The 144179-nt window shown below is 41.0% G+C and overlaps 1 long non-coding RNA gene across 1 annotated transcript; it reads left to right on the top strand.

Annotated features, from left to right (window-relative positions):
* Positions 1–70788: 70788 nt before the first annotated feature.
* Positions 70789–121148, top strand: LOC310677046. The gene is made up of 3 exons (XR_014510894.1): positions 70789–70896; positions 91062–91223; positions 121081–121148. It is a non-coding gene; the product is annotated as an uncharacterized lncRNA (long non-coding RNA).
* The last annotated feature ends 23031 nt before the right edge of the window (positions 121149–144179 follow it).

Genomic DNA, 144179 nt, shown 5'->3' with positions numbered 1-144179 from the left:
GAGGCAAGGGTCAAAGGTGGGCATCACAGTGCAAACACACTGGCAAGTGTGATGGATGGGCTCACTTTTCATTGCAGTGGCTTCACCCCTCCACTTCCTGGTAAACAGCAGCAACTCATCTGTTGGGAGGTCAAGTAAGCACCTCCACCTCACCATCCACCACTGTCCTTATATCCTCTTTCTACAAATGCCACTGTGCCAGTGTTTTTTGTTACCTAAATTGTTTCTTCTGCCCCTTTCAAGGGATAGAATCAGGCGGAAGGCCTACTTACAGAAATACATTTTTAAATGAATATTGTTCTTGTCAAGTTATGTCTAAGCAGGTCATCATATATACTACTAGTGAATTCAGGTGCTGAGTTCTGATGGGTTGGTTGGGTGTTTTTTTTGCCAAAACAGGGGTACTGGGAAATAAGAGGGAGACACTAGCCTACTCAAGACCTCGAGCTTTGGAGAAGCAGGAATTATATGGGGGAGGAAAACCTATGGTGGCAAAAATGTAAAACACATCAAAGAAGCATATCAATTAAACGTGTTGCAAACTTTGTATGAGAAATCAGGTTGGCAAAAACGGAACTCCACAGCGCCATCTGGTGTCGCAGTGTTAGAATGCATAAACAACATACATAAAGTGATTTTTCTTTGCCAATGTAGCTGAGTCCTGAAAACAGTTGAATAAAGACTGAACATGTTTTGTGGCAAGAAACTCCTAAGTGTCTAGGGGCGGCAAATGGGAAATTGAGGGGGACAGGGGACTGTAATGGTGTACCATGGAAAAGGGCATGGCTGGCTGGAAAACTGAACAGGAGCAGCCTAAGCTTCAACACTGTCTTGCAGGCACTGGCGGAGGAAGAGGAGCGTGATCCTTGTGGGGTGCCATCGCAGCTTCCACACCTGCCTGCGCTGGCGCCACACCCCTGCAGGCGGCATGCCACACCCCCAGGACATGTGTCATGCCCATGTAGGCGGTGCGCCATGCTCCCGGAATGCGTGCCAGCCCCGTCTCCGCCTGCCCCCCCCCCCCGGTGCCAGAGTTTGAAGCTCCAACACTTCTTGCAGGCCCCATTGGTGACCAGTATCTGGTATACAAAGCAGAACAATATTTTAAATGCATGTCTTTCCTGTCCCATTAATTATGTGCTGCTCGGATAAACCTACCAATATTATGACCAGATATTTTCTTTTTGGCTCACGCTAAAATGTGCACTTGGACCCCTTTGTTCCCAAGTGTCTGCTTTATGCTATTCACAAAAGGTTTTAAATTATGAATAACCACTAAATCACCATAATCCCTATCATATTAGAGAATGTAACGGCTTCTCAGGAGGATTGCAATCTGCCATGTCAACAACCCTTAGATTAAGGGTCTTAATCTGATTATGGGCGGACTAAGAGTGCAATGACATGATAGAATTCCAGTCTATCCTATTAATTAGCCTTGGATTAGGGGATCTTTTCTCTCAAGGCTAAAATTGGAAGTGAAAATGAGAAAGAAGAACATCGTACAGTGCATTGTGATATACCGCACACGGTCTGTAAAGGGCACATGGCTCTGCTACAAGAAGTTAACATCATCCTAACCCAACAAAATCTATGCTTAAACAAATATTTCTTTGATATTGGTTGTGGATAGAGTCAGGGAGTAGGAGAGGCAGAAAAGGAAGACAGAGCATAGTACCTAATCCTGCTGCTACTGTGAAGTGGGGACAGAAGGAATATGAATGGACATTCAGTTCCAAACTCAGCCACTCCCTAGATTGTAAACATCTCCCCCCTTTTACTCAAAAAACTGTAAAAGGGAGGTTAACCCACTGACATTTGTTTGAACATCAAGGACTAGATGACCTTCAGGGTCCCTTCCAACTCTACAATTCTATGATTCTAACTTTGGAATCATCTTGCATTACGCAGAAGTGAAGTTGCATTCTAAATATAGATTTCTGACTTCCTGGAGCTCATATGCCTTCAGATTTATTTATTTTTTGCTTCTCTCTAGAATAGACAATTTGCTTCACTTTCAGTCTTCAGGTCCACCTCTCTCTCTGCATCCATCTGCAAAGATGTGTGGAACTAAAAGGCAAAAAAGGGTTATTTTATCAATAAATATCTGTATCTGTGATCTGCTGGGTACGTTTCTGGGATTATATCCAGTTCCACATCTTACTATGATTTCATTTTGATTTACCTCCCTTGAGATCATCTCTAGGTGAATGATATTCCTGCAAAATTGTACTCTTGGTTGAACGTCACAGAATGTGAACAGAGCTGACCAATGGAACATGCTATAGAATGCTATAGAGATATCTAGCAAGTGTGTCTGAGTACATGTTATTGACATCTTTTACCACTTGTATAGAAGGTACCCCCTGTGAAACACAGAAATTGATGATGATGGCATAGTATATACTCCTGACATCAGTTAGCAATGCCAGGATATATCACCAGGACAGGTGTGGGGGACTGTTGGCCCTCCAGATGTTTCTGAACTACATAAATTCCTGTCTGAACTGTGCTATCTCTTGGCTGAGGAAGTCCTACCTCATTGGAAGTGACCTAATTACTTGCTTAAGTAAAAACCAGTAACCTCAGGAAGGCATGTGCAAAACAGCAAAAGAAGGTCACAAACCATTTGTTGCTCCACTGTAGCTGAAAGCCAATATGGTTGTCGTTAACTGCCCATTTGAGAAGGTTGCTGTTAAAAAGTGAACATTGATGAATCATTCCTGAATCAGGTGTCATTGCTGAAATGAATCTGACATATTGGTATTTCTTGCTTCAGTAAACCCAATTCTAAAAACAAGAAGGATGCCACTGAAGCAGTGCTGGCCTCTAGGCTTCCTGATAACTCAAAATCAATGACCGATTTGCCATGGAAGTATTGGCAGTATTACTTAAATGTTCTCTTTTAAATTATAAAAATGAAAACAATAAATTTAATTATTGCTGAAGGCAGAGGAGCAAAAGGATGCATTTTGTTTTCCCACAAAGTCCAGATAAATATTGAGTAGTACCGTACTTCTGGAAAAGACAATTAGTTTTGCTCTGTTGCTATAGAACCTGCTCTTCTTCAAGAGACTTCCTACGTTGCTTATACAACTCAATGGGGAAATGCAGCCCAACACAGATGCTGATAAGTGTACCACTGTACAACACATAAGACCATAAGAAGAGGCTACTAGATCTGGCCAATAGCCCATCTAACTCAACATTCTGTTCTCATGGTGACCAACCAGATGCCTGTGGAAAACCCACAAACAGGACGTGGCCATTCTCCTCTGCTGCAGTTCCCAGCAACTGGTCTTTAGAAGCATTACTTTGTCCAATCGAGGAGGCAGAGGATAGATGTCAAGGCTAGTAGCTGTTGATAGCCTTATCCTCTGTGAATTTGTCTAATCATCTTTCAAAGTAGTGGAAGAAGTCCTGAAGAAAGAAGACTGGATACAAAAACTCATGGACTATACAGAAATGGCGAAACTTACCGGAAAAATAAGAAATCAACACAAGAAACTTTTTTATATAAAAGAATGGAAATGGTTTGTTGAATATTTACAAGTAAATCGTAAACAGAGAAAGACATTGGCAAGATTATTGTAATGACCTGCAGTTTCGTAAGCGTAAGTAATTAAAGCAGATGAATAAAATAATAAGTTAAGATAATTCAGAATATGCAGGAAATGATAAATGTAAATTTAAGGAACTGCAGAAAGAGGAGGAAGGAAGTCAAGCTTTGAAATGTTAAAATGACTGTAAAACTACTGAAATGTATTTAACTGAAAATTAAAAATAATAATAGTAATAAAATAATAATCATCTTTCAACACCATTTGAATTGGTGGCCATCCCTGCCCTCTGTGGGAGTGAGTTCTGTAGTTTTGCTATGCACTGTGTGAACTCTGTTTGCAAACTCGTTTTTTTCAATACACATCTAACACTGAAAAACTGATGTGTGAATTAGGTCTTAACCGCCATATCAAGAAAAGGGGGAGATGGGTGTTTGATATCCACTAAAAATAAGTCCTATTTCACTATCACAGCTTTGTGCCTTCCAGGAGTCCTGGTTTGTTAAACCACAAAAAGCTCACCTTTTCAACATTGAAGCTTTCTGGCTCAGATTCAACCAGTGACCCAAACAGGGTCAGTGATGAATTTACATGTTCATGCTCAAACTATTGCTTGGAACTGAACTGAGAAGGGCAGGATAGCTGGAATGTCTCCTATGCACAGAAGTCAGTAAATCTTTCCCGCTTAATTGGGGAGAGCCCAGCTACTTTTAAAACCAGGACCCATATTCAGAGCCTGACATAATGATCTTCCATGTGGAAGAGAGGACAGGCGAAGATTTAAAATGCTATAAAAATTTCCTGGTTTGATTTTCCGCTGATATGTCTTTCTCTCTCCCCAAAGTGCTCCCTATGCTCTGTTTGAAATATTCATTGCTGTAATGATTTCTGAGGGCACTGCTCCCGTACATAAATATTAGTTCTTCCTATCAGACAGCAGAAACAAATTCAGGGCAACATTTAATAAAAGTATATAGGCTTTAATACGTTGGTTAAATTATTTGTTACTTCTCTCTCTTTCTCCTCCCTCCCCCATCTTCCTAGTACTTCGTTCATTCGGAGATTTCTAGGTGTGTTTCCATCTGCCTTTACTGATGCCTTTATAAGAAGCAGCATAGCTTAAAATAAGTTTTGTTGGAATTTTTCTACTTTGTGGCTTTTCTTCCCTCCCCCCCCTCTGTGTGTAAGCTTGGGTCTTGTTGTTTTTTAAATTGTATTTTGCATTGTATTGTCTTTGAATTGCCTAGAACTTGGTTGAACGGGCAGTAGGTAAATTAATTAACATAGATATTCACTAATTTTCCTGCTGCATTTTATTGATTGGCAATGGCAATGGTTTGAACTAGCTGAGAAACACCACCAGTTGACCTGGAAATGTCAAGTACATATTAACAGGAAATATTCTTTCATCTTTGTTTCTATTATAACTTTTGGCACTCTGTAATATTGAGCAAACACTTGGGACTTGGCTGTGTTAGACTCTGGAGAGAGGCACAGGGTTTCTTTCTGTTAACAGTCCAGAAAGACAGATGAGAGTCTGATGTGCAGTCTTCTGGAAGCCTTGAACTACAAAAGGATGAATGATCATGTAACTGAAGTGGTAGATCATACTTCAGAAGCCAGTGGTTCATTTCTTCACTTTGCGTCAAACTTGCTAGTACGTTGTGGGGGAAGTTAATTCTCCTGTGTCTCATTTGCCCACCAGCAAAACTTCAAGGTAATATTTTCTTTCTTTTCTGCCATTCCTTTTGTGTATGTTGCCTATACAGGCTGCGAGTTCCTGAAAAGAAACTATAACTTGCTCCAGTTTGTACGGATGTTTAGCAACAGATAACCTAACATCTTGACCTTTCAACAAAACCATAATACAGTAGTAGTGTGTAACTGGCGGTGTTTATCGAGCCCTCATTCTGCTTTCTTAGCACAGAGGTTATACGATGACATTGCACCATACTCCCCAGTAATTTGCCAAAAAAGCCCAAATCAGCTTATGCAAATTGTATTTGCTAGTATGTCACTGTATCCCACTCAAAAATAGTGACAATCTGGCAGTGCCTAGTTTCTGAATACATAGTTCTTCTAATATGTCTTAGCAGTCAGTTAGCAGAGAGCCAGTGTGGTGTAGTGGTTAAGAGCAGTGGACTCGTAATCTGGGGAACTGGGTTCGCGTCTCCGCTCCTCCACATGCAGCTGCTGGGTGACCTTGGGCTAGTCACACTTCTTGAAGTCTCTCAGCCCCATTCACCTCACAGAGTGTTTGTTGTGGGGAAGGAAGAGAAAGGAGAATGTTAGCCGCTTTGAGACTCCTGAAGGGGAGTGATAAAGCGGGATATCAAATCCAAACTCTTCTCTTCTTCTTCTAGTTGCTTGCAAGTCAGATTTAGTAGTCAGTAGGGTTAAAGGAGCTGCTCACTGAGTGGGACATCTTGCATACATTTGCAACACCCCTATTAAGGGTCTCTTGCATTCCATGAACTTTTGACTCCTGTGTTGAGACACTTTAGGGAGAGCTGCCAACTTAGGTCCTCATTGCTTGCCCTGCTTTAGGCTAGCGCCACAAAAGCTTATGTCATAATAAATTTGTTAGTCGTTAAGATGCCACAGGGCTCTTTGTGGTATATTGGAAAGAGATGCCTGGTGCAATTCAGCTGTTTGTAAAGCAATTCCCAGCTCCAAATAAATAACGTACATAACTCCTGTCAACTTATTTCACATTAGAAGTAACACTCTGGAGCAGGTCTTAACCTTTCTTGCTACCTGCCAATATTGACCCTACACATCCCCTCAGCAGCTAGAATCGGAGGTCTCCTCTTTTTCACCTGCCAATAAAACTTCTGAAGGTAGCAGCCAATAATTGTGATCCCTCAGTCCTGTCAGCTTCATGTATTCATTGCTTTTTGTTCAGTGTCAAGCTTAAAAATAAAATTTCTCGTCTCACACAGTGAAGCACAGAGAACAGTTTCTCAGCAAATTGAGATAGTGGGCAGCTAAGGAAAGATACATAGCTCATACCTCTTTCATAAACTAACTCCCCAAAGGAACAAACCTGTTAATAAAACTTGCTATCTTTCACACTCTGGAAGCAGAATCAGCAGTATTTACTTGGAGTAGATAATAAACAGCCATTCAGTGTTTACTGTAGTTCTCCATACAGGTTCGTAAAAGTTATCTATTATCACAGTCAGTTAATTTGTAAATATTTTACACCAACTTTTGTATATCAGTTTCTTTAATTTCAATCTCTCAAGTATAAAGACTCACTGCTTAAAATAGTCTGATAGTGGTGCCAACAGATTTGTAGACAGTGTGGGATTACAAAGAAACAAAAGGGATTATCAACATGTTGGGGGAATCTAGGAAGTTTACAGAAATAAGCATCTGCCTATCTGTCTATCATAATGCAGACAACCCATTTCCAAAAAGCATAATGGCTGGAAAGATCTATCAATGTGTGTTTTCTCAGTTTGCTTATTTTTCCAGTCTTAAATTTGGTTCTCCACATTTCTGAAGCAATATGCTGTTTAAGAAAAATGTATTATTAGTGAAAAACATTATATCTATACCTGTATCTATACCTTTATCTATATCTGCTGTTATACTGATGAACCCTTTAGCCTTCTGGATGACTCCTGATTCCAACCAGTCAAGCAGCATGAACGACTTTTGACAGCTTTGGGTTCTATGGATATTAGGAGTCCTGGAAATCCAGAATAGCTATTAAATTTGACCATTGTTTACCTCTGACCCTGGCATATATTTCTGCTTCTTAGGTCTGCCCCCTTCTAGTTACTGACCTATATTCTAATTGACTCTGGCAGCAGTCTTCAAAACAGTAACATATCCTCCCAAGCATATGGTCCATAAAACACCAATTGAACATGAGTTGACATTTTAAAGTGAGAACATTCAAGTTTTCTTTGACTGAAGGGTCTGCCCAAGACTATGATCACGAGAGCAATTAAAACAAAGGCAATGCAATGCAAAGGGCACTCTTTTTGTACTTTTCTATCAGTGCATTAAAGAATCATTCACAAATGCTCCCCAAAACTTAGTTTCTGCTTTTAGCTAACCAAAGTACCCATTATAGTAAAGGAAAATCTAATTTTGATGTACATGGGAAAGTTGCTGAAAGTTCTCTGCACACCCAAAACATCCTTCTCTCTTTTGATCTTGATCTGTATGGAAAAGAGAGTACTGTGATTGCTATGCCCTTTCAGTCTTTTGGTATTTGTACTAGGTTACGATGAGGGCATGTATCCCTTGCAAACGGGACTGGTACCATCAATCCCTTTGATATAAGTTTATGGAAAACCTGCCAGGCGATAATAACTTTGGGTCCCAGGAGGCTGGATCTGAACTAGCGAATAGTGGGGTAGAATTCTCAATATTTGATTACTATTCCCTTGAGGCCTCCCTGATAGTCCTTTTCTAAAGGTTAGATTCTTGATCTCCCTACTAAAATGTTAGATAATTAACATTCTCCCCTTCAGTGGCCATCTAGCATCGGTGGACTTTGCATAATCAATCAGGCTTCTTGGTAGGCATGATTGACTTTTGCAAAGGAAGTGGGGGGAAATAAATCCTCCTTTGGCTATAACACTGTTATTATGTCATGGAAAACCCCCTTTTTCTGATCGGCTCAGATTACAGGAATGCTTTCTATATACATAAAACCTGCGGCATAAAACACTTTGTTTGACAAAAACCAGGGGGTCATTAAATTAGTTGTCTGTAGAATGAAGATGAATCAATTTTGAAGCACAATAGGCTAGTTTATATGTTACATTGAATACAGGGTACAAGCTGTTTCTGCACATGTACAAGTGTGTGAGAGTGAGTGAGTGTACACTTGTTGATTTGTACAGCTCAGTAATTGTGTGCAGAGACTATACATTCATGGAGTGTTACATGTGAATAACTGTACAAGTGCACAGATCAAGTCTTTGTGTTCAGACAAAGATTATACACTCATTGAATGTAACATGTGAACTCTGCTAATAGCAGAGTGGTGAGCTGTTTGTCAGCTCTTTGTAAGTTCCCCAGCAAACAGCCTGCTTTGTTGTCCACCGGAGCCAGTCATGCTATACAATAATTCATGTTTTTTAAGGAACTAGCAATATTGGAAGGGTTCCCAATAGCCAGTTGGAAATAGTTTCATATGTATTTTAAAGAACATTTGTCAAAAATGCAATCAATATTCAGGGAATTCTAACTGGCTTCTCAATATGCTGAATAATAGATTATACATTCATTTGACTGAATATGAGCCTGTTAATAGGAGATTGGAAATGTTTGTATTTCTAATAGTCCAAATTATGTTTTGCTTTCGGCTCGAATCAAGTCTTCAGCAACTGTCCATATGGCTTGGTGTGTGTGTTAGTATCAGTTGGTCAAGAATGTAAATGACAGAAATGACCCTATGGCCTTACTCCTTATATTGTGACTGAAATTTAGACTAGACAGAGGAATAAAAGTCAAACTGCTCCAACAAGTAATTATTCTAGTAACATGTTTCTGTGTTGCTTGATACCATGCATATCCTAGATAAAAGAGTTCTTCCTGTTTGTTGTTTTTAAATTGGCAAAACCTTTTCAAATGCAGTTTTCAAGATGACTTCAGCATAGATGACTTCAACATAGCAAGGGATCTGTTGTAAGCTCAGAACAATCTAGAGCACAATACTTGCTTTTACGGTGCAGCTGACCTGATCTTCTGCAATAGTTGGGGTTTATGACACACAACACAAAACATATATGACATGCACATACAAATCTTCCAATAAAGTGTTGTTTGCAATAACTTTGTTCTCTAGCATATCTATTCTTCTCAAGCTGAATGAACCATCTAAGCATACATTGCTTTATTTCCTTCTCAACAACTATACTTGTGTACCATAATTGCTAATAAAAGTTATTACATTTGGCTGTTGAGGAAGTACTTTTCAGTACAACAGATAATCACACTGTTATTTTGTGAGGAATTTGTGAGGAAGAAGCTGAGGGGACAATAATATTGTTTGCATTTAGTCATCTTTTTGTATTACCTTCACTAATAACTATTTTTGTATTTTTGTATAACAGCCTAATTCTCCAATAGTTCTGAAAATGTGTGTCCCCTTTCAGTAAATGCAGGTGGAAATATATGAAGGTTGAAAGCATCTTACTTATGAAGTCTATTTAACAGGCTTAGAGTATCACTAGGTAGCTTATAACTGAAGCATGTAAAAAATGTTTCCAGTCTCTCCCCGCCCCCACCAGCAGTAGACCACACTCTATTCTGTGGTCACTTAACATGCTCAGACCTTATTGGGCTGTTTGGGTTCCCTACCTCATTAGGCTGTTTGGGTTCCCTACCTCATTATTCCTTCCTTCCTTCCTTCCTTCCTTCCTTCCTTCCTTCCTTCCTTCCTTCCTCTGTGCCTGTTGATACCTGTTGTGCAGTCTGGAGAGCTGTTACCAGCCAGTGTAGACAAAACTGAGCTAGATGGTTTGACTCTCAGTATAAGGCAGCTTCCCATGTTGTATGGACAGGGTCCTTTTGGCTAAAAATGGACCACCACTCAGATAATGGGAATACTATTAGGAAGAGAATGCCACTGAACACATTCATTGTTAGTGATGGAGTGGGCCTTGAAAATAAGAAAATAAGGTGAAAATAAGCACCAGGTTTATAGACTTAGCTCTCTTTGGAGTCTGGGGCAGTGATGTAGCATGAGTTGCCAGTGCCCGGGGCTGTGAAGAGGGTGGGCTTGGAGAGAGGGAGGGAGGGAAATGGACAGAATATGCAAGTGCATTCAGCTGCCTAATGGCCTCTGGATCACCCAGTAGATCTCAGCCACAGAGATTTGTCTGGAGAGGTCACTTCCTGATTCGCATGAAGAAGCAGTTTTCAGCAAAGCCTAGCAACGGAAACGCATAGCTGTATTAAGGTAGCACTGAGTTTTGAAATTTTGCACCCCTAACAATTTTGCACTCAGGCACCCACCCATGCCCCCCCCCCCATGCTACACAACTGGTTTGGAGGCATCCTGAATCTCTTTAATACTCCCCATTGCTCCCCCCCCCCAAAAAAAAACTTACCAGAACATGACAGAAGGGAAATTAGTGGTCTCCTTGACAGGATCAGATAGGATCACCCTGTATTCCTTAAAAAATATACTAAATTATACTGAAATCATATATTACATTTCCACTGTAAAATACCTACCAAACAGATATTAAAAATCAATAAAACTAGTAATATAGAATAAAGTGTATGAAAACAGTTTTAAGCATAAAGATAGCAGTAAAATAATTTTAAGAGCAGTTCAAGTTGAGAAGATTTCAAAAATCCTGAAGCAAACTTGACTGACTTCTCTTGGAGTCTAAAAGACAGTGGTGAAGGATCTAGGAAAGTTCATCCCAGTTATGTCCACTGGGTTCTCAGTGCCACATCAGCAAAGACTCAATGGCTGTGTGACGCAGTTGCTGTGGTGTGTTACAGTAATAGCCTATTTTATCTCCCTTTGCAGGATTGATACACTTTGGTGACCTTTCACAGCACTGTCCAAGACTAATAGGAGCATGGGCTATGTAGTTCTCATGGTCACCAGGGATATTGGGTGCCAAGGGAACTATACTCCAAGAAAACAGGAAAAGTAGGGTAGGGGTAGACACAGAAGGTGGAGTTCTTCTGATTACAATCTGAGCCAGAGATGAACACAAAAGTTCATAATATTTATCCTGCTCCTAAGGTTCATATTCTGAACCAGGAAAATAATTTTTTTTTTAACCTTGCTAATTCTTATCTGAAGCCTCCTTCATACTTCTTAATGTTCAGAGAAACACATGTAGCACACGTCTTGGGTATTTTGTTGTGTTCACTAAACAAAAAAAGTGTAATCTAAATGGTGTGGTGGGGTGTTACAAAATGTCTGCATGACTCTTGTGTGAATTATCATCCATTAAAAAAAGCTATCTATCCAAATGCATAGCATTGGCTTTGTCTTCGTCAAGCATTTGGAAACTGTCCTTTTGTTTATAAAACTTTCTAGGAGCGAGACACACACAAAAAAGGCACCTTGCAAAGTTGTCAAAGGAGAAGGAAAGTAATTGTAATTCTGTTAAGGCCTTTAATTCAAGCAAACTACTTCAAATGTTAATAGATTTCCAATGCAATACAAGCTAAGCTTCCACTGTCAATTTATATACTAGGAGAATCACCTGCATTGACATGTTTAATGTGGTTTTTGCAGCCATACCGCCTTGAGCCATGATCTCGTCAGATCTCATTAGCTAAGTAAAGTCGAGCTTGGTCAGTGTTTGGATGAGAGATCTCTGGGGACATTCAGGCACATTAGTGAGATATACAAGGAAGGCATGCTTTTGAGGCTAAAAGGAGCCAGATGTCCTGACTTCAATTCCTACCTTTGCCATGGCCAAATCCCATACCAATACCATATTAGTGTGGTGTTCACCGAATACAGGATCTGTCTTGCAATGGCTCTATGCTGCATTGAAATCAGTCACAGAGAAGTACTTCAGATTATTTTACAGCAGGATAAAAAACCTTTATTAACTAGAGGGCTGGCTTCTTTTTAAGAAATATGACCTAAGGCTACATACTGGCAGTGGGCATGCTGGTATCTCTGATAGTGAGAGGGGCCAAATTTACAAAAGTATATGTGACAGCTCCTTTTATCTCCACCACCCCTTTTCTTTCTCCCCTCTCTTTTTCAAATGCAGACACCCCCCAATCATGCACCTTTCATTCATAGTTTTATGAGAGAGGGAGAAAAACTTTCCTCTATCCACTTCCTCCATGCCATGCATAATTTTATAAACTTCTATCAAGCCACCTCTTACTTCCCTTTTCTCTAAACACGTGGGTTCCCAATATAGGGCACACACCCCACACAGGGGCAATTTGAGAATGAGTTATTAACAGTTAATGGCCTTTTAGGCTTCCTCCACGTGAACAGAAGTTCACTTTTTGAATAATAAGAATTAAATGTCTTGGGGGGGGGCAGGGATCAGGATTTTAGAGATGCTTAAAGGTAAAGGTACCCCTGCCCGTACGGGCAGACTCTAGGGTTGTGTGCCCATCTCCCTCAAGAGGCCGGGGGCCAGCGCTGTCCGGAGACACTTCCAGGTCACGTGGCCAGCATGACATCGCTGCTCTGGCAAGCCAGAGCCGCACACGGAAACGCCGTTTACCTTCCCGCTAGTAAGCGGTCCCTATTTATCTACTTGCACCCGGGAGTGCTTTTGAACTGCTAGGTTGGCAGGCGCTGGGACCGAACAACGGGAGCGCAGCCCGCCACGGGGATTCGAACCCCCGACCTTTCGATCGGCAAGCCCTAGGCACTGAGGCTTTTACCCACAGCACCACCTGCATCCCTAAGAGATGCTTAGGTGGGGCTAAACTAAGAAGTTTCAAATGCTGCAACCTTTCTTCACTGTGAAAACTTCATCCTTAAACATCCATCTACTGTAATGATACACACCCATTCACTCATCCCTTCTTGTACCTCCTTCCAATTCTGATGAAAATCCCCTTTGTTCTTTGATAGGGCAATTGTCATCAGCATAATAGGGAGAAGTCAGAGTAAAAGCTCCCCCCTCCTCAAATCTCCCACATGTTGTTCACCTTCCTCTGTGGGGCCCTGAGAACAGACAGAAAGGCTGTGGTCAGATGGCGATGGTGGTTCCTTACCCCAGCATTATAAGACAATTGTCATGGCATGAAAATGGCATTAAAACAATGCATTTTAACATTCAGTTTTCAGTAGTACATGCAATTTTAGGTACACTGAACCCTAGCATGTGCCTTTTTGAACACATTACTTGGCTGGAGAACTGCACTGCATAATTCAGAGAAATGTGAATTTTAAAGGATGGCTTCCTTTCTGCTCCCATCTTGTTTCAAAATGTGGGTTAAGTAGGTTCACCTTTAAATGTGAATTTGCTCCCTATCCTTATTTGTGTGGCATCTCCTTTTGTGTGTGTTTGAGACAGAGGGATCAAACCAAGAATTGTAGTGTAAGAACCTTAATAGCGTTTTCCTTTTTTCCATCTAGTTGAAAATGGCAATGGCAGTTCCCTTATATTATGTGTACAGTGGTACCTCAGGTTACATACGCTTCAGGTTACAGAGTCCATTAACCCAGAAATAGTACCTCGGGTTAAGAACTTTGCTTCAGGATAGAACAGAAATCGTGTAGCGGCGGCGCGGCAGCAGCGGGAGGCCCCATTAGCTAAAGTGGTGCTTTAGGTTAAGAATAGTTTCAGGTTAAGAACGGACCTCTGGAACGAATTAAGTTCTTAACCTGAGGTACCACTGTACATCAAAGTGTTATGTTTAGCAGCTCCTGAATTCCCTACGTTTTCCTGAAAATTGTTTTTATAATGCTTAAGAGCCTTTATTTTGGTAGTGGGAAGAAGGCTCTTTTATATAACACTCATAAATGGATTAATGTGCTTGAACAGTGCTTACTCTAATATTCTGATTTTAGTGGATCTGCTACAGTATTCTGAGCAAGAGAGATACCAGTGACTCATCTGTTCTGTTTTTTCTTAACTCACTTTCCAGAAAACTGTTATATAATTTGTGCCATTAAAGTGTGCTGCTGTGCCCTTCACTTTGGGGGACAATGTTCAGGCGGTGGCTATAGTATGACAAGCCTTCTGCACATGTAGTTTGGAAGTCTGCTAAGTGCCTCATTGCATGAGGAAAGGCCTTCTTGTAGGTCAATCAATAATGATAACAGGGAAATTCAGGCATGAAAAGGATTCCCAGCATAAATTAGCTCAACGTTCTTTAAGACTATCCAGTATTATATATAAAAAGTAGGCTATAAAACATATCCAAATTAATAACTTGGACAAGTGAAGAAGTAAAATAAAATCTCTCTAATACAGCTGAGAAGGTACCTATTGATTATTTTTTCAAGACTGGGTTGCTGGAGGCTGCACTGCCCTATGATTAAATCACTACCTTGAGTTCTGGCATCAACGTTTCTGTCAGTTAAAAAAATATCACAGTGGATATCTGCGGATCCTCAGAGCAGTTTCTCTGAGTAAACTGGAAAAAAAATGTAAATATTTCCCTAAAGGGCTTTGATCTGGTGCTAAATTATCTCCTTGAAGTTGCTCATTTCAGTTCTTCAGTGCAGCTCTTCTTTGATGGGAAAGCAGTTAATACCTATTTAGCCTTGCCTTGATAAATCTGGAAATGAAAATAGATTAGTGCTGATGATATCTGTGCCAGAGCTCTCGACAATATTCTTCAGAAGAACAGGGTTATGGCCTCATGACGCCAGATAAAAACTCTGTTGGTTTTGTGTTCTTTTTTTAAATGGCATTTATGAGAACAAGTGTAAGGCTCCATGTGCACTGCTAGTTAAAGGTCTATTTGTTTTCTGCTCCACACCAGTTAAAGCTGCACTGGGATTGTGTTATGCCTATAGGCGTACAAATAGGAATTTATTGTTACTCCTTACTATTAGAAACAACCACAAATCAGATATGGAGGAGCATCTTCCATCAATGGAAGGAGCATTCTCCGTCGAAGAACCTCTTCTGGCTCCAACTCTGTCATTCATCCATTTATGCATTTCATTTGGTTAACATTGCAAGCATTTCGATTAGGGGCATGTACTTAAGGACATAAGAAGAGCCCTAATGGATCAGCCCAAAAGCCCATCTAGTCCAGAGTCCTATTCTCACAGCTGCCAACCAGTAAAATGATTCAGTTGCATGTTTTCCATCTCTATGGCTCACAGTGATCAGCCTCCTGCTCTTCACCAAGACTACATATTTGACTTTCTCCTTTTGTATCACCTGTATCATTTTATTTCATCAGTTTTCAGAATACACTCTTGGAAACTATCTCCATATGAGCTAGCTTGTTGCATTCCCTCATGAGGACATGTGCATAGCCAAAGGCTATTCTATTCAAATATCTTGATGTGCGTTCACAACTGGGATTTATTGTCAGGAAAAGTGGGGAGGAAGAGGGCTCCTAGGATATGCTTGTAACACCCGGTGCTTCTCATACAAGAAGATACACATCATAATAAAATGTGGTGTGAGGGAGTTTGCCCAGGTTCTCATATTGTTTCCCCAGCCCTATTCAAGAAGGTCTGTCATTCTTGCCTGTGCAGCTAGAGCACAGTAATATCCTTCTGAGCTTATTGACAGTAATGTGCACACCGGCAAAGCACTTCAGCAGGAAAAGGAGACAGGCCCAGATTTGCAAACCTGTAAGTTTTTGCAAATAATGCATAAATGTATTCTGTAAATAATGCATCACTTGAGTCAAATGTGTGAGTATTGCACGAATCCAGTACTGTATGGCAGTAACATCTACAAGCAAAACAATACACAGCAGATTTCGATATTACATAGAAATCACTTGACTCTATTTCCCAATCTAATCATGGGACAAGCATGAAGGTCATTAATTGAGAATTAGTCTAATCAGAAAGCAAACTGCTGTTCTTTTTGAAACAATATTCTCCTGTATTGTGAGTCTCACTGCTTAGAAAATATTTAATTTTTCTCAGTAGAGGCAAGTGAGACTTCTCAAATACCTATTGATTAATGGTATAGGAAGAAGCATCCATGCCCCAAATTTCCAAGGAAATTTTTCAAGCTGTCACCTAGAAGACATCTAAGTGATCTCTAGTAGGTCCTTAATTTGTATCTATGCCCTTAATTTGTTTCATTTTTTGTTCAGCCTGTGTGAACATTACAAATCTTAAAATGGATTAATTTATTATTACGCTGACATAAGCTTTTGTGACCCACTTCATCAGATGCATGAAGATTTATTCTAAGGTAACAGCAGAGGCAGATTTAGGGGAGCATGACTGGTTCAGTAGCACTGGGTGCAGAGCCTTGGGGTGTCACAACTATGAAGGCAAGAGATGGGGGGAGGGGCGCCAAATTTGCCATCGCACAGGGTGCTGCTGAAATTTGAGACTCTAAGGTCTGGCACTGGTAACAGGGAACTGAAGAGCCAGGATAAGGAGGTTGTGACCCTCCAGATGTTGCTGGACTCCAACTTCTACCCTCCATCATGCTGGCTTGAGTTGATGGAAGTTGAAAACAGCAGGGAGGTCAGTCCTGTGTTGGCACACAAGTGAAAGCACTGTTCTCCACCCTTGTTTTACAGGGGAAAGCAATATGTAATCTGAATTGTTATTATGTCTATTGAACATTTCCCTGCTCTGTGCTACATGGAATTGGGTGATGAATTGGGAAAGCAGCTTGTCAATATGTTTTAGATTATTATTATTTTCCAGGACCGAGCTCTGCTTTTATCTTGAGTAAGTGCCAACTAAGGGACTGGCTGTTCTGGATAGCCAGAAGGTACCTTCAACTAACTAGAAACAATTGGGGCAATAATAACAGCAACAAAACTTGCTGTGCAATACCCCAACCCAAAAGTCTGTTCAGCCGCCTCAGCTTTTGTAGCTGGAGTGAGTCAGGGTCTTGCCCTCCTAGGCCAGGTGGAAAAGACCTGCAATGCAGGGAGCAGGTCTCCCAGGACTCGGAGCCAAGATGGTCTCCAGCCTCCTCAGCACTCTCAGCCTTTGTAGCTGCATATCAGTTGCATATTATTATTATTAGTGTGTAATTGGTTACACCAGATTCACATGTATACAGTTGAATTTTAAAGCCTCTGACAGTTGACAGACAATTTTGCATAGTATCAGATGGTATTTTCTAGCATACATAAAATACCACTTTGTCTTTAACCATATTTAGTAGACAATGTGCCATGGTATATCATCTTGTCTCTGTAGAGTTAGCAGCACTTGATAAAAACCCTCTGCACTTCCATTTGGAAGGGCACACTGCAGCTGCCAGGACTGCTCAAAGGTGAAGCTTAGGAGAGACTTCAAATTTCTAATTTCTAAATGCTTGTGGTTATAAAAGGCAAAAGGCTCCATTGATATAGAAGTCCACAAGTCTACTCAGAAAAGTCAAGCCCCATGGTGAAGACCTGTTACTGTTTTTTAACTCAACAACATGTTCTTCCTGTTTTAATTCATTCAGCTTTGAATTAAGCACACACAGGATCAGCAGGTGATGCTCTCTTACAGTCTGTCAACCTCTAGAAGCAGGAAGCCGGATGCTGGCAGTATATGCCATGCATTTTACAAGGGCCATTTACTAATGGTTAACATTTGTTTTTGATGACTCCAAGTACCAATTGCAAAGCAATATCGACAGTTTGGTTTTTCTTTTTAAAAAGCGTGTACTTAATTTAAATAAGATAGACAGCCCAATTAGTTCTTCCTGCTCAATGATTTATAGGAAAAGCACCCAGAGTGCTTTTCCAACCATTTTTTTTATGGTGCCCAGATGCTATTGAAGACTTTAGCCTTCATGCTGGATTATAAATATACAACATTTTTGTCCCTACTCAGGTGCCTGGGAGTCACCACTGTGGCAAAGATCTATGCCATTGGCAAGTTCATATCCTATAAAGCAAGATTTGTGTCCAGTTGATCCACATATTTTGGGGAAATACCCAAATGGCTATTTAAGAATAATTTTGATACCTTATATGGCAGAATCCTCGGTGTATCCATTCAGAATTAAGTTCCATTGAGTTCAGTGGAGCTTGCTTACAGATTAGTACAGGATCACAGCCTTATTGGATCTGGTGGGGCTGTGCACTAACCACAAGTTTGGGTTCACACTCTGATTTAGCACTTTGGAAAGCAAAACAAAACCTCCAACAAAACATCCAATGATTCATCTGACTACTAAGCCAATATAAATGCAACTTGTGACTGGATAAGTCATGAAGCCTTTATTGGTGTTAGCTTTTAACAAGCCACTGGATATGCATCCAGCAGACTTCGCTGTGACATAGCGCACATAAATAGAAGCACTTGGATGAGATGACCCATGAGGCTCCTTCCAATTCTAACATTTGGGGTTTTTGTTATTCTATCAGCAGCTTGTGAAACAATATGATACTCCTTTGGGATAATCTTTCAGCATGAAATGTGCAATTCACATTACCTCACAGCTAGCTATATTTTTTTGAGGATGCTGATATAAGTGCTCAATTTTCTTAGTTATCTATATAAAGCAATTTCCCTCCTTTTTGTTTCTTTTTTATTTTAAATAACTAGGTTGCGAAAGTTTTGTTTGAGGAAAGTAGTTTGCTAGAAATCACCTCAGCTTTCTCATTATAGCTTGTGAATTGGTCAATTTGATCAAAATCTATCAACTGAGTGGACCCAGTCAAGCTCTGCATTCTGTAGATAATGTTTAAGAGCTAAGATGTGTGCAGGTAAGCTTTAGTTATGGAAGTCCAAAGGCAGTATGGTCTAAGAAAGCACGCTGGTTTTTTTCCCCTTCTTCATGAGGAGACACTCAGAAACGGCTTTACACTGAATACTTTAAAAACTGCCATCTGTGGCTGGGCCCTCTTGACATAGATAATAGTTCCTTTGCTGTGAGACAGTTGCAATTTTGAATGAAACACCAGGGAGACATTCTAGGGTACTTCAAAACCAGAAAAATCTCTGTAGCTTTGGATAACTTCTTGTCGAAAATGTATATGCTCTGTACAAAGTAAAAATGCTCAACACCCACTAAATATTAATTTACATTTATAATTCTCCTGAAACAATACAATTGCTTCAGCTTCTTCTCTTCTCTTTTCTTTTAAAAAAGCATTTAGCTAAAGGCTGTCACAACTCTTCACAGTCAAGTGGGGTTGTCTGGCCAATTCAGAAATCCTCTCAGAAAATGGTGTCAGGGGTCACTCTTTATCTCCTCACACAACCAGCTGCCCACCTCCTTCTATGCTAGTATCTCTGGGGAAATAGTTCAATATTCCTGTGCTTGCTCTGCTACAGAATTTTTAAAATTACACACACACACACACACAGAGTATACATATACATGTCTGAAAGCATATGCACAGCTGAAGAAATTACACTATGTAACTTGAAATTAGCACAATTCACAGTGTGCATTTTCAGGATCGCAACACCAGTTTGTTCCCTTTACCGTAGCTAAATGTGAAAGTGGAGCAGCCTAACTCACTTACCTGAAAGTAAGCCACATTGAATTAATTAGGATTTACTTTTGAGTAGACACCGTTAGGATTGCACTGGGGTCTGTTCTCTTATTTATTTATTTTAAAGCAAGAAAGATGCTAAGAACAAATGTGAGTCCATTTGTCATTGTGCAGTATAGTATGTACAGAGTAGCTCAAAACATAATCCAACCACTGCAACAAACTCATTTTTCCCACAGTGGATCAACCCATTGTTTCCACTATGCTCCCCTCTAGCATCAAGTGCATGCTAAAAATTTATGTTTGCACAATTAAGCACTCTGTCATCCTAACACAACAATCCACTTCAAAACAAGTGAACAATATACACAGACACTTTGTGGCGTGGAGAGTGATAATGGGGAAGTGTATAGAAAAGTATAAGATGAACAAATGATTAATGGGAAGATGTATAAACAACACACGAAGCTATATGCTCGTGGTTTGTATCACTTCCCAATAACATCAAAACAATATGCTCATTAAAGACTGGACATAGTCGAACCTCCACATAAGCTTTGTGCAGGCAAATCAGGATGAATAGTCAATAAAAAGGTTGCTGGTAGAAGTCCTACATCTGTCCCTGTTGCAGGATCCCCACCACTTTATTTCCTCTGCTGTCCCACATCCCTTGCAATCTCTGCTTTCTGAATGGTTCTCTTTGATCCATTTTACCACCTGTCTCTAATGCTTTGAAATAGCCAGAGGAAAGGAAGCACCACGAATCCATCTTTGACTTAGCATTTTTATTCACAATAGGGTTAAATGCTTTATATTCCACAATGGTGCCAATTCTACATCTTTTCATAGCTGATTAAAATACATTTTTAGACTGCCATAGGGAAACGCTGCCTATGGCTTTGGGTGTTAAATGATGCACTGTTTGATTGGATCAGTTCTATAATTTATTTTCTTTACAAAAGTTGAATTCATTTGTTTCAGTTCAGCGTCAAACAGCTAATAAGGCAGCTTAAGAAATCATTAGTCTAGCTGTGGAGATATATCCTAACTAGTGAACTATAAAATGTTCAGCTCTTTGGGCATCACCTAGAGAGCAGAGAGTCATCTTCTAGCTCTAGTTCAAGAAACCTAATTGAATAGCCTGATATACTTCACTAGGCAGGTAATGAATGTTGCTTATGGAGATACTTTGCAGGCATTGACATTGGAAGTGTTGCATTTAAAGACTATATAAGCTTTCTTCAGGCTTTCAAAGAGAATGTGTGAAGAGGGCAGCAGGGCCACACACATGAGGCCCCCTCCCCAAATTGCAACAGGAAACCTTTGTGTTGTGCATTGTGTTTGATGGACTGAATGGGGTTGCTAAACATTTGGCTGGACTCAGGAGCTTCTGCACAACAGGGAATCCAGCACTTTGAGTGTGCCTGGTCACAAGAAGGCTTCTAAAACATGTCCATCTATGCTTAGAAGCCCCTTCCGACCTTCAGTGTGGGGGACTGTCAGGGGAACATACACAGGATGGAGCCACTAGTGTTAGAGCTGATGTGATTACCTATGTGTCCCCCTACAAACCTTTCTAATGTGTGGCTTGAAAGCCTGTATAGGGCTATAAGAACTGGAAATGACCACAAGGTCTACTAAAATACAAACTACTGTCCAAAAGCAGTGCCATCTGCTTATTAGCCTCTCAAAGATGAACTGGCTGAATGTGGAACTCCATATGGCACAGTCATGGATCAGTCATGGAGACCACAAGTCTTAAAAATGTGAGAAGCAAGTCAGCTGATAAAGAGGAGTTGTATACTTGATTACAGACTACAGGGTTTCCCCCCAAGATATCTAACATGAGCTAATGAACATTGGGTTGTATGGGGATTGTGGTGGCAAGCACTAGTTCCTGCTATACATATATTCATGTGCAACTTGCCCATGCACATACAAACTGTATGCACATACAGATCCTGCAAAAAAAAAAAAAAGCCACTGACATACTGAACAGGGGTGTTGTATCATCGAATTGTAGCATTGGAATGGAACCTGAGGGTTGCCTAGTCCAACCACCTGCAACTTCTGCTTAAAGACCTCCAAGGAAAGAGAGTCCACCACTTCTTGTGGAAGACTATTCCACTGTTGAACAGCTTTAAGAAAGTTCTTCATGATGTTCAGTCAGAATCTCCTTTCTTGTAACTTGAATCCATTGCTTTAGGTTCTACCCTCTAGAGCAGGAGAAGACAACTTTACTCCATCTTCCATGTGACAGCTCTGGATATTTTTGAAAATGGCTATCATATCTCTTCTAGGTCTTCTCTTTCCAAGCTAAACATATCTAGTGCCCTCAACCATTCCACATAAGGCTTGGTTTCCAGGCCCTTGATCATCTTGGTCGCTGTCCTGTGCACACTTCTAGCATGTCAATATCCTTCTTAAATTGTGATCCCCAGAACTGGACACAGTACTCCAGATGGAGTCTCACCAAGGCAGAACAGACCACTACTATAGATCACAACATTGCAAAGTTGACTTTGTCCCATGCTTCAGGAGAAGGTGTGAGTAGGGATTCCTCCCCACCCCTAGCACTACCATGTGTTCAGTGAATACAGTTTTAAGATGAGAACAGAGTACAAAGCTGTCAACCTCATGTGGTAATCCCTGGTCAGAAACGGCACATTAGCCCCACAGTCCGATAAACAGGATTTAACATTAAGACTGCTGTCCTCTGCATGTTTCCCTGAAAGTAAGTCTCAGTGGGATTTCCTTCTGAGTAAACCAACACAAGTGTGTTCTAAGGTAACAATCCTGTACATGCCCACTCAGAATCAAGCTTCATTGAGCTTAGTGGGGCTTACTCCCAGGTAAATAGGTATAGGATCATAGGATAATTGCATCGAGAATGGATTACTTATGAATTATGTTTAGGAGAGAAATATTAGACATTAAACTGAAGCTGAGCTTGTTTAGTATGTAGACTCACAGTCCATTTTGAGGAGCACTGAAAAGAATTTGAAGGGCATACCGCTGGCCACTTCCATTCCAGGCTAGAGTTTCAGTGGGAATAAACCACTTTCTCTTAGAATATCTTGAGGCTCTGCTTCATTGATTTCTCTTTCACTAGGAAGCAGACTTGACACTTTCCACTTAACAGAGGGGTGACACATGTCGGCACGGGATGCTGCTGGTAAAAGCAGCAGCAGCAGTATATATAGTTTAAATTTCACTTCTGTACCTCGAGTCAGAGCCTTTACTTTCATGGGTAATCATTGCCTCCTTTGAAGAGCACGGTAGTTAGAAGACACAATCAAAGTTTTAACATTTCCTGCCTACATTACAAAAGAGAGAGGGGAGAATCAGGCTTCCAATTTAGCCAACTTTGGGATTACTACCTGCAGATGGTGGCCTGAGGACTGGAAGCATTCTGACCAGAAGACAGGTATTGCTGATGGTGCTATGGAAGCTATCAGCAAGGATTTGAAATTATGGACGCTCAAGCATTTGGGCATGGGCAGAGTATTACATCATATAGAATCATAAAATTGTAGAGTTGGAAGGGGCCCTAAGGGGAATCTAGTCCAGCCCCCTGCAATGCAGGAATATGCAGCTGTACCTGATGGAACCTGCAACCTTGGCATTATCAGCACCACACTCTAACCAAGTGAACGATCCAAGCATTCATGTAGTCAATAAGAACATTAAAATGGCTAATACCTCCATTTCTCAGAGCCTTTGAAATAGATTATCTTTCTCTGGCAAGTGGCCATTGCTTCACAGGCTGGATTCAGCTCACTGGCCATTCTTTCCACTGTTTGATCTATGTCTAACCTTTCCTCAATTTCTGTCCTTTGAAATGTGATGTTAGCCTTATTCATTTGATCAATGGCTCTGCTGACTGGCCAGACACCATGCACACTATGCAGTAGCAGTTCCACCTCTGGCATCTGTCTACAGGGTGCACATCTTCAGAAAAGGAATCTTTACACTTACAGCTGTACAGACCATGTGATCTGGAACCTCGATCATCTAGGGTTCCTGATAGCTTGGAAGTCTCTGTGTGTGCAACTGTCAAGCTCCCTCCTTGCATATGTTCACACTGTACATGTGGGTGCCAGTGTGTGGGTGCTTGGAGCGTGTAGTAGGATGGGGTGACACAAGCTTGATGTGCCTCAGTATATGAGACTTTTGGCTCTTAGAATAATTTATCCATTTTATTCTGACATGTGTAAAATATCCTAAAAATATAGTCATCTACCACTTGTTAGATGTTTATTCTACCAATTATCACAATAAATTAATTAGTTTGGATCTGTGACAGCAAATTGTTATGAGAGGAAATGCAGAATCTGTTCTCGGGGAATTTTAAATGGAATGCAAAACATTTCAGGTGCAAACTTGTTTCAGATGCAAATGTTTTCAAATGAAAACTGGTGTCACCTTGCAAAACCCACTAAGAAAACTCACCATCCCTGGATGAGTTTGAAGTCCCTTGAACTGATATTTCAAGCACTTGGCTTGTGCTTAGACATTCAAATCAGTTGTGCTGCATTTGTTTCAGTTCTGCTTTGTATCCTTTCCTTTAAAACAATCCATTCAGCTGAATAGCTGTGTGGAAAATTTTGGAAAGCCATTGCAGAAAAATCATATAAACAAACACTCTAAATCTGTCTCAGTGCTTTGGAGTTTTACCCAATGTTTTTGTATTTTCTTAAATACAGTATGATGTGGAGCCTGTACATGGGCCTTTAGAAACATGGCACACATATGCAATATCTAATTGATCTAGTTATCTTGTTTTCAAATGTAATTTATTTCAGACCTGCACTGTGATGATTGTGGATCTGTATTAACTACACAACGAGGATCGGCATAGAACACAACTTTAATATGTTGATTGAAGCCACAGTTTTAGTCCCTTACAGACCCTTCACCACACAATCATAGAGTATGTCCAGAAATTATAATTTTACTACTGTTCCACATAAGAAAATGCACTCATCGTTTCTTTATTTCTAATCCTAATCAAAGATTTGGCCTCTTTATACCTTCCTTTAGCCCATGTAGTTGTTCCCTCACACTCTGGAATAAAATGTGGAATAATATCTAGGGCTACGGGCCAGAACCCTTTGGCCTTCAGCTGAGTGAAATCATGTGAAACAGAGTTGGACAGAGAGCAGAGAGAGAGAAAGAAAGAGAGAGAGAGAGAGAGAGAGAGAGATTTTTCAAGCACCTTTTATTTTGATTAGGAACTGGACTAGGATGATGAAATTTCCTATCTTTTACATCACTTTTATTACTTACATAAATGAACCCCCGACCAATAAGAAGTAGCCTGTTTGCATACATGATCTATCTGGGTGTGTGTGTAAATGGAACCCCTACTTTTCCAGCACATTCCTTTGAAATATTCCAACAATATTTATAATTCCATATTCATGGTGACATTATTGTTTTTCTTGCAATGTTCTTTCACATCTTTTCAAAAGGTAAATGCCATCCTATTTATGCCAATAGTATGGTGCTGTCCTTTACTGTATCATCATCTAAGTACAGTACCACATTACTGTAACCGGGAATCAGCAAAAGTTCAAAGCAGCTTGCACAAAAGTGGCACAGAGCTGAATTTTTTCATTGTTGTTAGTCCATCATGGCTGATCTACTATTTGCTGAAATTTGTTGTAGTTGATGGTTATGGAGGCCTGGCAAGGTTCAGTTTAACAGCACGAGCCCTCAGTTTACAACAAAAGTAAATATTCCATTCAAACCCAGTATCAGCAGTTTGCAAGCAGCCACTTCAGCTGGAACTCAGTAAAGTTTTAAGTAAGAGAAATTGTAGTATTATTGTAATTGACTTTGATACTCACATTGTGCTCAGGGGAATCTTTACTCATCATGTTAAGAACGTTAACCTGTTGTTCATTTTTACTCATGAAAAGTGAATGGAAAAAGTCCAAAGAATAGCTGAGCCTCATCAAACCATCCCCATTTTCTCTGATTTAACATTGCTTACTTTCTTGTTGCTGTTGTAGAAACTTACTCAGGCATAAAGCTAAGTACAGTATCTAGATAAAGGGACATGGGACTTCAGGGTTAAGTGGCATGACTTCCAAATTACACAGCAATATCAAATGCTTTCCATACACAACTCTGGTGAAGTTCCCCATTTCATAATGTAACTGTATTTTGTGGTTGGAGCAGAGTTTGCTCTTTGCATGCATGAAGTTTTTAGCTGAATCCAGCCTTGGCATCTCCAGTTACAAAGAATCTCTGGGAGCTGGACTGGAAAATACTGCTTGAAGTCCCAAGACTATGACAGTCAGGTTGCTCGGTATAAGGCTGTTTCTTGTAACCTTTTCCAGTCAACTGATGTGTTTTTCATTCTGCACCTGGTGTTAGGGGGAAAATAGGTTCACCAGTGGTCAGGTTGTTTGGTTCTGCACTGTGAAATACTTGATGAGTTTTGGTGCCACTTCTTTTTAAAGAATCCCACAAAAAGTCCACAAAAAGTATCCATTTTTAAAATGGAAGTAGACACTTGTACGCCATTTTTTAAAATCAAGATGCAATTAAAAGAAGCTGTACAATTAATAATTATAGATGCCAAGAATATATTAAAGGCTGTTGGCTTAGTTTGTGGAGCAATGGGATGAAAAGAGAATTAGAAATCCTTTTACGCATCCATTCAACTCCATTGGTCTTTCTCGCATATTTTACTTCTACTCTGAGATTTTATCTGATGCTGTAATGTATTTCATATTTTCTTTATTATTACTGCTTGCTGAAAATCTATTATTTCTGTTGCTTTTACTTTGTCTATAGGCAACCTCATTTAATTTCTTCATGGTATCCTCTTACCTTCATCCTACATTTTAATCACATTGAGGGCCTTCCCATTTTTGCTTCAGATCTGCAATGGCAATCTCTCTGATTTTGTGCATTAGGAGCATGACTAATGACCATAATTATATTTCTGTAAATAACTATTTGAATCCAGTTAACTGTTTTATTTCCAATTTTTTTCCATCCAGTTCCTGTCTCATCAAAGTTTCCATCACTTCCCCCAGTTTTTGGACTCACTACATTATCGTTCATAAATTACAATACGCTTGAATGTAAAGCAATAAAATTTGGCCAGCATACCTTTATAATTATTCTTGTGGCTCATCTCTTCAAAGGTGAAAGGTACAAAAATCTGGCTAGCTTTGCTGCATTTTAGAGAACAAGTCAGCATGTCTCTGTTTCCCTTGCCATGAACACCTGAGCAGATCTTTCCTTGGAGTTATTTCTGGATATATATGGCAGAAACTCTGTGGGACAGTAGACTGTGACATGCTAACCCAACTATATAATTTTTAATATTATTTTCCTGCATGCTTTTTTTCCTGCATGATTTTTTGTAAAAAAAAAAAACTTTTGAAAAGCTTCATTTTAATGGTTAAGTTTGACTTTGGTTGTATTGTTATACTTCATTTATTCTTATTCTGTAAGCTGCCCTGGGGGCCTAGACTGTTGGACAGAACTTTAATTAATTGAATGAGTGAATGAACGGTTTCCTAAAACAATGTGGCAGCTTCAAAGTTGTTGTCAAAAGATACTCTAGCATCTAGCAGCAAGACACTACGATAACCTATGTACATCATCATTAAGGACTATATCAAATAGATCTCTGCTATATCTATTCCAGCTGGAGGTAACACTAGTGTTTTATAGCAGCTATGGTAACTGGCTGGGTATATGATATTGTTTGCTACATGAACAACAGGCCTTTGCAATATGAATTTTTCTTTAAATATGCCAGTATCTACTGATGTTTAAAATTAAGCTTTATAGGTATTTATAGACTGATTTTATCACATTTTTTTATGTTGGAAGCCACTTTGTTATATGTTATGAAAGTGATAATGTTTCAAATAAATAAATAAATTGCAGTATGCTAATTACTGGTGATAAATTCTTGGCTGAAAAAAATGATCCTGATGTGAATTCACAGCTCCGCTAGTATAAATGCTGTGAAAGAACTGGTTATGCATATGTATATATATGTACTCACACCCTTCCCAAACCAAAGAGAGAAGACCAGCAAAGCCACACACTCACGGCAAGGGGGAAATGTATGCTGCAGGATTCATTGTATGAGAATGCAATGCTTTTCTTAATTGGTCCAATGAATGGAGAGGTAGGAGGCCCTCAAGAGGTAAAATGAATCCACATGGCGCACACACAACCAGGAGTTGCTTGAGTGTACATAGATCTCCACTCCTATACTGCTGCTGGGACAGTTTCTCCCTCCAGTAACAGCCTCCCAACCAGGGGTTACATCTCTCATTTTTCTCCAGTGCTGGACACCTCTGGTCACTCTCGGTCATTGGTGGAGAACTTTGTTCAACCAAAAGGCCACATTCCCTCATGAGCAATCTTCTAGGGGCCATTTGCTAATAGTGGGTGGAGTCAGAAACAAAAGTAAAAGTAGTCTGAGGTTTCTACACACATACCTCCATCCCACCACACTGGCACACAAGAAGAATTATCGCAGTTGAAGGACACATTCTAACCAGACAAAAGGCCTCCAGGAGGCAGGGTGTGTGTGGAGAAGAGACCAGAAGTGGTTACAGTCCCAAAGGCCGGAGGGAGAGCCCTGGGTGGTCCCACAGCCTGAGGTTATCCACTCCTGCTCTATGCATGCAGTTCACCAGAAACTGCTGTGATGGCTCTGTGCACATGCATTAACTAGGATAGAAATAGACATGACTCCAGGGTCAGTCAATCTTCACTCCTATTCTCCTTTTCTGAGATTTTGCCTTAACCCATCTCCATCCCTGTGTGCTACTTTGCCCCCAATAAACACCTCAGTCACTCTCTTGCTTTGGTGAAAGCACTTCCCAAAGTACCAGCCATGATCTCTCCTGGAAACAGAAATGCTACCCTGATTTCTTTGAGGAAAGATAGCTCAATGCCTTTGCACCTTGGCTTCATCTAGCCCACCTTGGCCTATCACTCACAACTAAAGTTTTATTCCAGGGCATATTATGGCTCTCAAAATCTTCAGCTGGAAAAAATGGAAGTATCAAGGCCCACTTCAGCAGTAGAAGCCATTAGGGAGTTCAGTTTTGTCATAATGGTACTGAAAAGTGGGTAAGTTGCAGATTTTACCACCTGAGCTACAAATTTGCCTTGAAATGATAATGAGAGAGAGAGAGAGAAACCAGACACATCCCAGAAGAAAAAGTTACACTGAAACACAAATGGGCATATCAAAGCTTGCAATTGTAGCACTCTTAGAGCATAAAGGAAATTAACTTATTAACAAAAAGATCCCTGTGTGGGCACTTAAAGACAGAAGCAAGTAGTAATTAAAGACAATTGAATCTTACACTATCACAGTGTCCTATTCAGGACACAGTGTAAATGATAAAATGCTTTAATTCATAAGCAGTGTGTTAAAATCATGTACTATAAGCAGCGTAGACTATAAACTTCTTGAAGGAGAACGTCTCAAAGAAAACACACAGATTGAGCCATCATTTACAATCCTTCAAAACCTGTCAAATACTTTTCCAAAAAACCCACACATTCACATTGTTGTTTACTAAAGTAAATTCATGCTTGTAGGATCAAACATGAAGATCCCACACCTGGGATGGGAGACAAGTTGCCCCCTTGAATTGACTCCAGTGCAAACTTGGCCTTGAGCTGTGATGCCTATGAAGTTCCCATATAGTGCAGAATGCATCGCACCACTGACAGTAGAGAAGGAGCCAGTGAAGCGTCATCCAGATATTGTGGGACTGCAACTCCTATTGACCCCCGTCACAATGGCCAATGGTCAGAGATGAGGGAGTTGGAGTCCAACAACATTTGAACTTCACCTGAAATGGGAATTGCTGCCTCCTGGCTCTTTGCTCTGCACCCACTTCTGACACCACTGCACCCCGCTCTCACCAAAGTCAGCGGGAACTGAGATGCTCTTCAGATTGTTGCTGCTTGGCTTCCTGGGGTGGGGAGATGACTGGTAGATGAAGTGTAGGAATGCCCCAGCTCCTGCTGAACTCAGTGAGAGACAGGGTGCTCCTCAAAACGTTGCTGCTAACTTGCCTTTTCTGCAGGGAAGAAGATCAGCAACACCACACACTGGACCCCTCCCTCTTGGCAGTGAATGTGGGATAGGTGGAGTGCCACCTCTTGCTCTTCTGACACCTGAGGCAGGTGCTTCACCCCACCTCATGAGCTGGTTGGCTTGGATGCTACCAGTTTAAATAACTTTTCTGTGCAAGATAGGTTGCATTTCTAATTAAAAGCCAAAGGTCACATTTCAGCTGGCTGAATGTCTTTGGTTAAAGCTCATTGTGGGTTACAAGTTGAAGCTATACAGTCAGAAGTAAGCACACACGAGTTCAACAGAGCTGTGTCCCATGAAACGATGGAACAGCAGTGCATGAGGGGAGAACAGGGCCACTTCTGCCACCAATCCAGAGCTCCTCTGAACTCACCACCACCTCAACCTGCCCTACCTGTGAGCATGGCACTGCTACTGGGAGGAGACTACTGCTGCTCCACAGCCCTTCATATACCCCAACTGAAACTATGCACAGGATTACAGGGATTCTAATCCCAATAAAGTGGGTATTGTGCTTGTTGTGTATGTAATAATGGATCTACAGAACTGCCTGAATTTTGGGAGTCTCTTTGGGGACAGGTCTATAAGGGCTGTCTTCAGGAGCTCCTACACTTCTAGATGTACCACTGCACCACTGGACTTGACTTGGCTAAGTTCTATGGCAAGTGCATTTGAACATGACAAGATCCATGTGGCGCATCAACCTATGCTTTGCATCCTATCTGCTGCAGATTTTCAAGTTGCATAGACACTTGGAGCCCTCTTGGGGGAGCCCACATGTACTTAGAATTGTCCAGTGGTCATAGAATCATAGAGTTGGAAGAGACCACAAGGGCCATCGAGTCCAACCCCCTGCCAAGCAGGAGACACTGGTGGTGGGAAGTATCAACATAGCACATCTCTTTATGAATCAGTTCCTCAGTAAACAAGTGCCCTATCTCATAAATCAGAAATTAAAAGTATTTACCAAAGTTTGTGTATTTTCTGGATTTAAAAACTATCCTTTCCTTTAGGAAAACAGAGAGAGTATGCATTTTTTTCTTCTTCCAGCTCTCAAATTTGACACTCTTGAAACTGAATAACACCCAAGTAGGAAGACAGTTTGCTTCCAGGTACGTTCCTAATTGCAGAGCTTAATAGTTGTGTTAGAGAAAAGAGAATATTGTTTATTCTAAAGCAAAGAAAAATACCGACTGATAAAATGATCAAACAGGGCTTGATCGCAATTTATTTCTGACCTTTTAATGCCTTCTGTTCCCAATGATTTTCTGTCATTTCTGTCTAGCCTTGGCTTGAGATTCAATCCCAGAGGTGCTTTGCTTTTTGTTGCCACTTAACTTTCAGCTTCCATTTTCAGAATTGAAAGATAAGTAACTAATTGTCAGCACAGTATCTGAGGGTCTATCTGGCACCCAAATCTACGAAGTTGCTATAAGCCATGAACTTGAAAACTTTACTGTACTAGTTTGGCATGGAGAGCCCTTTGTACGAGAACTGTGCTGTAGCTAACTGCCACTGCTGTCATTATTTAGGGCCATCACGATGATTATCTGCCTTCTGCTTTATTAAGCAGTAATGAATTACCTCGTTTCAAACAGTTCAACATCTTTCAGTGCAATATTTCATCTGCCGTTCACTGCATTTAAAATCATGCTGTACTGCCAGCTCAATTTAAATACACAGGGCCAGAAATGGTTACGGGAAATATGTCCACCATTTCTTTTTTGGGGGGTAGGGGGAATCTCAGCTTCAAAGAATATGAACATGGGGCTCCAGCAGCCACACCCAGCAATGGCAGCAGATAGGAAGATCTAAGCTGATGAACATCCTGGTATATTTATTTCCTGAGAAAGAAAAAAGTTGTCTGAAAGATGACAGAACAAAGTTTAGAAAAAAGGCATGTACCTTTTCTTGGTCTCTCTCTCTCTTTCACAGAATCATATAGTTGGAAGGGACACCAAGGGTCATCTAGTCCAATCCCCTGCAATGCAGGAATCTCAACTAAAGCATCCATGACAGGCACATCCATCCATGCATCCATCCATCCATCTCTCTCTCTCCCCCCCCCTCTCTCACACACACAAAGCTTTCAGTTTCATGAATCAGAATTGTCATATATTAAGCAACCTAAAAAGGGATGTGGGTGGCGCTGTGGGTTAAACCAGAGAGCCTAGGACTTCCCGATCAGAAGGTCCACGGTTTGAATCCCCGCGACGGGGTGAGCTCGCATTGCTCGGTCCCTGCTCCTGCCAACCTAGCAGTTCAAAAGCACGGCAAAGTGCAGGAGAGAAATAGGTACCTCACCGGCGGGAAGGTAAACGGTGTTTCCATGCACTGCTTTGGTCCGCCAGAAGCAGCTTAGTCATGCTGGCCACATGACCCGGAAGCTGTACGCTGGCTCCCTCGGCCAATAAAGCGAGATGAGCGCCGCAACCCCAGAGTCGTCCGCGACTGGACCTAACGGTCAGGGGCCCCTTTACCTTTAAGCAACCTAAAAACATGCTGTGATCACTTCTCAATGAACCTATTTTCCTGGTGTCTAGGTAGTTTTAGCTCCTAGGACTCATTCTCAGGGCCACTGAGAGGGCATTTATTTTTAAAAAGACAAGGTGACAGCCAATATCTTCTTCATAGCCTATGAGTTAACCCATTTCTAAGAGGTACCTACATTCTCATGAAAACAGACTGGATAGGTAATGATCTTTAATTTACATTGCTCAAAAATCTGAATATGTAGTACAAAACTTGAGTTTGAGGATGGATCACAAACAGAAGACAACCATATCACATGCAGCTGGTGATGTGCTGTGGTAAGCATGATGGCTCACACATTCTAAGTTAGTGCACAATACTCCACAATACTCTTACAGAGAAGAAATTATATCATTGCCATGCCTTTCAAGACTCATTTTAAAATTAAATTATGCAAAACAGTTGTTGTTGTTGTTTAGTCGTTTAGTCGTGCCCGACTCTTCGTGACCCCATGGACCAGAGCACGCCAGGCACTTCTATCTTCCACTGCCTCCCGCAGTTTGATCAAACTCATGCTGTTAGCTTCAAGAACACTATCCAACCATCTCGTCCTCTGTCGTCCCCTTCTCCTTGTGCCCTCCATCTTACCCAACATCAGGGTCTTTTCCAGAGAGTCTTCTCTTCTCATGAGGTGGCCAAAGTATTGGAGCCTCAGCTTCACTATCTGTCCTTCCAGTGAGCACTCAGGGCTGATTTCCTTAAGAATGGATAGGTTTGATCTTCTTGCAGTCCATGGGACTCTCAAGAGTCTCCTCCAGCACCATAATTCAAAAGCATCAATTCTTCGGCGATCAGCCTTCTTTATCGTCCAGCTTTCACTTCCATACATCACTACTGGGAAAACCATAGCTTTTACTATACGGACCTTTGTTGGCAAGGAGATGTCTCTACTTTTAAAGATGCTGTCTAGGTTTGTCATTGCTTTTCTCCCAAAAAGCAGGCGTCTTTTAATTTCGTGGCTGTTGTCACCATCTGCAGTGATCATGAAGCCCAAGAAAGTAAAATCTCTCACTGCCTCCATTTCTTCCCCTTCTATTTGCCAGGAGGTGATGGGCCCAGTGGCCACGATCTTCGTTTTTTTGATGTTGAGCTTCAGACCATATTTTGCGCTCTCCTCTTTCACCCTCAATAAAAGGTTCTTTAATTCCTCCTCATTTTCTGCCATCAAGGTTGTGTCATCTGCATATCTGAGGTTGTTGATATTTCTTCCGGCAATCTTAATTCCGGCTAGGGGTTCATCCAGCCCAGCCTTTCACATGATGAATTCTGCATATAAGTTAAATAAGCAGGGAGACAATATACAGCCTTGCCGTACTCCTTTCCCAATTTTGAACCAATCAGTTGTTCCATATCCAGTTCTAACTGTAGCTACTTGTCCCACATAGAGATTTCTCAGGAGACAGATGAGGTGATCAGGCAATCCCATTTCTTTAAGAACTTGCCATAGTTTGCTGTGGTCGACACAGTCAAAGGCTTTTGCATAGTCAATGAAGCAGAAGTAGATGTCTTTCTGGAACTCTCTAGCTTTCTCCATAATCCAGCGCATGTTTGCAATTTGGTTTCTGGTTCCTCTGCCTCTTCTAAATCCAGCTTGCACTTCTGGGATTTCTCGGTCCACATACTGCTTGAGCCTTCCTTGTAGAATTTTAAGCATAACCTTGTTAGCGTGTGAGATGAGTGCAATTGTGCGGTAGTTGGAGCATTCTTTGGCACTGCCCTTCTTTGGGATTGGGATGTAGACTGATCTTCTCCAATCCTCTGGCCACTGCTGAGTTTTCCAAATTTGCTGGCATATTGTGTATAGCACCTTAACAGCATCATCTTTTAAAATTTTAAATAGTTCAGCTGGAATACCATCACTTCCACTGGCCTTGTTATTTGCAGTGCTTTCTAAGGCCCATTTGACTTCACTCTCCAGGATGTCTGGCTCAAGGTCAGCAACCACACTACCTGGGGTGTACAGTACAATACCAAAATTATAAAAAGAAGAAAAATGCACATACTGTCTAAAAATAAATAAATTCATAAATCAAACAATCATTTCATTTTTTAAAAAGATCTATATTCCTATGTAAATTTAGCATGCCCTTAATTATTAAAAAAATCAGCTTAGTTAACTTGGTCTTGTTTGATTATACGTGTTGCAATGTAAAAAATAAAATAAAATCTATCAATACAAACCTTCTTTGCTAGCCTTTTTCTAAAAGACACAACACAACATAGAATAGCACTTAATTTCCCATGATATTACAGCTGAGGGCTCTGAGTCTTTGAAACACTGTGCTATTAAAATCTTAGTTGTCAATATCAAGTGGAACACCACCTTGGTCATACAGTCCCCACATTCCAACTAATAACTAAATATTGTCCAAGATCTGATCCCAAAGTGTTTGTACTTTAGAACATATCTACCATAAAATAAAAAGCAGAGCCTAACAAAATATGACATTAATTTAATGAAATCAGTTAGCATATACTCCTTTTAAGGTAAATAGCTGGGGGGGGGGGAGCAGCTGGACCTTGGCGGACAAGGAGAGGTTTAGTCCTTTCCCTCCATGCTGTGATCCTAATGAAAATTCCCATCTTCCTGACCCTGGGAGAGAAATGGTCTTTGATACCAACTGGAGCTTTCTCTCTGAGCCAATTAGCAGCTTCATGATGGGGATATTTTCACTGGTATTGCATGGGTGAGAGTGTTAACACTTGCCCCACCCATTATGGGTGTTCCTTCCTATCTTATGGTGTCTGTTTACATTTTTTAAAGTGTAAGTTAATTACTTTTATGCAATTAATTTTACATTTAGTCTGGTCCATATATGGGTTGTAATGCTAGCAAAATGTCTGTCAATGTGACAGGTGATATGGGTACACTGTGGAGGAAGGGAATGTGCACTGCAAGGGTGAAGATTGCAATCTGGTGAGGGAGAACATGACTACTGTGGATACATCACAATTTTGTTTCTAGGTTGCCACCATACTGCCAGTATTTTGTTGGAGTGACTCAAGCACATACTGGAAATGTAGGTTTGTTCTTGTAAAGTGGATTAAAGTGTTCTGGTGGTTTGGCACAACAAATTTGCTTTTAAAAAAGGATTTTTGTTGCAGTTAGGAAAGTGATGGGCAAATGCCCTGAAAAGTGTGGGATGAACAAATTATTAACCAGAAGGCATGTTACCACTGCATAAGCAAATCAGGGTGAATTCAGGACGAATACTCACTGCCATACAAACAAATCAGAACAAATGTTCACTAAAGGCCTGATATAGTGTCATGAACTGGCAGGACAATGGGGAGGAGGAAGAGGATCCCAGCAAAGGCTGTAGCTGGGATTGGGACACACTGGAGCAAGTAGAGGATAAGGAAGGAAGTACTCACAGGATGATGGAGGATGGTGAGGGGACAGGAGTCAATGCACAGAAACCAGAGCAGATCCATCACCAGAGCCAGAGAAGCTTCTATCTCCACAAATACCACTGCTTCTGGGAGTGGCTCTCCTGGAGGCTGAGGAAAGCAAGGGCCCACAGCCCAGCCCAGCCCAGCCCAGATGGGTCTCATTAGTTCTGGGAGGTGGTGTGTGATTCCTCAGCCAGAGTAGACTTTGAACAGGTGAGGTTCACATGTCTCATCAAGCTGAGATGTTGCAATCAGCATGCAGAGCTGAGATGATGTGTCTTCTGAACTGCCCATGTTGATGAAACTTGGCTTGGATGCTCCTGAACCTCCATGAGACTGTGCTTCAGGTTTGACTCTGGACTATCTCCTGACTTCTGGACTTGGCTTACTTGGACTGAGTCTGGACTGTGTTTCCTGACCCTTCGACTATGGACTCTGCTGGTGTGGACTGACCCTTGGACTTTGAACTTTGGATTTGGTGTACTGACTTGCTGCCAAGGAGGCCAGGGTTCAGGATATATAGTCTAATATGCACATAAGCATTGTGCAAGCAAATCAGAATGAATGATTGAACTATATATTTTGTCTTGCCTCTCTTTCTCATATACCCTTTGAGATATTATCACCAAACCTTGCTCGAGGGTTCCTGAGGGGGTGGTGGTGAGTGCTCTTTGGACACTGAACAACATTTTGAATCAAGATGGCAGACTGAAACATGACCTTTTCATGACTTTGCCCTTTTTTGGCATCTGTTTAGTCACCTCTTGATATATCATTGCCAAACTTGCTCAAGAGTTCTGAAGGTGGGGGCAGCAGTCTTCATTGAGGTTTGAATGCCAGGCACCATTTTGAATCAAGATGGCAAACCAAATCATGACTTTGAATTGATTCCATCTGATTTTTGGCCTGATGGATGTAAACTCACAAATTGTATTATCCATTTAAAAGTCATAATATTTTTTAGTTTCTAAAAATACCTAGGCAGCACTGGACACTCTCCACCACTGCTTAATAAAGAGGTCACCCGGAAGAGCCCTATGTTTACATGGCTTACATTTTGTCATAGAAGTGAGAGGAAGCCATTGAAAAAGTGCATTCAAAGACACAATTGAAGCTTATCCCCAATCTTCTTTCTGACCTGTTTAGTTACCATTAATCAACCCTACTTCTGTTTGCACAACATCATCTTTCTATCCTTTAATAGCTCCATACCAGTGTCTGCTTCTCAGTCATTCTAGGACCAGTTTAGCCTCCAGTCCAGTTGTTGTTGGACTACAATTCCCCATCTTCCCTGGTGAGTAGTCATGCTGGTGGGGCTGAGAAAAGGTGGAGTCCAACAACACTTGATGGGCCAGAGGTTCCCCATCTCTGCTCTGGCTGCATGCTTGATTTTAGAAATCCTACTTATTTCCACGCATAGGTTACAGTTCTGAGAACTGAATCTGTCCGGTCTCTGAGTGTTTCACTGTGTTTATGAAAACAACTAGCATTAGGTGTCATGAAGTAGTGATTCTGTGAGCAACTACTGCTGGGTGGGATCCCTCAGGCAGGTGGTGGCCAGGAGCAGGAGGAGAACATGCTGTGTTTTAGACTTGGGTTAAACCACAGAGCCTAGGACTTCCCGATCAGAAGGTCGGCAGTTCGAATCCCTGTGACGGGGTGAGCTCCCGTTACTTGGTCCCTGCTCCTGCCAACCTAGCAGTTCGAAAGCACGTCAAAGTGCAAGTAGATAAATAGGTACCACTCCAGTGGGAAGGTAAACGGTGTTTCCATGCACTGCTCTGGTTCGCCAGAAGCGGCTTAGTCATGCTGGCCACATGACCCGGAAGCTGTACACCGGCTCCCTCGACCAGTAAAGCAAGATGAGCGCCGCAACCCCAGAGTCGGCCACGATCAGGGGTCCCTTTACCTTTACCTTTTAGCTGGTGCCAGAGAAGAAGGCAATAAAGCCTAGTAACCCATTCAGTGCCTGTGTGTGATTGATTAGCAGTCTGGAGGGAGGAATCGAGGAGGCAACTCCCTCCATGACATTAGGGACTGAAACAGGAATGATTCCATAACCTGGCAGCGGTAAGGGGAAAAGCCAGCAGCAGCAGCAACAACACTCAAGCTTGCTGACAAAATTATGGTAATAAGAAAAAGTACATAGACTCCATGGATATGTTGCTAAACGAAGCCGTTATTGCCCTTCAGTCACATTTCTAGACCTTATTGAAGAACAAGTGATACATGGTTAACATTTAGATCAATAAACAATTATTGTTCTCCGTGAGCTGCTATAAGGGGATTGTGAGAGTTTGCAGGTAAGTTACTGGCGGCTGTCAAGCTAACAACTGCTATACATTCTCTGTATATTATTTGATTTTTATTTTGCGGAGCCTTCAGTGGGAAGCCCCGTTCCTTGCCTCATAGTGTGAGACTCACATAATGGAGCCAGCAGGCTCCCCTCCTTGCCTTCAATAGAGTGTGAGGCACCAACTGAGTTTCTGAATGCTTCCCATCCCAGAGTCCCCGTTAGCTATTATTCATCTGGGGGGAAATCGCTTGAGCAACTTGCAAAGATTTTCTTTTGAAAATCATTTAAGAATATCAACAGGATCTGGTCTCTTGAAGCTATGTAAGCCACAAGGTTACAGAGGAAGTAGGTTTATAACAACGGAGATCTACGTTTGTAGAAACAAAATACCTAATTACCATCCTGTGCAAAACCATTCAGTTTTCCCCACCCAATTCAAGTCTCCATGCCTTGCTCCCGTTCCTCTTATACACACAGGGAGTGGCATCTTTTGTACTGTACCCCCTTATAACAACATCTTTATTCACAAGTTTGGGACTTTTCTAACGAATTTTGTATTGATCAGCAGGGCATGTCAACTCATGTGTAAGACCTTTGTGGTTCTTTCTTCCCAGTTTCCTAAGGAAGCTATTCTGAGAAGTTTGTTCAGCTCATCTGGCTTGTTACTGTGCTTACAGTGCTTCATTTCATCAATTGTATCACAAACGAAGCTAAGAGGCACAAGCAAAGCTGGATCTATAAAATAGATCATATTTTTTGGGGGGGGGGGAATGACCTCGGGTTGCTTTACTCACATCTGCTCCTGCTGCATATGGGTACAGTACTTCTATTTTGAATCACCGCCATAGAATTCGCCAGAAAATGAACACAAAATCAGGTGCTCATGTTGCAAACACAATTACCTGTCTGTTCCAAGTAACTGTTTTGTCTGGGGCAGATGTTCTTTTCACTAAAACTGTGCTAAAGCTCAAGTGTTAATTATCAGATGCATTGCTTCAAAGAGTAACAACAGGATGTTGCAATTTGATAGCAACTTAATCTTAAGAAACATAACCCAGTTCACACGTATGGATGAGATGCAACATTATCTCAAATATTCAGGTTAACATGTCTATTTCAAATGGAGACAGTCTATTTATGGGGAAATTTTTAAATTAAAATATGTATTTCTGTTTTCATATTTATTTTTTTCTGTACACATTTTTAAACCAAGGAGTCAGAAGTATCCCTTAGTCTGGGAGAGAGATCAGTGACTAGCAAACAGACCACATTCACCTGAAGGAGAGCAGGATCCATTGGCAGGATATATGTTTTCCTCTTCCAGCGTTATGAAACACATCCTATGGGCATTTCTCAGAGAAGTGGCCCATTTTCATAACCATGAGAGTGATTATATCTATGGATCTTCCCTGCTTAATTACAGTAGCAGCGAAATAAATTTGTAATTTGGGTGACTATATATATATTAATGTGTCATAATCGGCATCAGGACTGGTCCAGATACATTTTGCTACATGACGTGAAGGACAAAAATCCATCTTTTTCACTGGAGACTGGTAGTCTCAATGGCTGGAAATGCCTTTGTCAATGTTTCCCCTTTTTAAAGGGAAATTCCCATATTCCGAATAGGATTCCTCGCAGGAGGAGGGAAAAGTTGACAGCTATGCTTTTACCAGCTGTGGCTGGTATTCCTACTATAGGTCTTCTTGAGCAGAGATAGCTTGATCACAATCACAAATGTCCCTAGGCAAATCACTGTGGGTTGCATAGCTCATATCCACCAAGCGCTTGAATTTCAGGGGGTTGGACTAGATGACCCTCAGGATCATTTACAACTCCGCAATTCTTTGTACAGTATTGTGGGCCCAACTCTGTGGAATTTCCTTCCAGATGAGACCAGGCAGCCTTTCTCTCTGTTAAACTTCCATTGCCTGGTCAAGAACATTTTACAGTGGTACCTCGAGTTACAAATGCCTCAGGTTACAATGCTTCAGGTTACAAACTCTGCTAACCTGGAAGAGTTACCTCGAGTTGAGAACTTTGCCCCAGGATGAGAACAGAAATCGTGTGCCGGCGGCGCAGCGGCAGCAAGATGCCTCTAGTTAAGAACAGTTTCAGGTTAAGAATGGACCTCCGTAATGAATTAAGTTTGTAACTAGAGGTACCACTGTATTCCATCAGGCATTTTAATCTTTTTTGATGTTATGCTAATTTTTAACTGATTTATCTCTTTATTTTCACTTTTGTACCCTTATTAGATGCTGCTTAGAGATTATGAGGCGGCTTCAACTAAATCAGGCTTCCTCAGCCTCGGCCCCCAAGATGCTTTGAGACTACAATTCCCATAATCCCTGACCACTGGTCCTGCTAGCTAGGGATCATGGGAGTTGTAGGTCAAAAACATCTGGAAGGCCAAATTGAGGAAGCCTGAACTAAATAGTTGCACTAGCAGGAGCCAGTGCAAGGAGCCTTGCTAGCACAACAGGTTACTTCCCTGTGTGTGTGTGTCCCAAAATCAGGTCGGCATAGGGGGTGGGCGGGCGGTTGGGTGAACGCCAGATCAGCACACTAGGGTAGGAGAGGGGTGAATGCTCCATCTGGCAAGCAGAAATACTTGCACTGATAGACTGATCACCGTAGCGCATTGTTGAATGTAAATAAGTTGTAGAAACAAAGAAAAAAATACCATAGATTTATTCCCCCTTACATTCCAAGGGAAATATTTCCAAGACGGGAAGCTGACTCTTGTGTTGGGGTGGCATTTTTACATCTCAGGGCAGTAGGATGGTTTAGGTCAGGCATGGCCAAACTTGGCCCTCCAGCTATTTTGGGACTACAATTCCCATCACCCCTGACCACTGGTCCTGTTAGCTAGGGATGATGGGAGTTGTAGTCCCTAAACAGCTAGAGGGCCAAGTTTGGCCATGCCTGGTTTAGGTGGTGCAGGGCAGGCCACATACCACAATGCCCAGACACGGACTGAGGAGAAGGCTGCCATCTTGTCCTTCACGTCAGGCAGCAAAATGTATTGGACAGTTCTTCTCTGCTTGCTGCATTCCTGCTCCAACTTCCAGGATAACTTTGTGGACCCTGAGCTGGCAAATAGTCCTCTAGGTCAGGATTTAAGTGCAGGCACTCAGTTGTGGCCTGACTGATGTGGGGCCTGTCAACCCAGAAAGGTATCGCATCATATTTTCTTGCTCCAATACTTCCAGATCACTCCTACACAGATTAATTCCTCCTCCACTTGCTTGTATTATAAGCAGGAGTAGCAGTCAACACATATGCTTGCCGATCTGACACTTTTTTTGCAAGGGATAATTCTGAGCATCTTAAGCATTTTAGGCGTGTCAAATAAAAACTGACATACCATACTACAGCTTGTTGTTGTTTTCCAACTTGAATCAGAAACTTGAAGACACTTGAATTAAATTGTAAAAAAGGAAATGGTAACATTTCAAGAAGGTAAACCCCATTTTCCCAGTGAATGGCTTTTTGAGGCGTGCTTTAATCTTTTCCCCTCTTTCAACAAGCTTGAGAAGGCATGTCTTGAATACAATCCTCCCTTCGTTGGCAAGCATGGATGCAGATAACATTTCCTTATGTCTAAATAGCATTTCTTTAGTGCGGAGTCCCCCTGATTTCCATTTTCTAAAATGAAGTCTGGAGTATGGGCTTGTTTAGTCCTGTCCACTTTGGTTAGTGTTAAAGTGCAGAGCTGAAAAATATCTACACTTAAAGTATCTATATACACGTCTAAGTTTGTGCGACGAAAGTGATGTGACCTTCAAAATTATGGCTTCTTTCTTGTCTATAATTTAATTTTGTCCAGCCTCCATTGTATTAGAAATTAATGCTTCAGTTGTGTGCATCTGTTAATTTCTCCTCAGGAAAAGGATAGTGATTTAAAATTACCTTACAAATGCTATATTTTTGTAGAATAGGTTCTGTGACCTTTAGTTAACATGAATTTATTTGTTGTTTTGGTAATTCTGCTGTTCCCAAAAAGTTCAGGGCAGGGAATAATATGTTAAAATGTATTTATTTTAGTGAAATATAATTTATAGCCCACTTTCAGGGCAGCTTAGTGCTTAAAACAACAGGGAAAGTATCAGTACACTCCTAACCATGTCTACTCAGAAGTAAGTCCTATTAAATTCAGTGGGGTAAGCTAGCAGGTAAGCTAGGTTCACAATCTAAATCATTAAATGGCATTACTATAATTAATTAATTAATTAATGACTCGCTTTGTGTGAGGTATCCTGAAATGATTAATAATATAATAAAAACCAATCTAAAACACTTACCTATATTAAAACAGCATATGTATACATACATAATACAAGAGGAAAGAGGAGCATTTTTAGCAGAGCCAGGTGGGAACGGTAACACATTTTGCTGTGAGGATGAAGTGGGGACTGGACTAATCACATTATTTTAATTCTGATGTCCATTCTGCCTCCTGGTTTGTCATTTGGGCTCATTTCAATTTACAGAAATGCAAATTAGATCCCCAATGATAATCATTTAAGTGTTTGTCACATGATGGAGCCATCATTTTGGGAAAGACAAAATATCCTTCTGACAAAAATGTCAACAATGAGATGGAGCATGAAGAAATGTCCTAGACAATGTCCATGATGAAATGTCAGTCGCAACATGCTGCATGACGAGATGCTGCCGCAATGAAATGGTGCATGGCGAAATGTCAACGCTACGAAATGTCAGCCCCAAAACATTGCCATGACGAAACTTGTAGGACAAAATGACATGGTTCCATGGGATTATGACACAGCAGGACATGTCCTGCCATGCTTAATTATTTGTAATCAAATGTAAGGTTTTCTCAATCCTTTTACGATAACACATCTGTCTGTTTGGTGCAGTGGAAATTAAAATACAAATACACTTCTGTTTAGAGAGCAACGCATGAAGTTTTCTTGCTTAATATTTCCTATTAAACAGGGTTCACTGAAGCAGCTGATCTTGGCAGCTCTGAGACAATAGCCTAGTTAGATTACTATCTATCCTTTTATTCAGTTGAAATACCATGTCCTTTACAAAATCTGTCATGAGTTACTGGGAGAATGATAGTTACCTGGAAATGTAGCCGTCTCTGCAGTTTTCAATTACACTGCAACAAATAAAAGTATTAGCTTAAAATACTTAAAGGTACTTGTGACGATACCAGGAAAAAGGGGCTTTAACATTTTAAAAATGTGTCTATCAAGAAAAGCATTTTTCATATAGTTCTGTGTACTTGTCAAAGTCTCTCCATTTTTGTAATAAGCATGGCACCCCTCTGGACATGTCATCCAGGTTCAGAGGGCAATAATATATGGTGAAAGCATGAACAGGATTCTGCGTCCCTTCCTGCAATAACAAGTCCTGCAGGTTTTTCAGATGTTCCATTATATCACATCTTGGAAGTGGTCTCCCCCACCCCTAAAGGGCCAATGACAAGTGGATGTGAGAGTTTCTCTCTCCTGTCATCTGGCCTTACATCTGCTGCCTCCATCACTGAGCAGGCTAACTCTTTATCCTTTGCTAAGCAAGATTAGCCCCTGATAAGATGTAATAAGCAGACAATCAAGAGTCTGATTGAAATTCTTTTGCCCTTTTGTATTGTTTAATCTCTGATTGATTGAACGATTCACAAGCAAGGTCCACGTCCGTCTTTGCTTTTGGTTTATCTTCCTGACAACAGAGGCTCAACTGTAACTGGATCTCCTGACCAGTTTCGCGATTTGAAATTTGTGTGTCCTTGATTCCCATAATAATGAGGTGGCAGCCTACAAACAATGTTTACTTTCTGTAAAGACAGATACACACTTTCCTCATTATAAGACTATTTTCAAAGCCAAGGATATTGAATGTTCTAACAGTAATGTCAGCGCTCATGATTTAATCATGAGGCACATGAGGATTTTTTTTTTGTTTAAATTTGATGTTCTCATGATCTCAATATTTTTCATGCAAATCTTGTTATTTCTGCATCCTTTCACACTCAAGCTTAAATTGCTTGTCAATTGCATTGCTCTTCTGGAGAGCAGCCGCTTCTGAGATTTGGCAATATGATTTTATACATCTATTTATAGCCATTACTTCTGCATTCTATCTCTTGACAGTGACGACATTGTATTTTATCCAAAATCTCCTTGCTGAATGAGTTGACTTAAAAACATTTAATATATGAGTGGTGATGGCAAGGGGCTCTAAAACCATTTAATTTTCAGTATTCAAATTATGCTGATAGATCATCTGCTTGCATTGGGACCGAGGAAAGCAAAAGGACAACACATTAACAAAAGGCAGATGCAATGAATGGGAAGTCAACTGTGATGACTCAAAATATGGCTTTTGAAATTGTAGAACAACCTCATTAATCATTAATACATCTCAAAGCATCAGTACAATATTGCTGAAGTTTAAATTATCAGCCATTGCACTGGGTGCTTCTCTCCAAATTTGGAAAGTTTTTTTCCCCATCCTCAGAGTGCTAATTTGTAAGTTTATAAAATTCTGTTGTTAGATTAATTTGTATAATGCAAGCATCACTAAGAAGAAGGTCTTAGGCTTGTATTTACATTGGTTATAACTGAAAGCATTCAATGTATAACTTCATGGACCATTTGGATTGTGGTCGTTAGCCTCAGTATGATGCTCCTTTCCATATATATTTCTGAATTATGTTTTATATTCATATCCTGGCATGAGTTTTTTTTCAGTTGATAAGGAATGGCAATGAGCACAAAAACTGTAAAATAAAAATGATGTATAGCTGGACCATTGAAGGGACTTTGTTCTCTCTCTCTCTCTTTCTGTTACCAGTTGATTGAGTAGCTACGGGTGGTGCCTGTGAGTTGAAAACCCTTTCAGAACCTCTGTCCATTAAAAAAACAGAAAGAGTTCTTCCTCAGCTTCTGCTCTTGACAGCCACTTTCCTCTCAGGCTCTCCTGAGCAGCAGCCCCAAAGTCATTCTAAATTAAAGTCAAGTGGGTCACCAAGGCTTTTTTTTTAAGGCCAGTGCTGATGGGACCAATCACTGGGAGAGATTTTCAAAGCCTAGGAGCCACTACTGAGAGGACCCTGTCTCTCATGCCTGTTAGCCTAACTGATCTTGATGGTGGGCAGACAAGCAGGGCCCCTGAAGCTGATTTTAAGGAATGGGCAGAGTGATGTGGTTCTTCAAATCTATGGGAAAAGTCCTCTTTTGGCAATTTACCATTTCATGTCACACAGTAACCACCAATACATTATAGTAGGGAAGCCTGAGCTCATTATGAGAGTGCATCAATTATCAATTGTTTATTAAAGAAGTCATGGAATATTGTCATCAGGCAGGGCCATATAATAGCAGGTAGGCACTGGTGAAATAATATTGATGGTAGGCCCTGTAACAGGCAGTTATCTTTACATTACAGGAATACATTGAACTTGGGCTGAACTAAGATTCAAATTTCTCTTGGTCCCAAATTTCTCTTGGTCCCTTGTAGTGCGGAAAGCTTTCTAGCAAGTAGCTTGAAGGTGGCTCTGAAGTGATGGTAAATGGTCTAGCAGCTAGAGACTATTAAGTACAAGCTGCTTGAAAAGGGAAAAGTTGTGGACACTCATGAGACAAAAACTAGGGAGAGAAAAGGGGACAAGAATGTGGAGCTATGCATTTCATCAAGTCTCAAAGAACATCTCAGCTTCTTATCAAGCGGAGCAGCTAAGCTCCCAACATACACAATCACCCCCCCAACCCCCTCCCCTAGGTTTAGGTGCATAGTTTCTAAGACTAGCCATTTTGTTTTGGCAGCTAAAGAAGAAAATACCACAAGTTCCTCCTCCCCAGCAGTAAAAATACAACAGTCATAAATTAAAAGAATTAACAATGCGCTGCCCTTCCATGACACTGCAAATCTGCTGCCTGAGGTAGCTGCCTCATCCTGTCCCATGGGGTAGCTGATCGTGCTTCTCAGATCTATTTTATATTTTGCTTCTTCAGATTCTGAGATTTTCTCTGTGTTAGGAAAATTAACATGCTACATTCTTGTAAGATTTCAGCCAACTAAGAGCCGATTCCCATTTCTATCTGCTTAAGTGGGAAAAACAAGAATGCATAAATTTTGCCCACAGACTATTTGGCAATATTCATGATCAATTCATATTGGGGGAGGCAAATCATAGGGCTAAAGCTTTTTTTAAAAAAGGAAAATATATTTAGTCTCACCTCTGCCAAAAACACAGAAAAAGGATACAATAATGCCATTTCTCATATATACATATATTTGTAAAGTGATGTTAGCTTCAAATCATCTAGAGATTATGGATCTCATCTGTGGGAGGTGGGGGTGGAGAAGAAATTTGATTCAGGCAAGCCTAGCTACTTTTTCATTTTCCAAAGCAACATGTGAACTAAAACACAGCAATCCTTTGCAATTCACACTTCTCCAGATTTTGTAGTGCAGTTCTCAAGCCAAGGAATGTGTAGAAAAATGCAAAGTTTGCATAAAAGGGCATATACTTAAAAAAAAAAAAATGGAAATAGAAGAACCAAAATTGGCAGATTTCCACTCACTTGTTAGAGGTGGAAAAAACCCCATAAAGTATAATTCACTTTGCTTCTACTTTTCCCTGCCTTCTTTGTAATGTATGAACTGCCCTTTAGTTTTTTACACATCTACAGAATGTTCTCTCACTCCAGGGTGATTGCTCAAATTGGACCCATCTTTGCCTCCAGTGTAGTGTTGGGATGGCAAGTATCCTAGGATAAATGCCAAAAAAATGTATTTAGATCAGTGCAGAAAGAATGAAGATGCTGCTGCAGAGGGGAGCCATTTAATAAAAAAATAAATTTCAGAGGAAAGTTCCATCGGTTTTATTATGAAAGGCCTGGGTTCAATCCCTCCTGTAGAAATAGCCAAGAAATCCAAGAAATATCAAGATGACATTTAAAATTCTATGGCACTAACTATCTGATCCCCCAAGTGTTCTGCCAGCACAAGTTCCAAGCATTTTAATGGGACTTGTGCTAGCAAAGAGCTTTCATAATTGAACTGTCTACTAGATTTATATTACTACATTATGGCAGTGTTTCTTTGCATCCCACTTCCAAGAGGACTATAGCCACCCACAGATGTCTAAAAGAAAATTAGTAGAGCATAATCTTGCTATCACATTACGATGTGCCTGAGCATGATTCACTTAGCTCTTCATAAGCAAAAGTGTTTTAGTTTCATGCCATGAATTGTCCTACGAAGCCTAGATTGGTGTTAGAGCTCAAACAACTACTTCATTTTTTAAGCCAAACAATAAATGATATCCAATCTGTGATCTGTGTCAGATATCAGTGGTTTTAAAAACTGAGGAATTTTAAATAATTGTAACCACCTCTGATTTGGTTTGCACAGCCCTAGTGTGTAAATTTCACACTGATGTTCTTCACTGCAATTAGAAGCTCCAGTGTATATATACCAACCCTATAAATGTAAATTTATATGTGTAGATCAAAGGCTGTCAATGTGACTCCTGTGGGTGCAACGGCACCCTTGATATTTCCCATGAAACCTCTGCACCCTCCTCTACCCTACTCAATGATCCCATGGTCATGAGGTGGTGAGAGCGGTTACCTTATTTTCCCTTGAAAAGTACATAGAGCTGAAGGAGGAAGTTGGAAGAGTGGTGCAATTTCCCACTTCCTCTTTCATCTCTATGTGCTTTTCAAAGGTCAGGTCAATTCTGCTGGGTCCAACCTTTTAACCAGATCCCTTGAAAAAAGTGAAATGTGTGCCTTTTCTTTTTATGTCTTGGGTTGGGGGCAAGGGGCTTATACTGTGCACAAAACAAGTTGCCTGACGTGCAACCGTTCTGATCAGCATTGTGCAATGCACCTCATCAGGCAACTTGCTCTGTGCACATGATAAAGTAAAGCAGGTTAGGCTTTTCCATTTGTAATTTACTGCACAGTCATTTACTGCAAACACACTTAGTTAAGCACTATAAAACTGCATGGAGAAAATTACTGGGACAATCAAATGTGAATATTTGACAAATTCCTTATGTTAACCATCAAAGAGGCTGTTTATGTACTATAAAGTTTTAGTGCTCACATGTTTCCTTAGTGCATTTTTATTCCTACTAAGATTCTCCTGTGGCATTTTAAATCAATGCTTGTGTTTGGTGGAATCCATTATCTGCTGATAGATTCTCTTTCCAAGTTGAAGATTATATTTTAAAACATATGTGGTTCCAGAATTCCGACTATGCTTGAGATGGAATGTGTTTGGGTGAATATTTGTTTATGAATCTCTTGACATTTTCAAGTAGTTGCCAAACCCATTTAGATCTTTGCTGAAGCAAACTACCCTCGATACACTTTGCAGTCCTTCAGATCTTTTAGAGGACGGTTTGATGTGTTATCAAAGAAAGAAACAATGTGTCAAAGCTCAGAATACCAAAGTGTATTGATGTTTCTGTGTTTTTAAAATGCACATTTGGGGGCCGTGTCATTTGATTTATTATTTCAACATCCCATCAGGCTTGAAAGCAAATTATGCTTATTAAACTGAGCTGGAATCCAATTGCTTCATTGAATAAATGAAAATTTGTGTCAAAAATGATCTCCACATTTCTTTCTCTCTGTAGCACAGCACTGCCATGTAATGTGAATGTAGTGTGTGTGCTTATATGGGATTCAAGAATACACATTTAAGAATAACTGGCTATTAAGATTACCTGAATTATGTGAATCTGAATCCCTGAGGCTCCATTTCATGAAAAAAACAACTAAGAGAGGAATCACCAAAAAAGGGGGGGTGTCCTTCTGTGAGATGTTGAGGACAGGGGCATCAAAGAGAGGACAGGCCTTTTCTGTGATAGTCCCCCATTTATGGAATGCTCTCCTAAAGGAAACTTGCCTACCTCTAACTTTGCCATCTTTTCAGCATTGGGCAAAAACGTTTTGGTTCTCTCAAGTATTGGAACAACTGTAAGGCTCTGGCTTTTAGTGGTATTTGTGGTGATCATTTTTGTGCTGGGTGAGAGAGGCTATCTTTATTAATGGATTCTGTGGATGATGAAGCTATTGTTGTACCAGGTCACTCAACCATTGGTACTGTGTCCTTTTTTCTAGCTGATCAAGATAATCAGGTGACAGCAAAAACTGCAAAAAATTAGCAGAGGCAATTAGAATAAGATCTCTTATTTGATTATTTATGTAAACCTCCAGAATGTATTTTGTATAGTTAAGTTTTTACATCTATCTTCAGTTCACTTTATTTTATTTTATTGCAATGGCTAGTGGCTAATGCAAATAAAGATTCTTCTGATTCCGATTCTTCTTCTAGTGCCTATGACAATTTGCTAGAGGGTTGTGTGTTCTGTTTGATGTAGATTGGACTAGGATTTTTCAGATGCAGTTATTACTCATTTAGGTTCCTGGGATTATTTAAATCTCTCCAGACTGCTCCCTTCCCATAATTTTATGGAAAGTGGTTACAGCTGTACCCAATCAGACATGACTCAAAAGTTAACTCTTTTACATCATTTGCAATCTGAAAGGAACACATAACTTTCCACACTACCTGCAGATGATTTCGTGTGATTTTCATTTTTATAGTTGCAAAGTAGAAGTGGTGTATTGTAACAGGTCATATCAGACCCTCTAGAGAGGTGTGAGAATCCTTTGGCTCTCCAGATGTGGCTGAGCTGCAAGTTCCATCAACCACAGAAAGCGTGGCCAGTGCCCCAGGATAATGGGAGTTGTAGTTCAGCAACATCTGGAGGACCTCACCTGTTTTTTGGCACAGATAGGCAAAATGTGGTTCCACCCCATTATATGCACCCTCAGCACTTTTGAACTTAAGAACATAAGGAGAACCTGCCTGTGGGAAACCAGCAAACAGAATTTGAGCACAAAATCACTCTCCCTCCCTTTGGTTTCCAGCAATGGGTATTTGGAAGCATTGGTGCCTCCAATGGTGGAAGCAGAGCCTAGGTATCAAGGCTAGTAGCCATCAATAGCTTTCTTCATGAATTTGTCTAATCCTCTTTTAAAGGTATCCAAGTTGGTGGCCACCCATTCCTCACTGGGACTATATTGCATGAAGAAGTACTCTCTTTTATCCATCCTGGGTCTTCCAACACTAGCTTCATTGGAGGTCCAGGATTTCTAGTGTTATGAGAGAGGGAGAAAAACTTTTCTCTAGCCACTTTCTGCTTGCCATGCATAATTTTATGAACTTCTACCATGTTGCCTTTTACTTGCCTTTTCTGTAAGCTAAAAAATCCCAAATGTTGCAACCTTTCTTCAAAGGGGAGTCTCCCCATTCCCTCATGTTGGTGGCCCATTTCTGCCATTCTATCAGAATGCCTTCTTTTCTATTCATTTTCCCTGGCTTATCAAGGCTCTCCCCTTTCTCACACACTTTAGATGTAGCTTCAAAATAATTGGAAGGAGTGGCATTTCATTTGAAACAAACAAACAAACAAACAAACAAAAACAAACAAACAAAACACTTGGCTTTATTCTACTTGTTGAATTGTGTTTTTTTTGGGGGGGGGGTGAGGAGTCTGTGGTGATGATGATGGTGATGATGATTTTCTGTTTTGTTGTTTTCCACCCTAGGTTCCTTTGGGAGGAAGGGTGGAATATAAATTTAATCAATAACAATAAAAGCAAATTGGCCATGGCCCTGTGGCTTTACTTTACTTTGGCATGCTTTACTCAGTTAAACATTTACTTTCCAACTTCTTAAAAAAATCCAATCCTACTCCAATCGGCTCTAAACTCTGCTTGGAAAAGGAGAAGTGTCTCTTGTGATTGCCATAAGGGACAGCCAATCATACTTCACAGTAGTAGATTGAGGTGGGATTGTCATGATTATCACAAGGGTTCTTCTTAACCACCAGTTTTCTACAGGAAACAGGAAATTCCTATTACCTAGTTCTCTAAGAAAGGTTGCACACCCAATATTTTTGCTGGAGCCAGACTTTTGATCCTAAGTCTCAGACATCAAATGAACAACAGAGATAACAGCAGGCGATGGAAGGGAGCGTGGCATAATGGGGGAGAGGTCTGCATCAGTAGCCATCATAAATACAGTATACTGTGCCTAATCACATTTCACTTACTTCTTCCCCCTCCACCACTTCTCTCTCTCTCTTTAAAAAATCCCCAACTTAAATAGGATGGAAGTTTCAAAGCAACCAACTTGGATGGTGGGGGAGGTGTTTTGTCCTTTTCTAATTATCTTTAAAACTGGGTTTGAAATGATGGGCTGTCAGTGAAACACTGGCAGAAGATCCAAGTGCTGTTCCATGCTGGGGAAATAAAGATGGCAGGCACACATAGAACCTCTGGCAGTGCTTTGCTGAGCAGCACAACTGGATGCTCAAACAGAGCATGGCTTAAGGAGACAAATCAAGTAGGATAGTAGTGCATATCCACAAGGGAATAATTGCATGGGGAAGCAGCCAGGGTGGTATTACGGTTTTCCAGAGGGCACCTTGCTTTGGGTACCCAAACCAGGTAGCACCACTGTGTGCTTCAGGCTAAAAGTCTAAATGCCACTATGGATGTCTAGTCACACTCTGAGTGTAGACATGAACACATCCAGTTTTTTTGTTTTGTTTTACTCATTTGTTGTTATGCTTCCCATTGTTAGCTATTTCACAGCTGCATAGAACAGTTTGGATAGGAAATGATCCCAAGGATGCTTATTTGCGTATATTCCACTGTAATATTTTTCACCAAAAGTAATAATAGTCTTTTAAAAAGACTAAATAAATATGTTTCAGACTGTGGTACTAGATATGCAGAATCCCAGAGGTAACTCATCTGCTGAAAACACCATCATCTAATGTCCCTATAGGATTCCAACTTAGTCTCAACAATTGTCAAAACACCACCAGGAGATTCTTCATAGTAAAACTGCTTGCCAATTACCTGAATTTCAGCAAATCTCAAGATGAGATAGAAATATCTGAGTCCACATGGACCATGTTGTTGTGTTTGTTGATTATTATTCCTCCGTCTTCTTCATCAATATTACTGGAGTTCTTCAATATATGGCATAATGAGAATACAAAGTTTGCTGTTGCAAGAGATCTTACTGTGCTAAAAACAGCATCTATTTCCGAAAAAATGAAATCATAGTTTTGAAAGGGGAGAGGAGTTAATAGTAAGAAATGCCCTCATTTATAAAAACACACATTTCCACCCTGGAAAACAACATGCATCTATGCTGAGACTTGAGACCTCAAAGGTGTTTCATTCTTGCCACCCAAAACAAAGCTCCTTCCCAGAAACAATTAGCTTGAGTTGGCCATGTGATTGGGGAGGATCAGGAAGACAGGCAGATTTGAAATGGGAGAGCCTTCTGTACTGAACCATTTCCAAGCTAAAAAGCATGATATCGGCAAAGCAGGAACAAATAAATGGAAACATCCCAAGTTACCTTTCTATTAATGTCTGTGCAGCTCCACAGAGTTGTTCAGTGTTCATAAATTATTGTTTCTGAAAGAACACATACTAGTTCTGGCTTTTATTTGTTTGGTTGTTTCTTTGTTTTGTCTTCCATGCTATTATGAAGTCATATTTATCCTTCACAACCCCCAGCTTACTGCTCTCTTTTCTGACACTTTCCCCCCACTGATGATCTCCTTTCCAATGTGTGTGGAGATCACTACCCAGTGCTCAGAATTAGCAACTCATCTCTACTGAATGAATTCTGAAGAGGCAGTTGGGTGGGGGTGAAAGGAGGGAGGAAATGCTGCTGCTGCTCATTGCTGTCCTTGCAATTCTCATTTGGACTACAGCTTGTAGAAAATTGAACTGAACTACCTTCAGCTTTACAGCAGCTGTGAGGTAATTGTTCTGATTGCTCAAGCCGAAAAGTATTTCTTTCTTTCTTCTAGTTTTGCAAATATGCTGAAATAATCTGATAAATGCTTATTGCCTACATCCTAAATCCTTCCTATACTTCTCTGTGTAACGTTTGTGGGATCATTATGATTGGGGAGGGGGGAGTTCCCTGTACACTTCTATTGCGCAACATGCATACCACACAGTAAGAAACACATGTAACTGTCATAGCTTTCTCCCATTAATCCTAGGAATTGTAGTCTACCCTCACAAAGCTCTAACTCACAACACCCTTGGCAAATTATAGTTCCTTTGGGTGGAAATAGGACATAAATATTCACCCAATCCTTTTGTGGGAAAGGGAAATAAGATAAAATGAGGTAACAAGTGAATGCTTAGCTTTCTTCTTGTGCAAAGCAAAACTGAATGAGAATAAACCCAGTTAGCTCTAGACTGGGGATCCATACTGGGGACCTGGGGATCTGTAGGGATCAGCTGCACTATTGAGATCCCCATGGTGGCTCACTCACATGGCAAATACATCAGAATTGAAGTCACCACCTACCAACAGACTTCAAGCCTGCATATTATAGGGATTGGTTGCTAGATCAGCTTTCATCTTGTAGCCAATCCACAGGTAGTGACTTCAAGCCAGTTTACTGGGATTAGCTGCAGGAATAAGTTCCGATCTGAGGATACAACCATGTCTTTACCTGCTTCACCTCAGACATACAAGGAGGACAGGTGGGCTTGGGGATAACAGCTCCATGGGTCATGCTTCACCCACATCCCAATAGTTTCCCACCCCTGCTGTAAGTTATTCCAAGCCAAACACTTAAATACAAACAAAATCCTCCAGAAACACATCCAGCTAACAGATTATGTCAAGTTTTCCTTTAGTTAGAAAGTTCGTTTTAACTTTGAACAACACAGTTCTAGTAAAGTACCTGGTAAATGGGCATTTAATTGCAACACATACAAAAGAAGACTAGTAATGGAAAATAGCAAAACAACAACAAAACCCCACTATTTTAAATCATGCAGTTAAAACCAGAGAAATAAGTCAAATGAGACCCTGAAGGATAGTGATAAATACTTAAATACAATAATGCAACCCAATGTGAAAAGTGGTAGCTTCTAAAAACAGGACTTTTGAATTATGGTGCTGGAGGAGACTCTTGAGAGTCCCATGGACTGCAAGAAGATCAAACCTATCCATTCTTAAGAAAATCAGCCCTGAGTGCTCACTGGAAGGACAGATCCTGAAGCTGAGGCTCCAGTACTTTGGCCACCTCATGAGAAGAGAAGACTCCCTGGAAAAGACCCTGATGTTGGGAAAGATGGAGGGCACAAGGAGAAGGGGACAACAGAGGCTGAGATGGTTGGACAGTGTTCTCGAAGCTACCAGCATGAGTTTGATCAAACTGCAGGAGGCAGTGGAACACAGAAGTGCCTGGCGTGCTCTGGTCCATGGGGTCACAAAGAGTCGGACACGACTAAACAACACAAAAACAGGAGTTCTTTGCATCCTTTTTTTTATCCAAATCAGCTTAAAACATTGAAAATTCCACAAAAAGCTGTGTAGTATCCACTTATGACTGGGAAACCTCCCATTAACATTGAGGGCACCAAAATTGATAAAGGGAGTATGGAACATCTTTAGAATGAGAAGAGGTTAATAATATTAATTCTCTTCAATTTAGGAAGAGATAGCACAGTGTCATAATAAAGAAGTATAAGATTCTATAATTGAATTGACTTACTGTTCCATTGGATACTAAAATCGGCAAGTACTCCAGAAAATTAATACCAGAATAGTTTTAGTTTAGATAAAACCAATAGAGTGGTATGTGACTAAGTTATACTCAGAGACGACCTATTGATGTCAAAAAAGGTAGCCAATTGGTTCTAGTGGGCCCATTCTGTGTATGACCTAGATACAATCCATAGTACCTGAATTATATTTGAAGCTCTTTGCTACAGAATATAGTGATCATCAGAGATACTGAGTTTTTGACAAAGAGACCTGCCAAATCAATGAAAAACAGGAGATTCACTATTTGTTAATATTATGTAAATGGACTCTCACTAGAGCACCTGAATTTTATAGGCCTGTTGGAATCCTGATAGTTTTCCACACCTTTTGTCTATTCACAAGGGAATATATTTGGGTTATAGATTTCCTACACACCCCTAGTGGTATAGTGAAAAGCATCATTATTAGCAGTATTGGTACTTTGCAAGTACTAAGTGGCAGGTGTGCTTGCAGGAGCCAGGCCCTGTGACCAATAGGACTTTGCAGGACTGGAGTTTTCCTAAGTTTGTTCAGGTGAGGCCATTTGGTAACTCACAGCACCTGGTGGCAAGAGCTGGGAAGGGTTATAAGGCCAGCTTTTCCCTTCGGCTCTTTGCCACAGCAACACGCTCCCTGCCTTGCTGTGTTTGGTTTCTTATTGATCCTTGAACCTTGGCTTCTTGACTCCCTGCTTCTTGATCCTCGGACTCTTGGCTTCCTGACTCCTGGCTTCTGGACCCCCATTCCTGCTCCCACCCCACCATCTTGCCCCTGGTCCCGACATCCTCAGCAAGGACTTCTACCACTTGTGAACCAGACTGTGAGACTACGTATTAGTATTCATAGCCTAAGCTGCCCTTTACCAGAAAGGTTTCCAGAGTGGCGTACGACTATTACAATAAAATACAACAAATCAAAACTTTAGTAGCAGTGCCTACATATGGTTTTCTGGGAATTACCACCATATAAATCAGTAGTGCTTACTTTTGACTGCACAGGTTTTATTTGTAAATAGGAAGGGGAAATACCCTACCTTTCCAGGAAGTCTGCAATGTTCAGTCCCTTGTAGGGTTGCCATATTCTGAAGAGCAAAAAAGAGGACACATTTGCCATCTTCAACTTTTAACTACAGATTGTTATGACAACTCTACCCATGAAAAAGAGGACGAGTCCTGGAAAAAGAGGACATATGGCGGCAGTGGTGGCAGGAACAAGAGCAACCACTAGACATAGTCCCAATGTTTTTGTAATATTATTCCGGATTAGACTGCTTCCTTGGATAATATGGGTGTGGATGACACACACAAAACATGCATACGTGTGTGTGAATATAAAATACACTTTCTGTATGTGTGATCTCTTCACAGCAGAATTCTGCATCAGTCTGGTGTCTGTACCACACAAATAAGAGGAATGTATCAAGGATTCATTTGAGTTCCTGCTGGTAGCTCCTGCCCTCTTGGACTCAAGTAGTGTGTGAAGTGATCCCAAGGCCATGACATTCTCAGAAAAGTCTGCAGAGCAAGAGTCTTTGGCTGCAACTGTCAGGGTCATTTGGGATTTGGAGAGAAGGATAAATGTAAGGCTAGAGTTGCTGGCAATGAAAAGGGATGTTTTTGCTCTACAAATGCTGTAGACAGAGAAATCTTTTTAAATTCAGAATGAGGAACTGAGTGCAAATGGATATGAAATCTGACTCTGGATGTTGGAGCAATCCATTTAGCTTTTTATCACCCCATTATCTAAAAGTCTGCTAATGACATCTGAACAATTTTGATCATCTAAATTCAGCCTCTTATGCAATATTGTTGATATGGTGCTTTCAGTCTGGGTTCTGTTTTGCAGCTTTATTCTAAAAATAACAATTGATTTACATGCAAACTCCATAGCATCTACATTGTTCCCCTAAAGTTCTTTAAAACTTCAAATATGTGTTTGTTGGATTTCATTAAGCTCCATAAACTTGCTTTTTTCTCTTTACCCACAGTCCAGTTCTTCCTCTTGTTGAGCTAACTGCTAGGCATGTTCCAAACTTTCACTTTGGGTGAAAGTGAAAGTTTTATTTTTTGGATATGGGAGTGCTTCTGCCATTCTGGAGATGAATACAGTGTGCTGGAGCCAAAAGGGTGGGGGAAGAGAAATGATGGGGGAATTTATCTGGGGAACAGGATGAGATAGAAATATGTAATGTGTGGTGGCCAGAGAAAAAGAAAATGCAAAGGAGAAAGGGTGTTGGAAACTGAAAGCCACAACAGAATAGCAAGTGATCTTATATTGTTAGCAGGCTAAGAGCCTGAAAAGTTCAAATTCCATAATTCAGTGGAGCTCAAGAGAATTTCCTTCTTCACTTATCATTTCTCCAAGCTGGGTCCTTCTGGGAGACTGAGGAGATGCAACTTATTTCTCAAAGCAATGAACTATTCAACCCTGTTATCAGCACTGGAATGATGTTTCTTTTAAGTAGTCTTTCATCCTCAGAGAACATCTATTATTGCACCTCAAGGAAATTTGCATGGGCTTTAAAAGATGCTGTCATTCAGATTCCCTTAGCGGAATGTTTAGGCAATTTGTAATTTAATAGAGAATTCACACTCCTTTCTTTACTCTAACAGGTCGCCTCTCCTTTTTCTCATTTTTTAAAAAATATTCTTTTTATGTAACATTGTAACCCACACTGAGCATACAAAGTGCTGTGATTAAGCTGCAACCCAGTGACCTTAATTATGTGTTTTCTAAAGGCTTTCCAATTAGGCTGCCAGGATTTAAAGCATCTGAGCTCCCATGTGACTGTGTCTCCTTTTTTAATGAAAAAAAGGAGAGTGATAGCAATGATAACAAAACATACTGGTTTAAGTGTATGCCACCGGATTCTACTGGCTTACGTTTGTGGTGCATCTGTTTCTAAAATGGTGTGTTTTCTTCAGAGCAGTTCCCCTTGCCTCTGGCTGATCTAGTCCCCTTTTCAATTGATGTACATCACAGGATCCTATATAGATTTGCGCTCTAAGGCTTTTCACTGTTCTGTAAAACTTTTTTAGCCTTAGACCGCTACCTTCAAGAGATTGATTTGTTGGGAATTCAGATAGAGCCTCTCCATATGAATTCAGTTCCCCTGTTAACGAAGGAAGAATGTTTTTGATGCTTTAATTCCCCCCCCTCTAAAGATTTCATCCCCTTCACTGCATCTTCCTAGTATTTGTTCTTTTCCAATGGCACCCAGAAGATGTGTAAAGCATTCACATTGCAACAGAGAAAGCGGGGGGAGGTGGGTGGAAAAACCCTGGACACCTGCCTTGAAAAGTACTATTAGATGATATCACAGAATGAGGGGATAAAACAAGATAGAGTCAGAATGAACTTCCTCTTCATTTTCTCAGTCTGTCCCTTGGGCTCGCCAGTTTTATCTTGAAGTCTGAACATACAAACGGTAACTGATTTTATCTGCATGACACAGATGCGTTGCCTAGGACACTGGTAATTGGACATGGGGTTGTTCATTTTCAAGTCATTGGTTCAGATCAAGACTAGACTGACAGCAATGAAAAGTTGCTGCTATCTGATGGTTGTTTGATGCTCTTTGGCCTACTAGAAATGAGTTGGTGGCCTACATCAAAGCCCCAAAGGGGAAAGCGTTTGTGTCACTAAAGCCACAACTAACACTAGTGATTGGAGGGAAAAAAGAGCAATTATCTGGGGACTGAATTACAGCTGTGCTTGCACCATCACTAAAGCATTTGGCATGGCCAAATGAAGAAATCTCGACTGCTCCTTTTCTAGCAGTGAGGGTGAAACTAGACATTATAGAAGCTGCAGAAAAGAACAGCCCTAAATCGTATTATCTCCCCTCGTTCTCCTTTGCAACATCCAGTCAAAGAAAATAGGTTACATGATGCCAAGTGTTGTTATCCCCCCCCACCAACCTTATCTACTGAACTGAGAACCCCCTTGATGCCCAGAAATTGCAGATTGCAAGAGCATTGAAATGTGCAGTGCAGTGATATCCAAAGACACATTAGGTATTGTAGGGTTGCAACTAGACATGATGTGGGAGATGCATGATTTGAATATTCAGAATGTTTCATAAAATTATGGAAGGCCGTGCAAAATGAACCCATAGGATGGAGAGGCGTGAATCATTTTACTCTTTGCCATTTTCTCAGCTTATTTATTTATTATATTTAGCTACTGCCTTATCCTACAATGAACTCAAGGCAGTGTACATAGTTGACCCCTCCCTATTTTATCCTCACAACAACCCTGTGAGGTAAGTTAGGCTGAAAGACAACCACAAGTCCAGAGATCACGCAGTGAGCTTCATGGCTGACTAGTACCATCAACAAAGGTGCCCCCCCTCTACTAATCCCTAACTGAAGATCATTTATAGGCACAGGAGAAAAGCTGGTACTGAGGTTCACCACCTCACTATCATTCTGAGTATGTCCTATAGGAAGACTGGGGGAGACATTTGATTTGGTTTGCATTTGAATGTCAACCTACCTCAGTCATACTTCCAAAATTAGGAAACCCACACCCTATTTGCACACAGAACTCCAGTAGTAACTCAGAAAGCTCCACTGCTGGAGGCTTCTCTACTCTCTACTCACATGGAACCTGCCTTTTGCTTTTCATTTGTGTTCCTGTGATGGGAACCCTGAAGTACCCTCGAGCAGCCTTCTCATTTTGTTCAAGGCAATCCCTCTCTTTGGGTAAAATAATCTTTAAGAGTTCTCCTCAGAGGCATCACATTGTTCAGAATTAGCAATGCTTCACAGGACCTTGGCTGGATTCCTCTAGCCTTGGTCAACCTTCCCTTCCTTACTTCCACTTCCCCAGTGTCCTTCTCTTTCTCTCTGCTTGTAATTTTATTCAGTCTATCCAGAACACAAAAGCCTCATAGCTTAAAAGAACAGATATATTTCTGTTTTCTACAAAATTGGGAGAGTTCAGGAAGAACCCATATTGCTTTTCTTGAGAACGGTGCTGTGCAGGGCTTAAGGGAAAATAATGAAGACTAGTTTACCATAGACTTTCCATCATAGCCTTTATCCTTATGAGAATGTAAAGCCTGTAGGCTGCTTTTCCAAGGTAAAGACAGCCCGATCCCAATTAGGAAATTGGCACAGAGGGAAATGAGATCTGTGTCATGGACCCAAACCAATTCTGGATCACTGTTAATGATGTAAAAGGCAGGAGATCCTAAGTATCCTAACCTGAGACCTCTTGCATCATATCCGCTTTGATCCTTAGATGTTATAGAAATGAGGTGAACAAGATGCATTTGTGTTGTTGTTGGCACCCACCTGTCTCACGAGAGAATGGAGTGTGCCTCCAGAGGTCCCTGAAGTGACCTTCCATAGTGTTCAAGCCTGGGCATTGTGTATGGGGGTCCTGGACTGCCCAGATCAAGACCCCCCTCTCGGCCTCATTGATGTGGTCCAAAGGAAAGTAGAGCAATACCTTCGGCACCAGCTTTGGCTGCAGGGGTTGCCAGAAGTAGCCATACAAGGCAACATCCAACCTTCTTTGGGACTCCACTCTGGATTTGTGCAGGGCTTACTCCTTAGCCTTTTCTTCTCCCAAAGATGTCCCGCAAGGCAGCAAAAGTTTAGGATCTGAGTTTTCATCCTGCTTGATGGGCTCCCTTCCCAGGTTGATGATCCCCATCCACCCCTCACTTCCCCCTACAGCACATGCAGAAACAACCTTCTTGACAGGTGGACTCCCTATTGGTCTCATCCACTCAATCCACTGTTTCCTGTCTTTTCATGCAGCTCCCTAACTCATAGGAAGAATAGTTTCGTGCCGTTCATAGAATTAGATGAACTATTTACTATTAACGGTACACAACAATTCTTCAAGTATTCTGATTCATTGCCTATCATGAGAATGACAGATGAAATAAAATGATGTTAAAGCACATCATAAAATATGGGTTAGATCATGAGTTCTGTCAGGAGGGCACCCTTGAGTCTTGACTCATCCTTCCTCTTGTAGTCATCCAAGCACCTAGAGGATGGAGTACCCTCTAGTACAGCTAGGAAAGGACACAGGAGGAAGGGGAAATCTGCAAATCTTCCTTAACCTTTTTTGTTCCCGGAGCCAATGTAAGCCAGGGTGGGGAGGTGGGTGGGTTATCATATGTAAAAAAATAAATAAAAAATGAACAAAACTCTGAAAGATTGGCAGGCATGAGAAACCATATTGTAATTTTTTCCTACATTTCCTTCTGTTCCTCGTAAGGTGCTGCTCAACTCATTTTTGCTTTTGGTGCACATACAGTTTGCTTCTGCACTCAAATGTGAGAAGCAAGAGATTGTCATAAAACGTCCAGCATGTCCAGTAAAAGAAGGGAAGGGAGGTGAAAACCCCAGTCAGAAAGCAAGGAAATGCTGCAATTTTAATGCCTTTCACGCAAGGGACCTCCGGAAACTGCTGGTTTTACGATGCAGTCATTCAGAAAAAAGCAGGCAGTGGGGTCTATTACAGGCTGGTGTTTCAGGAGTCCCAAATGGGGATGGTGGCGGAAATCCTAAGCCTTAGCAACCACAAGGAAAGCAAATGCACTTTCGGGAAGGTACTTGTAGGAAACAGAGAATGGAAGGGGGAAAAAATCAATTCCTGCAATGGTTCACTGCTAACATCTCCGACACACAAAGGCTTGGTGTACATTTACATATTCTGCTGCTGCCAGCGGACACATTTGTGCTATTGATAAGGACCCCTGCTATTTATGCTTGGAGGTGCTGGATGAATTAGTGTAAGGGAGCTTGCTGGTTTCAAATCACTTATTCTGGAGTAAAATCAAAGTGTGGCTTCCCCTGTTCTCCTCTTAGATAAATAATGTGCATATTTGTTACAGTAGGCATTACACAACTTCTTCCGAGTTGTCCTGCATGTTTGTAAAACCCGGTTGACATTCATAGTTCTTAATGGAGAAGGGAAAAGGGTAAATGAGATACAGAGATCCCACTTATGAAGCAGTACATTCCTACCCACAGACTGGCGCTTCTTCCAAAGGAAGTATTTTATTTATGTATCTATCTATTTAAAAGCATTTCTAAACCATGTAATATTTAAAAAATATCCAAATATGCAACATTAAAAACAATAAAGCAGTATAATAAAACCAGAGTTAGGCTAATAGAAATCAGCAAAATAGTACTATAAAACCAGATAAAAGCAGGAATCTAGTAATAACTGGCTGCAGCCTTAAAGGTAAAGGTAAAGGTACCCCTGCCCGTACGGGCCAGTCTTGACAGACTCTAGGGTTGTGCACCCATCTCACTCAAAGAGGCCAAGGGCCAGCGCTGTCCGAAGACACTTCCGGGTCATGTGGCCAGTGTGACATCGCTGCTCTGGCGAGCCAGAGCCGCACACGGAAACGCCGTTTACCTTCCCGCTAGTAAGCGGTCCCTATTTATCTACTTGCACCCGAGAGTGCTTTCGAACTGCTAGGTTGGCAGGCGCTGAGACCGAACAGCGGGAGCGCACCCCGCCGCTGGGATTCGAACCGCCGACCTTTTGATCGGCAAGCCCTAGGCACTGAGGCTTTAACCCACAGCGCCACCCGCGTCCCTGGCTGCAGCCTTATGCGTTGGGAAAAGCCTGGACAAAAGGATATATTTGCACATGATTTTTCTGAAGGAAGTGATAGATAATGCTTCATGTTTGAGAGAGGCAAGGACATTCTGGAGTGCAGGGGCAAGAAATTCCTATTTGTGGGTCGCTGCCCTATGATATTCTGCAGGATATAGTGCCATGAGTAAAAAAATTCCCCAGAAGATCTAAGCAATGTTTATATTAAGCATTTTCTGAGTGCCTTTCTCTTGTCTCCTCTCTACTATCCTACTGACTGGAATACCACTCAAGGACTTGATGAACACATGAGAATCGTCCACCATGTGTGGAAGTAAACAAACAAATGCAATCTGTACACTGATTGCACACCTGTTCAGTGTAGCATTTGAATGAGACTCATGTGATGTGGCACACACTAGTCCTTTTCAGACTTTTTAAAGCATGGAATTCAAGGGCCACGGTGTAAAATGCCCATTTTCATTTCTTCTGATGCTAAGAGTGCAGCCTGTGTGATGCATCTTTGTTGGTGAGTAGGGAAGCTGTATTGAGACTGTGTCCCTCTCAGTTAGACAAACAGCACATTTGGGTTGCCCACCTGCTGTTCTCTTCTGCCAGCTGACAAGCCACACATTTATTCCCTCAATCAGGGAGCTCTTTGCATTGAGAGAAGCTGGAGCTGACACACACTGGAGTGCTTTAATGTTATTCACCCCATCCATTGGCTGTAATTCAGCAGCCACCATTATAACAAGCAAAGCTCGATGTGATAATAGGCTGCAACAAGGTAAATCTTTGTAAGTTTGACTCTCAGCACTTGTAGCTGGAAGCTTATCATGGGCTCTCTCTCCTTTTAGGATGCAGCTGTTTTTATAGCTACAGAATTGGGGATATTAGTTTATTACTGGTCTGGAATAATAGTGCTATGTACAGAGTTGGCACTGTGTTTACGGCTGCTTTCACTAACCTGGTGCCTTCCAGATGTTTAGGACTACAGGACTACAGCTTCTATCAGATTGGGATTACAGTACAGAACATCTGGTGGGCATGAGTTGGTAAAGCCTGATTAAAGGAAAGACTCTCTCTCTCTCTATATATATAATATGTATGATTACATCATGGATGTAAGCATTGTATTTGGTATCTGATGACACACTGAATGAAGTACTGATCAATTAAGGCACCTTGGTGAAACATGGAAATTGTCAGAAGGAAACCAAAACATTATTAACAGGAGCAGAACATGGAGTTATGCCTTTTTACATGGGAACACAGAGAACCTCTTAATTCACATAGTTATTTCTGAAATTATGTCAACTGCATGCAGTGTTTTTATTACTCCCATTTCATATATCCAGATCAGTGTGCAAATAGTCTCTTGAAATTCTCCACCTTACTTACCGGCAGAGAAATTGGGTTTCACTACACTTCCCCAATAAAAGAAAAAATTATCCAGGACTTTCTTAGTTTGGAAGCAGCGCAAAGTTTGTTTGTTTTTTAAATCTTTCTTCCCTAAATTGTTCTTTCTTTGTTTGTTTTGCTGTCGCTGCAAGTGACAGCAGGACTAAATGTACTGACTGTCTAGCGGCCATTTTGTACAATGCCCTGGACCTAGTGTCATTTTAGTGCCATTGTTGGAGGCAGGTGAAGAATGGTGGCCACCACCCCAAAATAGTGGAGAATATTCAGGAAAAAATTCTACAAAGTAGCTTCTTTCCCCCTGAGGTGTAGAAAAACAAAAACTCCTGAAATTATCTTGGGGTGAAAATTGCTGAATAATTTTGGCTTAGTGTTACAAACAAACAAACAAACAAAGATTATCAGAAGCATTCTGGTGTCACAGCTATACCAGATGGCTGGTTAAACTGCCATGGCTGTTCTCACATACTGGTGTACAGATACATGAATTTTTGGTACTTTTGTACTACAAAAATAAGTGTGGATAGTTTATTTACACCATCTTAAGCAGCTATCTAGACATTGACTTGGAAAGGGAGGCACAGAGGCCTCAATGAGGAATGTCCTTTGGTTTTGTAGGTCAGGTTGCTGAGGTCAGGGATGGTCCCCTAAATGGACCATGTCCTTCCTAACAGTGACGGATGCCTTCTGCTGTGTTATCATGTTTCCATCCTTCCTCAAAATAATTCAAGGCAGCATGTAAGGATTTTCTCAATTTTATATCCACAGCGATCCTATGAGATTGCTTAGGCTGAGTGAAACATACCCTCCAACATTTCTCCATTGAAAATAGGGACATCCCATTCCATAATGGTAATTTTACTATTTATACGCCACACATCTTACTGGATTGCCCCAGCCACTTCCAATGTGTTAAAAACACAATAAAACATTATATATTTTTTAAAAAAACCCTTCCCTATGCAGGATTGCCTTCAGACAGCTCAGGGGTTGGATAACGCCATACCCTCCAACATTTCTACAGTGAAAATAGGGACATCCTAAGGAAAAGTGGGACATTCCGAGATCCAATCAGAAACTGGGACAGTTTCTCTAAATCAGAGACATCCCTGGAAAATAGGGACATTGAAGGGTCTGGTGAACTTGTGCAAGGTCATACAGAAAGCATCATGGCTGATAAGGGAATGGAACAGAATCAGAAAGTGATGTAAATCCATAAGCTTACTTTTCAATGTCTATGTATCTAGAGTACAGGCATGCATGAAAAGCTGGTATGCTATAGACACTTTGCCTGTTTCATCTGTACCACTTCATAAGAACATAAGAAGAGTTCTGCTGGATCAGGCTGAAGGCCCATCTAATCCAGGTGCCCATGTGAAGGCCACAAGCTATACAAACTGTCCACTTGCCTTCCCCAGCCCTTTCTCATGTCACCACTATCCACTTTAGGGATTTTGGAACAGTGACAAGGCTTGCCAACTTATTTAAGCTTGGCCTACTGCCTTTGTTGAATTTTCCCACTGCTTTGCTTCTTCTCAATATGTGACTTGTATGGAAATCCATGTGTATTTCATGCCCATAATGGGAAAATAGCCCTTTCCAAATTAAATCTGCAGAATAGACTCCTCACTTCTAATTGGCTCTATTGTGCATGAAGCATGAGGAGTGATTAGATGTTCCTGTTCTGTAAGGGCTGTCTGTAGGCTGTGCCATGCTGAAGTACTCCACTTGAAAGGAAAGCAGAGCCCGGCCACACATTCACTCCTTGTCTGGCTTTGTTAGCATCAGGAGAGCCTAAGGAGGACCGACAGAGTCAGAGAATTAGAATCAAGGGGATCCATCTATGATCTGCCTTCGGATTGCACTCTGAAGTGCATTGACCCTCTTAAATTTGTTTACCATTTTGACCTTTTGAAAATTAAACTCTTACCCTTTTATCTGTGGACAGTGAAACATGGAGGCAAAATTGTGAGCTAAGTATAAGCTGATCAAAGATTCATTAAGAGCGAGTGGCAAATAGCGTATCAAGTTAAATGTACTACACCATTAGATGGCTAAGAGAGTGGCTTCAATAAATTGAATTGTCTCCACAGCTTATGCTACAAAAGGAAAGATAAATAGATAAAGCAGGTGCTCTCAGAAGCTGTAGTGACTAGAAAGCATCGTGTATGCCATAGATAATAATCATTGGGATGCTTCAGAGGTAGTGCCCACATGCTCAACAATATGTATTAAGTTGAAAATTTTATTATTAATTACACACTTGCATGGTATTCATTTATTTGTGCTTAACTCAATTTAAAGTGTCATGCATTTTGTTAGAATATGCTTTATGCCATCAGCATTTTCTTTACTGGAAAATAGGAGTTGGATTCATATTTTATATTTCAGGCTCACCAGAGACCAGAAAGACTATAGGTGATCATTTTCTATTCTCTTCCCTAAAAACTTTGCTATTTATTTTTTTAAATTAATGTCTACTTTAGCTAGTTTTCAGGGGTTCTCATCATTTTGGCTGCAATCCTCTATGCACTTACCTGAGAGTAAGCCCCATTGAACTTAGTATGGCTTACTACTGAGTAGACATGCATAGCATTTTACTGCTAACCAACACACAACTTTTGCTGCTGGGAAAGGGCTAACATAACTCAATTATTATTGAGTATTTAGGATTATTCTGCGGCTTACCCCAGTCACAGGTCTGGTTCGACTGTGAATATTCAGAACCAATCAGATGGATGGAAAAACACTTTATTAAATAATAACATGAACAGCTTATAATTATCGCGTAGGTGAGAGCTGATATCCTCTGAAGAATGTGCTAATGACTTTTTTATACATATGTTAAGACTTCTCCAAGGTTACTTTATAATGAGACTCAAAGAAAGCTAAAATAATTCTTAGCAATCTAGAATTCAGATGCCTTTGCAGATTATGAGTTCATACATTATTGTATAATATTCCTAGTATAATGTGATCCAAGGACTCGCTTTTGCATGTGAAAATGGGGGTTGACATACAGACACTTCAAACAAGTTTCCTGAAAAAGGAAGACCAAGCTGTGCCTAGATCTTTTTGTTCTGCATACAGATGCCTATTTCATGCAGCAGATGAGGTTTTGCAAAATCTAATGGGCAGAATTGTGCAAATGGTATATCTTACATTTTGTTGGATGCTCTCTGGATCATAGCTATATTGTTTTCATTACCTTCCTTTGAAGTGCACATCTTTACAGGGTAAAAGAAGATATTAATTTCATCATGCCTACCATGGCAACTTGGGAGAGGGCGAGAAATGTAAGCATAGAGTTTTCCTCTTCTCATTCATCCTAAGGGTTTTACATATGAGCTGCATTTGTAGAATGGAATATGGCTTATCAGTTAGGCAAATGTGACTGGAAGCAAATACCCTACATTGTTATGCTCAATTGCACAAGCAGTTAAGCTCACATGGTAACAATCAGCCCTACTCAGCAAGGCCAGTGGTCAAAGATGATGGAAGTCATAAACAAGAACTTCTAAAGGCACCATGTTGGCTACCCCTGGCATATAGAATCACTGTGCTATGTTAGGGCTTAACTAGATGTAATATTAGCAACATGATTGTTGTTGTTTAGTCGTTCAGTCGTGTCCGACTCTTCGTGACCCCATGGACCAGAGCACGCCAGGCACTCCTGTCTTCCACTGCCACCCGCAGTTTGGTCAGACTCATGTTTGTAGCTTCGAGAACACTGTCTAACCATCTCGTCCTCTGTCGTCCCCTTCTCCTTGTGCCCTCCATCTTTCCCAGCATCAGGGTCTTTTCCAGGGAGTCTTCTCTTCTCATGAGGTGGCCAAAGTATTGGAGCCTCAGCTTCAGGATCTGTCTTTCCAGTGAGCACTCAGGGCTGATTTCCTTAAGAATGGATAGGTTTGATCTTCTTGCAGTCCATGGGACTCTCAAGAGTCTCCTCCAGCACCATAATTCAAAAGCGTCAATTCTTTGGCGATCAGCCTTCTTTATGGTCCAGCAGCAACATGATTAGCATACATGATTAGTCCTGCTAGATCAGGTCTATCTGTTAAGCATCCTCTTTCCCACAGTCGTCAGCTAGGTTCCTATGAGAATCCTACAAACAGGACATGAGTAATCATGGTATGTGTATGTTTGGAAATGAAATACCTGGTGTGGAGGGATAGGGAAATGATTAAGATTACATAATGTGTGGAAGAAGGTTTGCAGCCTTCCAGCTTAGTCTCTGTCTCACTCGCTGGATCATCACCTTGTCATGGTGAGTGGGCTTGCACGTTCCTATGACCCTTGTGAGCGAAGCTGTTGGGAGTCTTGTACTCCCAGCAGGGTCATCCAAGGCGGTAAGGTCAAAGGGAAGGAGCTAGACAAAGAATGATCCAAGAAGTCCTCAACTACAGAACAGGTGGAAAATAGCAAGTGGTATGTTACGATGACTGTTAAAACCGTGTTCATGGAAGACAATCTGACTTGGCTACGAGTGATCGCCAAAGAAGAAGAAGACAGTCTCTGTGAAATCCACCCTTCCCCAGTGAAGCTATTAGCTTGGCTAAAAGCGTTTCAGACAAATTCTAGGAGGATAAGGCTATCAATGGCTACTGGCCATGATGGCTCTGCTCTGCCTCCATGGTTTGAGGCAATGATGCTTCTGAATAAGGTAAAGGTACCCCTGACCATTAGGTCCAGTCGTGACCGACTCTGGGGTTGCGATGCTCATCTCTCTTTATTGGCCGAGGGAGCTGGCGTACAGCTTCTGGGTCATGTGGCCAGCATGACTAAGCTGCTTCTGGTGAATCAGAGCAGCGCACGGAAACGCCGTTTACCTTCCCACCGGAGCAGTACCTATTTATCTACTTGCACTTTGATATGCTTTCGAACTGCTAGGTTGGCAGGAGCAGGGACTGAGCAACGGGAGCTCACCCCGTCACGGGGATTCGAACCGCCGACCTTCTGATCGGCAAGTCCCAGTTGCTAAAAACCACAGGAGAGTAGAGTGCTGTTAGACTCAGGTTCTACTTGCAAGCTTTCCAGAGACATCTGGTTGATCACTGTGAGAACAGGGTGCTGAACCTGACGGGGGCATTGGCCTGATCTGGCAACTTCTTCTTATGGTCTTACATTCTTATACACACACACACACGTAAAATGCACAACAAAAATACAACAAGGTAGTATACATAAGAACACAACATCACAACAGAATCAATGAAAACACTGATAAAAGAAAATAAAGGAAAATTAAACTCTTCTTTTTATCACATGTAGATTAGTTCCTGAGGTATCAAAGTTCTCTTTAACAGTGCAGTGTCAATCTCATGCTTGAGTTAAATTCCAGTGAATTCAGTGAGGCTCCCTCCCAGTAAGCTATGCCTAGGATGGCAGTCTATATCAGTTTTCTGCCTCAACAGCATTTAATGACACATCTAAGTTCTCAAAGACAGATAGGCTACATCAGCTTTCTCCAGCCTGGTGGCCTCAAAATGATTTGAACCCCCATTCCCATCAATCTCATAGCCAATAGTGGTGGATGAAGGGAGTTGTAGTCCAAAACATCTGGAAAACTCCAAATTGGGGCAGGCTGGTCTACACCAAGAACAGATTACATGGGGAAAGTGTTTCTGGAGTGTGCTACTTTAGATTACTTGAAATGGAATGGTATAATTAAACCCAATAACTCCCTGCATATAGAAAACTAAATGTCAAGGAAAAAATATCTAGCCTGGCATGCTAGTTTTCAGTGCATATAGTACTGCTGTTTCCCCATGTGGGGAACATTGAAACATGAAACTTGTTCACCTTAGAGTTATGACATAATGTTTTCCCCAGGCAGCCACTGCTTGGCATAGAAAATATTGGTATGAAAATACTGCATATCAAGAGGAAGTATAACATGAGGACCAGTGCTACACTTCGTGACGACAACTGTGTAAGGCACTGCATGTAAGCTGTTTCAAGCGCCTTCTGTGTAATTCTTTTTTTAAAGGAAGGCAGGCCAAGCCTAGCTCATTCCTTTTAAAATAAATAAATACAATACAATGTGGATTAAAGTTCGTGCTAAAAAAGCAACAGCATGCACACTTTTGTCCAGTGTGGTTATTGACACTAGGCTCCCCCCCCCCATGAAGCAACCAACCGCAGGAACCCTGCAGGCGCCTCTAGAAGTTAGACTTCATATTCTGTGGTCTGGATGGGTGCCTGTTGTGCTCAGATTTGGCTGGCAAATTGAGGGCCTGGCTCTGATTTTATACTGCTGCTCCGTCTGATATCAGGCTGGTTCTGCTCTGCAGCTGTTTGGCCCAAGTGCCAAAATGAGCAGTGAATAGACTCTGACCACCTGGCTTGGGTCACCCTGCCAGCTGCCATCTCTTGCCTCAGGCTAATACGCAGGCATGCTGCTGCTCCAGCCTGCTTGCAAGATCCTTCCAGATGCATTCTCAGTTGCTTTCACACCTCATAGTCCTATCTGCATATGGCAAGCCCAAACTCAGGGCTTGTTCAAACCAACTGAAAATGGCTTGCCAATTAGTCCCTGTTGCAGTACACACACACACACGCACACAAACAAACCCCCCCCCCAGTGTGATGCAATGAATTCCAATGATGTCATCAGAGACATTTCAGTTTCTTGCCATTCCATCAAGTACTCTGTTGAACTGGCACAACCATCCCTACGAGTGTGCACGAATTCCAATCAAGTTTTGAGCGTCAGGCAGTACCAACCTATTTATTCATATCCTTAATTTGCCTATTTGAAAATGTGAGTTTTTAATTGGATTTTCATCATTGCCATCACTATTGTGAGGCTCTTTGGCACTCATCCCATGACTGTAGGCAATGTAGGCACAAATCTTTATGTGCAGCACATCAATATGACTTTAGAAGATGGAGATAAATTGGGCAATTTCAACGATGCAAGTCAAGGCAGCAAAAAGGTCACAATGCTTTTCCAGGGATGCCACAGCCCAATTCTATTCAAATGGAATGAAGCAAAGTGGGACATGCTGGCTCATCAACTCCTCCATGAGTTGGAGGGTCAGCTTCCCTAGTGGGAAGCCACTTTTTGTGGACTTTCCCCATGCAATTTAGAACTCTGCATTATCAGGATTGGTGAAAGCCAGGTTCCTGACTTGCACAAGCAGAAGCTCTTCCTTGATACAACTCAATATTTTTTTGCTAGCAGAAAAGTATTTATAACCTCTTCTAATTTTATTCCTTATTGTACAACAAAAATAGTATTACAAAACGCCAACCACTTGGCTGGGCTTGACTGACTAACCAGCTAAAATTCACTCAGAAGAAAGACCCTCCCAAGTGAGTTCAGTGGACCTTACTCCCAGGTAAGTGGGTATAGAATTGAAGTTTAGAGGTTGCAGTCCTGATTTCTGCAAATTTTACACAGCCACTGTAGAGTATTATTGTTTTGTGGTTAATTGTGTCTTCATGAAAAAGAACACATGAACTTTGTTCTCAGGCTTATCTTTAAATTAGCTTGGGTTAAGTCAGCAGAGATATAATTAATTTGCTTAAAATCATTAGATATATCAGTTTTATCAACTAGAGTTGCAGTGAACTAGAAAGTTTGAAAATAAACAAGACAGGAGAAAGAGGAATGAAAGAAGATTTCAGATAAGACAGAAGGAGTATGCACATTGGTCCTAAGTAATCTTCTGATTTTTTTTTTTGTTCCTATGTTTTCTTATGCTCTTGCATTCTAGGGCAAGATTAATTGAGATTAATTAGTGGGATAGAAGCTATTGTGAACTTATTGCATGCTTCTAAAGTTTACATTTGTTTATCGAGCACAATTTTGTTAGCATCAGGTGCTGAAGTTCCAGACATCAGCACCAGCATAGAAATTACTTTATTTAGTTCCCACTTGTAAGTTTCTATAGCAACTGCATCGTATAGCAGGAAGCTAATATTCTAGCATATGACTTGAGCCTCAACTTGAGATTTTATTGCTATAATTTGGACACACACACAGCATCGTACTGCCCCTAGACCTATTTGCAGTCTACCTGCTTAATCTCATTATTAAATGTATCATTTGAAGTGATACAACCTTTGGCTTCAACAGCAAATAATTTGTCTGGGTTTAATGGCATCCCCAGCTCCCTCAGTCCCTTTGAAAGCAGTTCATCAAGACAAGAGTCAGATCGCTGGCCATGGTGCTGATGGGTTCCTCTTGACTTTTCAGATCCTGGTTCACTGCATCAGGGCACCTCAATATGTCTTTAGGAGATGGGAATAATTTGGCAACTTTTACAAACCAAGTAAATGCAGAAGTAAAGCTGCAAGGCACTGGTCAATGATACTAGTCAAGACCAGCTTCTGTCTTCAGCATTTGGCTCATGAAATGAAATGATATGATGAAATGGCCTTGCTAATTGTGCTTTGACATTGGTCTTGAAATGAAAACACACATCCTAAATCATTGTGCATTAGTGGGACATCTGATTTAGATACTGCACCTAAATGATACAAATCAGAGCTCAGGGAGCAAATTTCAGCAACATGTGACTGAACTGCATACGTGCCTGAAAGAAATACAGTGGTACCTCCGGTTGTAGATGGGATCCGTTCCAGAGCTCCAGTTGGATCCTGAGGTTTCCACAACTGGAGGGACCACTTCTGCGCATGCACATGTGGTGAAACCTGGAAAAATACTTCTGGGTTTGCCGCGTTTACATCCTGAAGGATACGCAACTGGAGGTTTGTGTATCCAGAGGTAACACTGTATTTGGATAGCATCGGATTCAGAATTGAAAGAATGCCTAGAGTAGGGATGCCCCTGAGCCAGGGGCTTCATAAAAAGTCCACCTCAAAGGGGGCTGTGAGCTGCGAGCTATGAAAGATAACAATTATTTTCCTGCTCAGATTATAATCCAAGAGGGGGTTGTCCAGCTGGCAAATCTTTTGCATGGTCTGAGCTAAACCTTTGCCAGTGATCTTTGGGGCTTTGGTAGTCTAAATTGCCTTGGTTTCATATGCCAAAGTCCCCAAGGCCTATTAAAATTAACCCCATACTAGGTAATCAGACTTAGTCCATCTTGAAGGATTCACTCTTGGCTCCTATGGCCAGAATAGTTTTCCCTGGATCAGAAAAATTATAGAAGTTCTCCCAATTTGGGGTGTTTGTCAATCTCTGCATCATATACAGTAGACAACAATAGATGGGGACTCAATCTCGGGGACAGCAAAAGATGGTCCTCTAGGATTCTCTGTATGGCCTTCAGGATTCACACAACCTCTCCAGGCTACAACTTTCCTCCCAGGCTGCATCTCCCATCAGCTCTGCTGTGTGCCTTCCTGGTATGCTTTTGGAATGCATTCTTTACTGTAATAAAGCTTTTTGCTGTGTGTGCATATGTGTAGAAGCTTCTTGATTTTGTGTAACTGGAAAGTAGCCTACTTCATAAAGGTAAACAGCTACCTCTGGCCATGTCCATTCTTGTCTCTGGTCATGCCCACAACTGGCATGCATCACCTTTCGGACTGTGGCCCTCAAACTGAAAGAGGTTTCCCACACCTTTTGGAGAAGATGGAATATAGCACAGATATTCTCTTGTAGATGTAGGCATGAGTGTCTGATCTCCTACAATTGATAAAGATTCTATGCACTGTGGATAAGAAAGATATTAATTGCAGTTACTATCAAATGTAACATTTACAGATTCATATCTTGTCTAGCTACTTATCTAGCTTTGTCATCAAACTGTATACCTCTATTCTTCCTATCATGGCTTTATATCTGCATTATAACTGAGGTATATGTGTATGCTACCTGTCAACACACATGGGAGTTGCCTGTCATCCACAGCTACAAAGTCACAGCTTATCTAGCTGTGCTGTAATATAGTCCCTTCTACTTTATAGCACTGTCAGACTTCTAACACATTTCCTTTCCCTTATGAGTTGAAAAGGTAATGATCAATAATACCTTACCACTGTGTTTGTGAGGTATGTTAAGGCTCTTGGCTGAGATATTTTAGAGATGTGCAAGGCTGAGCTTCTGGAAAAGGGTAATGCAATTTTCATGAGATTCTTTTTTTTTTCCGCAGTGAAAAACTCTCATCCTTCATGCATCACATTTTGCACTTTTCAGCAGTAGAACATTGTGTCTTTATTTTTGCTATTGCTCACTGAAACACACAGGAGTCTGAGCAAATTATATGACATTTCTGAATCAGTGGTCATTTAAAAGTTGTCAGGGTATGGACTGAAATATATACCACAAAGAGAGACACAGTCAGGTTCTCCCTCTCCAACTACTCTGACTGCTCAGTTCCAACTCCAACCATCTTGCTCGTCTGCTGTCCAGCCACCTAGCCTGTTGTTTTCTTTAAACATATTTATGGTTTCAGCAGTAGTCACCCAGTCTGTGGAGAGCTATGTGACAAACAAGAATCTCCATTATTTCAACTGCCCACCCCTTTTCTCTTGTTGATGTTTCCTCAATTGGGGGCATGGGGAGGGCCATAAATCAATAGTAGAGCATCTGTTTTGCATGTAAAAGATCCTAGGTCCAATCCATGTTATCTCCAGGTAGGGCTGTGAGGTACTGCTGACTGAAATACTGGAGTATCACTTCCAGTCAGTGTGGACAATACTGAAATAAAGGAACCAATGGTCTCACTCAATATAGAGCAGCTTCTTACATTCCTATAATAGAGGTGGTGGTTGTATGCAGGATTATACTGGACACAGTTTTCTGGGATTGGGCTGAGCCACCTACCCCCATCTGCCTGCTTTTTTATTTACAACTAGCTCAGAGGGTGGCAAACCTTCCTCCTCCTTAAACCCTTGTACAGGTAATTGAGTTCTACAAGACATCTGGTTGGCTACAAATAGTTAGCTCTGCCTGTAATCACCTCTGCCTCTGTCTCTTATTGGCTCTGACTACTGTTGGGCCCTCTGTCTTCCATCCTACCAGTCCCGATGGGCACTGGGTCTAGCAGCAGCTGGGCTCTCTAATTTATTTGTTTTACTTAAAGTACAAGGATACCTAACAGTCATTTCTTTTCATAAGGACAAACTTGAAGGATATACATATTACAGCATTCATTCAGCAGCTTCACTTCCTGGCTTCTGTGCTTGAACTGGACGTGTAACTAAGGTCTCCCCAGTTCACTTTTCTTTTGCAACAATAATGTCACATTGGAAGTACAGCATTCACTTATTTTATTTTTCCAATGAGAGGGAAATGAAGACAGGATGTTGTTGTATAAGAATAGCAGCAAGTGTGGGCAACCACTGCCTGTTGATACCAACTTTGAAAAAACACATGCATTGTTAAATCAATGCTATATGCAATTTTAGACCCATCGTAAGTACTTACAGGGAAATTGTTGCTTTTTTGTGGTATGGATGATTTCCTTTGGAATATATTCAAATTGCTAAATAATTTTTGTCATGGTGGAAACTGAAATCAAATTTTATCAATCAAAGTGGTTGTGGTATAGAAAAGCTAGACCTGCAATGTTCCAAGGAGAATAATAGCCTGCCTAGGGACAAATTGGAAGCTGAGACCCTGCCTTAAATAATAAAATGAGAGATATACCAGGCTTCCTTTTCAAGAAGTTAGGGAATAAGTGGGAAGGGCTTAAACCATTTAAAGCTGATAAGTTTTTTCAGAGGGGAAGCAGAGTGATGAGAATAAGAAGCAAATAGTTCACTGAAATAATAAAGATGACATTGGGCTATTGGACTGGTGGTCTGCGTCACTTTTCTGCTTGAAGTCCACAGGCTTTAACACAAATTAAAAACCTGTGAGGTTTAGACAGTAACACTGATCATTCTTCCTGGGAAACCTGTTAAATGGAGAACTAGCAGTAGTAGTTCTTGTATTTCCCATTTTCAAAAGTCACAAAAGGTATGTTCCTAAACATGCTTCCACGGGGCTCTGTTCCACTGAGATCAGTGGGATTTATTTTCATGTATCAAGGTTGGAGTCAGAAGGGTAGTAGAGATTATGTGGAATAAAAGCATAATATACCCAGTCTTTAGCAGTATATCACATTCTCGTAAAGTGTGTATCTCATCATTCTGAATCTTTACATCCCTTTATGTAATCTTGAAGAGCTGTCCTGCATGTGTGATTCCCATCACGTCATATAGACTTCTGTGTGGTGTTTTCTCTGTGTCACCAGTACTATAATGGTAGCATTGCTCTTTAGGTGGTTCTGATGGGTCATGTGAATATTTTACATGCCAGTTGTAAACACCTCTAGGAACAATCTGAAACTTCTTCCACACAGTGTTTCGAAACTGGAAAGCAGGAAAGTTCTGCTGCATGGTGATGTTGGATTGTGTGATGTTGAATTCCCCCACAACCCCACTGGAAGACACAGTCATACTGTCAGTGTTTGTAAAAAGCAAAAAAAAAAAAAAAAAAGAAGGAAAGGGTTCTAACCTCCCTTTGTCTCCTCAGCCTGGTCCTCAGACCCTTGTCAGCATAAAAGAGTCCACGAGAATATCCTTGCAGAATTTTATTCTTAAAAGTCTTTGTGCAAAACATGACTGAATAACTATACACATCAGCACCAACCAACCCAAACACCAGCCTCAGCAACAAACTAACATTTCACACTCTCTATATACAACCTGGTGCAGGCCGCTGAGTCATGCTGACCCAGCTTTATTCGCATTAAAGAAACAGCGGCCATTTTAGCCGTGACACATACAACTCCTAAACAGGAGACTGAAGTGGCAGAGTCCAAAAACAATTTTTCAGCATGATAAGCTGCTTATCTAGCAAACACATTAGTTATTTTCCCTTGTACCCTTGTTCTTCCTTTCTTGAGAAATCAGATAAACCAAGGCTAATAATTAGAAATAATCTCCTGTGTGGTTGCTTGCTCTTTCAATATTCCAGTGTCTACTGAAATTATACTGGCTACTCATACCCAATCAAACTGGGTGATGTGAGATGAAGAATGATAAAGTTGAATGACATAATTGGTAAGAACTATGGGGTGGCTAGAGAATTTCATTCTATGTGAGGACATTTAAAAAATAAGTTTGTGGCATAGTGGTTAGAGTGTCAGACTAGGACCTGGGAGCCACGGTTCAAATCCCCACTTGGCCATGAAACTTAGTGGGTGGCCTTGGACCAGTTACTGCCTTGCAGCCTAACCTACCTCACAAGGTTGTTTGGGGGATTAAACGGGGAGGTGGAGAAAATCCTGCATGTCATCTTGAGCTTCTTGGAGAAAAGGTGGAATATAAATGCAAGAAATATATACATTACTATATTAAAAGTGAATAGGAGCCTGACCAAGGTTTCAGGTACATTAGTTTAAAAGACCACTCTTTATAGATGTTGAAGAGTGGTTGGAATTTCAGGAGGTATTTCAAGGCCACATTAGGCTTATCAATATTTGTTTCTATCCGATGAACATCTCTCTTTGATCAGTCTGGGGAGCAGAGCTTCTTTTAGGAAGAAGCTTCTTGTTCATTTTGATAGCGCCTGGAAATGTCTGAGCATATGTTCTGAGACAATGAAGTTTCAGCGGGATGGCTTTTCCTTTGAAAACTCAATCCTTGGAAGACCCACTTGAAACATGTGGCAGCAGGAAAAGTGAGTCAAGAAAAGAAGAGAAGGAGAGACATTTAGCTGAGAGATGTTGCAAAGGATTGGAGCTAAATCTTGTAAACACTGCGCCATTAGAAACTGATGAGGACAATAAAGAACAAGGATTACCATACATCCACTGGAGAGGTTTCAATCAACATCTAAACAGTTTCAGGGGATTTCATTTGAAACAGGGAGCTTTCTCAAATAAGCAATCAAAATAATCCATTAGGGCTGTAATCACAGTCATGTTTTTCCAGTGCGGTGATTTTGGCGTAAGCTGAGAGGGTAAATATTTTTAAAATCACTCCTTTTTTAACTTCAACCACACAATTGTGCATTCTCTTTCCTGAGTCTTAAGGAAAAGGGAATAGTTCCTAAATAATTAAATGGTCTCTTACGGAAAAGCCACTAATGTGTATAAAACTGTCTAAGCCCTATGGATATCATCTAGTAAACATTAGTAACAACTAAATGTTGTGGAAACCAATGAAGTAGAATGCTTGGTCACAGCAACTTAAACTTTGCTGTATTGTGTCTTGTCTGTTTAAAATAAGCAGCACTGAAACTAGGTTACCAGTATTGTAGAATGCATATTTTGATATGAAGACAATGGTAAAATATGGATATTTTAGAAGAATAGGTTTCATAGAATCATAGACTTGTGGAGTTGGAAGGGAGCACAAGCGTCCTCTAGTCCAACCCCTGCAATGCAGGAACCTTTTGCCCAACATGGGGCTTGCACTGACAATCCTGAGATTAAGAGTCTCATGCTCTGCTTTCAACTTTTTGATACTCAGGATTCACTCTCAGCCCAAACATGCATTTGGGGACTCACTTCTCTCTCTCTCTCTCTCTATCTTTGGTCATACATTTCTAGGGTGGAAGTGCTGCAGCAGCAGCCCACCTGTTAGTGAGTCCCCTGTTGACACGAAATGTTCTAGGACACTAATACAGCACTTGTCTTCAGTTTCCTCAGTGTGAACAACCTGTTTTCACTTTTGAATTAGTTTCATTTACTTATTTTTACAGATAAATCTAAACGTTTTCCAGATCATTTGAAAAACATAAAGCAGGAATAAGCCAATCTATGATGGGACCACAGTTAGACTACTGTGAACTAATTTGATCTTAAGGAAGCTATCATTGGAACTGGATAAGGTTAAAAAAAGAACCAGCTAATGGAAGTTAGTGGTTAGATGTTGAAGAACAACTTAAGATGGGTGAGCATTTTTGTTTTTTTGTTTTTGTTTTTATATATACTTTTTAAATGAAAGTGGTTTATAGCATTATGAATGATGCAAAGTTATGGCCATTAGTTTAGGGCAAGGTTTCCCAAACTTGGGTCTCCAGCTGCTGCTGGACTACAACTCCCATCATCCCTAGCTAGCAGGACCAGTGGTCAGTGATGATGAGAACTATAATCCAAAAACAGCTGGAGACCCAAGTTTGGGAAAGGCTGGTTTAGGGTGACCTTGAATACATGGAAGAGTCAACATAATGAATTTTGAACTATCCCTGCAATGTTCAAGCAGTGACTTGTACTTTTCCCTAGTAGTGAGACTGATGACTTTCTGTTGAAGGACAACCTTTCAAAACTCAATCTCACTATACCTTTAGTTGCATAAGCTTTTTGTCTGAACTTTAGGAGAGAAAGGAGTGGGAAAAGAACTTGGGTTAACTCTGCATCACACACAGACTGGAACTCACCAAGAGTGTGCAAAAGCACTTGTGCTTCTGTTGTTATGCTCTTTTGAGGAACAAAACTGCTCCCAGATTAGTCTAATCTATGGAAGATAACTGCTAGTGAATATTAACCAGAATAACTACAATAGAGACTCCATGTTCAATGAAAGGTTTCTAATAATTGCTGTGTTTATTAGAAATGGAAGGGGGAGTGCAGATGATGAGAGGATCATGCATTGTATCATACCCTGGGTACTTGGCCTGATGCAGAAAGGCAAGTTTTCAAAAAGCTCTGTCTTAAATATTTTAAAACAAAGAAAAAGATATTGTGGATATCTTTTTAACAAAGCAAAGAGATTGCCAGAAAATCCCTTTCCTCCTGAAGTGTCATGTGATTTAAGAATCCTCGATTAATCAAAATACCTGCAGTCAGTCAGAATTCATTGGATAAACTACCCATATATATTTTTGACATACATTTCTGTATGGTACTGTCATAAACAATTTCATGGTTCGGTAGTGAGGAGGCATCCAGCTTTGGTTACACAAGTTTTTTTGTGACCTTTAGAAGAGAAAGGAGTATAAAATACATGAAATCGAGTGAGGTCTGCACCAGGCACATGTATTTGTGCACCCTCTTTCCCCCACGCGCATGCAGATATACTCCCTGAGGAACAGATTCCATTTGCTGTTTAGGGTGACAGAGCAGGGTGCATTTGAAGAAGGGCAAACATATCAGGAAAAGGGAATTGAAAAACGCCTCTCTGCTATACTGCTACTTCTGCTCCAGAGGGAATGAATATAACATATCTGAAATCTGGTCCTCAGTAGTAAGATATACCACTTTTCAAGAAAGCTTGTTATACATATTGTTACAAAAGCTGGGTGCCACTCCCAGCTGTGCAGTACCAAGTTTCCAGGGGGTTCCAGGTGCTCACCCAGGATTTGTGCTCCTTTAGAGAATTGAAGACACGGTGGAGACTGTCGTAGCTTTAGAAATATTATTTATTCACATATTTACACCTGAGTTTAGATAGAGGGAGTCCAGATCTTATGGCATGGTTATCTTAAGCAGGGCTTGTTTCCCACAGCACTGCAACACTGGAGTCAAAGGCAACTCATGCAGCCAGCCTTCAGCCAGCCTGCCCAATATGGATCTTAGTCTTTGTTCTCTCCCTTCCTCTTCCCAGCACACCTTGCTAATGACACTCTTTTCTTGTCACCTCAAACACACCCAGACACCACCATGGCAACTTCTGTTTGCCCAGCCTCAAGGATTCCTCTTAGATGGGCCATCAACCCCTTTTGTCATGTTAACTCCTCTGTCCCAAATGAGGCACTGGCTTGGAAGGAAGCTTAGCCTGTATTTTTCCACTTGCCTGCAATCTTTCCTTCAAATACTAGATTCTGACTGACATTCATTAATTTCTCCGTCCCCCCAAAAACACACACATAATGTCATAGATGAGGAAGAGTCTCATCTCAGTGGCCAAGCATCTGCTTTGCATGCAGAAGATCCCAGTTTCAATCCCTGGTCTCTCCAGCTAGAGCTGGGAGAGACTCTTGCTTGAAACTCTGGATAATCACTGTGAATCAGGCAATACTGAGCAGGGTGGACCAATGGTTTTAATCAGTGAAAGGGAGCTTCCTATGTTTCCAATTACAAGTGACAACAAAAGTATAGCAAATATGCTTAGGAGAAACAGGTTACAATTATTGCTCAAATATGGATCTCTCCATGTAGCCTTGGTGAAATTAGATGCATCCAGAAAGCACATTTGCTGGGAAGCAACAATGGGAGAAAGCTATTGAAGTCCTAGCCAATTTGTGGCCTTCCCAAAGGCATCCGGTTGGTCAATATGGTTGTTGGATTATAAGGACAAGAAGCAGAACCCAAATCCAAGACCTACCATGATTTTGCTTAGTGTGGCATGTGTGTATGCTAAAATTGCCCCACATTACTTTAATCACACCACTTAAAAGATAGCCCATGTTTTACTGCATTGGTAAGATATATCCGGGACGCGGGTGGGTTAAACCACAGAGCCTAGGACTTGCCGATCAGAAGGTCGGCGGTTCGAATCCCCGTGACGGGGAGAGCTCCCGTTGCTCAGTCCCTGCTCCTGCCAACCTAGCAGTTTGAAAGCACGTCAAAGTGCAAGTAGATAAATAGGGACCGCTCCAGCGGGAAGGTAAACGGCGTTTCTGTGTGCTGCTCTGGTTCTCCAGAAGTGGCTTAGTCATGCTGGCCACAAGATGAGCACACAACCACAGAGTCAGTCATGACTGGACCTAATGGTCAGGGGTCCCTTTACCTTTATGATTTATCCAGGTCAGAATTGTGTAGACTAACCAGGAACAAGAAATTCCCCACATAGGGAATAATTACTGAGTTTGTCTTATTGAAGGTGTAAAGAGGTTCCTGTTGCATCACTACAATTTTCTTTAAACAGCCTGCTTTGCAGGAAGTGATGAATGCGATCAGACGGTGGAGCTGATTAACAGGAAAACACATCTTTCTACCTGTCGTGTTATGTCTAATCTGTAGTCATTTGGAGATAATTAGCAATGAGTACAAATTTCTGCATTCTGTCTGAGTGCTACACAATCTTTGTGCTACTATCTGATAAAAATAAAATTTATTTTTATGATTCATAATTAATCTGAGGTGTTGTGCTGGGAAAAGCCCTGTTTCAAATAAATGGAGTAACAGAGATGGCTACCATCTCAACATTCAAGGAGATCGTTGACACGGTTTCAGAACAGCAGAGTATATCACAGTGATATAATTCTTTCATTGAGAAATCATTCACATATGTAGGAAATGGCAGTTGCTTTCTAGAAAAACCAGACAAAGACTTTTGACTTTCTATCATTCTATTATTTGTTTCCTCGGTTTCTCTGAACTTAACTGCTTAAATCGTCAGATTGCTTTGGAAATATATGCAAGCTTGTGTACATGCCAGAACTGTATATTGAATACATGTTATGATTTCTGGCCTTTGCTGGGCAAATTCTCTATTAGCCGTGGGAGATGTGGCCTATGCTGTGCCAATCCCTGCAGTGTATTTCTATGCTGGCTTTGCATTTCTCTATCTGAAGGGAAAGAAAAACTCGTAGGTTAGCTATGGCAACGTTTCCCACTACTGATAGGCTGAGCTTGGCAGAGAAACAGAAAACATTCCTCGGTGGTGTATATTACATCAAGGGACATAGCCAAGTGGTCACCAGTGCTATCAATGGGAGGTTCCCTAGTAAATGTCCTGGCACTGCTCTGATAACATATGTGAGCAAGTAAATGGTAATTAACCACGGCAGTTAAGAAATCACAGGGAATTGATAGCTTTTCAGAACTGTTTGGCAAACTAATTTTTTTTTTTAATCATTTCACAAACACAAAAGATATTTTAAAAGGCCCTTTGGCTTCTGTTCTCATAAAGCAAGGAGACACTATCATTCTCACGGAAATAAATATGTGTGGCAAATTTACAAAGAAATCAGTGCTCTTAGGGTAGCTTCACATATTGAGAACCAGTGTGCCCAGAAAGCTGCCTAAGATGGAATGTGGTCCCCAGGCTGCGCCCCTGGGACTTTAATGACTATATTGTGGTGTCTTAATCTAATTTTTACATATGCTGTTCTTCATTTAATTTAAATCACATAGGAAAAGGTATGGAGTTAGAAAAGCATTCCCAAAAGCTCACAAGAGAAGAAGAGTAGATAGATGTGGAAAGGAAAGGACCAGCTGGTGATTCCTGCTCTAGAACTGTCTTTCATTGTCCCCCTGAGGAACGTGCAACAGTTCCTGTTGTGGCGTTTATTCACACTCTTTTGGAAAATGCTAAAAACTCGTGTAATTCAAGACACTGCATGATTAAAAGCGGTCGGACTCCATAATATTTTCCATGAAGTGAGACAAGCTGTCTATTTGAAGAATCTCAATAAATCACAAGACAAGGCATTCTTCAGACTAGCCAAGATCAAAGAAGTTCAGATGATCCTCAAAACTTTTTTTTAAATTTTAATCTATGAATTTTATGGTTCACCCATCACTCCTTGTGACACCTGTCAACCCTTGAATTATCATGAGCTAAGATGATCTTATTGCTGGGATAATGTGGAAGTTATTGCTTCTGAATACAATTGTTTCCATCAGAGAGCTGACCTGGAACTCTGTAGGAAATTACCTGCCATATTGCACCACTTGGAATCAATACTGTAATTAAAGGTTTTTTTGGTTCTGAAGGGAATTGATAAAACTGATACAAACACATTTTTCACTATTGTACAGAAAGAGAAAGAAACAGAAGAGGAGCATGATCTGAACGCTGAGAAACAGATTGCACCAAGAAACGGGCTCCCATGGGGGCTTTGTGTATGGTGTAAGGAAAATAAAATGGGAGGTTTAAGATTGGTTATTAGGAGAAGATATCAGAGCTGCAGGAAAAAATAAGGAAAAGAAGGAGAAATAGGAACAGTATATTATAAAACTAATCTTTGGAGGAGGATCTCCACCCGCCCAAACTTCTAAATTGCACCTATTTGTCGTGAGCTGTGTAACCTGCAGCAAAAGTTGCATTTTTCTTAATCTGAAATACAGTGCACACCAAATTCATTGCTACTGATACAGTCATTGTTGAACCTTCAAGCAGCCATTAAAGCTAGGGCTATGCAGCCATGGCTTGGCACCCAAAATGAATATTGCACAGTTGCCACATATATCAGGCAAGATTTCATGAGATTGGCGATGCACAGGAAGCGGTTATAGGTCAGTGGTTCAGCACATGCTTTGCATTCAAAAGGTCCTCACTCTTCAGAGCTCAAGGGGCCAGGGATGATCTTTGACTGAAATCTTTGCAAGAGAACAACCTGCCTTAAATGGAGAGCTGGCCTACAAAGAGGGGGACACACAACCCTCTCCAATAGACAGAGAGGGCCACAGAAGCTAGCCCTGCTATCACCACACACTGCTTCCAGGTTAGCGCAAGGAATGTCTGTTTGATGTTCATTGAAAAAAGATTCCCATGTGTGCAGATGTACCTATGGAGAGATTGTGCTTGCAAAGAGAGACCTTTCCAGAGAAACTTCAATGTGTATAACTTTATGTGCAGAGAACTCTTTCCGGCAGACATCAAATGGACATTTGTTGGGGGTGCATGCTGCCAGTGTACTGTGATAGTGGTATTCAAGCAATGGTGAATACCAGGTACATCTAACCCACAGAGCCTGTGTCGTTGTGCATTCATTCAACATTTGGAAGTGTACATATGGGTGTACCCATCATGATAGCTTAATTCTAGAGCTAACAATTACTTAAGGAGACTGGTTTTACTGATTTAACAAACTCTTGGGCCTATTTTAGAATGCTGGTAAGTAGGGGACTACTTACCAAAATGTATTTAAAAGAATAAAGTTTCTAAACTGATAATTACTACAATGCTGGTGCAATAATGTCTGTAAGGGCCAACAAAATTTAAAGCCGTGCTGTACTATTTAGGAAAAAAAAAAGTCTGCCTTCTACAATCCCCCCTCTCCCCGATGATGCCTGGAGCAACCCACCAGACCCTACTGCATGGAATCGATATGGTTTTTATTATTATACATACACGAGCCGTTGACCCCCCCTTTTAACAAATAAATAAATAGAAATCAGATAGTTTGCAAATACAAAAAGAAAAAGTGCCATACTACATAATGCATGTGTCATAGGGCATTGAAGAATTTCACATTTCTAATTTACAAAGACTCTACGTACTATTGCATTTCAACATATTAAATTAAAGCATTATTGCTTTCTTTGAAATAAAGCATTCCAAATGGAAAAGTGCCCTGTTTAATATACTGTTTTGTACATTTTGAACAATGGTTCTACATTTCGAAGTGGACTATTTTGCATATGTACAGGCACTATCCTTCAGATCCCATAATGTACAAATTTTTAAAGGGGGGGGCAGTCAAAGTGGCTTTGCATTTTAAGATGATTTACAGGATGAAATGTGAGGTTCAGAAAGAAGGCTCATACTGTAAAAGGAATGGCCACTTCTTAAATATTCATTTCATTTATTATATATTTATAAGGGAAGCAGCAGAAGCTAGCTCTAAATATCCAAATCTCAATTAGCTTTGCAATCTTTGTCTTCCCATGTGATGGAGAGTTTTGATAAAACTCCTAGCCGAAAAGGGAAGAAAATGCTTTTACATAATTCCCACTTGTCTGCTGCAGTGTTCCAGCACCGCCATCCAAAACAGCTTGCATTTACCAGCAGGAGAGGAGGACAGCTGATAGTCTCCTTGACATCCAACATAGGAGAAAAAACAGAATAGGACAGAACATCGAATGAAAACTATTTGGAGTATTTTACATTGAAATCGAATGTAGATGGCTACCCAGGTTCATTTGCAGAACTAGAAAGCAGTCCAGACTGAAACAGATTGTATTTTGTTATTATTTAAAAATGTTATTATTTTTTATTGCACATAATATTTCAGCAACTGCAAGCTAATAGTTGTAATAATAACAACAACAGAACTTTCCACAAAGCCACAATAGAGTGATTAGTTTAATTTTGTCCAATTGGTATTTAAAAGGTCTCAACACTATGCTACTGCTTTTGCCAGTCCTGGCAACCTAAAGTAGTCTGGAACAGCAGACTGACAGCATGTGTATGTGCCCATGCTGAATATATATTCAAAAAGTGAAGCCTGCCATGCACATAAATTGTCTGTACAATTGCCACGGATTTATGGGTCATGCTTAGAAACCAGCCTCTTGGACACTTAGTTTACAGTCAGTTGACTGGACCACACTATTTGGCTTTGAAGTGATTTAAATGATGGCAACTAAGCCCACATTCCCAGAATGTTCACACTCCTGTCTCAGCGATGTCTATGCCAGCTTCGTCATGTCTGCAGAATGGAAGATGGCAGCATCCCTAAGGACGTGCTCTGTGGGAAGCTGGTTTCAGGCACCAGGCCCATTGGCAGACCAACTCTGCATTACAAAGAAGTCTGCAAATGTCACATGGAGGCCCCCACAACAAACACTCTGTGAGGTGAGTGGGGCTGAGAGACTTCAAAGAAGTGTGACTGGCCCAAGGTCACCCAGCAGCTGCATGTGGAGGAGCGGGGAATCGAACCCGGTTCACCAGATTACGAGTCCACTGCTCTTAACCACTACACCACACTGGCTCTCACAGCAGTGACCGGAGGATGAATGATTGCTGGGATGAGAGCAGAGAGAAGAAATGCCATGGTGCACCTGCATTGGCACAACCAGACACCTTCATCTGCCCCAGCTGCAAAAAACATATCTCTCCTGTATCAATCTCTACAGTCACAGTAGGCACTGAAACTCTCCAATGGTTTGGCTCAGTGGTCAGCAAACTTTTTCAGCAGGGGGCCAGTCCACTGTCCCTCAGACCTTGTGGAGGGTCAAACTATATTTTGAAGGGGAAAAATGAACGAATTCCTGTGCCCCACAAATAATCCAGAGATGCATTTTAAATGAAAGGACACATTCTACTCATGTAAAAACATGCTGATTCCTGGACCATCCGCGGGCAGGATTTAGGAGGCGATCAGGCCGGATCCGGCCCCTGGGTCTTAGTTTGCCTACCCATGGAACTTTGGCTTCAGTCCCAAAGGCACATTCTGCCATTGGCTCCCGAGCCAGATGGATGCCAACTGAAACCAAACCAAACACAGCCCTTGCCTTTTGATTGGCCCCCCAGGGAAATGTGAAAGGATATGAGAGCCAGTCAGGAATTTAGGCAGCTAATATGATGGCTTCCATACCGGAGGCAGGGATATCCAGATCTAAAGGCTCTTCAGAGTCATTGGCAGTGTGGAGATCTGCTCCACCAGCTCCTGCCCTGAAGAGACCTTAAAACGGGGTTTAACCCTTACAATCATACAGCCAGTCCACCCTGTGTGATAAGCTCTGGGAACTTAGGAGGTGGGTTGCTGGCGGCTTCTCTTTTTCTGATCTAGGGCAGAGAAACATGGTTTGAGTGACCCTTTAAATTCAGTAGGTAGATCTGAATCCCTGGACAAGGAACTATTCCCTTTGACAATGTATTCACTTCCAAATGCAATATATGCAATCTCAAATCACAGCAGCTTTTTGTTGGTGCAACATTTATAACCATGTTGCCAGAAATCCCAGGGAACCTCCCCAAGACACGTGCCTGTAAGCAGAATAGAAGCCATAAATAATTTTTAGACCTTTTCCACATTGGGAGCTACTTCCTTACAATGAGTTAAGCACACAATACTTCTTTCCCTCTCTTTTTTAAAGTTAGCAATGAGAAATTGTAGGTAGTTAATTATAGCCAGCTAGTCAGTCGTATTTATGGCCTATCAGACAGGTCTGCTCATCTCAATAAATCAATACTTTTCAGTCTCTATGGTCAGTGCTGCTATATGATGTAGCTTAGTTCCAACCTTTTGAAGGAAGACAAAATGTTAATGTCGGAAGCAAACTTATGCCCGGTGGGAACAACACCTCTATTGACAGATCAGTTCAAATCAAAGACAGTGTCAACATAGTCTTTATGTTTATAGTCTCTATGAAATGCGCTTCAAGGAAAAGTGAAATTAATAATGAACGGGGCATTGCTCTTAGAAAAGTCCTAAACATTTATAATCGCTGAAGATACAAAGCTGAGTGAGCTATAAGAAGATAGCAACAGATTCTTCCTCCTGCCCTGCATCCCTTTGTAAATGTAGATTGCTGTTATCAATTACTTAACAAATAAACTTTTCTGTGGGCTAAGGGGAACCTTCCCCTCTAAGAGGAATTTTTTATATCTGATTTTGTTTTTGTTATTTCTATTTTTATTGTGTAAGTCACTTTGAGACACCTGAGTGCAAGAATGTGTCTCATAAATAATTGTAATCATCATAATTAATTGTTTGACGGATATCTGATAGGCAGACATACCGTATTACTATGCTTTTAGATGATCTAAATGCTTCGAAATACTTCCAGCTGGTTTTTAAATTATTTTTAAAGTTGATTTTTAAACTTTTGAAAAAAAGGGTAAATATGCTTTTATTTCAAATGGCATTATTTTAACTGGTAGCCATTGATAATTTTACCCTCCATTAATTTGTCTAATTGTCACTTCTAGCCATCAAAGTTGGTGGTCTCTTGTGGGAACAAGTTCCATAGTTTAACTATGTATTGTGGGAATAAGTGCTTCTTCAAGACATCAGGAGGGCAAATGTATTCCTTAAATGTGCTGCTGAAAAATGTGCTTGATTACTGTGGCTTGTGACCACATTACCTATCCTCCTTATTTTGAGTGCTGTTGCTGGCAACATAAATTTCCAGGAATCAATGACAAGCATCAAGGAAGACATGTGCACAGGGCTAGAGCTTTTCATTCTAAACTACTTAATCCACATTTACTGTTGTTCCATTGCAACATACAGTGATGAATGAAAATGAATAATGTGTATTCCTAAAACCCCTTTAACATAACAGTACTTGAATGAATACTCCATACTGATCTGTATCTTAGCCACTTCTGCCGAAGCATCGTATGTTCTGCGCTCTCTCCCCTCCCCTCCCCTAACCTGCTCATCTCATTTTTATATATCATGGCATTTTGGCTTTGTTGTGAAATAATCAGCCAATCAAAATCATTGTAGCAGGAAGCCATTGCTTGGTAGCTTTGACCTTTAACCCACAAACTATGCCTTTCTCCCCAGAAACTATCCAAAGAGAGACAGAGATATTGGATGTGATGGATTAGATTTCCACTTCACTATGATCACTCATGGAGTAATTTCTAGGAATTGAGAAGATTTTGGTAAAATGAGACTTTTAGCAAGGGTTGGTTGAGTCAGATCCACCTCTGGCACCTTTATGAGGGTAAGGGAAGGTGCCTGAACTTGCTTCTGAGAAGCAGTCCCTCCTTACGAAAACTGTAAGAGTAATGGGCTCCTTTCCGTGACCTCCCTGGAAAAGAAAACGGAATAGTTGTTGAACTTTACATATTCAGGCATCCCTGTGCCTGAATAATAGAAATCATTCTATATTTTATTTTTTACATTGATTATTCAGAGCGCAACCTTACCGAGCTGCCAAATTGTAGCTGACAAAGATGTTCTCTGGGAAATATATGCTAAAGAATAGTTACTTAGTCACAAAGCATATCTTGTTGCCATCAAATTTTTAAATCACGACGCAGTCCCATAACTGGGAACAATGAGAAGAATACCTAAAGCACCAGCTGCTTGTTGCTTGACAGTTCCATAGGGGCTGAAGAGCATCTGGCTTCAACCTGTTGGCAACACTTTACCCAATGGGATAGCTTCCATTAACATCAATAGAGTCAGAATTTCACCCTTTAAATGAAGGGGGGAAATGATTTACGGAGCCAAGAATAACTGAATCCACAAGAAGCTTTGTCTTCCCTAGTGGAGCTACTTCACGTCGTTTGACACATAGAGCTCTTGCTCCTTGGTTTTCAATTAGAAAAGGCACATGAGACTTTACGGTTCTTTCACTGAAAGTCACTCTCTTGTCTTGATCATGCCTAATTAACAGCAGGGGTGGTGTGTCCTGTTTTGCTGCCTAAGGCAAAGCAGAAACGTGCCACCTCACTACTGCACCACTGCATTGCTGCACCACCAAGTCCTCTCTTACCTGGGTTGTGTGGTGGTGCTTTCAAAGCAATGGCAGTGGCAGCACACTCTGCCAAGATCTGTGCTCTGCCATATCTCATAAGATTTGGGCAAGATCTCAACCTCATGTGTGGGCTGACACATAGATTTAATCTGCTGAATTGGGATGGGGAGGAGTTCTATGGTGGTGGTTCTGCTACATCCAAACCCTGCTCCTTTGCTGTGGCCAGGTTGGAAGAAGGAGAGAAATGCCTGATCTTCCCTCACTTTTCAACAATTTCCATTGCTTTCGTTGATACTAATGTTGTTTAGTTGTTTAGTCGTGTCCGACTCTTCATGACCCCATGGACCAGAGCACGCCAGGCACTTCTGTCTTCCACTGCCTCCCGCAGTTTGGTCAAACTCATGTTGGTAGCTTCGAAAACACTGTCCAACCATCTCGTCCTCTGTCATCCTCTTCTCCTTGTGCCCTCCATCTTTCCCAACATCAGCGTCTTTTCCAGGGAGTCTTGTCTTCTCATGAGATGGCCAAAGTATTGGAGCCTCAGCTTCAGGATCTGTACTTCTAGTGGGCTGATTTCCGTAAATTCCTGGAGGATGAGGCTCTCAAATGGCCACTAGTCATGATGGTGATGGCTTTGTTCTCCTCCCACTGTTAGAGCCAGTATGGCTTTGAATACCAGTTGCTGAGAATCCCAAGTGGGATGAGTGCTATGTTTGCTTGCGGGCTTCCCATAGGCACCTGGCTGGCTGCTGTGGTTCCAAAGCTCCTGCCAACAGCATGCCCAAATAGCACCTTTTCACCCCAGCAGTAGGGTAAGATCACTGACATTACATCTATGCCTGTGGAGTTTTATCTGGGCAGAGCATGGAGTTTCTAGAGGCTTAAGTGCCATGCAAATGACAGATCTCCCTCTCTGGCAGTGAAACAGGATTTATGCTATATCCAATGGCACTGGGGGCGGGGCTTGCATGCATAGTCAAGCCCCCTCAAAACTTTCAGCCCTCATGTTTGCAGGCAAATGCCTGAATCAAGCCATTGTGACCATTCATTCACACTGAGCTGGTCCAATGAGTTCAGGAGAGCAACAAAACTGTATGCTTTATCTGTATAAATAATCTACATTTAAGCCTTATCATCATCATCTTCTTCATCAAGAGGGTCTGTAGGGAAGAAGGTGGTCTTTCAGATATTTCAGTTATATGGGGGGAAATGTCACTTTTCTTTTTTGGGTGCTGCAAACTATTCAGAATACACTTAAATAAATGGCTTAGAATGCTTATTTTAGGTATTTAAATTTCATAAAATTAACATTTCACACTAAAGAAAAGTATTTAGCTATAGTTCATTCCTGGTCAGCTCACAACTCCCACACCCTTTCAAAATGATCATTAGTTCTTAAAACTGGTTTACATACAATAGTGCAGCTTACAACATATGCCTGGCATCTAGCTGACATTTCAGAGAAAACTTTGTTTAAAACACATAATGAACAGTGTTTTTATTTTTAAACTAGACCTGTCTTCCTTTGATCTTCAACTGCTATTTCTCATCACAAGCCACATATATCTGACTCATATATGATATATCACCTGATGTTTCATTTTCAGGAAATAAGTATTGGAGGCGGTGAAGAAATTGTTCAGTTTAACATTCAGTTCACAAGTCAGTTCCTCAAAGCTGGTACACATGAAACAGACCCCCTTATGGAGTCCACTTTCAGCGATTCCCTCTGATGGCTGCGCTCCATTCGCACAGCAAACACAGAGACGGTAAGGTTATTCTTATTTCCTTATTTATGTCACTTGATTATAGCAAACTCTCTAGGCAGAAATATTAAAATGATCAATAAGAACAATTTTAAAACATGTCAAGATCATGAAAATGAGCAGTAAATGAGCATGTCAGCATCTACGGGTCTGGATAGGGCTGCCTAAACAAAAATGTCTTAAGCATGCACCCAAAAGAGTGCAGCAAAGGTGTCTGCCTGAGTACCAAAGTTTGTAGGTACTGCCACACTAGAAAGGTGGATTTCTTACAACTGTGTAATGAGTATTTTGTGGTACCTGTAACAGGGCCAGTTCTGCAGATCAAAGTGGGTGCATATGGGTTAAGCTGATCCTGCAAGTAAACTGGTCCAGTCCCCTGCCCACCACCACTGAAATTGGGGCAGCATCTTTGTAATTCCCTGCTACCTGCCCACCTAAACACATTCTAGCACCATCATCTGGTATTACTAGTGGGCAGGCAGCAATCACACTAAGAATGACAAACTCTCAGACCGAGGCAGCCAAAGCACATACAATTTCACTGGCTGGGAGAGCAAACCAGGCAGGGGTCAGGATGGTATCAACTAGCAGCACTCTGATTGGTCCTCCTGTAGGTCTGCTCCCCACATTTTGCTATTGAAGCTGCTAGTGGATACCAACACAACTGCATTTTTCAGCTGCCATGGATTAATCCTGTGTCATTAAAGATGATCTGCAAAGAAGCTAGTATCCCCAATATGATAAGACCTTCCACATTGGCTCTGCAGCCCAGGTCTTAACATTGAAAGACATGAGCCAACCCACAAGGTAGCTTTTGAAGAGAAATCATTTGCAAAGCAAAAAGTCAATAGATAAAGTAGATATTGCAACATATAGATCTAAAGGGTTTTATGCTTACTGACAATGCCCAGACACTAGATTTATTAGGTTAGCAGGCTACACTGTCTAGCCCAAAAGACATAAAATATCTTCTGCTTTATCTGACGTGGTTTCACAGTATCCCCATTGTTGTTTTTAAAACCATCTTGGCTTAATGTACTATAAATGTTATTTCTCCTCCTTCTCTACTAAGAGCAATCTGATTGTCCTGCTATGGGAACATGCATTTTATATCAAAAGGGCCAATGGGCTTTGTTGCCTTTCCTATTTTTAATTTTGAAGGACATTACTCCTATCAGCACTGCTTCCAGGTTGACAGACAGGTTCATTTCTGAAGTCAACACAAAAAAAGATATGACTCCAAGAAATTTACTTTGGCCTATGGGTTTCAGAGGAAAGGAAGGAGATATGAAAAGACTGGAATGTGCACACCATGAAGTGTCTTTTCTTCATTTGAGGTACTATGGAAAAAAATCTCTGGGAGCTGCCATCATTTGCCATGTGTGCCACTTGAACAATGGGCAAAGCAGAGAGTTATTATAGGTATGGGGAACCAAAGACTCTCTAGTTGTCACTGGACTCCAACTCCCATCAGGCCCAGCCTGCATCAAGGATGATGGAAGTCATAGTCCAGCAACAATTGGGAGGCTAAAGGTTCCCCATCCTGGATTGAGATTTAATGATTTTTTGTTTTATTAATTTTTGTATTGCAAACATGGCAAAATGTGATAAAAAGCCCTCTTCAAAAGAGTAAATGAGGGATTGCAACTTTGGCTCTGCCCTTAACCACACAGTCCCAAGAACTACCACACAGAGCCTATGTGCAAAAATTGTATGTGTACAGACTCTAGTATACATTGGGTTTTTATCCTTCAATGTAGCACTGTTCACAGGAAGTCATGAAGCTGTTCAGAAGTTCAGAGGACTGCATGAAGATTAGGGAAACATGAAAGATAAGCCAAGATTTGATGAAATGCAATCAGTTTAAATGTGTTAAATATTTATATTTAATTCTTCTAATGCCTTACTAATGGCTTCTCCAAACGATTCAAAATAATTAACACAGTTAACACATATTATTATGCACTCAAATGCATCATCAACATTTCCTCAAACACGTGTCAGTCTATTATGAGGGGAAACATGACATGCAGTATATCATTAGTTTCTTTGTGCATAGCCAAAGTGAATTGTTTTCAATATTTATTCAATAGTAGAAAAAATGCCTGCTACACAGTCTGTGTCAAGGGTTGCATACTGCTGGGCTTGCTGGTGTGTCTGGGTGTGTTTGTGCAATCACATGCATCTCCATGTGCTTTGCTCTGTGCACAGAAATCTATCACAACCTTTCCCCTTGGCATCCCTGGGTCATATTTCAACCCTTCGCTGTGGCATTGGTGGAGACTGGGCCATCCTCTGTTACAAGATAGTGACTGCAACACTGTCCCCAGATGTCTAACCTTATTTTCCCCCACATGAGTTGCAGATGTTCGTTTCTATGAGAGTAACTGCAGCTATGGATACCCTGTGATGGAGATTTAACATTGGTGTCAGAAAACCTGCTAACAATACACTGGTGGTAGGGATAAGCTTTAGCCCTCTCAAGTGGTCAATGGGATAGGAATAGCGCACTGGGAACATAATACTACATGTTGTGGCACTTGGCTTTTTGCAGAGAGAGTTACATAAGATAAAGTGGCTATGACATGTGCACATGGTTGAATGGATTGGTCCTCAAGTTGTATTTTTTAAAATATATATATTTCAACATATAAACAGCAATCCATATAATAAATTCAACCAGGACACAGTTTTGTATAGTTCAGTAGTTTCCAAGCATTTTTTGCAAGAAGACCCACAATACAAATGGAATCCTTTCTTGCTAAGGGACCCACACGTCAATTTCAATTTTTGACCTGGAACTGAAACCCTGTTAGGCTTTTTGCAGCATTTCCCCAAGCTGCTGTCACTGCTGGCAGCCTAACAACATAGCGAAGGCTCCTATGGCTGGCTGGTAGGTTCTGACCAATCAACCTTTCTTTGCTCTGCCTGCTACCCTCATTGAACATGCCCTTATGGAGCAACCAATATAAACAAAATACTGGGTTGGAAGTGAGAAGAAAGGAAAAATATCCGTTCTTTGTTTTACAATTATGTATCTCTCCCTGTCTCTCTGGGGTTGCTTGGCTCCCATCTTGATCATTGTGGGTGTACAGCAGAAGAGGGGGAGCTTTTCAGCCTTGGAGCCACATTCCCTCATAGGCAACCTTCCAATGGCTGCATGTCTGTGGTGGGCAGTTGCAAAGGCAAAAGCGAGTGAGCAGCAGGTGCATCTCTATCCCTCTGTCCTCCACCAAGGAAAGCAAAAGGCATTCGCAATAGGGCAAATGACACTTTTCAGGCACCCAAAAGCATTTGAGGAAGACAAAGAGCAAGTCCATTGAGGGGTGTTCCCTGAGGATAATGGGTTTGGCCTAAAAAGGAATGTAGCCTGGGAAAAAATCCCGAGGGAGAGATACAGAGGCCTAGAGGCGTGAGATTGCCCACCTCTGATATACAATAACATGATATATAAGATATATTAATCTCCAGCAAAATTATTGCTGCCCTTCTAAAGTTACACTAGTAATAGCAAACATAGTGCACCTTATATAGGTTCCAATGCACAGGACATCCCATTCTTCTGAGGGTAGGACTAGTGATTCTGGTAAACATATTACATGATACTAGGGAAAAAATGGTGATCCCATGTTGAGTTCTCCTATGTCACACATATAATGTATAGTAAAGCATATCCCATCCCTTATATTCTTGATGTCCAAGTTAAGACCCATTAAGAGTCTGCACAGTGAGACTTAGGGCTCATCCACACTTCTGTTTGATACATGCCTAGAAAGCATGGGTCACAGAGGTGTTTGCTTGTCTCTTGCTTTTCAGTAATGGATCCAAGAGGTTGTTCTTTTGTCCCATGGCTTTCACTGGGAAAATCTGTTGTTTATTGCTGAATCAGAACCAAAGTCAATCCACAGAAAAACATGATTGATGTTTGTTTTGATTTAGTGGGAAACCATGGGTTTCTCCAGGGGAAATTGGTGTGGACAAGCCCTTACTTCTGAGATAACCTTCAGAAGATTTGCACTGCAAGCAGCTGAGGCTGCACTCTTATTCGTGCTTGCTTGGGAGTATGGCGGAGCGCTGAATGTCTCAGGCTTGGAAGAGTATCATCATCTATCTTCCACTTCCATATGTCTCTTCCACATGCTAGTTCTGTCACCAACAGAAGAAAAACAGCCCATGGGGCACTACTCTGTAGACAGCAAAATAATTAAGAAAAGTGTTTAAAGCATGCAAAAAGTGCATTTCTGTTAACTTCCCACAGGCATCCATGAACTGGGGGGAGGGCAAGTTATTTGTCTAGAAGGACACTTGCTGTCCTCTCCCTTGGATAACATGTGCATGTTAAGTACACACTGCAACATTGCAGAGTCCCACTTGTTTTTTATATTTTTTGAGCCCCAATGTCTGGGAGTTTACAGAATACAACAGTAATATAGGGGTTTTTTTGAACTTTATTTGTTGCTGTGCTTTGGCTTTTCCTTGCTTATCATGCTACAGTGTCTACCATTTAGCACATTTGTTGCATAAAAAGAGCCAGCTTTGCTCACAGAAAGTAACCTTGGCATATTAGTGGAACTGCGAAGAGACAAAATAGATGTTCCGTTTAGCTGCGACACATGCACACATTTCCTGCAGTATATTTCTCAGAAATGTGTGTCTGCAGCTGCTCCTTTGGAACATGATTAGTAGCTATTGTTCACAGGAAGTCATGAAGCTGAATGGCCCCAAAAGGCTTTGATGTCAGCCACTTCAGTTGCTACTTTCTTCCTATTCCTCATGGTAGGGCTGCTGAGCTTGAAAAAGCGTGTGTGCCATTGCCTTGGGGTGCCCAGGGCAGAAACATGCCTGGGGGGGAAGGGGGCTGCAGTCATTAATTATCCATTTCTTTTGTTGTGCACAGTTGCACTGCTGAGAATTGGGGAATGATACATCCTAGGTAGGTCTATCAAAAGCTGCTTTATGCAATGCATATTCAGTACGTTCTGCTGATATCCTGGTCAACAGCTCTTAAAGACTCTTTAGGCTCAGAAGGTACGGAAAGCTGCAAAATGCTCATAAGGTCTTGGCAATCAAAGGCAGCAAGTCTCTCTTGGGGATGGCTTTCACAACAGTAACTACTGTCAAATGTCTGCCTCCTTGAAGCCTCTATATTGCTCTCAGCTTTACATAAATAGAGGGCATGCTTCACAGTATCAGAGAAATCAGAGCTGGGAAAGGCTCTGTTGGGTCAGCCCGTCCTTCTTCCTGCCAACGCACTGACTTTTATCTTCACTGTATCCTTGACTGCTTTACAAAACATCCTTGAAATGTTTCCAGGAACAAGATTGCAAATATTTTCCAAAGGGAGAGATCCCCTATTTTTTGTTCCGCAGTCTAATGGATGCTGTTCTTTATGTGGGATTTTACTGCACATGATAGAAGGGTTTTATTTCATTATGACTTTGTACAGATTGAAATTTAACAAACATTGTGCTGGAAACAATAAATGACTGCCAAGTGTCATTTGTTTATCTACTGTGCTATGTCAAATCGTGTGAAATGTGGTAAGGTCACACACATCAAGGTGATAGTTTCCCCTGAGCAAAAACCCTGTGTAAGGGACCCTATATGCTTCAGTTATACATGGGACTCTTGAGGTATGATCCTGATCTTTCCTTATCATAATCATTAACCCCTGAAAGGCTATCCCTTCACAAGTTGCTCAGTTCCCATTTCTGTTTAAGCCCTTTTCAGGTGTCCTTGAACTTTGTATTTTAGGGGCCATAGAGATGCATGCAGCATTTCACCTCCCCACTCATCTCAGGGGGTTTGTGAGCTGAATGCTCTTACAGTTTTCCCCATAATCAGCATGGAGATACCTTGAAGAGAGACAATGAGGCCATGTATGCCTGCTCCATGCCCAGTATCATGCCCTTGACTATCCATGTGTTAGAGTAATGACTGTTGGGGAAAATGTGAGCAGGCAGTCTCTGCCAGTGCTTTTTTTTCTGGGGGTACACAGGGGTACGCATACCCCTAAACATTTTGTGAATATGACAGGAGAAGAAACTAAAAAAATTAGTTTCTTCTCCAGTACGGTGAATCGGCAGTTCCATTGCTAACCCCGATGGCGGCCTCATTTCCTCTCACAGTGTTTCCTGAGTCTCAAATGGAAGCGAGCATTTAATGTGTGAGGTAGGAGTTGGAATCTAGCATGGTGATTGGTCAGTTTCATTGTTACCACCTCTAATGATGGCTTCATTTCCTTTCCCAGTGATATATATATATATATATATATATATATATATATATATATATGAATGAAAAAAAGCACTGGTCTCTGCTATATGAAACCTCAAGCATATAGGGTTCCAACTTACATGCATTTGTAAGGGATCTCTTCTTCAAAACCTTCACCCAAAATGTGGACATCATTGGGCAGGGATTAGTATAATGGTGAAAACTGAGTGAAGGGCAAGCCTTGATATCAATCATAGGGAGCAAAATGGCTGAAGAGGCCTTCAATATTAATCAAAAGTTGACTCTCCCTAGTGTTGTGGTAGAATTACTCCAAACAACATGTTAAAAGCCCTTTGGGGTGGGGTTTTTCCCCAAGACTCCTTCATATGTTACTATCATGAAGTGGTGAAGTATGTAAAAATGTGGTTTAACAATCAATTTCTCTTCCCAGGGAACTCTGGGAAGAATAGTGTCGTGAGGGGAACAGAGGCATCCTAACAACTCTCAACACCTTAAGTTGTCAGGATTCTACCCCAAATTAAAGTAGTATAACATTGCTTTAAATTTGCAGTGCAGATGGGATCCTATTTTCAAAATTGTTAACCAATACCACATAAAATTTCATGCACTTAACTCATGCTCCCCTCTGTCTCACCCTTTCTTTCCCTTCTACTCTCTTCCTCATATTTATTGCCATGCCACTGCCATGTCACACTTTGAATTTATACAGGAGAGTGTGGATAAACACATTGGATACCACATGAAGCTACATCTTTCCCCCCTCCCCTCCCCAAGGCTATCATTGACAGTTTCTGGAAACAGTTTTCTCTTTCTCTCTTTGGTTAATGTTTGCATTCATGGAAGTCTTTATTGGAAAAAAAGATACAAATCACAGAGCACTTTCCCTTTGCTGTAGGAAGGAAAACACCATTTATTTCATAAATGCAATTGGAAAAAAAGTATAATTCCACTTTGTTACGTCTTGGTAAATATAAAGCAGGGAATGACTTGAGCAGAGCTGTAACCAAAGTACCCGTCAGTTAAATAGATAGATTGTAAATCTACTCAAACAGCTATAGGGCATTGCACTGTCAAATCCGACAGTAGATCCCTGGCCCCCGGCTTTGCTGTCTTTCAGAGGAGGATGCAAACTGTTTAGCTTTCTCAAGCCCGCACTTTCCATCTGTCCACTGACCCATGCAGCTGCCCTTCCCTTTACTTTGCTGGAAGATTCGTGATTGCCTTGATGGAAGAAAGCAAAGTGCAGAAATGACAGCACCTTCAATGGGACTCAGGAAAGAATGATAGGGTAGACTGCAAGACTCATATGTGCCTGGAGAGCTTAGAATTAGAAAAAAGGAAGCTTTGTGAAAATCTGGATGGAGCACCTGCCAGGGGTAGAATATTTTAGAAAGGAAGAACGGGAGAGGGAAGATAGAAATTAAAAGACGATAAAGCGCGACTTGCCTCTGCCTCAGAAGAAGCAAAGGGCAGAATATCTATACGTAGTATGGGATGGGATAAATGAAGCTTCCTCCAGATATTGTGTCTACAGATTAACCGCTCATATATGAACAAAATCCTTGTGTTAGATCCAGATTTAGGTGGCAATCCTAACAGTGTCAGTTCAAAAAAAAGCCCCACTGGATTCATTGAAGGTGATTCTCAGGTAAGAGGTGTAGCCTCGGTCATGTGCCAGGGTTGGTTCAGCTGCAGGTCAGTACAGAGACTCAGAGTTGAGCAGTAATTCTTTATTTAAGGAAACAGAATACAAATAGAGAAACCATGGTGAAACTCTTCCCGGTAAAACAGCTGCCAGAACTGACCATCTGGACATCCCACTTTCCCCTAAGTCTCCTCTCTGTCCAGCTTTCCCCCCTGCAGTCTTAAACTCCATCAGGGTTTAAGGTCCTGTGCACTCTCTGTGCTCTTTCTTCTGCTACATGCAAAAGCCGCCAAGCCCTTAGAGACAAGGGAGGAGGGGAACTGAATACAGAAGAACCACCAGGGTCCTCTGAATCTGTTACAGCCTCAGTCCCCACCTCCTCCTCAGCTGCCTCTTCTTCCTCTCTCTCCCTCAAGCCTGTTGCTTGTTCAGCATCCAACCATTCTGCCCCCCCCTTCATCCTCTGACCTATCTTCCATGTCCCACCACCACTCCCCTGGCTCAAAGCCTTCCTCTTCTGAGGCTTCCCTAGAGAGCTCTTCAGAGGGAGCCTCCCATCATTGCTCCTCATCCAGCCAGTCCCTGACATCATGCTTAGAAATCAATGAACAAAAGTTAGTCATGATGAACAAGTCCCACTGATTTCAGCTTAATTTTCCTATGTAATTCTTGTTAGCATGGAGTCAACTCGTAGGAGCCAAGATCTCTTTGTCCCCACTAAAATATTTGAGGGGGACAGGCCCCAGCAAAGTTGATGGCTATTGTCATTCAAATGGTGTGTGTTTCGCCATGTCATGAAATCGATTATGCAGGGTGGGGATTACCTACTCCCCCAATATTTTATTCCAGTTGGTACCCCTGCCTGTTAGCCATATTAGCCATGTTTCATTTTCTTCCAGAACATAGCAGCAAAAGGCCTGTGAAGAGATAGAACAAGTTCTGATAATTCAGCATTTGAGAAACCTGACACTTATGCTCAGGTAAAAATGTGCTCAGTTAATGAACCTTTGCATCTGATGAAAGGTGCTTCTTCATCTAGTCTCCTATTGTATTCAGACTCTGCGTCATTGTATAATAGAATCATTCTCCTCTGTGCCTCAGTTTGCAGCTTCACTAATCTGTCACATATAACATTTTGGGAGGGAAAGCACCAGATTCCCTGACTGAGACCAGAAAACACTGAGCACTTTATAGAAAGTAAATCAATTAAAAGAAAAAAGATTCTTCCCAACTTGGCAACATAAAAATTCCTGTAGTGTCAAAGGAGACAATTTGTCCCCATTCTTGCTGAACATAGCTGGCACTATTCATTTCAGAGCTTCAGGCTATCTCATGGTACCTTACTGGGCTAAACAGATCAAGGGCACCTCATTATTTTTTGTCAAGCTCAAAAGTTTCAGGCGGCTGATTATTCTGCTCAATAACAGTAATCTTTTTAATCACAGCCGGCTTGGTAGTACAATATTTACTGCTGATGTTTCAGAACAATTTGGAAGCTTTTGCTTTTGAAGGCAGTCAAAATCGCAGAGAAATCTGAGCTATCTCTCAATGGGCTTTCTTTGTGCTGCAACATAATGCCACAGTTAAGGTACTGGGAATAATAAAACCATGAAAAGATATTTTAAAATGGCTTCTATGTGCATTAGATATATAAAATTAAGCAGACGGCAGCTTGCCAAAGAGTCCTTAGCATGGAATATCTTACATTGTACATAGTGAGATTTATCCCCAAACTCCTTGGAAGAAAAAGCAGTTGGGAGGACCAAGACCCTAGTCCAGTAATGACCGTATAGATCTTCAGTGTCAAGGATGAAGCAACCTACTAGAATTCCCCACTGTGGATGACTCGTTCCCCCATGAAAGTGAATGAGTGGAGTTCTTATATTTCCCCTTCTACCCTGACCATTCTAAGTGACCCTGCCATGGTTATGAGATGAAAAACAATGGGCAAGCATGAGTGTTGCTCTTGTCTTTTCCTTTTTCTTATGAAATTAGGTTGCAAGAAACTATGTGTCAAGACATATGGGTGTGGAAATTTTTTTTTGTTTTAAGTTTAGTTATGCCATTTGCTTTTGTCATTCAACATACATTCATTTCAGTACGCATTCATTTGCATAACTTGCATCAGTAGTTCATTTTCCTTGTTCTTCTTTGTTTCTGTTTACCCCTGCTTTCAATGGAAGATCTTTCTGTTGCATTTAACTTTGGTGTTTTCCATCCAAATGGCACGAAATCTTCCAACCTTCTGCTATTCCCTAAACACATATCTATCATATTTCAGAAAGTTTGGGAAACAGGGCTCATTTTATAGGTATTTAAACAGATATATATTCTCTAAGCATCCTCTTGTTTTCAGTTAGAGATTTGCTACTCTTCATCTGCTTACAATTTTCTATGGGAAGAAGATAAAGAAAGCACAGTAGTGTGGATTATGTTTTCTCTACCTTACCTACCAATCTGAAATAAAACATTCATTTAAAACCAACTCCATGCATGTTCAAGGATATCATTACCTTGACTCTTTGACTTTGGGTGGGACTTGGTTGCTCTGCTTCAGGCAGCAAAATGTATTAAAAATGAATGCACAGGTCTACTGGGAAGATTTTCTGAGCCAAACCCGACGCTCACACATTTTAGAGCCATGCTAAAGAAATCCTGTCATCTACTAATATATGTCTCAGTGGAAAGGGGTGGGTGTTATTATATGAGCCACTTTAGCACCTGTGGTATTGTGTCTTGCCTAATTTGTGACAAAATAATAAAACCACTTAGCTTCTCATCTGAAGACTGAGTACTGGTCACATAGCGACTTGACATTGTAAAAAAGGACCTTGGGTAATGATGTGAATCGGAAGGAAGCACTTCCAGATTATTGCATAAAGCAATACCAGCAAGAAGCAGGAAGCCAAAGTATCAGCCGCATGAGAAATGTACAGTGTTAAACTGCCTTTGCTTTATGATTCATTGTACTCCATTTCAATAGCTTGAAACAGAAAATGTTACTGCCACAGACACATTAGGGCGTGAGAGATATAGGAGCAGGTGGAAAAAATTGTTTCCCTAAATACTTAATTTGTACTGTATTGGGTAACAGAAGAGTAGTCCCCTGGGATAAGAGGATCAGAGAGCTGGGCTACTCCAAGGGATCCTAAATAACATGATAATGAACCGCTGCCCTCAATAGTTTTGTTACTTTCACATGGGTGGGGTGATAAACATCCTCCCAAAATTTGGATTGGTTTTTCTCATTAAGGAAGGAGAAATGAAGAACTCTTACTGCAACCGTGTGCAAGCCTGCAATCTCCTCAAGTGGAAACAAACACATAAGGTAGGGTGGGGGGCTGCCAAGCCCTGACCTCCCTGGCCCGTTATCTCTATACGTATTAGAGATGCCACAGGAATATCCCCAAGGCTGCTAAAGGCAACCAAGCTGACACTTGAAGTAGTGGCAAAGCTTAAAAAGAAGAAGAAACCCTTGGCCACTTTGCCATTATGGTAAACCCATCCCTGAACATTCTTCAATTTTGCCTGTACTCGAAAGTCAACATTACCCCAAGTCCTGGCAATTGGGAAGAATAATCCTGTGAAAGTGTGGATATTTGGCCCAGCTGTAATGCTATCCATTATAGAACACAAACTTACCTCAGAATAAGTCTTGCTGAGCACCGCAACTCAATTAGTAGATGCGAATAGGATTTTGCACCATAACTATAATTCTGTCTATAAAATATCTCATTAAAGGAACAGTAAAACAGGTGAAACAAAATGAACTGTGTAGCTCAAAGCTCTTGCTTTTGGGGGGGAAATGGGGAAAGAAAATTACATGGTCACGAAAATAAAAAGAAGCAACTTCAATAGCTCTCTCTGTTAAGCATGTGAAGCACAAGGATCACATACGTCTTGCAGGCCCCACGGGGTTTTGAATGGGTGTGCTGAGATTCTGTAGGACTAAGTTTTTTAATTAATTTGTCAGTTAGTTGTTTGAAGCAGCACAATTAATCAGCTCTAAAATCTTTAACTGGTTGACAGCTCTAATGACTTTACAGTTTAAACTCATTGATCTGAGTTGTCGGTGGGGACATCAAAAAACTTTCAGATAATTGGACATTCAGATAAATGGGAGCACGGATGGAAATGGGGGCAGAAATCATAGGTGGTTGTAATGTTCGGGAAGGAAAAAACCCAAGGGTTACCTAATAGGGTTGTTCTGTATACACACAAAAATCAAGGCAGTCCCTTAATGAAGCATGGGCGTGACCAGCAATGCAGTTCTCTCTAAAAAGGGTCTGTGTGAAGAAGGTGGGTGAATCCAAAACTTCTGCTTTGTTATTTGCTCCATTATTTCTCATTTATATAGCTCCCTGCATTTGCAAATTCCTTTAAAGAATCCTGCCCCCCCCACTCAAAAAGTAAAATAAATCATTCATTTTTTCCTAACAACATCAAAAAACTTGGCTTTAAAAATATATTTAAAAACCTGTTTAAACCAAGGGGGCACAATATTCCCATCCATACGTAGAGCAGGGCAAACAGGAGGATCTCTTCCATAAGCTTTAATGGAGCCCTTTCCCCTTCTTCTCCATTTTGTGTTGGATCTCGGCTGGGGCACAGGTATGCAACATTGTACCAAACAATTACTTACTGTGTATGTCTCCTATAATAATATGCCCATAATAAATAATGTCTAATTACACAAAATCAGAGCACTAATCTAAGTAGCCCAGGCCATTTGGGGAGCCTAATCTGGCCCACCGGTTGATTTAATCTGTAATCTGAGCCCTGTGGCAGTATATGTCCCAGGGCAAAAAAACAAAAAAAGCTCAGCAACTTCAATCCTAAAAAAACCGCAACAACTTTGGTCGGCCCTCACCATGTTTGGGCACCCCTGAGCTAACCCAATGATAGGCACTGGCTTTCCAAGGTTTCAGCCAGCAGACTTTCCCATCCCTCTCTGGAGATGCCAGGGATACAACCTCAGACCTTCTGCATGCCAAACATATGACTGGAATTCTGGTCCTTAATTTGCCCCAGTGGTCAAGAGGACTGTGACCAGATCAAACCAGAGACTAACATCAGTTTGTAAAATTTAATGTAGATATGTTATCAGAAAACCAGTGAATGCATTTTGATTTATGAAAGATGTCAGAATAATCATAATATCAAAGGAAATCAAAAGCATATGAGAGATCAATGAACCTTGGGAAGGGAAAAGGGTAAGCAAGAGAACAATTAGGATGCATGGCTTACATAGGGAACCAAATACAACTTAACTTTTCAACTAAATGCTATTAAAATAGAAGAAATGTTGAAGCCTGGAATGAAATGACTGCTGCAAGCAGTAATTACGGCGTGTATATCAAAGGGTGAAATGAAGAGAGAGGAGGGATTGTCTACAGCTCTCTTTTCAAGTGTTCACTTGGAGGCATAGCTGTGTAGTGTGGGATATGGCCCTAATCCCACCTCTCTCTGTACTGGATCAGATCAGCTCTCTGCAGGAGCTTAGCCCAGTTTTCTCATCTCTTTCTGCCTTTGTTTCTCTTCTCATACAGGCAGCTTTCCACTGGGACCTCGGTAGGGCAGGTTGTGAGTTTTATATAGTAGTGATCTGAAAACACGTCCTCATTCTACTTTTCAAGTTGCAAACCTGGAACAGCATTTTCAGCTCACTTGCCAGAGGTCAGGACAAATTCAAAAAATTATCACTTATTACATATTGTTGCCTCAATGGGCTTATGGTAAGGATGGGTGAATCTGTCAGTTTCGATCTCTCTCCAGTTCTCATTATTCCAGACTTCTCCACGTCAGTGTATTTTTTTTTAAAAGAAAAGGTTCTCTTGAAAATTCATCAACATTTAGTGTGAATTTCTCTTAATATACACGTTTGTATGTCATTTTACCTAACATACACATTTTTGAAAACATTTTCCCCATATATAATGCATTTTGGTATGTTGTTCTGATGAGTATAAGCATTTTTGTGCTTTTTACCTCCAAATATACATTGTTTGTACATGTTACTTAGCTGGAGAATCGCATAGCAAAATGCGGATTTCAAGGAAGCCTGAGTTTTACTTTGTGCTTTGCTTCAGAAACTGAAAATTGGGTAGGTTTACCTTTAAAAGCAAATTGAATCAAATTTCTATCCCACCCCTGGCTTACAGTGATAAGCAGTGGTTGTTGCAGCAGTGGCTGTGTGTATATATATGTGTGTGTGTGCATGTGTGATAGTCTCCAACTGCTCTGAAAATGCTGGGACCATGATGAAAACCCTTGAGCCATTACAGCTTCTCACTTTGTCACACACAGTCCCGAAATCCCATCTTTTTTGAGGTAGGCTAACCAAAAATAGCTTTATGTTGGGGGCAATTTGGGGAAGAGAGAGTTGCCAATTGAAGTCTCTTTCTCTTCCTCCTCTTCCACCATCACCATCTTTGCCACTGCTCCTGGGAGACAGAGAAAGTGGGATGGGAAGAAGAGGAAAGAGTCTTATGCTGGGTCCAAGGAGTAGCAGCAGCAGGAGGAGGAAAGGGGATTGAAGCAACCAGGATGCCACCCACCACTGTCCCTGGCATGAGAGGCTGTGACTCTCTGGCTTGGCAGACCTGCAGCCACCCATCCAGCTGGCCATTCCCAATAAAAACAAGAAGGAGAAAGTGAGTCAGGTAAGGCCTGAAGAAAAGTTGGCAGCTGGATGAGACCCTGTGCAGGAGTAGGCCCCATTTTCATTTGAGGAATGTTGGAGGAAATGGTGTGTGTATTTTCTGTGTTTGTATGTTCCTTCAAATGAATGTTCCACTACTGTTCACTTCTATCCCTCCTCTGTAAAGCTTTGTTTGAATGATGCTACGTCATGATGTCCTCTTGTTCCAAAGCCTGTGGTGACCCCCATTTTTCACCTTTCAGTAATGCTTCTGAAGCAACACCAAATCTTAACATAATAGCAATCAAGCAGAGGCAATGCAGAGGAAAGTGGTGGCCACTGGGCTACTGCAGAGAAGGATGGCTAGCTGATGAAAAAGAAGATAATGGCTTCCTGGGTCACTGCAGAAGACAATGGTAGCTCACCTAGGCCACAAGCAATGGCACAGCAATTAGTTAAAGAAAGAACTTTCCCGGAAAAGCCACCACCATTTCTTATCAAAAGCACCTCCCTCTGTAGAACTTTGAAAAAATATTTTATTGCATCCCTTAAAAATCATTATTTTCTCCCAGTTTCTCCCAGCTGACAAACTGAATTGAAAACTTTGGCTCAGCTCTAGTTGCATATAAATTCTCCAAAAACTGTTTGGTCCTAACTTCAGGTGGTGCCTCTAGGCACTACAGTAATACAAATAATAACCTGGGGCCATCCTAGCCCCCTATGTGCAGTAAACAGGCCTTTTGCTTGCAGTGCGCTTTGAAGAGGGGATAAATATTACAGTCATAAGAGTGCAACTCTTTTTATAGAATTTTGTCAGCATGAGTGACATTTTACCTAACGAGCATCTGTAATTGCTAATAGGAATTACATGCATAAGTTCCTGCACATTTGCATGACATATACCCTTTCAAATTATTTTAATACAGCTTTTGTTGGAAGAGAGATCTAATATGCTGAAGGAAACTGGAGGACCATTTTTGATTTTTCCGTGTATCATACAGTAAATTATTGATGAATTTCCGGAGAAAACAAGCTTTAATGGCCTATTAGGGCATTTATTTGAATTAAAGGATAAAACCAGTCACTCACCAAAATGATCTAACCCACACTTCACAGGCAATTGCGCAAATTATCCAAAAGCAACCGTGACATGAACCACTTTCCATTTCCAATATGACACATGCAGATAGGGCTTGCCACTTCCAGGGCTATATCTCAATTATTTGGAAAAAGAAAAAAGCGAGAGAGGCAACTTTAGCAAATGCATTCAATTAAAGCCTATTTTTAATCAATCTCAACCTTGCCTGACCAATGGTGCTTTGATCCAAGTCAAGCCTGCTTGCAAAATAATTAAGGGATGGAGAAGTCCAAGATTGGAATAAAATACTGTCTGAAAGCAGGAGATGAAAATTATTCCTCTAGGACTGGCTGCAGGTAGATACTAGTGTTGTGCCAAAAATTCCACTAGGAACTTTTTTTAGCATGTTCATGAGGTGCAGGAGGGTGGGGGGAAATGAAAGGGAGTGAGACAAAGCTCCCAGCCTTCAATGAGGAAGGGAGAGGGCAGGAGACTTAAGTTTAATACTCTAGGGAAAGAAAAATGGATTGCACTGATCTGGTATCAGATCAAATGAACCTCAACAAATAGAATAGATGCAGCATATTAAAAGTATGATATTGTTTGCAAGTTTAAAAATGAATGCTTTCATGTGGTCTTCTATTTTTCATGAAAACAATATAGTTACCTGTAAATCACTGGGTTAATTTGAATTCCTGCTACTGTGTAAGCCCAGTGGTCAGTCTCTCTTAGTGCTGCCTGTTCTGTCTGAAGTGAATATCCAGCATCTCATATAGACAAAGGTATTTTCTCAGCCCTACTCCCTGAGATCAATTTATTGATATGTTGGAGCTTAAACCAGGGATATCCTGCATGCAAAGAGCATGTGCTTGACCACTGAATTTGGGTTCTCTCTCCATATGAGGTTTCAGCTAATAAACTTTTCTCTAACATGGTTCACGAAGCTAATGTTCCATGGACAACCACAAATTTCTGTAGGCATATTGTTCGGAATACCTTTTACTCTTTTCCTCAATCCCCCAGTAGATAATTTAAATGGCTAAAATATATATTTATCATATTTATCCAGTATAAATGGCTGAAAATGCTACTGCTGTTGCAGCTGGGTTGCAATTCTGTTGATTTTATGTCTTGCCTTATATCAGCAGTATGACGTGAATATTTGCATTATGGATATCTGAAAAATTCTAGTCACTGCTGATTAATTCTCACATTCCTATCTCTAGCTGAATGACTCACCTGTGGACCTACTTCTGCTCCTATAAATTAGAGACTGCTGTTCTGGTTGCCTCTTCACAAGCTTTTCTAGTTGAGTTGGCAGTGGTGGGCTGAGCCCAGGAGTGAATTGTATGAACATTTTTGGTCTGCGTAGGGAAACTCAAGTAAACACCCTTATGTAACTGGCATTCCTCACTTATGATCCTAAACAGTTTTAGGGGTAAAATAAATTTCACTGAAATCACTGGACAGTTATTTCAAGTGAAAATGTTTCATAGCAAGGTGTAAAGTATTTTGGCACACAAAGTCCACAATGTTGGACTTTAGGGGGAAGCTCTGAGGGGGTTAAATCAGTTTCAAGGCCTGGGACTGGTGCCAGTAATATTGTATCTGGACAGGTTTAAATTGAATTTTAGCCACCAAATGTACATGTTCAGATCTCCAGAGGAAGCTGTTTTTTCATGTGGGTGAGGTAGACAGAGGCAGCTGTTCAAATTGAATCCACGGCATCAAACAACTTGTGAGCTGATTGAATTTAAAATTGGAATTTCTTATTCCTTGATTTTTGCCTCAAAATAGGGTGAGGGGGTGCAGGTGGCTGATAAACAAAACGATATCACTCAGCCATAAGGTTAAAAAAACCCAAAGCAACAAGAATGTAATCTTTTTGGGGGGAGAGGGAGGAATCAACAATGAATTATAAAACTACTTTCTCAGCTGGTGAAAAATCAGCAGAGGTCTGTTGACCTTAAAAGGAGAAATACTGGTTTACATTGAATGAGGATAAAGCTTTAGCAGACTCTGTGGCCAGCTAAGCCAGCTCTAAGAACACCATATTGACTTCAGAAGTAATTAAATTCATACTAGTGAGCAGGAGAACTGCAACTGGTAAAAAAAGGGAAGCATATACATATGAAATCAAACATTAATGGTAACGCAATAGACTGTATTCTACACAACATTTATTAAAACACAGTGTTTGAGAGTCAGGCTAGACATGATGTGACAAGACCCTCATCCCCACAAAAAAACCTACCTCCTTATAGCCGTGACCATGCAGGATTATTGTTATGTTCTGCTGCTGCTACAGTGGCAACAACAGCACCACCTTCTGCCCTTCTTGGCCAGCCCTGATTTTAGCAGTATGGTGGGGGAAGGCAATACTGCTTGTGAATGAGCGCTAAGCTCAACTTCCATCCATTGTGGTTGTCCATTATCTATGCAAAATGCACTCCTGCAGACCCAATCTATATGAAATCTACATTCCAGAGATCTACAGATTTCATAGAACTATAGGCTGGGTTTTGTGGATTTTATAGTTCTTTAGGCCAGGGCACTGAATTTTGGGCAAATTGAGGTGGACAGCTGCTGTGGATGGAAATCAAGCTTTGTTTCCATTAGCAATGAAGCCTTAGCCTACTGATAAGATGCTCATCTAGGGGCCCAGAGCGAAGGGTGGAGAGTAGCAGCAGAGGTGGACCAGGGCACAAGGGGCTCTTGAGAGCCTCTGGGGCCCTCAGTCAGTGCCTGGCCTGGCCAATCACTGAGCTTGGTGGTCCTGGTTGGAATCTCCAACTGTTTCAGTAACTCATCAGCTGAAACATCTGTCCGAAGAAACAGCAGTCTATCACTTCCATGGCAGCCTGCTCAACATGAAGCAAGAGGAAGAGGAGGGCGCAGAGAAGAGGCAGTGGCCTTGGCCACTTTTTGTTGTGGTTCCACCCACAGCCAGATTGCTTAACTCCCATTGCTGGCATGTACCACCCCCTAGAAGAAATCACCCAACAGATTAATATTCAACAGAAATAACACTGTCTTACCCATTTGTGGGTTTTGTTGCTATTTATGTGCTTGAGTCTTGCTGTCTTTTGAGAGGTTCGTTATAGTTATTTCCTGCTAAATTGTATTTTTTTTGTACTGATTTTTTTTCTTGTAAAGGACCCTGATCATTTTAGTAAAGATACAAATATCTATAAGCAAACCAATCAACCAACAAAAAAGGGTGTGGTGTCCAGTTTTTACATAAAACATTGTGCCTTGAATGTGTGATCCAAGTTTCATTCTGATATCTCTGTTTTTCAGCTGGGGTTTCAGATCGTAGAGAAGCTTGCTTTGACAAAAATCTTGCATGAAGCATTTAAATCAGCAAGTAAATGCCAGCAAGTGATTTGGAGGAGGCTGTTTGCCATGCCAGGTTGGCCAAGTCCTCAAAAATGTCCTGCCAGCCACTTCTTTTTACTCCTGTTCCATCCTTGTTCTGTCCTCTGACTCTATCCTTCCTGCTTTCTTACAGAGGGGGAAAGTGTGTGCAAAGATTTTACATAGGAGCAACCTTGCACACACTGTGATGTTTCAATAGCCCAAAACGTTTGTTTTGAAAAGAGGTTATGGTGGCTCAGTAAAAGAAGTTGGGCTGGTAAATGAGCCAAGCATTACTTCCTCAGGGATCCAATTTCCCTGAGACTACCAATCTTTAACCTTTTCAGTTATGATGCCACATTTACTGAGAGCCAGTGTAGGATAATGGCTGGAGGGTCAAAGTAGGGCCTGCTCAAATTTCTGCTCAGTAAGTTAAATCACCTTGGGTGATTAATTGTCTTTTAGCCTAACCTACCTCACAAGGTTTATTTGTTTAAATACGTAGTTATAAACCATCCCGTCACAGAAAATAAAGCAAGGTGGTATGCAGATAACAACAGAATACAAGAATAAAAATATTAGTAAATACGTGGTTTAATGTGGTTTGCAATGATGATAAAACAGAGCTTGTGGAGGACTATCCATGTCCCCTCGAGCTCCTCCAAGGAAAGGTGGGACATAAATGAAACAAATTAATGCAATACTTTTCATGACTCCACCTTTCTGAAGACTAGAGCTGTGTGCAGATGGCCTCTTGAAATTCTCTACCCTACTAGTGGGCAATGAAACTGGGGGAACCGTTTCACCAAATTCCTCCAGGAGAAGGAGAAATTTCTCAAAGATTCTTGCAAGTTGAGATCACCATTATCAGTGGCAGTAGACAGCGCCTTTCTTCTCCCTTCCTAATTCTGTTTGTTGGCTGCAACAGCAAGTGATAGGAGGACAGTGTATATTGGCAGCTTGGCCATCATTTTGCATCCTCAATGCTCCAGGGGCATTATGTGTAGGGAAATGGCAGCCGCCATGGAGAGATGCAGATGCTGCTGCTCTTCCTTGCGTTCTTTGTTCCTGCCATATCTTTTCTTCTTGTTCCTCCTGACCTCACTACAGCCAGGCCTAGCCCTCAGCCTTGTAGCTTGGATTTAGTAGAACCTCGCTTTGATAAATGGTTTTGTCCAGATCTCTCACATACACCCACCACCTTCATTTATAGTACAGTACAGAGTAGTCGTGTGCCAATAGCTCATATAAATCTTGCCAATAATAAAGGCATTGTTTAGTTTGCACTGTTCTTTCAGGTGAGAGACAGCCCATGCCTCAAAAGGGCTTACAGTGTGTTGACAAGACAGACAAGCAAACAAAAGTAGATAGGCAGTTGCTCAGAGTTTCATTAGCAATGGCTTATACAAAATCAGGACATCAGGAGGGGAGAGTGAGAGAGAGTAAAAAAAAGATCTCGCGTTTGAGCTACCTCTGCCTCCAATGCTGTTTCATAATGTTTGGACTGGCACTAAGATTGGCAGCTCATTCATGTGCTGACAGGGATTTAGAACTTCGGCTACCAAAGTTACTGAAAGGTAGAAAAATAAACAACAGGCCTGGTAATCATGTGCTAAAAAGGGAGAGGAAGGCTCCTTCACCTCAGTTTTGTTACTCCCCCAGGGAAGGAAGTGAAGATGAGAGAAGATTGTCTGCCCACCCGGCTTTAGCAAGGCTGCTCTTTTGTAAAATGTCGTGGATTGTCTGGATTTACATCAACAAACAAAGGGATATATATATATATACATATATATATATATATATATAATGGGAATTATTGGGAATTATGTTGGTTTCTGACAGGCCTAAAACATACAATTTCAGAAAACAAATAAAGTAATGGCATAAGATGAAAATTCGTAGAAAAAATATTGTTTCTTCTAGGCAAGTTAGCAAACATGTCTCCCTCCATTGTCAGGGCTTGCCCAGAGGCGGCTTGTGATGGTCCCCAAACTGTATAAACTACATAAATGCCTGCTAATTTCGCATAGCAGAACAGAAAGGCTAGCTTATGGCTCAACCAATTTCTGTCCTGTGCTAACTTACTGTGTTCACAAAATGGTATCTGTGTTGTTGCGTTTGTGAGCAGATTTTTTATGCATACGCACATGTCAGGCTGCTGCCATTGACTCCCATGGCCTGCTATGGTTGCCCAGGAACATACAAAGGCAAGGAATGTTCTTACTGTTCACTTTTTATTCAGTATTTACAGAGAGAGGCTATAAAACCCAGACTCTTGGATAATGGCGTTGTCCTGCGTGAATCTCCACTGCCCCATCTCTTCTACTTCCTCATTTGCCAATCTCAACATCTCTCCTATGGGTGCTAAGAAGTGCCCACTGTCTTTGAACTCTTTGCTCTCCTACTTTCAAGGATCACCGGGTTCGGTGTGGGGTCTGGAATGCTTTCTAAAGACACTGTGTCCATCATCTGTTGCCCCCCTGCTGCTCCCTCTTCCTCCTCCTCTACCATTATTCCCCAACTTTTTCCATCATCTGCCTCTGAGCTGTAACCTCCCACAAACCCCTGTTGTAAATCTAAACTTTCTTCCTCTTCTCTGGAAGGGTCAGGCTGGGGAGCTGGTCACCACTATTCCTCCTCTGCCCAGTCTCTGACACAAAATGATTATGAGGTCATCCAAACCTTAAAAACAAAACCCACAAAAAAACTGTACAGAAAGATGGCTGGTCCTTACAATTCCTTAGGAAGGGACTACTCATTAGTTACACACACTCACACACACACACACACACACACACACACACACACACATCCCTGTATTTTTGCATCCCTTATCTTATGGTTCAGTGTTGTATTCTCATCACTGAAATGGGCAGATGTTTTATGGAAAGTCTTCCACATGCTTAACACCTTCATGATATAATGCTCAACCTTTGTGGCTTGAGTTCTTGAAGTATATCTCCTCTACACATAAGGCATTTTCCTGCTTTTGGGTTGTGATATAGATTGTATTTATCTGTGGTTGCTGGCTATTGACCAGGGAGAAGTTGGATGAGACTTGCCTTAGTTTTAATATATACACAGCTAGCAGATTTTGCCTATATATTGGCTGTGGAGTAGAGACCCAGTCCACATATAGTGTACTACTGGCATCCCTTATCTCAGAGCAATCCCTAATGGCAAGAGCCCCTCTGAAAGTGTGTGCCCCAAATCCTTTAAGACCCTAGGAAAGTGCATCTGCAACAAAGTCTGTATCATAATACTCATCTGTAGACCATCGTCTTTTGACAGTGATTTGAATGGGAATTCAGAGTTCCTACTAGAATCACTAATTACACTACTTGTCTTACTTTAGTACAACTGGATTAAGACCTCTGTCTTAATTTTTTAGACAAAGTTGAGCAGCCTAAGGTGAGCAGGTCATCCTAAGAATTATGTCTATATCCATAACAGATATTAATAAAATGGAAGCTTTAATTCCCGTTTCAAGCTTTGGGACCAGAATATATTAGTAGCATTGTGAGAGAAATAATGGAAACACACAAATAAAGCATATAAAATAGCTGACCTTGCATAAGTGTTTGCCTTTTAGGCAACATCAAAATAGGTCCCCAGATCTGCTTCCCAGGGCTTTATTTTAAAAAAGAAGTTTGAAGCATCATTTTTAGCTTGACTAAAATTGTGATATTCCATTCTCTGAAGAATAAGCATAAGAAACACGCATCATGGCTGACTTAACAGTGACTTTGACTTTATTTCCGATGTTAAAAAAAGGAAACTTCAAAAATTTCCCACAAAGACTGGGATGTTTTCCACTATTTTTAAAGAACAAACAACAAAAAACTTCTCCCTGCTCTACTTTATCTAGAGGCAAAAGAGCTCTCTGTGTATGTGACAGCTGAATAAAATCCTCTTTGAGATGGCAAAATGGAACCCGCAAGTACAGCTCTTTCCAAGCAGAATATCATTGAACTGCTACTACCTCTTTGTTCTTTCTAAACCTACTTTAGAAAATAAAAGGGGTGGGGAAAACGAGAGCCTGTGCATATGATATAATGAGGTTTGGGGCTGGTTTCCCCCCTTGCTGATTTATGAGAGCAAGGAAAGTTTGTGAAAGATAGAAACTGTGAATCCCCTCTATTATCATCACGCCTTTCTTTTGAGGTGGCAGATGTGCCCTACAATACTTTCCTCCCCTCCAGATGCCTTTCAAGCATTTTTCCCCAAGTGCCATATCTATAATAAATGCCTTTACAGCAGCTTAAATGCTCCTCTCTAGGAAAATGCAAAGTCCTGTGTTTCCAGGGTGCAAGGTGACCCACTCTACCACGAAAAGGACAAACCAATGGGAAATCATTGCTATTAAAATAGAAATATATACAGGTTTTAAACCTGTCAGTTTAAGGAGAGGGAAGCACGATTCCCTCCAAGAAGAATAAATGTTATAATACCACACCACGCATACAAATTTACAAGTGCCTCTCCTCCTTTTCACTGGAAGTTCCACCTTTTGATATGAATCAATATAAAGCTTATATCGAATTATATAAATTTAATATAAACTTTGTATATATATTTTTGGAAAAAAGTTTGTTTTAGGGTATTATGTAGCTTATGTATGTGACCATCTCAGTGTTCCTGACCTGAAGGAACAAGTTTTGAGTCCCTCTTGACCTACAGTGTGGCTCTAAGATGATGATGAAGATAATGATGAAGCGCTTGCTTTTGAATGTAAGCCAGTCCTTTCCCTCTTGGTGATAATTAATATGTTTTGAGTCCTTACCATGCATCTGTTCCGATGCCAGATAGGCTCGTGTTTAAAATTCTCCAATGTGTTTAGTTATTTTCATCCCCCAGCCAATAGAAAAAGGGGTACAAACAACTCACCATCCTGTAGGAAAAGGTCCCCCATTATTATGGAGCTGTGGGGTCCATTTTGCTCTTGTGTCCATTATGCATCTTTCCCTACCTATCACCACAATATGATTGCCCCCTCACTTTCCTCCTCATGTGTTCACACGCTTTCCCCACCACCACCACCACTGCCCTGTTCTCTTTTTTCTTGGCCACTGTTCCTCTGCTTTCAGAACTTATTGTGGTGCATTTGCTGATAATAATGCTGATCATAGTTCAAATGAGAGCCTTCAAGTACCATCCTAACCATGATTGCAAACTGTGGTTTGTGGCTAATTATGGTTAGCATTAGGATTGGAGGACACATAGCACTAAACATGGTTAACTACAAAGAAAATGAAGGCAATGGAGAGTTGCATGCTGCTGAAGAGCTGGAAGAGATGCAAGGAATAATTGAGCGCCCTAAGTCTCATGGATGATTCTGTACATGTCTGAATCCCACCTGGTGTCTGCACTTACTCCGTGTATCCTCTGGCTACTTAATATACAATTTTCACATTATCGAATACAGTGCAGGTTTAATTTAGGGCTCTGAACAGTTTGCAATCTTATCATTTGATACAAGGAAATAGGGAAAGAAACCCATGTATGTCCTTCGGCTACTACATAACAATTTTCACATTATCAGATACACTATATGTTTAATTTGAGGTTTAGACCAGTTTACAGTCTTATCATTTTTTTACAAGAAAGTAGACATTTAATTAACAGATCCATAAAGGACACACATACTGCAGCTTTACCTCACCTCTCTGAGGACAAAGTTTAATTAAAGTATTGGGCTACAGAAATTGGCGCTGATCTACAGATTTTCCCAGATGGGTCAAACATAATGATCATTTGTAAAGCATATGAATACAGTATTTGTGAAATTATCAAGGTAGTTCTGCTACCCTGACACACTCATATGTTATTGTTTTATATCTGAAGAAGCAATTTTATGATTCATCGTGTGGTTAATTCCAGCAACACAACAATAAGGAAGTTTTTGGTTCTGTTTTACTCTCATAGTTATATTCAGTGCGGGAATAAAACCCATATTGTTCTAAAATGAAAGTGCTTCAATTGCTCTTTTGCAACCATAAGTGCTGCTGAATAATTGGGAATGAGTTTCCAATAAAAAAAGACCCTGAGGTGTTTTTATTAGGAACTTTAATGGAAGAGAATTATCCCAAGTGGGAATTCCAGGCTGGATTTGCAAAGTCTTCGTTTTGTATCGTTCAGTCAAGCTGAAAGGAACATTGCTGCTGCCGACACAAATAATAATCATGCTTAGACAGTGGAGCTTGGAAAAAGTAATTTAATTAATTTGCAGCAGATTTAAAATGGGAAGCAATTTGTGTGCCAGTTGCTAATGGTTTGTTTACATTTTTAACAATCAAACACGGTGAACAATAATTAATAAGTTACACTACACTACATCTTTTACCTACACATTTTACTGTGTTTTACAAGTACTATTTCAGGCTCAAATTATCTGTGTGAGGTCTAAGAGTGACAACAGGAAGACCAGGCTTAATTAAAGTCCCACAGAATCACATATCAGCTAACCAGCATATCTATTAGGCTGTTTTGGTTTCATTTGTTTGCAGTGCATTTGGAATATTTCACCTATTTCTTTCTACGCTCTGCTAATATTGTCAACAGCACTGGTTCATGGAAAGAGAACAAGTTTACCTCAGCATGGGCAACCATGAGCAAATGAGCAGCTTATCCATTGTCTTAAACTGCAGATGAGCCATGCCAAAACACCCACCCACCCACCCACCCAAAAGCACCATTCTGCATGGTTACCCCTCCCCCAAACATTCCCCTTCAGCAAATGGGGAAAAAATGGCAATCAAAATTTAGCAAAGCGGAGAGGAAATTATCATGGAGCAGATTCAAAGGTTTTGTTGTGGTTTCCATATTTCTGAAGTGTCTGAGAGATTTTGTGAATGTCCTTTTTTCTTTCATTCGGAAACGTGTATAAAAAACATGTATAGGGAGAAGAGCAAGTGAATGGAGGAGCTGGGAGTCTCCAGGTATTCACAGTGGGCCCCTGAGCTGGTGTAGGAATTGGCATGGGCCAAATGATGCTCACCCTTGGGGCCAACCTTGCAATCTTTCTTTCTCTCATATCCAAATAGACCGTGTGTCTTCTTATTTGGCAATCACTCATAGCCGAGTAAGATTGTCTTCCATAAACATGGTTTTAACAAGGAGTCTGTAAGTGACTGTGGAGGCTGAAAAGCTTGGCCTATCACTCAACATCCAAAAAAGAAAAGGAAAAAAAAGACTGTGTGTATAGTACTGAGTACACGCTATGCCATTAGAACATATTTGAAGCACATTCTTCTCCTCAAAGAGTTCTAGGTTGTTAGTTCGGTAGTTCTGTTCTGTAGTTAGTTAAGGGTTGCTGTGAACTGTAACTCTGTGAGTGGTAAGTTATAGTGCCCAGGACACTTTGAGGGGAAGAATATGAGCTCTGAATGTGCTTCAAAGCTATAGTGTACACAGTCTCTATCTGACTTCATCATGAACAACAGCATCCATTTCACTTGTCTTACTTTCCTCTATTTTTATCCTTTCTGTTTATTTCTCTCTCACACCCACACCCACCTTCTTTTCCTGTAATGTTGTACTTCATGAGGTGCCTTCAAATGCATGTAGAGCATATCCTTGGTCATTCCCTCTTAGTACATAATATTGCTCTCATCCATCTCATTGTAAATCATCTTAATGATTGCCCGGTTTGAGCACATTACTACAGTCCACTTTTCACTGCTATGGCTTCAGAAGTGCTAAGATTCAAGCTGTTGAAAACTGCCACAATCTGCTATGCAAGCACACCCAGTGTGAAATGTGTCCTGTGCTATTTATAATGCAATAGAAATAATACAGTTGTTGAAATGAAAGTCAAATACAAAATCACCGAAGAAAATTACATTATATGCAAAATAACACAGCCCAGCACATCTAGCTGCAATTGAACTGACCAGATATTTTATGAAATCATGATATTGAACAAATTTCTTCGGAAGAGTGGTCTGAAATAGCTAAGAACAATGTGCAGGATCCAAACTTTTCTGCCTCTGATGGAGAAGGGAATACTTTTGCCAGTTTTACCTTCCCTTGCAGCATTTACTGCCACCTCCCACACTGTTCCAGAAATTAGAGGATTCTCAAGAACAGTGTGGGAAGCAGTGCTGAGAGGGTGAAGAATTTGGGGGAAGGGTTTTTTTCTCTCCTGTCACCAGGATCCCTCTGCTGGATCAAAAGTCTTCCATGGAAAGAAGGCGTCTTCTATCCATGGATGCAGGTCGTGATGTGGTCTAAACCACTGAGCCTAGGGCTTGCCGATCAGAAGGTCGGCAGTTCAAACCCCTGCGACGGGGTGAGCTCCCGCTGCTCGGTCCCAGCTCCTGCCAACCTAGCAGTTCGAAAGTATGTCAAAGTGCAAGTAGATAAATAGGTACCGCTCCGACGGGAAGGTAAACGGTGTTTCTGTGAGCTGCTCTAGTTTCACCAGAAGCAGCTTAGTCATGCTGGCCACATGACCTGGAAAAACTGTCTGCCGACAAACATTGGCTCCCTCGGCCAGTAAAGTGAGATGTGCACCACAACCCCAGAGTCGTCTGCGACTGGACTTAACTGTCATGGGTCCTTTAACTTTTTTTATCCATGGAAGATGTTGTACAGCTCTAATCTCGTGTTTCTGGCATTATGAGTTTGGGGGAGGTTGGGGAAGTGGTCAGGTAAGGTTTTTATTTTTTAAGAGGAAGACCAAAGGGATGAACTGGATGCAATAGGTGCATCTAAGTAAGAAACAAGCAAGAAGGCAAAAAGGTGGTGCTAGAGAGTTGCTGTGTGAGTGAGCTGGAATGTGGAGGGAGTTGTTGTGAGAGGTGCAGCAAAGACGTATCTTGCTCTGTGCTGGATCCAAAGTTGTGACTAATGGAGATGCAAGTTCTTTTGGGGGTGTTAGGCTGTGAGCCTCTCCATCTTATGGTCAGGTTGTATACATGTATAAATAAAACCATACCTCTTAAACCATACACAGTCTACACCGTCCTTTCTGCCAAGGAAACTGAGCCTCTGGTAAGAACACAACCCTGGAGTCTCACACTTCTCAGTAATTGGGGTGGCGTGTAACAATAATAATAAACAAAGTAGCTTGATTGCAAGTACTGGTGGTACTGGTTCCTAGGGAAACAACCTATGACAGGGTAATCAGCTGTTTATAACACTCAGAGTATTCATAGAAATGGAATAGGGACTGGGGAAATAGCAATGGATCAAATAGATAATGAATAGCTCTTTGGGAGTAAAGTATGTATCTCTAGTCCAGAGATTATAATAATCTTAGGTGGGTCTAATAGGAAAATTATGTGTTTTCCAATAGCAAGAAGGATTAACCCAATATTGAATAAAAAAAAATCGCATTCATGGTAACAATCCAGCAAACAACTTTAGGCACATCTCACACATGTCTGTCAAGAGTTTAGACATCATTCTTGGAGTGTCAGAATGGAGCACTTGCTCTGGCCATGTTGCAAACTATGTTTGTAACTGGCTGAGTTACAAATGTGGCATATAGTATAACATAGTGGGCTGTTTGAGAAGCACAAGCCCCAATGCCTGTGGTATACAGCATGCAGAGCTAGTTCTGTGGTTCTCTGGGTTTTGGCCAGTACATTTCAGCAGAAACTGTGATAATCACATTTGTTTCTTATATCCAAATGAGAACATATTTCACAAAGGACTGATGCCAGAACCTTTATCACAAAGGGCTGCTTCTCATACATATATAATCCCAAATGTCAATTTATTAAAAACAGATTGTAATTTTCCAGTTTTACCTTTATAGAAATTGCATTCTTCTGATGGCACAGTCTCAATAAACTATGAAATCCATGCTTTTTGAAATTTATTTTACAAGGTATGTGTAGAGGGTATTCATTCATTCATTTGTTTCTTCATTCATTAAACAGGCATCTCAATCTTCTGAGCACAAACAGGAAAAACATACTCTGCAAGACAAGTAGATCAAAACTAACCTCTGTACAGCTCTATACCACTTGTCTCTAGCTGTAACAGGAAATTATCTTGGTAGCCATGCAAAGGCTACCCCAAGCCTTAAAGGCAGGGCTCAAGAGGTCCTTTATTCATTCTGCTTTTACAAAATCCTTGCACAGCTCTGCAACAGAGATTGCTTTCTAGCATCCAAATGAGGCCAGAACAACAGCTTTGATAATTGGTGCTCATTAAAAGAAGTAGAACTATCTGATGATTCTAAAAGAAGATGGATGTTGACCAGCTGTTGTTGGACTACAATTCCCATCTTTCCTGACTATTGGCTATGCCTGCTATAGCTGATGGGACTTAGAATCCAACCACATCTGCAGAGCCAAAGGTTAACAATTTCTATACTAAAATATTTCCGAAAAATATTGATGGTTAGGTTACCTTTTAAAAACACACAGCCATGCTCAGAACTCTCATCGATTAATTTGAAACAGTAATGCTTAACATCAGCTTGCATTTTCAAAAACCCTCAAATCCAGTGGTGTGTGTGTAATGTATACATGTATACATCTCCAGATGCTATGTTTATTTGTTTGTGCATGTATTCACATTTTTGCAAACTGGGAGAATTTTTGCAGACCCCCCCCCCCGTCCCATTGTCTGAGCTCAGTATTGCACCATTGTAGAATGACAAATTGGAATGGCAGCTGTAGGCTATCAACAGCAAACACTGGTTTGGCTCAAAATATCATACACTCAACTCATTATTGAAAGAGTCATTGAGAATGCCAAGGGAAAAGAATCTTAGTCACTGTAAGCAGCTTGTTCCTTTGAAGAACCGTTCTTACAGTTAGGACTCCCCCACCCACACCCCACATGTAACGTAAGTCCACTGTCCTCCAATGGAAACCCATTGCTTCATGACCAGAGGTAATATTCACGGATACTGGTCAACAACTGTTCTCTTTCATCTCTCTGACAGACTGTTAAATATTTGAAGACTATCGATATGGCAGTGTGCTTTGGCCAGTTATAATGCTGATTATGCAGAGAGCTTCATAAAACAATCCTGATTGGCTTTGGATTGTACAGTAGGCTTCAGCAGGTAATTGTGCATCATTTATCCCAGCTAGCATCTTCAATACCATTCAAGGCAATATCACGAAATTAGCTCTAATGAGTGATTTAAATGCTAATTGACTAGTTTTGTATCAGTAACATGTTTATTTGAGAGATTTATAGCTTACATTCAAATGGATTCTATCTCATGAGGGCTGCAATTTTATACTCACTAAGCTGGGCTTACTTCTGAGTAGGCATACATAGAAATGCCGTGTAAGACACGTAACAAGACTGCCGTAATAAAACGAATCTCATTATTTGAAAATGTGATCAGAACTATTCCAAGGGAAACTATCCATCTGAAAGTTTTACTTCTTTTGCTTCTTTCACTCTTTGTAGTATGATTACGTTGCTGTAACCTGTCCTGAGACCTACTTGTGAAGAAATCTTATAAAATAATAATAAAAAAGACAAAATTCTGAGTCTTTACTCATTCTTGAGGGAAACACACAAGGATAGCAAGCCAGACACCCATGGCTGGATCACAGAGTCTTCTGTCAGTGAAAGGATACGGTTGGAAACAACGTATGGTCCTCTTAAGATTCAACAACCTTTGCTTCTTTTCATTTTATTTCTTGTTAACCAAACATAGTTCAAATATTATTTAAAATCTGGTTGCAAAAGTCAGTTACTGGGAGCTGCAGGAGGTGACAGTGTTATTGCTCTTAGGTCCTACTTATGTGCTGCCCATATGTTCTTACACTCACCAACATGGAAGCAGTGTTAACGGATAAATGCTTTTTATCCCCATCTTTTACAAAACAATTCAGAAAGTTTTCCATATAATTAAAGGAGTTGTGATCGTGAAGAAAGAGATTGAGTATCTGTGCAACTTTGCAATGCCTTATTATTATTATTATTATTATTATTATTATTATTATTATGCTCCACAAAGAAAAAAGAAGTGGTGCTTTATGACTTTTAGCCTTTTGTGCGCTGGACCTTTATTGAGCAACTGAACTGAAATAGGAATTGGAGCCTTTGTTCCAGGAGTACAAGCTGAACAAACAAAAGACATGACTTATGAGAAAACTTCACAACTTGAAAGATGGTGGAGAATTTAAGACAAAGAACTGACCTGACTTAAGCAGTTTGGGCATTCTGCATTTGCTCGCCACACGACACAGGCAGACATTAATCATCCAGAAAATAGATGAAGATGAAGTCCCAATCAACACTTATAGCCAGAGTTCAAGACTGAAAAAACACTGCTACCTCAAGTTAGAGTTAGAGACAGTAAATTATTTCAGTCCATATTGAACCATGGTATCTGTGGGCTCTCTCTGTCTCTGTGTGTTTTAAATCAAACAACATTATTCAGCTTGCCTGCTCAATACATATGTCCTGCACAATATGTGAGGTAAAATAGCAAAATAGATGTAAAGAGAGGAGAGGAAATGGGCCAAAATTCTCTATGGTGGCTCATGAGGGGAGCTGGCAGAAGTGGCATCCTCCTAGTGGCATTCAATGTGCTGGGATGGAAAAGGAACACAAATGGCACCTGAATGCCTGCTGCCACCTCCTCTGATCTTGCCAGTGTCACCGCACCCTGTGCCATTCTGACTAGCACAGCATTGCTACCGGGGGGGGGGGGCATTGTGCACCCCCAAAAGCCTCTGCTTATAACCCTTGGGATCCAAATCAACTTTTTAGTCATGGTTGTAGAAATAGCAGCTAAAATAGTAGCTGGATATAGATAGATTCCTCAAAGTGTCATTCTTGCATGACACATTTGTCTTGTCAAACAAGCAAAGTCTTTTCAATTTTGTTTTACCCAGGCAATTAAAATACCGTTTTAAATCATGGATGCTGATATTTTATGTCACACTGCTTATTTTAGCTTTCGAATATTATTTTTATTTGTATTTGAACATTATATTTTTGTCTTTGCCATATTGTAAGTGATCCTGGCAGATTTCTTTGAAACGATGAATATAAATTCTTTAAATACGGTAAATAAATGCCAGGACCATGTGAATAGACAACCCTATATAAGTAAAGTTATCACTTGATGCCATGACATGGTCGGCAACAGGGTCAGTCTCGTTAAACCCTTCAGTTAATGTTAGGTAAAGCCTGTTCAGAACAATATTATCTGAAGAAATGTCAGTTGCATACAGCAGACCCCAAGTGTTTAAACCAACACCAGCCACTTATTGGCAGAGTGGCTAGAAGGTTTGCAGTTTTGAGTGTTGTGGAAATATGTAACAACAACAACAACAACAACAACAACAACAACAACAACAACAATTTATTTATTTATTTATACCCCACCCATCTGGCTGGGTTTCCCCAGCCACTCTGGATGGCTTCCAGTAAAATACAAAAATACAATAATTTGTCAAATATTAAAAGCTTCCCTAAGCAGGGCTGCCCTCAGATGTCCTCTAAAAGTCAGATAGTTGTTTACTTCTTTGACATCTGATGGGAGGGCATTCCACAGGGTGGGCGCTACTGCCGAGATGGCCTTCTGTCTAGTTCCCTGTAACTTCATCTCTCACAGTGAGGGAACCACCAGAAGGCCCTCGGCGCTGGACCTCAGTGTCCAGGCAGAACCATGTGGGTGGAGATGCTCCTTCAGTAACAATTTACTGTGCATAAACAACTCTTCCCTAGGTAGAATTTTAAGCAGCTGTTACACTTCTGTTTGCATGTGTGAATCTGGGTTTAGGGATCAAAACTGGATTTGTTTCAGTACTCATCTTGTTCCTGCAACTAGCCTTGCAATAAATGCTGTGTACCAGCTACCAGCCATAAAAAATGTTAATTCTTGACAGCCTGGATCCCTGCTGTGCCCTTTAGCAAAATGGCATGCAAATGCATGTGGGAGAATAGCAGAAAGAGCCTTTGTTTTCTAGGTCACTTTTCCTGGTGTACTTATCATGACAACCCAATACATGATGAGAATAGAGTCTGCTAGCTCAGGGAAACAACAATGCAGCATTTCAGGTAGTTTGATCTGTGGGCCAGATTAAGAAAGGGTCGGTTAGCTTCAAAGTTGGATAGGGGATATGTGTAGACTTGAGGGTATGAGCCAGTGAAGGTTAGCTGCTGCTTTCAATAAGACATGAGTCAAATCCCATACGTTCTTGTTTTTGTTGTTGACACCAGTCTGTCTCAAGAGACAATGGAGTGTGAAGTTAGACCGAAGGAGCTCCTGCCGTGGCTGCAAAGACTGGTAACTCGTAACTGCTGTCTTCCACAATGGCTTTGCTGCATTAGCAACACCAAAGTGACCTCTCTGGGGTGCAAGACTGGGCATTGTGTATGGAGGTCATGGATGGCCCAAATGACAAGACCCCCCCCCCCCTCGGCCTTGCTGATGTGGTCCAAATGAAAGTAGAACAATACATTTGGCACCAGCTTGGCTGCAGGAGTTGCTAGAAGGAAGCCTACAAGATGCCACCCAACTCTTTAGGGACTCCACTCCAGATTTGTGTAGGGTTTGTTCCTTAACCTTTTCTTCTGCTGAAGATGTCAGTGCATATGGATTTTTCCTTGGGGTTTACTCTCAAAGCGTTTCTCATGAATGAGTACAGCAACAAGGCAGCAGAGGCTTAGGATCAGCATTTTATTTCTCCTAGATGGGCTACCTTCCCTGGTTGATGAATCCCATCTGCTGAGTGCAAGTGCAGCTGGCATATATGCTCCTGAATGTGTCCTTATTGGGCAGACTGAATTTAATTTTTGCGGGCTTTTCCCATTGTCCCATGTGGGTGACAGACAAGGCTTGTTGTCTGTTGGCCTCAAGAGAGGATCCCACCTCCACATTGCCCAGGGCCGTGCATGGCCACAATTCTGCCTGCTGCTGCACATGCTAAGTGGGCTTTACTCCTAAATAAATGCACATAGAGCTACTGCTTTAGTGAACATTTAGCTTTGTTGGATTGTGCCTTTGAGTAAACCAGCCACATTTATCAAACAAGAAAGCCAATTCCAATAAAAACACATATCTCTAATTAGCATGGACAGTTAGTCACACACACCCACACCTTTTTTAAAAACATTTTGAAACCCAAGCATAAAGGGTTTTCTAGTGGATTTGGGAGAATCAATCTTTTTAATATGTGTCAAGAGTTCAGACTGTGACTCATATCAATCATATGGCACTCACAACTTGCATTTGGACACACTGAAATTCACAACAGAAGGCAGCTGTTGACTTTAGTACATTCAAAATGGGTTTCAACTTGGTGAGCAACTCTACTGAATTTGTCTGCTGCAGCAGAAACAAGTTGGTTCGTTAGTTTTTTGCCCCCTATCTATTCTTTTCATTTTTCTTTCTTCTGCTTTATATTCCTCTGGTCTTTTCCCATTAACTTGAGTAATGTGAAGACCAGGATATATCGTGGGATGAGACCCGTATTCTCTCTGTGTGTATTCATCCTTTATTTTGTCGAAGGATCTTTCAAGATTATCGTTTCCTTTCCCTTTTCTTTCTTTACTGAAACAGATGTGCAATTGCTGCCCATTTGTTGTAGGGGAATGTGATCAAGGATCAGGGGATATGAAGGTTAGCTTTTTAATATTTGTAAAGCGTTTAAACATTACTTGCCCAAGCCTTTGTAATGAGGTGGAATGTAAACAGAATAAACAGCTCATCCATGCACAAGGCAAACATGCTGAATGACTCTCTTAATAATATGTGCTACAATGTAAGTTAGGTGTCCATAAGCATCTCAACAAAAGCACAAAATCCCAACATTTATGCCCTAAACTGAGAGTCACTTCCAGCCTTTCTAAAAATGCAGCAGCTGGTTTTTCGACCATTTTCTAATGAGGGCTAATGTAGTAGGTGGTCTGTTTGAGAGAGTGGCAGTATCTATGCTGTTTTGTTCCGATCAGACCAGATGTCTGTTGTTTTGTTAGAAATTAACTCTGTAATTGTTTAAAAAAATACTCAGCTGATCAAGGCCACACATGTGGCACAGATGCAAATCAACAGTTCTGTGGTAAACGTTTTGTAATTAATGACTGGCATGGTGTATATGCTTTCTATTGAAAGCTGAGTGCACGCTCTTAAAAAGAGATGTGGAATTGCTGAAAACATGAGGAATCACAATGAACACTTGCCAGTTCAGTGGATTTGCCATTTTTATGACTACGCTAAGCTGATTTGCATTTAACTCATGACACAGCAATGAAGACAAAAGAAAGGAAATAAATGCCAAGTAATGTTTGCTAATTTGAAACAATGCCTGCAAAACAGTGAGTGGACTTTTTATATAAGTAAGTCTGCAGGAATTCAAACCTGCCAGACTGGTGGAAGCATGATATATACTCCCACAATGTTGAAATGTAGTGACAGTGTGCTAAACATGATAGAACAGATGGAACGACCAGCACAGGAAGACAGACTAGATTAGTTATCATCCATTGCTCCTTCTACTACCTGAACAAGGGAGGAAGGAGTGTTAGCACTAGTCAAAAACTGCAGGATCAGTTTGCACATAATGCTAAACCAACCATGGATTAGTGCCAATGCACAAGCAACTAGGCTCCTGGTGAGGAGATTGCAGGTGCTTTGCTCCTTCTCTGCTCCTGTGGTGCTCTTGTGAGCTAGGCCATGGTTTGGCTTAGCATATCATCAAAACCTGGGTGCCTGGTTTGCCTGCTCCAGAAAAACCATGAATTTTAGAGCAAAAACAAACCTTAATTACCCTTATTATTCTGCATGAACTGAATCAATGAAGTAGCCTGAATACTTTGACTAGGGAAATTAAATCCTGGGAATTCAAAATCTAGGGATGCTGCACCCACCACCTCTTATGTCTTGAAGCAGTCTCATTTTTGTCTTCTTCATTCCGTATTCACCTTCTCCATTATTTCATATCATGGATAACATTGCGCTAGAATGTGCATCTTTACCCCCATACCACTCCTTGATCTAGGATTGTAAGATTCTGTGGAGTAGCAAGAGCATCTGCAAGCTCTGCTCCATAGTTCTTGCTGTCCCAAAAGGCGGAAAAGTTGGACTGCACCAAGGAAGCACCATAACTCAACAACAGGGGTGATGCTTCATATGCAGAATTTCCCAGGTTCAATCCCGACATCTCAGTAAAATGGTGAAAGGGCAGAAAATGGGAAAGACATTCCTCAGTCACAGATGCACTGCCAGCCTGAGTATACAATTCTGGGCCAGATGGTCTGGTGGAGGATTAGGCAGCTTCATACTGCTTCCACTTGATTGAGCCAAGTTTTTAATTACTTGAGAATGATCTTCAGTAGCCACTTAGACAAGCCCAGGAACTTTAGCAGTGTGGAAGCAGCCTATCTGTCATACCCTTCCAACCACAGCACCTGGTTGGCCAATGTGAAGACCTTTGACTTGATCTAGCAGGGCCTTTCTTCTGTTCTTATCATACATCTTCCACCATTAAGCACTGCCAAACTTATCAGCCTATGACTTTGTTCAAATTCCTCTTAGTACTTTTATCCTGCCCTTCCTCCAAGAGGTTAGAGTGGAGGAGTTCGGAGTCCTTAAACACTTAAATTCAGAATTCCCTACTCTGAACCTTACATCATTGGAAAGAATCACACCGGTGCTGGTGCTGACAGATATCAGTAGCTGTCTGGGATGGGAAGAGGGGAATGTGGATGGAAATTCAAGGCATTTCACAGAGACACCAATGCCCACAGACTCTGTGACCCAAGATCAGGCACTCCCCCATCCTCAGCAAAGGGAATATATTCAACTCTTGTCCCCATGTCCATCTCCTACTGCAGGCTAGTAGTGGATGCTGAATCATTTTTGCTCATTTTCTTGCTAAAGCAGTCTGTTGCCTTAGTACAACAAATTTGTTTGATGACACACACACACATATATATGCACACCAGGATATTTTGCAGTTTTGAAAGTGACTGGCAAAATGCATCCAAAACTGTGGGCTGGATGAATACACATTTTCCATTTAATCAAACACCCCACAAGCAAAGCAAGTTGAATGTTGATTATCTTGTAACCAGCCCATAAGCAGATCAGATTGAATGTTCAGTAATGGTTGAACATAGTTTAACCACCCTGTAAGCTTTGTGCAAGCAAATCAGGATGAATGCTGAATAAAGTATAATGTAGTAGTGGAATGGCAAGGAGAAATGTGTTAACTGTGTGCTTCACAATTGCAGTAGTAAACATCTCAAGGAGAGGTGTGTGCAGTCATTAAATCCAGTTTCTAAGGCCATTGCAGCAAAGCATGTGTGTCAAACTAGTTTTCAGAGGCACTAGAATTGTCACACTGAGTTTGGAGAATGGATCATACTGTATATAGTTGCATGTAAATCCTAAACTAGAGTAGCACAAATCATAGAAGAATTGCACAAAAGCAAGGCAACCTTGATCTAATCGCATTATAACACCATTAAATCTGTTCTTTGCAGCAAGTCAGTGCTCCCCAGTCTATAGGAAATTATTCATTTGTAGTCATAGCTTTCATATAATTAATGGATTGTTTTGAATTTATATAGCACGTCTACTCCAATACTGTATTTATTATGATACAATTAGGTGTATATTTGACAGTTTTATTGCTAAACTAATCCTGAAATGTGGAAGTCAGAAATTAAATGGAATAACACATGCATTATACTTGTACTCAAAATGCTTCTGCATGCACGCAGCTATCGTGATATATGGAAGCTGAAAATCATCAGGGAGCCTAGTCTTTTCCCATCGCATTTCCATCCTGTAATGGCTGAAATTATACATTCCAGAAGCAAATTTATAGGCCTAGAATTGTGGCCTTATGTTAGGTTTGAACCAACTAAATCACAGATCACTTGTGTGATGAATAATTGGAGGTGATGGTGGGGGGGTAGGTTCTACAGGTTATAATTTAAACATGGTTCAGTGGACTGTATCATTCCTTGTGGACAGTGCTGGTTGCCAGTCGGGTACTTGTAATTGTGGAATGGTAGCTTCAGTTGCATGATAGCTTTTCTTGCGTAGATGCCATGTGTCTATTCCAGGGAAAAGACAAGCCAGGGCCTTGTGATTAGTTCAACTTAGTTGGAGCTGTCAGTGGGAAGAGGGTAGATCTAAGTCTCAGAGTCCAGGCACATTCTGCACCTAATGTCCCAGGAATAGACCAGAGGGAAAACTAGTGCCTGCAGTCTTTCCCTTGGTCCACATTCAAACTCGTGCCCTCTGGCTCGCCTATGATTGGCTAAAGTTGTGGGAGAGCACCAGCAGCCCCCACAGCCAGCAGAGGAATGATGCCCTTTTCCACCCATGCAGGGACCAGATAGCCACTACAAGCCACACAGGCAGCAATTATCACCTCCTTCCAGAAATTGGGAAGGTGACCGGTGCCTGTCATTTTCTGTTGTCTATTGTCCATGTGCTGTTTATGGGTAACATCGTCCATCTTTTAATTCTTTACCTTCAAACAAGACTCGGACCTGGTAGTCATCAAATAGAGAGTAAACTAGAATACATGTCTGTCCTAAGATAATTTCAGCCTCAGGAAGAAGAGTGGAGAGAAGTTTTCCCCTTTCAGGTATTTCCTCAGGATTCAAAATCCACAGAGAGCTGTCAGAATAGAATTTCCGTAAATACACACTTGGCAACTTTGCCAGGACAACTGTAAATTCCCAACAGCACTCCTGGATCCATTAACCTTCTTCTGTCCAACCCCAAATTCACTTGCTTTTCTAGAGACTGTTTTGAAAGACTGTTTTAAAATGGTTATTCTGTCCTTATTACCCAGCCGCCCCTTGGCTAGTATGGTGATTTAAGGACCAAAGTGGCTCTGGTCCTTAGAGTGCTGCACACTGTGGATGGGACTGATTTGCAAACTGCGGGGAAAATTTGCTGCAGTCTTTAGTGTAATGCAAGTTTCAAAGTATGAAAAGTGGCAAAATCAACATATGATAAAGTACCGAGGCTTCTGATGGGAAGCATTTAACAAGTGAGAGAAAAAGACATGGGAGGAGTCTTTGCAAATAAGCATATAAAGACAGAGTGCTTATTAAATATATACGAGACATCTGAGTTACAGGAATGGCTAGAAGCCAAGTGGTGATTAGATTTATGCTGTTAAATGGTGACTACATTTCTTCTGAAGGCCAGGCTCTGCTTTATGGTTTTTCAAAGCCAAGTTAAACAGAAGGGTGGGTGTGGGTGTGGGTGTACTTCTCTTTATATCTTGGGAAGGTGCTCAGAAAAAATACAACATTCCCATGGATGTCAAAAGAGTGTAGCAAATATGGTTGTCACCTACTTAAGGAAGGGAGGGGAAAAACATTAAGGCTGGTTTGTGGATCTCTGAAGGACAGGGCTTGAGGGAATAAGAGTTAATATCCCACTTGGCACTACTTCCACCATCATCAAAGCAGCTATCTGGGGCTGCTTTTTTTATGGAGATCCTTGCCACAAATCTCCCTTGCTACCTGTTCTTCAACCCCTGGCATGCAAGCGTGACTGATGTAGCTCTCACTTTTGAAGCTGCCTTATACTGCGTCAGACCATTGTTCCATCTAGCATAGTATTATCGATTCTAGCCTCCCTCAACCCGGTGATCCTCAAATCTTCTTTGCTACAACTTCCACCATCCTCAGCCAGCATGTCAAATGGTCAGGGATGACAGAGTACCAGGCTGAGGAAGCCTGGTGTGCTCTGGTGGACCACTGCTCTTCAGGCAGATCTCAGGGGTCTCTCCTATTGCAATGTATCACCCAAGGGATGCCAATAACTTTCTGCATGCAAACAGCTTTGGCATCCCCCATGAGCATTTTAATAGGAACTGCCAGGCCTAGATCTGGCATGTTGCAGTGTCCATTTAATTCTCACTGGCATTCAATCTGTTTTGTGCCATTTTGTGTGGAATTTGTTGTTCAAAGGATGCATGAAAAGCCATGCATATTATTATTTTTTGCACTGTACAAGTAAAATATGCGCTTTTAGCATAAGACACGCACCTTTTGGTGCTTTTTTATTCATTCATCCATAAAAAATACATGTTAGATTAATGAAAAGACCTCTAAGCAGTTTATCCCAGTCTGCATCTGTATTGAAACTCTTTTTATATGTGGAATTGTTTTTGAATGTTTTGATTGTTTTTATACAGGTATATGGACTTGCTTTTAAATGTTTTTACACTTGCTTTATGGGTTGCAACTATTTCATTTGTTTTGTAAGTGTGTATTTTATTGTTGTAACCTGTATTACAAACCTTAGAAAATGAACATAAATAAGCAACAATGAAACTCTTCCTTCTTTCTGCCTATGATCCTGTCCTGCCTCAATGGGATTGTGGTTGGGAGCAGAATCTAGTATTGCCTAGAATCGTATAATCACTGAGATGAAACATTAAAATCTGTGCTAGCGAGAGGAAGGGAATTCCTGTACATTATATATTCACCATTCAGTCACATACCCCGTATATCTACTAACCAGCCTTCTTAGATACAGTCAGGCAGCATGGGGGGGGGGGGGCGGTATAGTACTGTGAGATGCACCACACTAAAAATGTATGCATCTATGTAGGGTACATTTGGAGGAGAATGGATCGTGTGCTCTTTTTCAATCCTTTACCTTCTTCTCCTAGTTGCTCATATCTCCATATATGCCATGGAAGTGTTTTGCACATAATAACAATATAAATCACTGAGGCTTGTTACTATCTGCTTCCTTGATACAGATTTTACAGAGGATGAGCCTGGAAATCTCACTGGGGAGAGGCTGCTGCTGTGTTTCTGAATAGTAAAATATACCAAAGTCAAGAGCTGCATGAGAAAGAGGAATATGCAGCTTCTGTAGACCTTTCTTGTCTGTGTTACTATCAGCATAAATCCTGTGTGTATAACATACTGAATTAGAATGATGAATGTTCACTTATTAAGAGAGCTGTGGAATTTTATTAATACAGCAGCAAATCTGTGCTATTGGGGGGAGGCAGGTGTCTGTGTCAGGGCTTCTTTACTAATAATTATGTTGGGGAATGGATAATTTTGGATGCCAAAAGGGTGGCGGGGGTGGTGGAATAAAAATAGGAAAGAAATATCTGGCTGAGTTTTTATACTGAACTTCTTAACCTTTTTTTTTTTTAATGCAATAACTTTAAGTAAGCATTTTGGCCCTCAGTTATTACATAGCAGGATTAAAAGGTTGTGCTGCCCAACCTCCCCATGATTCATGCCAAATTATCAGAAATAAGGGAAGCTTCCTCATCTCACTCCCACATGGAAAATGAGTTGACTTTATTTGAAGCCAATTCAAATTCTCTATGGGTGTCTCAGTTGGTTTCTGTAAAGAGATTGAAAGCAGCTGCAGTACCTGTCTGGTGGCTCTCTCTGTGTGTAGAGAGTATGTGTGTATGCACACATACATGGGGGAAACAACCACTAAAGCTCTTGGGGTAAGAGCAACTTCAGTGGTGATATACTGTTCATGGACAAGATGCTTGAGATTTAGTTGTGTGGTAAACCAGTATGGTGTCACTCCCTCAGATTTTAATCTGAGTCCTCGAAACACATTTCTACGCTTGAGCCTCACAGATTTTACTGACATCTCTATGAAAGAGGCAGAGCATCTAATTTTTGCTCATGGGACCAGTCTGTTGAATGTGAATGGGGATCCAATGAGTCATTCACCATAGGGGCCCTTTCTGGTCACCACACTCTCGTGAAATTCTCCTTATTATGAAAAGCTGCTACCAAATGGTTGCAGATCGAGAAATGGCATTCCATTAGGTCTGAGGCAGCAGATAAGAACATAAGAGGAGCCTGCTGGATCAAGCCAATGGCCCTTCTAGTCTGACATCCTGTTGTCGCAGTAGCTCACCAACTGTTTGACTTCATCCCGAAGGCACACTCTTCCATTATCTCCAAGACAAACAGATGCCAACAATTATTATTATACCTATCTCCTTACCCTCTACCTAAAAAAAGCCCAATGTTGCAAACACCAAAAGGTTTAAACAATGCATTTAAAAAAACAACATATAAAAATAATTTAAAAACAATTTAAAACTATCTGAAAATAGTTTGAACACCAAAAAACAATAAAAACCAATCACATACCCTTGCAGTTGCTAATTTAAAGGTTGCCTTAGTCAGCATCTTTCAGCCACCATAAGCCTGAGCAAACAGGAAATTAAAAAAAACCAAACCTGAAAATTGATAATAATTGAGACAGATGTTCCTCACAGTTTAACACCAACAGGAGAACACCCAGATGTGGTGCTTCCAACATAGACTTTTCATAACATCATACACCACTCCAATCGGACGTTCCCATTTAGCTTTGAGTCATTGTCTCATGTTACATGCATGCATGTGTGAACTGTCTCAACATATCCGTTCCTCTTTTTGAAAGCACAATGATTCGGATATAAGACACATGGGGATGCCATCTTCCTCCTACCTTCACTTCCCAGCAGGCCTCTCTGTTCCTATCTTCTCCCACCTCCAGTGCTGCTTGGAGGCTACTGGGAGGGGAAACCTATCATTCCAATCTTGACTATATAAAACATACATCAAACATATCCATCACTGTGGACAGGCTTTTTTTCCCATTTATCTATTGGCCAGGCCTCAATGTGAGATGGAATAACATGCTCAGATTTTCAGAATTGCTCAGCAGGTTCCACTGAGAAGACTAACGCCAAGTCTGTGATGTCAAAATTTCTTTTAAGAACAAGGTACTTCAGTTAGGTGAATGCATGACAGCTTCTGAGATGGTGAAAAGAAATTTGAAATACAGAGAGTGATGTTGAGCATAACACAGCAGGTCTCCCCACCCCAACCCTGAAAAAGAAAGTATAGACTAGAAGTATTGGAAGTAAATTATTAAAATGAAAAAAATTGGGGGGGGGGGAATAATTTGACTACATCATTCCTGGAGTTATCTAAACTCAAGGACAGATTTCAACTGATACCACATATAAATTCAGATACAGTGGTAACTCGGTTACGAAATTAATTTGTTATGGAGGTCCGTTCTTAACCCAAAACTGTTCTTAACCTGAGGTGCTCTTTTGCTAATGAGGCCTCCCACCGCCCCACCACCACCACTGTGCGATTTCCGTTCTCATCCTGGGGCAAAGTTTGTAACCCGAGATACTACTTCCGGGTTAGCGGAGTTTATAACCTGAAGCGTTTGTAACTCGAGGTACCACTGTACATATAAAGTAAACTTACGATTATGACATATGTTGAACTCTCACAGCTAACTATCCCATACAGCATTCATTATTGCAAGTTATGGAATTCTCCTCCTTGACCAAGTGGCTGATGGTCTGAGTAATTATGCTATTCCAAGAAGGCAGTATGCTTCTGAATACCAGTTGCTGGAAGAATGCTCTTGTACTTGGGTCGTGCTTGTGGGTTTCCCACAGGCACCTGGCTGGCCACAGTAAGAATAGGATGCTGGACTAGAAGGACCATTGGTCTGATCTAGCAGGCTCTTCTTATGTTCCTGTAGCATCTAATACTTACAGTGTTAATCAGCTTTGTGGAAGATTTCAGGAAGAATTGTACTGTTGCCACAGTCACTTGTTTTCACTACATTGCAAAAGAAAGGAAAAATAGTGATGAGGGATCAATAGCTTCGTTAATAACCAGTAGCATTTTATGAAGGTCCACTTGTTGCTTGGCCTAGAGGCCCTTGCCTCTAGTATACAAGGGTATACAAGGGATATTCTGAATGAAACTGTACGTTATTTCAGTATGTGTGACTGTTCACACACGTGCATATGTGTTTTTGTTTTTATATAGCTTCTGGACAAGTCAAACGTATTTACATAATGTAAAATTAATACCTTTTTCCTTCTGAAAAATTATTGTTAACAGAGCCGCTTATTTACCATTTTGCTAGTAGAGTTCTTTCCCCAGATATTTATAGCATATATTGCTGAAGTATAAACGTAAGCAATTTCTTACAGTTAATAACTAATCCAGAGTGAATCAGAACTAGGGACACAGTCCATTAGGTTTCTAACTATAGATATAATTTTATTTAATAGACTGAGATACAGCCACACTACATTTTTCATTAGGGTAAACCTGATGAAGAGTGCTGAGTGGCACAAAGTTGAGCAAATTCTATGTACTTCACCCATTCTTAAGCCTGTGTATGCAGCTATCAAATATCAGCTGAGCAAATCAGATGCCTAGCAGACTAAAGATCTATGGTTCCACATCTAAGGCCAAATAAAACTTCATATTCTACAAATCACTCTCATGCTGAAGCTTACAGGCTGCATACCTGCTTATATAGCTTGCAGATATAGCAACAGGTAAAGGACATCATTTGGGGCTGGTTTGGTTTACAGATAAAAGAGATAAGGGGAAGGGCTGTGGCTCATTGTTTTGCATGCAAAAGGTTCCAGATTCAGTTCCCAGTATATCCAGGGAAGGCTGGGAGATACTCTGAAATTCTGAAAAGAGATTGCCAGTCAGTGTAGACAATGCTGAGCTATATGGACCAATGGTCTGACTCAGTATAAGGCAGCTTCCTATGTTCCTCTGAGTTGTATCTGAAAAAACTATGGGCTGGATCCAGACTAAGGCTGTGAATATAACTTCAGCAGGGAGTAACCACAGTTGAGTTCAATAGGACTTACTTCTGATTAGACGTAGTTAGGCCTGCGTGGTATGTTACTTAACCTTAATTCACACTGGAATCAATGAGTCTCAAATCAACTCACTATTTCAAAGGGACCGGAGCTCAACAAACTTGTATACTTGTATATTATATTGTTGTAACCCTCCCTGGGACCTTAGTGTGAAAGGCAGGTACAAAATCTTATGGACAAAACACAGATCAGATTTCAAACCAGCCCTGGCAGATGTGCTGTTGTGACCTCAAGTGGAAGACCATGAGGCATGGCAGGCTAAAATTGCAGGACCACGGACAGTTCTGAGTGACTATCTTTATCAAGGCATGAGACTGAACTGAGGCCCTTCATCCTTCCAGGGCTAAGTCGATGCCCTATGGGTTCCATGCCTTCCCTCAAGAATGGAAGGTCTTAAAGTGGCAATCCTCCAGTCAAAGGCATGGTACTGCATCTCTTTCCATTCCCTCCAGGCTTGCTGACTGTTCTCTTGAGTTGTAGAGTTGTGTGAGATCACCCATGTGGAGGGTGCCAGCTCCTCAGGGGTACAAGCTTAGGAGTTTCTAATTCAGAGGCCCCTGGGCTGTATGCAGTATTTCACCATGTGACCTGGACAATATATGCTATATATTTGCATATATAGCATGGGGGGGGGGTAGGTGGAAATGTTGATACACTGTGCATGAATGAACAGACCATGTGGTGACAGTTACCACATGGAGACTTTTAAAGCACCAGCTCTTGGTATTAGGCTAGGACACCTGAGAATGTTCCTTATTTCCTTCTTAAATATTCTTTGCTATTAAGTGTGTTGGGTATATTGCTAAGAATTAAGGTAACTTCAGGCTGGAATCAAGACCTCACAATGGTCTGCAGAAAACAAATAGGAATCTTGGCTATATTAGATGAATGTTTCTGTTCAACTGAAATTGGTTGAACTGAACTAGCATGGCCATTGCCTGTGCACTGCTTCAAGCATTATGGCACATTACCAAAGCATGAATATTAAAAGGCAATTGGGTGCCACTATTCCATGATGTTTCATCTTAGACAGCATTTTTTAAAAATATAACACTATGTACAAAAGTAGGTTCCCTCTACTTGGCTTATCAAAATGTTTATTTTTGTTTCCTGGATTTGCATACGTCCAACTCCTATTGTGCCTTTGATAAAACTTTTATAGGCAATAAATTATAAACAATGTTGATGTATAATTTATCTTTTTAAATACATATTCTATGTCCCAGCTTTTTCAAATAGAGGGGCTTACTTTGGCTTTGCGTTTTTTAAAAAACGGATTGAAGATTTTAAGGGATTCATGAATAACGTATGCTTCAAGGTGCATTTGCATTTTTATAGTGTGGCTTGTGTAACAGTATAGATTTTGCTTTTGCAGTGTTCACTTTCAAGTCAACATGAATTCCTTCAGAATTAACTACAAAAGAGACGTAGGCCTCAAAATGCACCTTTTTATTGTATCCCTATAAACCATAAGTTTCAGTAACAATCAGGTCATGAACAATGCCTTTCCATATAAGAAAATCTCTGCTCTGCACTTTTACATACATATCCAGATGCACACAGAGAGAAACCTTCATTTCTCTAACAAAGGTAGGGAACCACAGGCTTGGAGCACAAATGCAGGCCTCCAGAGTCATTACTAGAGTTCAGCCAGGCAATTCAGCCAGGCAGAAACAGACAAGAAGAGTGTGAAGCAAGATCAGTCAGGGTTGTAGCTTGAAGAGACTCCCAAAAGCCATATAGAGAAGACTGGAGTGGTACAGGCTCCTCATCCTACTTTCTTCTAATTATTAGAAGCTGTTGCAATATTCCCCCAAATTACGCAATCCATTATGGTTGTTTTATCAAAGGAAATAATGCAGCTTCTGCATCAAACCATTATGGAAACCTCAAAGAAGCCCCCCACTCCCCCCCCCCCCCAAATGCAGCACCTGGAAGAGAAAATGACTCATTTCCTTTGGCAAAACAGAAAGGAGGAAAACAGCACATGCCATTGCCGACTGAACTGCAAAATCAAAATGGACAAATCTGGAAGGAGGAAGCTGCTATTACAAAGCCGAGCATGACTGAAAAGACTGTCTTGACATCCAAAGATAGTTGTTTCTTGTTGCCACCACATAATAGCCCCCAAGGTTCTAGTGACATTACTCTGGATTTTCAGACAAGCTAAGGAAGAGAAGGATAGTTTTGTCATTGAGAAGAATGGGGGGTGGGGGGTGGAAACACCCAGAGAAACAAAGGCTGATGTTGAAAATGGCTACTGTTGCAAGCTGTGCTTTGAAGAAAGGGCAAAGATTGTGCTCAGACACAGTGTGGCGCCTGAGAATAGTAGCATCATCATTTTTTACAACTCCCTGGTTTAAGAGGTACAGAAGCATAGAGAAAAGAATGCCAGAATTCAGGAGAAATAATGAGGAGACAGTAATATCAGTGGCTGTTCTTATTATCAGTATAAACAGCCCTGCAACTAAGATGGAAATAAATGTACACACAAAGACAGAGTTCTTGTCTATATTTTTATTGTTTATATTACCAAACACTTGTGAGGTCTAAATATAAGACCTCTAAGAAGAGCAGGGGATAAAATATGAATAGGCATTTGGAAATGGTAGCTAATCTTTCTTTTTGTTTGGCAGAACGCTGGCCTTAGCTGTGCAAAAGTGCTTCTGACCACCACTGAAACATGAGCTTCCAAGAATACCTAAATTTTCAAAGGAAGTGCAACCCATCCAAGATAGGTTGAATTCCTGTTACCTGCTTTTTGAATGGCCAGAGCATCTCTGTCTTATCTGGGTTAAACTTCAGTTTTTTCAGCTTTATCTAGGAGATTCCTGACCTCAAACACAGATTCATATTTTCCTTTGGTTTAAAGGGAAAGGAGAGGAGTTAGATGACAACAACATAGTGGCAATACCAGATCCCCAAAACCTGAGTGGCCTCCCTCAACAATTACATCTAGATGTTAAACAGCATTGGAAACCATATTGAACACTGTGGAGCACCACAGACTAATGATCAAGGCCTAGAAGTCCCCCAACATCATCCTATGAAACTTTTGAGGGACCATAAACCAGTGCCTGCAGGTCTCATTCCAACCTGGTGGTCCAGGTGGGTTCCATGTTTGATGGTACTGAAAGCTGCATGGAACTAACAGAGACACACTCCCTCTCTCCAGTTCCCTGGCAGATATTCCAAATCTGTAATATGACTCATCCACACATTCTTACAGCATCTTACAGAACAACAAACATTAAAAACAAATTAAGCCATATACAGTGGTACCTTGGGTTAAGTACTTAATTCGTTCCGGAGGTCCGTACTTAACCTGAAACTGTTCTTAACCTCAAGCAGCACTTTAGCTAATGGGGCCTCCTGCTGCTGCCGCTCCACCGGAGCCTGATTTCTGTTCTTATCCTGAAGCAAAGTTCTTAACCTGAAGCACTATTTCTGGGTTAGCGGAGTCTGTAATCTGAAGTGTATGTAACCTGAAGCGTATGTAATCCAAGGTACCACTGTATTAAGCCAAATTGTTGTGTTGCTTGAGTGATGAGACATCAAGCCTTTACAATGTACATGCTTGTGTGAATTAGAGAAACCATAAGTTTATGAAATAATGTCAAGAAACAACAAAAAATAACACATTGTCTGTCCATCCCATGGCAATTGTACCACCTAGGTTCAGACTGATTCTGCAGTACCTCAGCTATGCCATGTTGACCGTTAGAAGTTTAACATTGCAAAGTTTGTATATTTTGGTTTATCTCAGCTGCTAAAGGTGAGGGAGACATATACTGAATGTCTGGAAAATATATTGGAAGCTTTCTTCTCACATTAGCTTCAGATGTATCTGAGACCATTAGAATTAGATTGACATACTACATGCACAAAATGCTATTTGTACTTTAGGAAACAATTACCAGTGGGTAACAGCAGTAAAGTATCCAGCAAGGGTGATAAACTAGTTTTACTTTCTCTAAAAGGGTTAGCTTAAGATAATAAATATGTGCTAGCTCTTCTTTGCAGGAACATCATTGTACAATGGGAAGTAAGACAAGCAGACAGTGGCATGAGTTCAGGTTTTTATATTTCTAAAATTGAGGGATGATTTTAAGCAATAATAATTTCAAGCTGTGAAAAGCCAACATTTGCTTTGTGATAAGATTGCAAATACAATGAACTGTGTATGTTTTAGACCAAACAGGGAGACAGAATAAATAATGGAACTTCATTGATTTAGAAAGGAAAAACAAAAACAGTTGTCTGACGATAAGAATCTCACCCTAAATGTGCACTGATTCAAGTTGAATGAAATACTGAGGTGTGTTTGTCTCAGATTTACAAGTCTATGTACAGACACCAAGGTCTCTTAGTATTTTACAATCACTTCAAAGTTTAGATTATTTAAATTTAATGAAAATAGTTTACCCATAGCTGGGTTCTATCAAGACCAGAGATTAGCAAAATAATAATATCAGCAATACTTTGAGTTTAGCAAAGCAATTAGCCTCAATTTTCAGGCATATAATAAATTCATTGGGGTAATTTTCCATTGCTGGCAAGGGTTCATTAAGGATATAGCATCCCCATAAGCTTTATTTCCTTCTTGGAGAGTGGAAAATCTTTGATCAGGGACAAGACCACAGTGGATAGAACAGATCTTGACTTCAACTAGGCTTTTGACCCAGTTCCACATTACTATTTCATAATGTTTTGGAGGAAATTGGTTCAGTAGAAACTATCATAAGGAAAATTCCTAAAAGTGAATCCTATGCAAGATTAATGGAAGTTAGTCCCATTGTGTTCAATGGGGATTACTGCCAGGGAAGATTGCACAGGAATGCAACCTAAGGAACACCCAAATATTGGTTGTTAGTTAAACTATATCATGCTGGAAAGTGGTAATATTTGGAAACTATTCTGGGTCCAATACCGTTTGGAATTTTTATTGTAGCTGCCACCTTTCCCCAACTTTGCCCATTTGCCTTTTCTAGCAGCCAGTCATACAAAAACAGTGTCAAATGTATCTTTGCATCTAACTTCAGTTTTGTTTCTAAGTAAGTTGCGCCACTTGAGGGGGCCTGATTAGTAGAATCAAAGCAGGCATTTTCCTCTCCTGCTGTGGTTCTGAGGAAAATACCTTTCCTCAGAAAACCTTTTCTGAAATATGTATTTATTTTTTTAGAAGAATCCCTCATACTAGTGTCTCTCCATGTCTACTCTTATTCTACTAATTTTCCAAGCTCTTCCCACAAGGTGATGGAATTTACATTTTTAAAAACCTGAATGTTGAATGTAAAGATTCCTTTATTGTCACACATACTTTGGCAGCTGTTTGCCTGACTGAATTCAAGAAGAAGTTGCGATTCTCTAAATGATACCAAATAGAAACAAAAATGTATGCAAAGCTCTGAAGACTGCAATAAAATAAAATATTCTCAAAATAGCACCCCATTATCATGTTATTGGGGTGTGTGTGTGCGTGCCTGCGTGTGCGTGCCTGCGTTGATGAAATACTACAAAAAAGAGAATGTTGACTGTGTGCAGCTGTATCAGGCTTATTTTTTTTTATAGTGTTTTACCACTGTGGAAGAGTACATATGCCTCAGTAAAATATTTCCTTCCCCTGCTCCCTGCCCCAAATATGCAGTCAAATGTATGATCACAGCCAGGTTGCTTTTCTACTGGGTTGTGGCTAGCAATGCACCTATTTGCAAATGCAAAGAACTATTAGAACAGGAGTGAAGTGAGTCAAAACATCAACTGAGTGGCTGGGGAAATGCAGCCAGGTGGGCAGGTTATATATAATAAAATTATTATTATTATTATTATTATTATTATTATTATTATTCCAAATATGATAATAGATGCTTATGCAGTTGCCTACCATTGATTAGGATCAGTTTCCTACTGCTCTGGGGAGAGGGTCACCATTCTTAGGAATATGACTGTGATTCTAGGCAGCCAAGTCAAGAAGAAGCATTTTAATCATTCAGTGGAATTATTAGCTGCTTTCCACTGAAGTTGGTCCTGAGACTGTCAGTCTCTAAGTGCAATGCAAGTCCTTTTGACACATGTTAAATGGGGCTGGCTATATAATACTGTGGAAGGAAGCCAAATTTCTGTCTCACATATACATATTGCATGTGAAAAAAAATCACAGATAATCAGCCTTCCTAAAAGACCATACTTTATCAGAATTACACATACTACTGTTCCTTCAATGGTAGACAATGGGAGTGATGGATCTCCTACAATTTTTTTTTAATGCAAAGAAGAATTCTTTCCTTGTGTCTATGAACATTCATTATTTTCCTTCCATTACATGTGTTTGGAAGTCTTGTCTTTGCTTGGCTTTTACACAAAGATAATTTCATGTTTCCACTTGAGATTTTTTTTTTTAAAAATGTTTTCTATATTGTTTGTCTGTTCCTTAGAAGAATTTGCATTGGGTTCTCTTGTCAAATAATATTGCTCACAAGATACTTCCCTGCGTATTTTGCTTATTGCATTTCAGTATAAATGAAAATTCATTTTCTCTTCTTCCACTTGTTATTTAATAAGCAATCCCCACCTCCTCCCCCAACTCCCGCAAAGTATCTATACAAGCAGGGAAGCTCTTGGTAATTATAATCAAACCAATTTAATTTCTCATAGAATTCCCTGAGTATTCGGTTGACAACCACTATAACTGACTTTTTCATTTTCATTTACTGTGCATCCCACATTTTCCCCCTTTGAGGTAAATGTAGCTTTGCAATAGGAAATGTTTATTGGGTAAATACATTTAACAGAAAACTATTAGAGGACAATAACACTGGTCTTTTTTAAATAATAAAAAAATAAAAACCTAACAAAACTGTTTTTATGCTCTACTGGCAAGTAAGTTCTTCTGGGCAACTTTATTGCATGTCATCATATTTTCTACCTCAGCTAGAGCAATGAGATATAGGAGGAGAGGATTATTTGTAGCGTCTTATGGTTCCCTGCAGTGTAGGCTGGCCATCAGAGCAAATGGGGCACTACCCATCAGCCTCTGAACTTGTCCACCTTTCCACTTGTGGCGTGCCTAGAAAGCATGGGACCAAGTGGTTTTCTGCTTCCCCCATGCTGTCCAGGCATGGGTCTGAGTGATTTTGCCTTTGCTTTGCCCGATCCCTCTGGAAAACCTGTTCTTCAGTGCTAAAGCAGAACAAACGTCAATCCAGAGAAAACCCGACTGATGTTTGTTCTGATTTTCCTGGGGGGAAGCAGCAGGACAAGCACATGTCTTCATGAGTTCTCAGGCTCTATCAGCCAGCCCCCACCTTCCCGCCTTCCTACTTACATCCAGTTCAGGAGGTAGCACTGCCTATCAGCTTCCTCCTGAGTCCCATTGTTGCCCTTGTTTAACACATCTGGGAGAAGAGTAAGGACAAAGCTAGAAATAGTTGTCTTTGTCCAGGGATGCCAACTTGAATAAAACGTGGGGGTGGGGGTGCAGGAAACCCCCGCCCCACATAATTGAGCACATGATGTATTGCATGCACACCATTGGAATGGCAGTGCCCATCTCCTTTGGAGGGGGGCAGCCACCTCAAATATTTTATTGGGGGGCCCAAATGGACCTCAACCCCTAGGAGTTGGATCCTGTGTCTCTACCTCTCATTGGCTCTAGCTAGCGTTGTTTTCCCTGCCTTCCACCCTACTAGTCTGCACTGTTGTGGCATGTCAGAATCTCATAACCAGACTCTAGCAGATTATTGCTTCTCCAGGGATTCACAGCTCCTGCACATTTTTTCTGAGCAGCTGGGAGAGCACCATATCACCAAGTCTTCAGCTAGAGAATATATGCCAGCCCTGGTGGACACAGTCAACACCAAGCTGTATTCGTATAAAGGTAAAGGGACTCCTGTTGTGGCCGACTCTGGGGTTGCGGCACTCATCTTGCTTTATTGGCTGAGGGAGCCAGCGTATAGCTTCCGGGTCATGAGGCCAGCATGACTAAGCCACTTCAGGCAAACCAGAGCAGCGCACGGAAATGCCGTTTACCTTCCCACTGGAGTGGTATCTATTTGTCTACTTGCATTTTGATGTGCTTTCGAACTGCTAGGTTGGCAGGAGCAGGGACCAAGCAATGGGAGCTCACCCTGTCGTGGGGATTCGAACCGCCGACCTTCTGATCAGCAAGCCCTAGGCTCTGTGGTTTAACCCACAGTGCCATCCACTGTATATTCATATATTTCATTGTAGCAAGGGACAGCTATACAGGGCATCATATATGAGAACAGGTGTGTGACTGGGTGTCAGGTAAAGACACAAGAAAGCGGGGTTTGCAGTCACTGCTGATTAGCTGACTATAGTGACTGCAGTATGAAAACAGAAATTCATTTTTGAAAAGCAAACCTTT

The sequence above is a fragment of the Podarcis tiliguerta genome (genome assembly GCF_965153285.1).
Source record: "Podarcis tiliguerta genome assembly, chromosome: 4".
Taxonomy (NCBI): domain Eukaryota; kingdom Metazoa; phylum Chordata; class Lepidosauria; order Squamata; family Lacertidae; genus Podarcis; species Podarcis tiliguerta.
This window is presented reverse-complemented; position numbering and strand designations above follow the sequence as displayed.